Raw genomic sequence first — 144,179 nt, 5'->3', positions numbered from 1 at the left:
CATTGTACAATGGTATATAAAGCATTTAATTACATTCTATTTTCACCTTAGCATTCTATTGACTTTGGATGTTCACATCCGTCATTCTTTCACTGCTCATTTGAAAATGAAAAAAAAACATTTATTCAATAAGAAAACATCGATATACCGAACGAACAGAGGGACGGTAGCTTCTATGAAAAGGATGCTGCTCAGTAGCAAGTGAACGATAATGTGACCAGATACGTATATAAAACGGCAAAAGTGTGAAACGTGTCCGCTTACACTAGCTTCGTTACTCTTTTGTAGCATGATAGATTTTTCTATAGCGGCATCATTTGAAATATGATTACTTTCTTAGGGTTATTTATATGAAATGTAACATTGCGTTGACTTTCATTCTTTAAATATTACCAAACATAAACTAAAAGCACAGTAGCTTTTATTTAGACAATCGCTTATACAATGTAACATAAAAAAGAAGTGTCTTGGTGTAGACAAACGTATTAACGATTTAAAATCTAAATATTTTGTAGGAAATGATTTATACGACACTCCCTTAGGCACATGTGACTTATAAAGTTATAGATCTCGTTTAATGCGTACTATAAAAATAATAACACTTTACTTTGGTAAATCAGTGAGGTTAGTCACAAGTATGTTTACTAATGTATAATGGAAATAGACCATTTCTGTACAACAGAAGTTTTTCACTTCCTTGGCCTATCAGCTAATCAGCTTCAAGAGTACATAATGCAGTAAAATATGGCATCACCATCGCGCAAATGTGGTACTTTTTTATCAACCAACTTTTCAAAGTGGACATGCTATTTCTTACCAGGAAAATTGGTTTTCATTGCATGTATTTCCGATTGACTGTAGTCCGTCATTACTACGTTTGGAGACCAGTCCTCATTCCAGCTTCGCAGAATCTGCATGCCATAGAATAAACTGTCCGCTGTTTCTTTTTCTGTTATTATCAGTCCAACTGGTGTGTATCCCACATTTGTTTGTACCACAATCTGGTAGACAGGAACATTGTATTTGGTGATGTTAAATGTGCTGTCTATCAAACAGGCTTCAGGATACAATCCTAGAACACAACGTTGCCAGTCTGTTTGTAGGACCAGAAGGAAGGAATGGGATTCACTGCAAAAATATTAGCGCAATGCATAACACAATCGAACTACTTATTCTCCATTTTTACTCTATATTTTGTTACAATATTCCAATATCTTTCAATATTCAATATTTTGTTTATATAAAACACTTCACGAAATTACCAACATGTCATAATTCAAACTCAAATTAATAAAACTAGGGCAAAATATATACATAGCAAAACAGAATAACAATGGATGTATTATAGTTCTGATAAACAAATTATTTCTCGATACCTATGTATTCTTTTTGTTCTGTATATTTGCCGTAAAGAGTAAGTTAAGGTGTACACTCAGACATGTATTAAGATTACTTAAAAGACACACAAGTGAAAATCACCTTTCAATACTAATTTAGATTTAGATACAGTAGAGCCAAATCATGAAATAAACTACATCATCCAGTGGTTTCGTCCTCCTATAACAAGTCAATGATGCTAAAGGACTACATTTTGAAGCATATGAAGGGACTGGGAAAAATCGAGTTTATGTGATAAAGTTTTAGGTATTCTACCAATATGACTTTAGATATGTCGAAGCGTTTCCATATAATTTGCATATTCAAATAAATGTACATGTATGTTTGTAAATTTCGTCATTACACAATCAAAAAACAAAATTTATCATAATGTACTATAATCAGAGACTTGTTTAAATTATATATATACAAGATATTAACCATAAAAATAGTTGGACATGTCTTTCGGATAGCATTGTATATTTCATTATAAAATATTTTATCGATTAAATCTTCTGACTGATCAAAAGGCTTGGCCTATTTTATGTCTCTCCGTCAACTATAACCATTTCACACTATTTAATGGACACTTTTATGAGTAACGAATATAGGAGTTTCTTTAATTTATAGTTGTATCCATTCTTAATTACTTATTTACACTAAAAGATCAATAAACATTATATCGATGTTTTGGTTTATGCGAAGATTAAAACCACAAAACAAACACATCTACACTACTTACTCATGTCTTTCAAGGTGATATTTCAATTGTATTTCTTGTTTCCTTAGACCTTCAAGAGTGGCAATGAGGTCGTCATGCTCATCTTGACTGAACCTATACACCAATAATAGCATTTATTTTTTTTCTATATGAAAAATCAAGTTGGTAAATTTTCTGAAAAGGAAATAATATGGATACAAATGTAACATACTTCAAATTAGTCAATAAGATATTGAGTACAGCAAATACATAAATAAGATTTAAAATCTTCTTTAGTACAAATATTGATATCAATAAATGATTCTTAGATGAATGCGTATTTCCAAAAGCATTTTCAGTTACTTCATATTTCTTTTTTATATATTTCCATTTGTCTTTAGTGTCAACATGAAAGTATTTGGGCATTTGAAGAGCACAATATAACAAATATCATTAACACATATCTTTAATTCGTATGACATATCATTCTTATATCCAAAAGGACAAAAAATATTCAATACCTCTGCTCGGCTATGGCAGCATTGATATGACCTTGAATCGTAGCACCTGTAGGGTAGTATGTTCTATTTAGTGGTGATGGTTCAACTGACAAAGGCAGACACTTTACAGTGGCATTGAGCCTTCTACGAACATCTCCAACTTTCGTTACACCTACAACAGACAACGTTTTCTTTATCAAAATAATAAATGCATCTGATATCTTGCCTGGAAGCAAAGACCTACAAAACTGACCTCTATACACGAAGCTGTAAAATCAAATGAAAATGTCCTTAAGGAAACATATATGTTTCTGTGTGTAACATATAATATTTCTTTTATAATACTTAAGTAAGTTAGTTAAAACAGTTATGCATCCAAGTTATTTGAAAAGTAAACGCTTGCACGGTCATTAAATGATATATTGAGAAATATGATGACATATATTAGTTATTGTTCTTCTCCGCTAATGAACATCCCCTATATAGCCTTAGTTATTGTGTCTATCCGTCTAATAGACATCCCCTATATATCATTAGTTATTGTTCCTATCCGTCTAATGGACATCCCCTATATATCATTAGTTGTTCTTCCTATCCGCCTAATGGACATCCCCTATATATCCTTAGTTATTGTTCCTATCCGTCTTATGGACATCCCCTATATATCCTTAGTCATTGTTCCTCTCCGCTAATGGACATCCCCTATATATCCTTAGTTATTGTTCCTATCCGGCTAATGGACATCCCCTATATATCCGTAGTTATTGTTCCTATCCGTCTAATGGACATCCCCCATATATCATTAGTTATTGTTCTTCTCCGCTAATGGACATCCCCTATATATCTTAAGTTATTGTTCCTATCCGGCTAATTGACATCCCCTATATATCCTTAGTTATTGTTCCTATCCGCCTAATGGACATTCCCTATATATCCTTAGTTATTGTTCCTATCCGTCTAATGGACATCCCCTATATATCCTTAGTTATTGTTCCTATCCGCCTAATGGACATCCCCTATATATCCTCAGTTATTGTCTCTATCCGCCTAATCGACATCCCTTATATATCCTTAATTATTGTTCCTATCCGTTTAATGGACATCTCCTATATATCCTTAGTTATTGTTCCTATCCGTCTAATGGACATCCCCTATATATCCTTAGTTATTGTTCCTATCCGTCTAATGGACATCCCCTATATATCCTTAGTTATTGTTCCTATCCGTCTAATGGACATCCCCTATATATCCTTAGTTATTGTTCCTATCCGTCTAATGGACATCCCCTATATATCCTTAGTTATTGTTCCTATATCCGTTATTGTTCCTAATGGACATCCCCTATATATCCTTAGTTATTGTTCCTATCCGTCTAATGGACATCCCCTATATATCCTTAGTTATTGTTCCTATCCGTCTAATGGACATCCCCTATATATCCTTAGTTATTGTTCCTATCCGCCAAATGGACATCCCCTATATATCCTTAGTTATTGTTCATCCCCTATATATCCTTAGTTATCGATCCTATCCGCCTAATGGACATCCCCTATATATCCTTAGTTATTGTTCCTATCCGTCTAATGGACATCACCCATATATCCTTAGTTATTGTTCCTATCCGTCTAATGGACAACCCCTATATATCCTTAGTTAATGGACATCCCCTATATATCCTTAATTATTGTTCCTATCCATCTAATCGACATCCCCTTAATATCCTTAGTTATTGTTCCTATTCGCTTAATGGACATCCCCTATCTATCCTTAGTTATTGTTCCTATCCGTCTAATGGACATCCCCTATATATCCTTAGTTATTGTTCCTATCCGTCTAATGGACATCCCCTATATATCCTTAGTTATTGTTCCTATCCGTCTAATGGACATCCCCTATATATCCTTAGTTATTGTTCCTATCCGTCTAATGGACATCCCCTATATATCCTTAGTTATTGTTCCTATCCGTCTAATGGACATTCCCTATATATCCTTAGTTATTGTTCCTATCCGCCTAATGGACATCACCTATATATCCTTAGTTATTGTTCCTATCCGGCTAATGGACATCACCGATATATCCTTAGTTATTGTTCCTATCCGGCTAATGGACATCACCGATATATCCTTAGTTATTGTTCCTATCCGGCTAATGGACATTCCCTATATATACTTAGTTATTGTTTCTATTTTTTCTCATTTTTTATGCACTGATCTTTAGTTGACCGCAATTGCACTGCTTCTTACACCAATTCCTGTATCCCCATTAACACCAGAAAATGACAAATAATGTTCGCATATAAGACCGAAAGTTTCTTTTTTGGTGAAGTTATTGACTTATTTTAAATTTTACAGTAATTGCTTAAACCATATTAACTTATTGATGGAGAGACGATCGAAGGTAGCATATGAGTGCATGATGCAATATTTTTCATGTTTGATGAAATTTCATTTAAAAAAAAAACTAGTAAATGATAACTAATTCAAAAGTGTATCAAATACTTTCACGTTACTGCGTCTTGATGCCTACCTGTTCGTTACTCTCAATGCAGTACATGTGACCGTAGTCATGTTTGTTTATCTCAGAGGCTTACGATGGAATTGACTAGATGCGCGAAGGTTGTTATCATTATACCTTTCTATGACAAATAAACAATCAATTAATTATCTTGAAAACATGCGTGAAATATATATAGTTCAAACTCCCTTAACCTTATCTGACGGATTCACACGTTAACCGAGGTAGGTGCCCTGACAGCTATGAAATTTATATCCTCATGCACTGGCTAACAAGACAGCTTATAACTGAAAAATAACTGAAACATCAATTAGATTCCCACTTAGCTTTCCGGTCACTACATCTCCATCTTAACAATGTTACCTTTTTTCATATCTTTTAAGAAATGGTAGGTGAACACGCCCGGGTGTTGAAATAAACGATATCTTGCGATAAGATATAAGAATACTATCATGCATAAATTCATGCAAAAATAAGAAATAAAATGAATACTTCAACGAATATCTAAGTGGCTAAAATGCAATCAATGATAGGCTTAAAACGTTTTCAACGAGAGGAAAAGTCGGTCCATATCAATCTTTGACAGTTATTACTAATCAAAATTCAATAGCGCCCATCGTGAACTCCCCAAGGAACAAAAGAATATGCAAAATATCTACTTACACTTCGTATCGAAATTCAAAAGTCTTTTCGATGTATAAAATTGTACATTTGTTCTTATTTCTATGTCATTTAAATGGTCGGTTGCATCAATCAATGACGTAAACACTCTTGCATCAGAGCACATTTTGACTGCAGATTCTTCCCATTCCTCAATACTAGCAGACGACCATGCAACTTATGATTCCTCAATCGCACTTAACAGTTTTTGATTTTTTTTTCTTAGTCCGTCTTTATTTACATCGGTACTGAGTTGATCAATGGTAATTTCAAGATGTCATCAGACCACGCCCCCGTACAAGTGGACATGTATATGCTTTTCACTGGCCGAGAGCGCTCACACATATTTACCGTTGAAATAATTGCTTACATGCTTGTTTTTAGAGAAAGTTGAGAAAAATTTAACAAATAATTTAAATTCGGGATTTTTTTCTGTTGAGTGGTTCAGAGCGGTTATTGCTCAAGATTACAAGAAGGGTGACAAGTCCAGTTCAAATAATTTCCGAGGTATAAGTTTAATGAGCTGTCTTTGCAAATCATACATTTACATCTAAACTGAATTCTGGACGGAGTACAATTGATGTTGTTTATGCTTTTAGTTTTATTACTACAATTTTTTTCGGTAACAACAAACTTTTATATGCAACTGTTTCGTTGATTTCCAAAAAAATGTTTGACCGTGTTGATCGTATCAATCAGTGGATTAAACTAAGAAAGTTAGGAATACTAGGAAAACTTTTAAATTCGACTAAGTCTTCGTATTAAAAGTGAAATCATGTGTAAACCTTAAAGGAGACCACTCTTTTATTCTGTAACGAGGTTCGGTCTCTTCCAGGTGTAAATTCTGTCATCGATACTTTCTTCGTATTTCAACGATTCTGAAACACTTCTATAACACATTGAGACTCGCATTATGGGTTTCAAGACTTCAGTCTATTCCTTTTGTTTTATGCTGACGATATCGTATTATTTCAGAGACTGTTCAGGGATTACCAGATCTGTTCAATAATGTAGAAAGATAATATAAAAGATGGGAGCTCGCTGAGAATATTGAAAATACGAAAGTTTGTGTTAATAAATTTACATATTTAGGGATAAACTTAAGATTTGATAACAAATTTAACAATGTTTAAACCCGCTTTCTAACCAAGGTAGAAAAGCACTGCATGTTTGCAATGTTTACAAAATGTAGAAATGTGAGCTTCAATATTGAGAATATACTCCGCCGTTTGATAGGTGTGTTGGCATCATTTGTAACGATAGATGATAGAAATTGGGATCACCAAAAGCAAATGATATTGAAAAGGTTCGTACACATTTCTTATGATATATTGTAAACTAGATCAGTTTCCACTTGAATGTTACGGGAATTTTGGGAATAACTAGATATCTGTTTTAGTTACTTACGTCAGGAAATTGTATTTTGAATCGTGCATATGACTTTTTTAGATATGGAAATACGAGAAATCATATGGTGTCAAATGTGTTAATTTTGTAAAGAAAAAAAAGAAATGTTTTTTGTTTCATTTGGTTTCGGATATGTATTGGAAAGAGAACCAATGTATGACAAATTTTACCAAGATATAACTATTTACTTTTTACTAAGGTTGAAAACATCTAAACACCTTACTGATAATATTACTTTACCATGTTAATTAACTAAGTATATCAGTCACTAAAATGTAGAATTCTTATAACTAAAATACGTGAACCTGTGCCGTGATTGTTTTTTAGTTGAATTTGGTCGATACAATAGTACTCCAAGGGCTAGATGATTCTGTAATATATGCATTACGATTCTTTCCGTTTAAATTCTTGAATTAATACGTATAAGATCTAAGGAAAAAAGAACATAAAAAATACTATTGGAAAAAAAGTAATTGTGAAGACGGTGTCATTCTGTGAGGAAATATTTACCTGAAGGTAATCAATTAAGAAATAACGAACCAATTGTATGATAAATTTGCATCTCATTCTCTATGTGTTTTGTATACGCCGTGATGTAAATTCTGATCTCACCATACTACCCTACCTGATCTCCTCATACTGCGGTCACTGATAATTGATCAGTTAGCAGACGACCGCGCGACCCAAGCTGATTCCTCAGTCGTACTGAACTTTATATTTGTTATTTGATCTTTTCTTGAAATTTACAATGATTAGTATTCATATCTGAACCTTTTCTATTAGAAAATATAGATAACAAAGCATCCATATCTATTTATAGGTCATTTGATATGACACGAGAAATAGGATAAAGTAGTCGATAAATATAGGATTTTAGTGGGTAACATTCCGATCCATTAGACGTATGAGATTTTCGGGCATCGGAAAGGGATGGTAGAAAATTACTCGGAAGTTTTCTGACATTATAGTAAAAGCCTTGGATGTGTAGTTACGGCGAAAGCGTAGTGACAGTTTTACAACAGGTGGAGTTATACGACAATGGCCGAATGTCAGTGATCAATCATTTATCACTTTGGACAGACCTGATACTGAAATCCTGAACTGTAATTAACACTTTCAACAGGTGTGTACGTGAGAGCACCAAGCAACAAATATGACTGACAGAACAGCAGATTCAGATTCGACGGAATCACTTGAAGACGTCATTGAAATTCGTCCGCTGCCGAGGCGAAACATAGTGGAGTTGCAGGATATTGAGTCAGAAGCCGAGCAGCTAGCATTCCGTGAATTTAATGAACCAGACCTAATGCAAGGTACTGGGGTATTCCGAAGGACAGGGAGACTCTCCCAGCATAGAAAGGTAAACAACCTGAGAACTAATTGACAGTTTAATAAAAAATGGAATGTAGTAATTTCTGAATCCAACATAAGATAATAACGATTAATAATATAAAAACAGTCATGCATGTCATTTCCAATGATACAGAAAAAAGGAAATGTACCTTGATGAATGGGACATATATAGATGAAGATCACAGTGGTTTGTCCTCCCTTGGTCAGCTCTATTACAATGGTATTTCCTCCCTCTGCCTGCATGCTTTTTTCCTTCTTGATTCTAATATTCTTTTGGACTGTTGACTTTTTAGGTGCTCCCAACACTTGCCTTCCAACGGCCACACCAATATGGAATGTCGCAGTGTATATTTACATCCTGCCCAGCATCCCCTCCTTATGACACGTACCCCACTCCCCACTTCCCAGACATTGTTTTCAACTCACCTATACACAAGTACCTGTATGTATTCTGAAAGTTACACAGGTTTGTGAAATGATAAGAATAGACATACAAAGTGACTTTAACTTTATGGTATGATAAAGTAATATTTATGGACTTCATTAGGCTACCATGAATTAGGGTACCCTAATGTACACAATGTTCAAATAAAGGAAATTTTCAGAGCGATCCCTAATATCATGTTTGCCCTCCCTCATTGGCTATAGCATTATGCATGGTATGGAGTTCATAAGGACATTGACCGTCTGTAGAGAAATGTTGTTCAATTCCTCAGTAAGTGCATTGGTGAATTGGCGAGGGTTATTTGGGATTTTTGCTTGGTATCAAACTCTTCTGTTTTATTCATCCCACAAGTGTACAATTGAGGACAAACCTGGGCTACATGGAAGCCAATTTATAGGGACAAAGCTCTGGGTTGCAAGAAAGCAAAAAGCACAACGTGAGGCCTCGTAATCTCATTTTAATATAAAGTTGTAAACCATAACAGGTCCACCCCTAAATCTGTCATACTTCAAAACACAAGCATTTGCAAGAAGCTTTCCTCGATGCCAGTACACACAATTACAGCAGTATGATCAAAATGTCTTGAATTGTAAATCATCCGTGAAGAGCAAGGACCTCCAATGTCTCATTTAGAAATGTCTGGGCACATTTGACGTCAACAATTGCATACTTCATGTTTGACGTTGAGGTATCGGTGGCAACCAATGTACAAACGAGGTGGATGTAAATTTGCCTCTGACAGTTTTTTGGGTGGATTCGACGGTTTCCATTAAAAGTGGTATATTGTGCCATTTTGGTTGCTGTTAATCACATCATGGGAGTGGGCAACCTAATGAACTGATCTTGACATCATGTTGCTACACATGACATCTCGATCTCAGTCCGTCATCAACTCTGCCCGTGGTGTTGAAACATGAAACAAACTGACTTAAAGGTGAATTGTGAACTCCGAAGTGATTAGTGACATGTTGTTCAGTGCTACCTCCTATGAGCATTGCATAAGCCCATCCTCCGTCAAGATAGGACAGCCATGGGATTTTTGTAAAAAGAATTTCTGATTGCAGATATGTTAAAGAACAGGTGATAGTCAGAAATTTATAATAATTTGGATAAAAAAAAAATGCACCAGATGTGGATAGCCTTTTTGTCTTTTTAACATTTATTTGGGGGTTAGGTAAGGTTTCCCCTTACTTTTTGTATGGCTATATATATTCAATACAAAATAATGTGCGAACAAAGAAGTTGTGTTTCTGTATCCTTTCATTATATATTGTAATAATTTGGGTTGGACTTCTTGATTAAAATATTGTCAAGGAATACATTTATGAAGATATGGATGCAAATCACATAATAGACAATATGGTGGGTTATAAGCAGTTGCCGAATTTCTCGGCAAGGTGATTTTAAGCTGTAGATCAATAGTTCACAGTCACATTAGACACAAGTCAAAAATTGTTTTCCTTTGTCAGTTGTGTTACCATGTTCAAATATAACTACGAGGATCTACCAGAAAGCCGTCCAGTCAATAAGCCGCCCATTTTAGGGGTTAAAAAAACCTTTAGAAACCTTTGTTTTCGTAAACTTTTGAAAGTATGTCAAATTTCCAGATGTTTTCAATAGCTTATTCTGTTTTTTAAGCTAGCATCATAATACATTGCCTATCTGTCTTGTTCACTGAGACTTGAAACATATAATTTTGTTGAAAAGGTGCTTTTCAAAAGAATGTTTGTCAACAGCACATGAGACATGAGGAATAAGGATGAGGCGTCTTACAGGTGATTTATTATTACAAGGTTAGAATGCATTAGGCTACAAAAGCAGGAAATAAAGGTGATATTTGAAATAATATGATATCATATCATTTGATTTGATTTTTTTTCTGAGTGTTTATTCGAAGCTTGGTAAGTAAAAATACATTTGTTATCAGTGCACAGTACACATTATAATTGTTTTTCAGAGTTAAACTTATTTCACATGAATTTTCTAAATTTACATTATCAAGACTATAATTTCAGCAACATGTTAAGTATCACAAATGAATAATATTTAGCTTATTGTTAAGGAATGTGACATTGTTTATCATATATTCAATTTTACAGTCTCAAGACTTACCAGTAACAACTCCCAGATTACACCAGGATCCATCACAGACAATACAGTTCCCCTCAGTGATTCCGCTAAATGTTGGTGGGGTCAAGTATGTAACTCGTCTGTCCACACTGTCTAAATATCCAGACTCAATGCTGGCAGCTCTATTCAGTGGCCGTCACACGGTTGACAAGGATCAAAAGAGGGCTTTGAAATGTGTGTTATATAAAATACATGATGTTGTTCAAATTAAAGACAAAAACAGAGGGCTTTGAAATGTGTGTTATATAAAATACATGATGTTGTTCAAATTAAAGACAAAAACAGAGGGCTTTGAAATGTGTGTTATATAAAATACATGATGTTGTTCAAATTAAAGACAAAAACAGAGGGCTTTGAAATGTGTGTTATATAAAATACATGATGTTGTTCAAATTAAAGACAAAAACAGAGAGCTATTGAAATGTGTGTTATATGAAATGTGTGTTATATAAAATACATGTTGTTGTTCAAATTAAAGACAAAAACAGAGAGCTTTGAAATGTGTGTTATATAAAATACATGATGTTGTTCAAATTAAAGACAAAAACAGAGAGCTTTGAAATGTGTGTTATATAAAATACATGATGTTCAAATTAAAGACAAAAACAGAGAGCTTTGAAATGTGTGTTATATAAAATACATGATGTTGTTCAAATTAAAGACAAAAACAGAGAGCTTTGAAATGTGTGTTATATAAAATACATGATGTTGTTCAAATTAAAGACAAAAACAGAGGGCTTTGAAATGTGTGTTATATAAAATACATGATGTTGTTCAAATTAAAGACAAAAACAGAGAGCTTTGAAATGTGTGTTATATAAAATACATGATGTTGTTCAAATTAAAGACAAAAACAGACGGCTTTGAAATGTGTGTTATATAAAATACACGATGTTGTTCAAAATAAAGACAAAAACAGAGGGCTTTGAAATGTGTGTATATAAAATACATGATGTTGTTCAAATTAAAAACAAAAACAGAGAGCTTTGAAATGTGTGTTATATAAAATACATGATGTTCAAATTAAAGACAAAAACAGAGGGCTTTGAAATGTGTGTTATATAAAATACATGATGTTGTTCAAATTAAAGACAAAAACAGAAGGCTTTGAAATGTGTGTTATATAAAATACATGATGTTCAAATTAAAGACAAAAACAGAGAGCTTTGAAATGTGTGTTATATAAAATACATGATGTTGTTCAAATTAAAGACAAAAACAGAGAGCTTTGAAATGTGTGTTATATAAAATACATGATGTTCAAATTAAAGACAAAAACAGAGAGCTTTGAAATGTGTGTTATATAAAATACATGATGTTCAAATTAAAGACAAAAACAGAGAGCTTTGAAATGTGTGTTATATAAAATACATGATGTTCAAATTAAAGACAAAAACAGAGAGCTTTGAAATGTGTGTTATATAAAATACATGATGTTGTTCAAATTAAAGACAAAAACAGAGGACTTTGAAATGTGTGTTATATAAAATACATAATGTTGTTCAAATTAAAGAACAAAAAACAGAGAGCTTTGAAATGTGTGTTATATAAAATACATGATGTTCAAATTAAAGACAAAAACAGAGAGCTTTGAAATGTGTGTTATATAAAATACATGATGATGTTCAAATTAAAGACAAAAACAGAGGGCTTTGAAATGTGTGTTATATAAAATACATGATGTTGTTCAAATTAAAGACAAAAACAGAGAGCTTTGAAATGTGTGTTATATAAAATACATGATGTTCTGTGTTATATAAAATACAAATTAAAGACAAAAACAGAGAGCTTTGAAATGTGTGTTATATAAAATACATGATGGTCAAATTAAAGACAAAAACAGAGAGCTTTGAAATGTGTGTTATATAAAATACATGATGTTCAAATTAAAGACAAAAACAGAGAGCTTTGAAATGTGTGTTATATAAAATACATGATGTTCAAATTAAAGACAAAAACAGAGAGCTTTGAAATGTGTGTTATATAAAATACATGATGTTGTTCAAATTAAAGACAAAAACAGAGAGCTTTGAAAGGTGTGTTATATAAAATACATGATGTTCAAATGTGTGTTATATAAAATACATGATGACAAAAAAGACAAAAACAGAGAGCTTTGAAATGTGTGTTATATAAAATACATGATGTTGTTCAAATTAAAGACAAAAACAGAGAGCTTTGAAATGTGTGTTATATAAAATACCTGATGATGTTCAAATTAAAGACAAATACAGAGAGCTTTGAAATGTGTGTTATATAAAATACATGAGGTTGTTCAAATTAAAGACAAAAACAGAGAGCTTTGAAATGTGTGTTATATAAAATACATGATGTTCAAATTAAAGACAAAAACGGAGGGCTTTGAAATGTGTGTTATATAAAATACATGCAAAAACAGAGAGCTTGATGTTGTTCAAATTAAAGACAAAAACAGAGAGCTTTGAAATGTGTGTTATATAAAATACATGATGTTGTTCAAATTAAAGACAAAAACAGAGGGCTTTGAAATGTGTGTTATATAAAATACATGATGTTGTTCAAATTAAAGACAAAAACAGAGAGCTTTGAAATGTGTGTTATATAAAATACATGATGTTGTTCAAATTAAAGACAAAAACAGAGGGCTTTGAAATGTGTGTTATATAAAATACATGATGTTGTTCAAATTAAAGACCAAAAAACAGGGCTTTCGAAATGTGTGTTATATAAAATACATGATGTTCAAATTAAAGACAAAAACAGAGAGCTTTGAAATGTGTGTTATATAAAATACATGATGTTGTTCAAATTAAAGACAAAAACAGAGGGCTTTGAAATGTGTGTTATATAAAATACATGATGTTCAAATTAAAGACAAAACAAGAGGGCTTTGAAATGTGTGTTATATAAAATACATGATGTTCAAATTAAAGACAAAAACAGAGAGCTTTGAAATGTGTGTTATATAAAATACATGATGTTGTTCAAATTAAAGACAAAAACAGAGAGCTTTGAAATGTGTGTTATATAAAATACATGATGTTCAAATTAAAGACAAAAACAGAGAGCTTTGAAATGTGTGTTATATAAAATACATGATGTTGTTCAAATTAAAGACAAAAACAGAGAGCTTTGAAATGTGTGTTATATAAAATACATGATGTTCAAATTAAAGACAAAAACAGAGAGCTTTGAAATGTGTGTTATATAAAATACATGATGTTCAAATTAAAGACAAAAACAGAGAGCTTTGAAATGTGTGTTATATAAAATACATGATGTTGTTCAAATTAAAGACAAAAACAGAGGGCTTTGAAATGTGTGTTATATAAAATACATGATGTTGTTCAAATTAAAGACAAAAACAGAGAGCTTTGAAATGTGTGTTATATAAAATACATGATGTTGTTCAAATTAAAGACAAAAACAGAGAGCTTTGAAATGTGTGTTATATAAAATACATGATGTTGTTCAAATTAAAGACCAAAAAACAGAGGGCTTTGAAATGTGTGTTATATAAAATACATGATGTTGTTCAAATTAAAGACAAAAACAGAGGGCTTTGAAATGTGTGTTATATAAAATACATGATGTTGTTCAAATTAAAGACAAAAACAGAGAGCTTTGAAATGTGTGTTATATAAAATACATGATGTTCAAATTAAAGACAAAAACAGAGAGCTTTGAAATGTGTGTTATATAAAATACATGATGTTGTTCAAATTAAAGACAAAAACAGAGAGCTTTGAAATGTGTGTTATATAAAATACATGATGTTGTTCAAATTAAAGACAAAAACAGAGAGCTTTGAAATGTGTGTTATATAAAATACATGATGTTGTTCAAATTAAAGACAAAAACAGAGAGCTTTGAAATGTGTGTTATATAAAATACATGATGTTGTTCAAATTAAAGACAAAAACAGAGAGCTTTGAAATGTGTGTTATATAAAATACATGATGTTGTTCAAATTAAAGACAAAAACAGAGAGCTTTGAAATGTGTGTTATATAAAATACATGATGTTCAAATTAAAGACAAAAACAGAGAGCTTTGAAATGTGTGTTATATAAAATACATGATGTTCAAATTAAAGACAAAAACAGAGAGCTTTGAAATGTGTGTTATATAAAATACATGATGTTTAAATTAAAGACAAAAACAGAGAGAGCTTTGAAATGTGTGTTATATAAAATACATGATGTTGTTCAAATTAAAGACAAAAACAGAGAGCTTTGAAATGTGTGTTATATAAAATACATGATGTTCAAATTAAAGACAAAAACAGAGAGCTTTGAAATGTGTGTTATATAAAATACATGATGTTGTTCAAATTAAAGACAAAAACAGAGAGCTTTGAAATGTGTGTTATATAAAATACATGATGTTCAAATTAAAGACAAAAACAGAGAGCTATATAAAATACATGATGTGTGTTATATAAAATACATGATGTTCAAATTAAAGACAAAAACAGAGAGCTTTGAAATGTGTGTTATATAAAATACATGATGTTGTTCAAATTAAAGACAAAAACAGAGAGCTTTGAAATGTGTGTTATATAAAATACATGATGTTGTTCAAATTAAAGACAAAAACAGAGAGCTTTGAAATGTGTGTTATATAAAATACATGATGTTGTTCAAATTAAAGACAAAAACAGAGAGCTTTGAAATGTGTGTTATATAAAATACATGATGTTCAAATTAAAGACAAAAACAGAGAGCTTTGAAATGTGTGTTATATAAAATACATGATGTTGTTCAAATTAAAGACAAAAACAGAGAGCTTTGAAATGTGTGTTATATAAAATACATGATGTTCAAATTAAAGACAAAAACAGAGAGCTTTGAAATGTGTGTTATATAAAATACATGATGTTCAAATTAAAGACAAAAACAGAGAGCTTTGAAATGTGTGTTATATAAAATACATGATGTTCAAATTAAAGACAAAAACAGAGAGCTTTGAAATGTGTGTTATATAAAATACATGATGTTCAAATTAAAGACAAAAACAGAGAGCTTTGAAATGTGTGTTATATAAAATACATGATGTTCAAATTAAATACAAAAACAGAGAGCTTTGAAATGTGTGTTATATAAAATACATGATGATGTTCAAATTAAAGACAAAAACAGAGGACTTTGAAATGTGTGTTATATAAAATACATGATGCTGTTCAAATTAAAGACAAAAACAGAGGGCTTTGAAATGTGTGTTATATAAAATACATGATGTTGTTCAAATTAAAGACAAAAACAGAGAGCTTTGAAATGTGTGTTATATAAAATACATGATGTTGTTCAAATTAAAGACAAAAACAGAGAGCTTTGAAATGTGTGTTATATAAAATACATGATGTTGTTCAAATTAAAGACAAAAACAGAGAGCTTTGAAATGTGTGTTATATAAAATACATGATGTTCAAATTAAAGACAAAAACAGAGAGCTTTGAAATGTGTTATATAAAATAAATGATGTTGTTCAAATTAAAGACAAAAACAGAGGGCTTTGAAATGTGTGTTATATAAAATACATGATGTTGTTCAAATTAAAGACAAAAACAGAGAGCTTTGAAATGTGTGTTATATAAAATACATGATGTTCAAATTAAAGACAAAAACAGAGAGCTTTGAAATGTGTGTTATATAAAATACATGATGTTCAAATTAAAGACAAAAACAGAGAGCTTTGAAATGTGTGTTATATAAAATACATGATGTTGTTCAAATTAAAGACAAAAACAGAGAGCTTTGAAATGTGTGTTATATAAAATACATGATGTTCAAATTAAAGACAAAAACAGAGAGCTTTGAAATGTGTGTTATATAAAATACATGATGTTGTTCAAATTAAAGACAAAAACAGAGGGCTTTGAAATGTGTGTTATATAAAATACATGATGTTCAAATTAAAGACAAAAACAGAGAGCTTTGAAATGTGTGTTATACAAAATACATGATGTTGTTCAAATTAAAGACAAAAACAGAGGGCTTTGAAATGTGTGTTATATAAAATACATGATGTTGTTCAAATTAAAGACAAAAACAGAGGGCTTTGAAATGTGTGTTATATAAAATACATGATGTTGTTCAAATTAAAGACCAAAAAACAGAGGGCTTTGAAATGTGTGTTATATAAAATACATGATGATGTTCAAATTAAAGACAAAAACAGAGGGCATAAAGTTCCACACTGTAGTCTAAACGGTCTATCAACACAATGATGTCATACGGGGCCACACTGTAGTCTGATCGGTCTATTAACAAACAACGACATACAGGTCACACTGTAGTCTGATTGGTCTATCTACACAATAACGACATACAAGGCCACATTGTAGTCTGAACGGTGAATCAACACAATGACCTCATACAGTGCCACACTGTAGTCTGAAAGGTGAATTAACACAATAACGACATACAAGGCCACAATGTAGTCTGAACGGTGAATCAACACAATAAAGACATACTGGGATACACTTTTATCTGATTGGTCTATCAACACACTAAAGACATACAGAGCCACACTGTAGTTTGAACGGTATACCAACAAAATGACGTCATACAGGTCCACAATGTAGTGTGAACGGTGAATCGACACAATATTGATATACAGGGCCACAATGTAGTCTGAACGGTGAATCAACACAACAACGACATGCAGGGCCACAATGTAGTCTGAATGGTGCATCAACACAATAACGACATACAGAGCCACACTGTAATCTGAACGGTTAATCAACACAATGACGTCATAAAGTTCCACACTGTAGTCCGAACGGTCTATCGAAACAATAACGACATACAGCCAAACACTTTAGTCTGAACGGTCATCAACAAAATAACGACACAAAGAGCCACACTGTAGTGTGAAAAGTCTGCCAACACAATAATGTCATACAGGGCCACACTGTAGTCTGAACGGTGAATCAACACAATAACGACATTGAGGACCACACTGTAGTCCGAACGGTGAATCAAAACAATAACGACATAGAGGACCACACTGTAGTGTGAACGGTGAATCAACACAACAACGACATACAGAGCCATAATTGTGTTTGACAACACAATAATGTCATATAGTGCCACACTTTAGTCTGAACGGTGAATCAACACAAATACAACATACTTTGCCACACTGTAGTCTGAACGGTGAATCAACACAATAATGATATACAGGGCCACAATGTAGTCTGAACGATGAATCAACACAACAACGACATACAGGGCCACAATGTAGTCTGAATGGTGCATCAACACAATAACGACATACAGAGCCACACTGTAAGCTGAATGGGCAAACAACACAATAACGACATACAGTGCCACACTGTAATCTGAACGGTTAATCAACACAATAACAACATAAAGAGCCACACTGTATTCTGAACGGTCTATCAACATAATGATGACATACAGGGCCACATTGTATTTTGAAATGTGAATCAACACAATAACGACATGCAGGTCACACTGTAGTCTGAACGGTGAATCAACACAATAACGACATGCAGGTCACACTGTAGTCTTAACGGTCTATCAACACAATGATGTCATACAGAGCCACACTGTAGTTTGAACGGTATACCAACAAAATGACGTCATACATGTCCACAACGTAGTCGGAACGATGAATCAACACAATAACGATATACAGGACCACAATGTAGTCTGAACGGTGAATCAACACAACAACGACATACAGGGCAACAATGTAGTCTTAACGGTGAATCAAAACAATTACGACATAGAGGACCACACTGTAGTGTGAACGGTGAATCAACACAACAACGACCTACAGGGCCACAATGTAGTCTGAACGGTGAATCAACACAAAAACGATATACAGGGCAACAATGTAGTCTGAACGGTGAATCAACACAATAACGACCTACATTGTCACACTGTAGTCTGAACGGTGAATCAACACAATAACGACATACAGGTCACACTGTAGTCTGAACGGTGAATCAACACAATGACGACATACTTGGATACACTGTTATCTGATTGGTCTATCAACACACTAAAGACATACAGAATCACACTGTAGTTTGAACGGTATACCAACAAAATGACGTCATACAGGTCCACAATGTAGTCTGAACGGTGAATCAACACAATAATGATATACAGGGCCACAATGTAGTCTGAACGGTGAATTAACACAATAACGACATACAGAGCAACACTGTAGTCTGAACGGTGAATCAAAACAATAACGACATTGAGGACCACACTGTAGTCTGAACGGTGAATCAACACAATAACGACATAGAGGACCACACTGTATTGTGAACGGTCTATCAACACAATAACAGACATACAGGACCACACTGTAGTCTGAACGGTGAACCATCACAATACAGTCATACAGGACCACACTGTGTAACGATCAACCAACACAATAATGTCATACAGGACCACACTGTAGTCATGGACCACACTGTAGTCTGAACGGTCAACCATCACAATACAGTCATACAGGACCACACTGTAACGTCCAACGGTGATCAACACACCATCATCACAATACAGCCATACACTGTACACTGAACCGTCTATCAACATCACAATACAGTCATACAGGACCACACTGTAGTGTAACGATCAACCATCACAATACAGTCATACAGGACCACACTGTAGTCTGAACGGTGAATCAACCATCACAATACAGTCATACAGGACCACACTGTAGTCTGTAACGACCACACTGTATCAACATCACAATACAGTCATACAGGACCACACTGTCAACCATCACAATACAGTCATACAGACCACACTGTAACGAACCAACATACAGGACCACACTGTACATCAACCATCACAATACAGTCATACAGGACCACACTGTAGTCTGAACGATCAACCATCACAATACAGTACATACAGGACCACACTGTAGTCTGAACGATCAACCATCACAATACAGTCATACAGGACCACACACACAGCCATACAGGACCACACTGTAACGATCAACCATCACAATACAGTCATACAGGACCACACTGTAGTCTGTAACGATCAACCATCACAATACAGTCATACAGGACCAGACTAGTCTGTAACGATCAACCATCACAATACAGCCATACAGGACCACACTGTAGTCTGTAACGATCAACCATCACAATACAGAACAGGACCACATCAACAACATCACAATACAGTCATATACAGGACCACACTGTAACGTCAACCATCAATACAGGTCATACAACCACACAGTAACGATCACCATCACAATACAGTCTGTAACGATGAACCATCACAATACAGACATACAGGACACACTGTAGTAACGATCAACCATCACAATACAGTCATACAGGACCACACTGTAGTCCATCACAATAACGATCAACCATCACAATACAGTCATACAGGACCACACTGTAGTCTGTAGCGATCACCCATCACAATACAGCCATACAGGACCACACTGTAGTCTGTTACGATCACCCATCACAATACAGCCGTACAGGACCACACTGTAACGATCAACCATCTCAATACAGTCATACAGGACCACACTGTAGACTGGAACCATCAAACATCACAATACAGCCGCACAGCACCACACAAAAATGATAAACCCTCACAATCCAGTCATACAGGACCACACTGTAACGATCAACCATCACAATACAGTCATACAGGACCACACTGTAACAACCATCACAATACAGTCATACAGGACCACACTATAATGATCAGGACCACACTGTAACGATCAACCATCACAATACAGTCATACAGGACCACACTGTAGTCTGTAACGATCAACCATCACAATACAGCCGTACAGGACCACACTATAATGATCAACCATCACAATACAGTCATACAGGACCACACTGTAACGATCAACCATCACAATACAGCCATACAGGACCACACAGTAACGATCAACCATCACAATACAGTCATACAGGACCACACTGTAACGATCAACCATCACAATACAGTCATACAGGACCACACTGTAGTCTGTAACGATCAACCATCACAATACAGTCATACAGGACCACACAGTAACGATCAACCATCACAATACAGCCATACAGGACCACACTGTAACGATCAACCATCACAATACAGTCATACAGGACCACACTGTAGTCTGTAACGATCAACCCTCACAATACAGTCATACAGGACCACACTATAATGATCAACCATCACAATACAGTCATACAGGACCACACTGTAACGATCAACCATCACAATACAGCCATACATGACCAGACTAGTCTGTAACGATCAACCATCACAATACAGTCATACAGGACCACACTATAACGATGAGCCATCACAATACAGTCATACAGGACCACACAGTAACGATCAACCATCACAATACAGTCATACAGGACCACACAGTAACGATCAACCATCACGATACAGTCATAAAGGACCACACAGTAACGATCAACCATCACAATACAGTCATACCAGACCACACTGTAGTCTGTAACGATCAACCATCACAATACAGCCATGCAGGACCACACAGTAACGATCAACCATCCCAATACAGCCATACAGGACCACACTGTAACGATCAACCATCACAATACAGTCATACAGGACCACACTGTAGACTGAAACGATCAACCATCACAATACAGTCATACAGGACCACACTGTAACGATCAACCATCACAATACAGTCATACAGGACCACACTGTAACGATCAACCATCACAATACAGTCATACAGGACCACACTGTAAGGACCACATCTGTAACGAACCATCACAATACAGTCATACAGGACCACACTGTAACGATCAACCATCACAATACAGTCATACAGGACCACACTGTAACGACCCATCACAATACAGCCATACAGGACCACACTGTAACGATCAACCATCACAATACAGCCATACAGGACCACACTGTAACGATCAACCATCACAATACAGTCATACAGGACCACACTGTAGTAACGATCAACCATCACAATACAGTCATACAGGACCACACTCACAATACAGTCCACAGGACACACTGTATACAGTCATCACAATACAGTATACAGGACCACACTGTAACATCAACCATCACAATACAGACATACAGGACCACACTGTAACGATCAACCATCACAATACAGTCATACAGGACCACACTGTAACGATCAACCATCACAGTCATACAGTACACGATCAACCATCACAATACAGTACAGGACCACACACGATCACATCACAATACAGTCATACAGGACCACACTGTAACGATCAACCATCACAATACAGTCATACAGGACCACACTGTAACGATCAACCATCACAATACAGTCATACAGGACCACACTGTAACGATCAACCATCACAATACAGTCATACAGGACCACACTGTAACGATCAACCATCACAATACAGCCATACAGGACCACACTGTAACGATCAACCATCACAATACAGTCATACAGGACCACACTGTAACGATCAACCATCACAATACAGTCATACAGGACCACACTGTAACGATCAACCATCACAATACAGCCATACAGGACCACACTGTGACGATCAACCATCACAATACAGTCATACAGGACCACACTCATCAACCATCACAATACAGCCATGCAGGACCACACAGTAACGATCAACCATCCCAATACAGCCATACAGGACCACACTGTAGTCTGTAACGATCGACCATCACAATACAGTCATACAGGACCACACTGTAACGATCAACCCTCACAATACAGTCATACAGGACCACACTGTAACGATCAACCATCACAATACAGTCATACAGGACCACACTGTAACGATCAACCATCACAATACAGTCATACAGGATCACCACACTGTAACGACCATCACAATACAGCCATACAGGACCACACTGTAACGATCAACCATCACAATACAGCCATACAGGACCACACTGTAACGATCAACCATCACAATACAGTCATACAGGACCACACTGTAACGATCAACCATCACAATACAGTCATACAGGACCACACTGTAACGATCAACCATCACAATACAGTCATACAGGACCACACTGTAACGATCAACCATCACAATACAGTCATACAGGACCACACTGTAACGATCAACCATCACAATACAGTCATACAGGACCACACTGTAACGATCAACCATCACAATACAGCCATACAGGACCACACTGTAACGATCAACCATCACAATACAGCCATACAGGACCACACTGTAACGATCAACCATCACAATACAGTCATACAGGACCACACATCACAATACAGTCATACAGGACCACACTGTAACGATCAACCATCACAATACAGTCATACAGGACCACACTGTAACGATCAACCATCACAATACAGTCATACAGGACCACACTGTAACGATCAACCATCACAATACAGCCATACAGGACCACACTGTAACGATCAACCATCACAATACAGTCATACAGGACCACACTGTAACGATCAACCATCACAATACAGTCATACAGGACCACACTGTAACGATCAACCATCACAATACAGTCATACAGGACCACACTGTAACGATCAACCATCACAATACAGCCATACAGGACCACACTGTAACGATCAGGACCACACTGTAACGATCAACCATCTCAATACAGTCATACAGGACCACACTGTAACGATCAACCATCACAATACAGTCATACAGGACCACACTATAACGATCAACAATACAGTCATACAGGACCACACTGTAACGATCAACCATCACAATACAGCCATACAGGACCACACTGTAACGATCAACCATCACAATACAGCCATACAGGACCACACTGTAACGATCAACCATCACAATACAGTCATACAGGACCACACTGTAACGATCAACCATCACAATACAGCCATACAGGACCACACTGTAACGATCAACCATCACAATACAGTACATACAGGACCACACAATGTATACAGGACCACACTGTAACGATCAACCATCACAATACAGTCATACAGGACCACACTGTAACGATCAACCATCACAATACAGTCATACAGGACCACACTGTAACGATCAACCATCACAATACAGTCATACAGGACCACACTGTAACGATCAACCATCACAATACAGTCATACAGGACCACACTGTAACGATCAACCATCACACAGCCATACAGGACCACACTGTAACCATCACAATACAGGGACCACACTGTAACGATCAACCATCACAATACAGTCATACAGGACCACACTGTAACGATCAACCATCACAATACAGTCATACAGGACCACACTGTAACGATCAACCATCACAATACAGCCATACAGGACCACACTGTAACGATCAACCATCACAATACAGTCATACAGGACCACACTGTAACGATCAACCATCACAATACAGTCATACAGGACCACACTGTAACGATCAACCATCACAATACAGCCATACAGGACCACACTGTAACGATCAACCATCACAATACAGTCATACAGGACCACACTGTAACGATCAACCATCACAATACAGCCATACAGGACCACACTGTAACGATCAACCATCACAATACAGCCATACAGGACCACACTATAACGATCAACCATCACAATACAGTCATACAGGACCACACTGTAGTCTGTAACGATCAACCATCACAATACAGCCATACAGGACCACACAGTAACGATCAACCATCACAATACAGCCATACAGGACCACACTGTCAACCATCACAATACAGTCATACAGGACCACACTCAAACCATCACAATACAGTCATACAGGACCACACTGTAACAATGATCAACCATCACAATACAGTCATACAGGACCACACTGTAACGATCAACCATCACAATACAGTCATACAGGACCACACTGTAACGATCAACCATCACAATACAGTCATACAGGACCACACTGTAACGATCAACCATCAACCATCACAATACAGTCATACAGGACCACACTGTAACCCTCACAATACAGTCATACAGGACCACACTATAATGATCAACCATCACAATACAGTCATACAGGACCACACTGTAGTCTGTAACGATCAACCCTCACCATACAGTCATACAGGACCACACTATAACGATCAACCATCACAATACAGTCATACAGGACCACACAGTAACGATCAACCATCACGATAGTCATACAGGACCACACTGTAACGATCAACCATCACAATACAGTCATACAGGACCACACTGTAACGATCAACCATCACAATACAGTCATACAGGACCACACTGTAACGATCAACCATCACAATACAGCCATACAGGACCACACTGTAACGATCAACCATCACAATACAGTCATACAGGACCACACTGTAGTCTGTAACGATCAACCATCACAATACAGCCATACAGGACCACACTGTAGTCTGTTACGATCACCCATCACAATACAGCCGTACAGGACCACACTGTAACGATCAACCATCTCAATACAGTCATACAGGACCACACTGTAACGATCAACCATCACAATACAGTCATACAGGACCACACTGTAACGATCAACCCTCACAATACAGTCATACAGGACCATACAGGACCACACAATGTATACAGGACCACACTGTCGATCAACATCACAATACAGTCATACAGGACCACACTGTAACGATCAACCATCACAATACAGTACAGGACCACACTGTAACGATCAACCATCACAATACAGTCATACAGGACCACACTGTAGTCGATGATACAGGACCACACTGTAACGATCAACCATCACAATACAGTCATACAGGACCACAGGTACCACACTACAGTATACAGGACCACACTGAACGGTCAACCATCACAATACACATACAGGACCACACTGTAAATACAGATCAACCATCACAATACACAATACAGTCATACAGGACCACACTGTAACTGTCATACAGGACCACACTGTAACGATCAACATCACAATACAGTCATACAGGACCACACTGTAGTCTGAACGATCAACCAACACAATACAGTCATACAGGACCACACTGTAGTCTGAACAGGTCCAACGATCAACATCACAATACAGTCATACAGGACCACACTAGTAACGATCAACCAACACAATACAGTCATACAGGACCACACTGTACAACGGACAACACACTATAACGATCAACCATCACAATACAGTCATACAGGACCACACAGTAACGATCAACCATCACGATAGTCATACAGGACCACACTAATGACCAACCATACCAATACAGCCATACAGGACCACACTGTAGTCTGTAACGATCAACCATCACAATACAGCCGTACAGGACCACACTATAATGATCAACCATCACAATAACAGGTGAATCAACACAATAACGACATACAGGTCACACTGTAGTCTGAACAGTGAATCAACACAATGACCTCATACAGTGCCACACTGTAGTCTGAACGGTGAATCATCACAAAAACGACGTACAGGGAAACAATGTAGTCTGAACGGTGAATCAACACAATAACGACATACATTGTCATACTGTAGTCTGAACGGTGAATCAACACAATGACATCATACAGGGCAACAATGTAGTCTGAACGGTGAATCAACACAATAACGACATTCGGAGCCACACTGTTGTGTGAACGATCTACCAACACAATAACGACATACAGTTGAAATTGTAGTCTGAACGGTCTATCAACACAATAACGATATACAGGTCCACACTGTAGTCTAAACGCTGAATCAACACAATAAGGACATACAACGCCAAATTGTAGTCTGAACGGTGAATCAACACAATAACGACATACAGAGCCACACTGTAATCTGAACGGTGAATCAACACAATAACGACATACAGAGCCACACTGTAGTCTGAACGGTGAATCAACACAATGACGTCATACAGTATCACACTGTAGTCTGAACGGTGAATCAACACAATAACACTGATATACAACACAATAACGACACACAGAGCCACAATTGTGTTTGACAACACAATAATGTCATACAGTGCCACACTGTAGTCTGAACGGTGAATCAACACAAAAACGACGTACAGGGCAACAATGTAGTCTGAACGGTGAATCAACACAATAACGACGTACTGGGCCATACTGTTATCTGATTGGTCTATCAACATACTAAAGACATACAGAGCCACACTGTAGTCTGAACGGTCTACCAACAAAATGTTGTCATGAAGGTCCACACTGTAGTCTGAACGGTGAATCAACACAATAACGACATACAGGTCCACACTGTAGTCTGAACGGTGAATCAACACAATAACGACATACAGAGCATCACTGTAGTCTGAACGGTGAATCAACACAATAACGACATACAGGTGAAACTGTAGTCTGAACGTTGTATCAACACAGGGACGTCATACAGGGCCACACTGTAGTCTGAACGGTCTATCAACACAATAACGACATACAGGGCCACAATGTAGTCTGAACAGTGAATCAACATAATAACGAAATACAGACACTGTAATCTGAACGGTGAATAATAGATGCCACACTGTAGTCTGAATGCCACACTGCACACTGTAGTATGAACGGTCTATCAACACAATAACGATATACAGGACAACACTGTAGTCTGAACGGTGAATCAACACAATAACGACATACAGGTCACACTGTAGTCTGAACGGTGAATCAACACAATGACGTTATACAGGGCCACAATGTAGTCTGAACGGTGAATCAACACAATAACGACATACAGGGCCACACTGTAGTCTGAACGGTGAATCAACACAATAACGACATACAGGTCACACTGTAGTCTGAACGGTTAATCAACACAATAACTACATACAGGGCTACACTGTAGTCTGAACGATGAATCAACACAATAACGACATACAGGTCACACTGTAGTCTTAACGGTCTATCAAAATAATGATGTCATACAGGGCCACACTGTAGTCTGATCGGTCTATCAACACAATAACGACATACAAGGCCACACTGTAGTCTGTACGGTTAATCAACACAATGACGTCATACAGGGCCACACTGTAGTCTGAACGGTCTATCAACACAATAACGACATACAGGACAACACTGTAGTCTGAACGGTCATCAACACAATAAGGACATCAGTGTCACACTGTAGTCTGAACGGTCTATCAATACAATGACGTCATTCAGGGCCACACTGTAGTCTGAACGGTGAATCTACACAATAACGACATAGTCACTGAGTCGAACGGTGAATCAACACAATAACGACATACAGGCCACACTGTAGTCTGAACGGTGAATCTACAAAATAACGACATACAGGGCCACACTGTAGTCTGAACGGTCTATCAACACAATGATGTCATACAGGGCCACGATGTAATCTGAACGGTGAATCAACACAATAACGACATACAGGGCCACACTGTAGTCTGAACGGTCTATCAACACAATGATGTCATACAGGGCCACACTGTAATCTGAACGGTGAATCAACACAATAACGACATACAGGGCCACAATGTAGTCTGAACGGTGAATCAACACAATAACGACATACTGGGCCACACTGTAATCTGATTGGTCTATGAACACACTAACGACATATAGAGCCACACTGTAGCCTGAGCGGTCTACCAACACAATAACGACATAATGGTGAAACTGTAGTCTGAACGGTGAATCAACACAATAACGACATACAGGTCCACACTGTAGTCTGAACGGTGAATCTACACAATAACGACATACAGGGCCACACTGTATTCTGAACGGTGAATCTACACAATAACGACCTACAGAACCACACTGTAATCTGATAGGTATATGAACACAATAACGACATACAGAGCCATACTGTAGTCTGAACGGTGAATCAAAACAATAACGACATAGAGGACCACACCGTAGTGTGAATCAACACAACAACGATATACAGAGCCATAATTGTGTTTGACAACACAATAATGTCATATAGTGCCACACTTTAGTCTGAACGGTGAATCAACACAAATACGACATACTTTGCCACACTGTAGTCTGAACGGTGAATCAACACAATGACGTTATACAGTGTCACACTGTAGTCTGAACGGTCTATCAACACAATAACAACATAAAGAGCCACACTGTATTCTGAACGGTCTGTTAACAAACAACGACATACAGGCCACACTGTAGTCTTAACGGTCTATCAACACAATAACGACATACAGGGCCACACTGTAGTCTGAACGGTCTATCAACACAATGATGTCATACAGGGCCACACTGTAATCTGAACGGTGAATCAACACAATAACGACATATAGGGCCACAATGTAGTTTGAATTGTGAATCAACACAATAACGACATACTTGTCCACACTGTAATCTGATTGGTCTATCAACATACTAACGACATATAGAGCCACACTGTAGCCTGAGCGGTCTACCAACACAATAACGACATACAGTTGAAATTGTAGTCTGAACGGTCTATCAACACAATAACGATATACAGGTCCACACTGTAGTCTAGACGGTGAATCTACACAATAACGACATGCAGGGCCACACTGTATTCTGAACGGTGAATCTACACAATAACGACCTACAGAACCACACTGTAATCTGATAGGTATATCAACATAATAACGACATACAGAGCCACACTGTAGTCTGAACGGTGAATCAAAACAATAACGACATAGAGGACCACACTGTAGTGTGAACGGTGAATCAACACAACAACGACATACAGAGCCATAATTGTGTTTGACAACACAATAATGTCATATAGTGCCACACTTTAGTCTGAACGGTGAATCAACACAAATACAACATACTTTGCCACACTGTAGTCTGAACGGTGAATCAACACAATGACGTTATACAGTGTCACACTGTAGTCTGAACGGTGAATCAACACAATAACGACATACAGGTCAAACTCTAGTCTTTACGGTCTATCAACACAATAATGTCAGACAGGGCCACACTGTAGTCTGATCGGTCTGTAAACAAACAACGACATACAGGCCACAATGTAGTCTGAACGGTGAATCAACACAATAACGACATACAGGGCCACACTGTAGTCTGAACGGTGAATCAACACAATAACGACATACAGGTCACACTGTAGTCTTAACGGTCTATCAACACAATGACCTCATACCGGACCACACTGTTGTCTGATCGGTCTATCAACACAATAACGACATACAAGGCCACACTGTAATCTGAACGGTGAATCAAAACAATAACGATATAGAGGACCACACTGTAGTGTGAACGGTCTATCAACACAATAATGTCATATAGTGCCACACTTAAGTCTGAACGGTGAATCAACACAAATACGACATACTTTGCCACACTGTAGTCTGAACGGTGAATCAACACAAAAACGACCTACAGGGCCACAATGTAGTCTGAACGGTGAATCAACACAATGACGTTATACAGTGCCACAATGTAGTCTGAACGTTGAATCAACACAATAACGACATCAGTGTCACACTGTAGTCTGAACGGTCTATTAACACAATGACGTCATACAGGGCCACACTGTAGTCTGAACGGTGAATCTACACAATAACGACATCAGTGTCACACTGTAGTCTGAACGGTCTATTAACACAATGACGTCATACAGGGCCACACTGTAGTCTGAACGGTGAATCTACAAAATAACGACATACAGGGTCACGCTTTAGTCTTTACGGTCTTTCAACACAATAACGACATACAGGGCCACACTGTAGTCTGAACGGTGAATCAACACAATGACGTCATACAGGGCCACACTGTAGTCTGAACGGTGAATCAACACAATAACGACATACAGGGCCACACTGTAGTCTGAACGGTGAATCAACACAATAACGACATACAGAGCCACACTGTAGTCTGTACGGTCTATCAACACAATAACGACATACAGTGTAACACGCTAGTCAATATCATAAGAAAAAAATGATAAAAGTTATGTTGATGAGCCACAAGCCTAAATTTGAAATGTGATGATTAACTTCAAATTAAGGATTATTTATCAGCAATTTGAATTATTTTTACAATTGAGGTCTTCGTAAGGTGACCAATAGCTAGGGTGAATTTAGCCTAATGTATACAAAGTTGAAATTATTGAAAGTTGTCATTAACTTTTCCCGTGGCGTTGAGATATAACACTGACCGACTTATTGTCAATTTGTGGACTGCAAAGTGAGTAGCTACCTGCTGTACGGCGTTGCGAGAGTCCGGCCTTTATCAAGATGGGATAGCCGTAGCATATTTGTAAAACCAGTTTTTGATTGCAAATGTTAAAAATTAACTCTAGACTGAATGGAAAAGAAAGCATTTATTTGTACAGTTACAGTATATTGGTAATTTGGGCGCACCAATTGTGGATAATGTTTGTCACTAATGACAGATTGTTAACATTTAGTGGTAGGTTAGGTAAAGTGTCCTAATATTTCTCTTACTTGTATACGATTACAAATAAAGAAGTTGTGTTTCTGTATCGTTTCAGCATATCATCGAAACACTAATCAAGGGCCAGACGATGGTTTTCACCAGCCATTAAAACACTCTATGATTATTCTTTAATTTACCTTTACCAACATAGGTCGATTCCTCTATCAGAACCACGGGGTCAAATCAAAAGCAGTCTAGAATAGAATGGTGTGTGAAGCAATATGACTTTTACACCTGTCTATTTTCAACACGTCCGTTTCGTTCTGACGTGTCGTTCGTATCCTTAAATAACTTGTGCACACGTTACGAAAGCATTGTTGGGAATCCAAAGTTCACGATTCCAGAAGGTCACACGGAACTAGGAATTAGCGCAGGCTCTTGTCAAGTTTATGTGTTCTCGGCTATTTGTCTTCATAAACCAAATCGTAAGAGAAAAACGGTGACCAGTACCTGTGGTACGAATCATAAGTAAACAGAACGCATGTTTCTTATCTCTAGTAAGTCATGACTTAGTCCCTTCTTAAGGTCATCTGAACTAAATCTTACAAATACTGGCGATAAAAAGCCGAGACGAGCAGACGAGACGAGACTTGTGCTAACCACTATCTATCATGAAGATCGCCTTCGCCCTTCTCGCCACACTGGGTTCGTATAACTTTCATACATACATCGATTTTGGATATCCTTTCATGAATCGGAACTGAATAACTTCAAGTTTTGCAATGAGAGTAATATTCTAGAGCTACAGTGTCAATAGATAACAGTGGACGTCTATAGCTACCAATACTTAAAGCTAACGCTGTAAGTGACCGTGTGCGGTAATTCAAGACCAGCAAGTTTTCCATATGATCATCTTTAAACGGAAGAGTGGCTGGAACTTCATTATCCACAATGCACTTACCACAGCACACAAGGAGAACTGCCGACATGTTGAATGGATTAAAAATTATTTTGACCGACATAATAACTTTTTTCACCTTTAATGTAGAAAAGAAAATCATATCAAGAGTCTTACGTCATTCAAATTAATTTAACAAACATATACGTTATTGGTTTGAAACACATGTTGACGAAAAAAGGTTTAAAAATTACTAATTTAAACCATTCAAATGTAGAGCACACCTGCTATCCAGTGTACCTGAATTCCGGATTAAGGTTCGAGAACTTTCGTCACTCTCCGTGAACGAGAATATGGTTTAAATACCATATAGATATAATATATTTATATATAGAATATGGTTTGGAACATGTCACGTCTCCTTACTGCATTGCAACTGCAAAATTTGGATGTACCTGTGTTATTTGTTTGAATTCAATTAGGGTCTATTATTTGAATGTTAGTGTTTGTCTGCAAATACAAACACTATGCATATGGTACAATGAAATGATAACTACAGTGTCTTGACAGTAAAAAAGTGTTTGTTTTATTATACAGGAAAAATGTTGGTGACTCCGTTAAGAATTTCTCATTTCTCGTTTTTAGACGGTATGAAAATCAAAGTTAAGCAATATTATGAATTGAATATCGACGTTATCTGTTAGATATCAACATAATCTGTTAGATATCAACATCATTTGTTAGATACAAACTAGATATCAACATCATCTGTTAGATATCAACATCATCTGTTAGATATCAACATCACCTGTTATCAACATCATCTGTTTGATATCAACATCATCTGTTAGATATCAACTAGATATCAACATCATATGATAGATATCAACTAGATATCAACATCATCTGTTAGATATCAACATCACCTGTTATCAACATCATCTGTTAGATATCAACATCATCTGTTATCAACATCATCTGTTAGATATCAACATCATCTGTTATCAACATCATCTGTTAGATATCAACTAGATATCAACATCATATGATAGATATCAACTAGATATCAACATAATCTGTTAGAAATCAACAAGATATCAACATCATCTGTTAGATATCAACATCATCTGTTATCAACATCATCTGTTAGATATCAACATCATGTGTTAGATATCAACATCATCTGCTAGCTATCAACATCATCTGTTAGATATCAACATCATCTGTAAGATATCAACATCATCTGTTAGATATAAACTAGATGTCAACATAAATTGTTAGATATCAACATAATCTGTTAGATATCAACATCATCTGTTAGATATAAACTAGATGTCAACATCAATTGTTAGATATCAATATCACCTGATAGATATCAAATTCATCTGCTAGATATTAACATCATCTGTTAGATATCAACATCATCGGTTAGATATCAACTAGATATCGACTTCATCTGTTAGATATCAACATCATCTGTTAGAAATAAACTAGATATCAACATCATCTGTTAGATATCAACATCATCTGTTAGCAACATCGTCTATTAGATATCAACATCGTCTGTTAGATATCAACGATATATCAACATCACCTGTTAGATATCAACATAATCTGTTAGATATCAACATCATCTGTTAGATATCAACTTCAGCTGTTAGATATCAACATCATCTGTTAGATATCAACAAAATATCAACATCACCTGTTATATACCAACATCACCTGTTAGATATCAACATTATCTGTTTTCAACAGCATCTGTTAGATATCAACATAATCTGTTAGATATCAACAGCATCTGTTAGATATCAACATCATCTGTTAGATATCAACTAGATATCAACATCATCTGTTAGATATCAACTAGATATCAACATCATCTGTTAGATATCAACATCATCTGTTAGATATCAACATCACCTGTTATATATCAACATCACCTGTTAGATATCAACATTAATTGTTTTCAACATCATCTGTTATATATCAACATAATCTGTTAGATATCAACAGCATCTGTTAGATATCAACATCATCTGTTAGATATCAACTAGATATCAACATCATCTGTTAGATATCAACATCATATGTTAGATATCAACATCATCTGTTAGATATCAACATCATCTGTTAGATATCAACATCATCTGTTAGATATCAACATCATATGTTAGATATCAACATCATATGTTAGATATCAACATCATCTGTTAGATATCAACACCATCTGTTAGATATAAACTAGATGTCAACATCGTCTGTTAGATATCAACGATATATCAACATCACCTGTTAGATATCAACAACAACTGTTTAGATATCAACATCATCTGTTAGATATCAACATCATCTGTTAGATATCAACATCGTCTGCTAGATATCAACGAGATATCAACATCACCTGTTAGATATCAACAACAACTGTTTAGATATCAACATCATTTGTTAGATATCAACATCATCTGTTAGATATCAACATCGTCTGCTAGATATCAACGAGATATCAACATCGTCTGCTAGATATCAACGAGATATCAACATCACCTGTTAGATATCAACAACAACTGTTTAGATATCAACATCATTTGTTAGATATCAACATCATCTGTTAGATATCAACATCATCTGTTAGATATCAACATCGTCTGCTAGATATCAACGAGATATCAACATCATCTGCTAGATAACAACATCATCTGTTAGATATCAAATTCATCTGTAAGATATCAACATGATCTGTTAGATATCAACATCATATGTTAGATATCAACATCGTCTGCTAGATATCAACGAGATATCAACATCATCTGTTAGATATCAACATCATCTGCTAGATATCAACATCATCTGTTAGATATAAACTAGATATCAACATCATCTGTTAGATATCAAAATCAAGTGTTAGATATCAACATCGTCTGTTAGATATCAACTAGATATCAACATCAACTGTTAGATATCAACGAGATATCAACATCATCTGTTAGATACCAACTGTTTAGATATCAACATCATTTGTAAGATATCAACATCATATGTTAGATATCAACATCATCTGTTAGATATCAGCATCGTCTGCTAGATATCAACGAGATATCAACATCATCTGTTAGATATCAACATCATCTGCTAGATATCAACATCATCTGTTAGATATCAACAATATCTGTTTTCAACATTATCTGTTAGATTTCAACATAATCTGTTAGATATCAACATCATCTGTTAGATATCAACTAGATATCAACATCATCTGTTAGATATCAACATCATCTGTTAGATATCAACAGCATCTGTTAGATATCAACATCATGTTAGATATCAACATGTTAGATATCAACATAATCTGTTAGATATCAACATGTCAACATCAATTGTTGTCAATATCACCTGATAGATATCAAATTCATCTGTTAGATATCAACATAATTTGTTATGAACATAATCTGTTAGATATCAACATCATCTGTTAGATATCAACATCATCTGTTAGATATCAACATCATCTGTTAGATATCAACATCATCTGTTAGATATCAACAACAACTGTTTAGATATCAACATCATTTGTCAACATCAAGATATCAACATGTTAGATATCATCTGTTAGATATCAACATCATGTTAGATATCAACATCATCTGTTAGATATCAACATCGTCTGCTAGTATCAACGATATCAACATGATCTGTTATATCAACATATATCTGTTAGATATCAACAACAACTGTAATCTGTTAGATATCAACATCATCTGTTAGATATCAACATCATCTGTTAGATATCAACATCATCTGTTTTCAACATCATCTGTTAGATATCAACATCAACTGTTAGATATCAACATCATCTGTTAGATATCAACATCGTCTGCTATATCAACGAGATATCAACATGATCTGTTATCAACATCATCTGTTATATATCAAGATATCAACATAAACTGTTAGATATCAGAGATATCAACATCATCTGTTAGATATCAACATCATCTGTTAGATATCAACATCATCTGTTAGATATTAACATCATGTTAGATATCAACATCATCTGTTAGATATCAACATCAACTGTTAGATATCAACATCATCTGTTAATATCAACATCTGTTTAGATATCAACATCGTCTGCTAGATATCAACGAGATATCAACATGATCTGTTATCAACATCATCTGTTAGATATCAACTAGATATCAACATAAACTGTTAGATTAGATATCAACATCATCTGTTAGATATCAACATCGTCTGCTAGATATCAACATCATCTGTTAGATATCAACAACATTATCTGTTAGATCAACATCATCTGTTAGATATCAACATCATCTGTTAGATATCAACATCATATGTTAGATATCAACATCATCTGTTAGATATCAACATCATCTGTTAGATATCAACATCATCTGTTAGATATCAACATCATCTGTTAGATATCAACATCATCTGTTAGATATCAACATCATCTGTTAGATATCAACATCATCTGTTAGATATCAACAGCATCTGTTAGATATCAACATCACCTGTTAGATATCAACATTATCTGTTTTCAACTTCATCTGTTAGATATGTTAGATATCAACATCATCTGTTACAACTGTAGATATCAACATCATCTGTTAGATATCAACATCATTGTTAGATATCAACATCATCTGTTAATATCAATCTGTTAGATATCAACATCATCTGTTAGATATCAACATATCAACATCTGTTAGATATCAACATCATCTGTTTAGATATCAACATCATCTGTTAGATATCAACATCATATGTTAGATATCAACATCATCTGTTAGATATCAACATCATCTGTTAGATATCAACATATCTGTTAGATATCAACATCACGTTAGATATCAACATCATCTGTTAGATATCAACATCATATGTTAGATATCAACATCATCTGTTAGATATCAACATCATCTGTTAGATATCAACATCATCTGTTAGATATCAACATCATCTGTTAGATATCAACATATATCAACATCATCTGTTAGATATCAACTGTTAGATATCAACATCATCTGTTAGATATCAACATCATCTGTTAGATATCAACATCAACATCTGTTAGATATCAACATATATCAACATCATGTTAGATATCAACAACAACTGTTTAGATATCAACATCATTTGTTAGATATCAACATCACCTGTTAGATATCAACATTATCTGTTTTCAACATCACCTGATAGATATCAAATTCATCTGTTATCAACATATCTGTTAGATATCTGTTAGATATCAACATCATTTGTTATGAACATAATCTGTTAGATATCAACATCATCTGTTAGATATCAACATCATCTGTTAGATATCAACATCATCTGTTAGAAATCAACTAGATATCAACATCGTCTGTTAGATATCAACGATATATCAACATCACCTGTTAGATATCAACAACAACTGTTTAGATATCAACATCATTTGTTAGATATCAACATCATCTGTTAGATATCAACATCATCTGTTTTCAACATCATCTGTTAGATATCAACATCAACTGTTAGATATCAACATCATCTGTTAGATATCAACATCGTCTGCTAGATATCAACGAGATATCAACATGATCTGTTATCAACATCATCTGTTATATATCAACTAGATATCAACATAAACTGTTAGATATCAACGAGATATCAACATAATCTGTTAGATATCAACATCATCTGTTAGATATCAACATCATCTGTTAGATATTAACATCATTTGTTAGATATCAACATCATCTGTTAGATATCAACATCAACTGTTAGATATCAACATCATCTGTTAGATATCAACATCGTCTGCTAGATATCAACGAGATATCAACATGATCTGTTATCAACATCATCTGTTAGATATCAACTAGATATCAACATAAACTGTTAGATATCAACGAGATATCAACATAATCTGTTAGATATCAACATCATCTGTTAGATATCAACATCATCTGTTAGATATCAACATCATCTGTTAGATATTAACATCATCTGTTAGATATCAACATCATCTGTTAGATATCAACATCATCTGTTAGATATCAACATTATTTGTTTCAACATCATCTGTTAGATATCAACATCATCTGTTAGATATCAACATCGTCTGCTAGATATCAACGAGATATCAACATCATCTGTTAGATAACAACATCATCTGTTAGATATCAACAATAACTGTTAGATATCAACATCAACTGTTAGATATCAACATGATGTGTTAGATATCAATATCATCTGTTAGATATAAACTAGATATCAACATCATCTGTTAGATATCAACATCATTTGTTATCAACATAATCTGCTAGATATCAACATCATCTGTTAGATATCAACTAGATATCAACATTATCTGCTTTCAACATCATCTGTTAGATATCAACATCATTTGTTATCAACATAATCTGCTAGATATCAACATCATCTGTTAGATATCAACTAGATATCAACATTATCTGTTTTCAACATCATCTGTTAGATATCAACATAATCTGTTTTCAACATCATCTGTTAGATATCAACATCAACTGTTAGATATCAACATCATCTGTTAGATATCAACATCGTCTGCTAGATATCAACGAGATATCAACATGATCTGTTATCAACATCATCTGTTATATATCAACTAGATATCAACATAAACTGTTAGATATCAACGAGATATCAACATAATCTGTTAGATATCAACATCATCTGTTAGATATCAACATCATCTGTTAGATATTAACATCATTTGTTAGATATCAACATCATCTGTTAGATATCAACATCAACTGTTAGATATCAACATCATCTGTTAGATATCAACATCGTCTGCTAGATATCAACGAGATATCAACATGATCTGTTATCAACATCATCTGTTAGATATCAACGAGATATCAACATAGCAACATCATCTGTTAGATATCAACATCATCTGTTAGATATTAACATCATCTGTTAGATATCAACATCATCTGTTAAATATCAACATCATCTGTTAGATATCAACATCATCTGTTAGATATCAACATCATCTGTTAGATATCAACATTATTTGTTTCAACATCATCTGTTAGATATCAACATCATCTGTTAGATATCAACATCGTCTGTTAGATATCAACTAGATATCAACATCAACTGTTAGATAACAACATCATCTGTTAGATATCAACAATAACTGTTAGATATCAACATCAACTGTTAGATATCAACATGATGTGTTAGATATCAATATCATCTGTTAGATATAAACTAGATATCAACATCATCTGTTAGATATCAACATCATTTGTTATCAACATAATCTGCTAGATATCAACATCATCTGTTAGATATCAATATCAACATCTGTTAGATATCAACATTATCTGCTATCAACATCATCTGTTAGATATCAACATCATTTGTTATCAACATAATCTGCTAGATATCAACATCATCTGTTAGATATCAACTAGATATCAACATCATCTGTTAGATATCAACATCATCTGTTATATCAACATAATCTGTTAGATATAACCTAGATATCAACATCAATTGTTAGATATCAACTAGATATCAACATTATAGATATCAACATCATCTGTTAGATATCAACATCATTTGTTATCAACATAATCTGCAACATCATCCGTTAGATATCAACAGCATCTGTTAGATATCAACATCACCTGTTAGATATCAACATTATCTGTTTTCAACATCATCTGTTAGATATCAACATAATCTGTTAGATATAAACTAGATGTCAACATCAATTGTTAGATAGCAATATCACCTGATAGATATCAAATTCATCTGTTAGATATCAACATCATTTGTTATGAACATAATCTGTTAGATATCAACATCATCCGTTAGATATCAACATCATTTGTTAGATATCAACATCATCTGTTAGATATCAACATCGTCTGCTAGATATCAACATTATTTGTTTCAACATCATCTGTTACATATCAACATCATCTGTTAGATATCAATATTATCTGTTAGATATCAACATCATCTGTTAGATATTAACATCATCTGTTAGATATTAACATTGTATGATAAATATCAACACTATGATAAAGGTCAGATAAAATTCTATTCCTCTTTGTTCTAGTCCCATTGATAAAGTCCCACAATAATTATGGATCTTCATTAACTGTCATCATATAGTCGAGTTGCCATTTAAATCTTTCTGTAATTCGTCTTAAGAATGAAAACACGCCTCCTTGCCACGAAACTTCAGTTAGTTACCTTACCCTGAAGGGTATTTGTTAAAGGAAGAAAGCCCTACACTAGGTATTAGATATAGGAAGAGCACCCTACACTGGGTATTAGATATAGGAAGAACGCCCTACACTGGGTATTAGATATAAGAAGAACGCCCCTACACTGGGTATTACATATAAGAAGAACGCCCTACGCTGGGTATTAGATATAGGAAGAACGCCCTACACTGGGTATTAGATATCATAACAACGCCCCTACACTGGGTATTTGATATAGGAAGAACTCTCGACGCTAGGTATTAGATATAGAAAGAACGCCCTACACTGGGTATTAGATATAAGAAGAACGCCCTACGCTGGGTATTAGATATAGGAAGAACGCCCTACACTGGGTATTAGATATAAGAAGAACGCCCGACGCTTGGTATTAGATATAAGAAGAACGCCCTACACTGGATATTATATATAGGAAGAACGCCCCAACACAGGGTATTAGATATAAGAAGAACGCCCGACGCTTGGTATTAGATATAAGAAGAACGCCCTACACTGGATATTATATATAGGAAGAACGCCCCAACACAGGGTATTAGATATAAGAAGAACGCCCTACAGGTCAGATATTACACTTATTACACTGTATGGTCCAAACACTGACTCGCCACTATTTTTATGATACTTTAATTAATACATTAGATGAATTTGGGGATGACAAATATATTGTTTGTGGTGATTTTAATTTAGTTCTGAATCCGGATCTTGATTATGATAGTAGTTATAAAAATATTAATAATTCAAAGGCCAGAGAAAAGGTTTTAGAAATCATTGAAAATTATTCTTTAGTAGATATTTATAGGGAAGTAAATCCAGATAGTAAAAGATACACATGGAGGAAAAAAAATCCTCTGAAGCAATCAAGGTTAGATTTTTTTCTTATCTCTGAAAACTTATTATCTAGTGTAAATAAGTCTTGCATTGAGCCGAGTTACAGATCAGACCACTCTTTTCCATTTCGTAATCTAAAATTTAATGAATTTAAACGTGGTAGAGGATTTTGGAAATTCAATTCTTCTTTATTGTATGATGAAGATTATTTAAAACTAATAAAACAGACCATCTTGGAAATAAAAACACAATATTGTCTTCCTATTTATAATCATAATAATATAGAGAATATCCCAGATACAGACTTACAGTTCATGATTGATGACCAGCTTTTTCTAGAAACTTTATTGATGGAAATCAGGGGCAAAACAATTTCATATTCATCTCACAGAAAAAAACAACAAAATATGGCTGAAAAAAAGTATAAGAAATGAAATACAAAACATTGAAGATCAAGACCATGTAGATACAGAGAAATTAGAGCATTTGAACAAGGAATTAGAAAAAATAAGATTAGATAGGATTAAAGGTAGCATTGTTAGATCTAGAGCGAGATGGCAAGAGGAAGGAGAAAAACCAACAAAATATTTTTTCAATCTAGAAAACAGAAATTTTACCTCCAAAATTATACCCAAGTTAGAAACAGAGGATAAGGGCACATTAACTGGACAAGATGAAATTCTTGAAGAAGTACGGTCATTTTACAAAAAATTATATGATGATGATAGAAGTGTAGAAGACGTCAATTTAAATGATCTCTTAAATAGTTGTAATGTTTTGAAATTAGACAACGCTGTTTCAGAAAGTTTAGAAGGGCAAATTACTTTGGAGGAAGCAACAATTATTTTGAAGTGTATGAAAAATAATAAAAGCCCAGGTACGGATGGTTTTACTGTTTTTTAAATGTTTTTGGAAATATCTTGGGGGGTTCATTTTAAGGTCTATTAATTTGGGTTATGAAAAAGGGAGGTTATCGTTTACACAAAGGCAGGGGGTTATAGTATGTATTCCAAAGGGAGATAAGTCTAGACAATTTCTTAAGAATTGGCGACCAATTACATTGTTGAATATAGTATATAAGATTGCATCAGGAACCATAGTTAGAAGAATTAAGAAAGTTTTAGACACATTAAGTAGTGAGGATCAGTCAGGTTTTATCTCAGGTCGTTATATTGGGGAGAACACAAGATTAGTATATGACATTATGCAACATGTAGAGGAAAAAAATATTCCCGGAATGCTGTTAATGATAGATTTTGAGAAAGCATTTGATTCCGTTTCATGGAAATTTATTGACAAGGTTTTCAAATTCTTTAATTTTGGTCCAGATATTCGTAAATGGATAAAAGTTTTTCATACTAATGTCAGTGCTTTTGTTAATCAAGGTGGTAATGTATCTTCATCCATCAATATAAGAAGGGGCTGTCGACAAGGTGATCCAATCGCGCCATATATCTTTATTCTCTGTGTTGAAATTTTGGCCATTAAACTAAAACATAACAAAAACATTAAGGGTATAAACATCAGTAATATTCCAATTCTTATCTCACAATATGCAGACGACACCTCTCTTATATTAGATGGCTCTGAAATATCATTAAAAGGATCTATTTTAGAATTGAATACTTTCACAAAATTCTCTGGTTTGAATCGAAATATTGACAAAACACAAGTGATCTGGATAGGAAGTAAAAAATATAGTGAAGATACTTTGTTACCTGACTTGAAATTACAGTGGGGAAAGGTCAAATTCACGCTTCTTGGAATTGAATTCAGTATCAATCTTCATGAAATTCCAAAATTAAACTATGATAAAAAATTAATTAAATTGAAATCTATCATTAAGATGTGGAATAGGAGATCACTGACTCCAATTGGAAAAATTCATCTTATTAAATCTTTAATGATATCACAGTTTAACCATTTATTTATGTCTTTGCCAAACCCAGACAACCTGTTCTTGAATAAGCTCAACTCCATCCTTTTTAGCTTTTTATGGAACAGTAAAACTGACAAGGTAAAGAGAGATATTGTTACCCAGAATTTTGATAACGGTGGACTTAAAATGGTAGATACAAAGTTGTTTATAGATAGTCTGAAATTAGGCTGGATTAGAAGATTACACCAGAAATTTGCTAAATGGCAAGCAACTCTTCAAACATATATTGACCTACATATGCTATCTTCCTGTGGAAGTGATTACATTCAGAAATGTAATATCTGTAGAAATAATTTCTGGAGTGATGTTTTCAAAGCCCTGTTGAGGTTCAGTGAAAGGGTGGGGGTAGAATATGTTAAGAAAAATATTTGGAAAACTCCTTTATGGTATAATAAAGATTTTTTGATAGGGAAGACAAGTATATTCTACAAGACATGGTATGATAAGGGAGTGATGATAGTTAATGATTTATTCAAAGATTTTTCTACTGGCACTTTCTACACTTTTCAAGATTTTAAGCAAATTGATAATATAAATTCAAATTTCCTTGAATACCATGGTGTAGTCTCTGTGGTTAAGTCATATTTAGCTAGATCTGACTTTGTAAGAACATGTACCTCTCATTTTTTTCCAACCATTCCAAGTAGTATTGAGTGTTTTGTAAAAAAAGGAAATGGGTCAAAAGATATATATATAATATTTTAGTAAAAAACGATACAATTCCTACTGGGAGGAAAAGATGGGAAGAAATATTAGAATTTGATGTTCGAAATTGGAGGGATATTTATAAAAATTGTTTTCGTGCAACAAAAAATACAAAACTTCAATGGTTTCAGTACAGAGTGGTTCAAAACATCTTAACAACAAATTTATATATGTTTAAAATTCGACTACTGAATAACCCACACTGTACATTCTGTAACTTAGAAAAGGAGACAATTATTCATATTATGTGGGAATGTCCAGAAGTTCAAATTTTTTTAGAAAGTGTAGAAGTTTTGCTGGAGGCTCTTTTTATTCCATTTTCCTTCAATAAAATAAGTTTTCTGTTTGGTTTCATTGCTAATAAAAATCAGTTAATCAGTAGCAAACTTGACAATGAAATCTTAATTATCATTAAATATTACATATATAAGGCAAGATGTCAACACAAAGCCTTAAGTGTATATAGTCTTATTTATTCAGTCAGGGAATTTTATACCTTTCAGAAATATATTGCCAATAGTAAAGGTGAACAGGCACAGTTAAGTTTTAATGAGGAATGGAGAAAATGGAGAAAATTATTGGAATTGGCCAATTCTTAACTTTAAATACATTTACTGTCATGTAGTATGTTTTACCGTATTTTAGTATTCTCTGTCTTTACAGTATAGCAGGCCCCTTGCTTACCCTTATAGTATTTATTTATTTATTTACCAGGTATTTTTCTTTATACTCGAGTCCGTATTGTTTCGCTGATTATTGCAATTTTTACTAACCCAGATCACCTCTTGGTTTTAGATATAGGAAGAACTCCCTACACTAGGAAGAAAATCAATATTTCAAGATATTGATCAAGACGACTTCATAGGACGCATGAACTCGATATTATCAAGACAAGTCTGATTAATATGACCGTTTGTTGTGATAAAATATTATGGCAGTTACATCCCAGCATAATGATACTATGTTTCCTGGAACCGAGACCATTTGTTAAGTGAATTAGTAATAGGGGGTACCAGAGCATATAGAGACCCTCGTAATATTCTATAAGTGATGAGGTTTACCGGAACATGCCGAGTCCCCTCCGTTACATGTATAGGTGATGGTGTTTACTGACTCGCACTGAACTCGAGACTTTGAATTTTCTTGGTTAACATTGTTACGCAATGTCAAATATTGTTTGTTTCAGTGGTTGTTGTTATCAGTGAGACGTGCCATAAAACGACCGAGACAGAGTATTCCTGTAAGTATACAACATGCCAAACAGGAAATGTGGAATGTGTGGATATCTTGGGGGTACACCTTTGCACATGCATGCTGGAGAATGTACACGGAGCTTTAAACCTGCCAGGTAAGTACTCGAATACACCACAATTCAACCCGCCGGATCTAATAACAATCAAAAGTACTTGTAAGTGATAGAAACTAAAACCTGTAAAAGCAGTTTTTATATATTTCATGCACTAATCTTATAAAGCTTTATTTTAGATTCCTCAGGATTAATGCTTTGCTGAACTGTTATCAACGTTAAGCTCAATTGCATTCTTTCATTTCAAAGTAAGCTCTAAGCTTGTTTTCCCATTTGTGTATATATTATTGTTGAACGACATGATTTAAATCAAAATTATTTTTATTTCTAGCATGCACTTTGAAATCCGATTGCAAGAATATGACTGCCTTCGTTGCAACTTGTTCGAATGAATTGTCTCAACATTGTGTCGACGGTGCCTGCAGATGCTTCGGAATTGGTCACAACCATGGTCACGGCCATGGAAATAATCAAAACTAACTAATATAAAACGATACTCTATTGATTGGATCCTTTTTCTGTGGTTTTTTCAATACACCTGTATAACGTAGCTGTCCTACCTGACGTCCATCATCAAGTCTATAATTGTTACCCATCTGTATAACGTAGCTGTCCTACCCGACGTCCATCATCAGGTCTATAATTGTTACCCATCTGTATAACGTAGCTGTCCTACCTGACGTCCATCATCAGACTGAGAGGAAATCTCAATACACTGACCAATAAGTGTACTGGTCAGTGTTACAGGTGCACAGGAATAGCTTGAGAGGAAATCTCAATACACTGACCAATTAGTGTTCTGGTCAGTGTTACAGGTGTACAGTATAGCCTGGGTGGATATTTCAATATATTCAGCAATAAGTGTATTGGTTAGTGCTACAGGTATAGCCTGAGAGGAAATCTCAATACACTGACCAATTAGTGTACTGGTCAGTGTTACAGGTATAGCCTGGGAGGATATCTCAATGCACTGATCAATTATTGTACTGGTCAGTGTTACAGGTAAAGCCTGAGAGGAAATCTCAATACACTGACCAATTAGTGTACTGGTCAGTGTTACAGGTGTACAGGTATAGCCTGAGAGGAAATCTCAATACACTGACCAATTAGTGTACTGGTCAGTGTTACAGATGTACAGGTATAGCCTGAGAGGAAATCTCAATTCACTGACCAATTAGTGTACTGGTCAGTGTTACAGGTGTACAGTTATAGCCTGAGAGGAAATCTCAATACACTGACCAATTAGTGTACTGGTCAGTGTTAAAGGAGTTGTCTAAGAGGAAATCTCAATACACTGACAAATAAGTGTACTGGTCAGTGTTACAGGGGTACAGGTATAGCCTGAGAGGAAATCTCAATTCACTGACCAATTAGTGTACTGGTCAGTGTTACAGGTATAGCCTGAGAGGAAATCTCAATACACTGACCAATTAGTGTACTGGTCAGTGTTACAGGTATAGCCTGAGAGAAAATCTCAATACACTGACCAATTAGTGTACTGGTCAGTGTTACAGGTATAGGCTGAGAGGAAATCTCAATACACTGACCAATTCGTGTACTGGTCAGTGTTACAGGTGTACAGGTATAGCCTGAGAGGAAATCTCAATTCACTGACCAATTAGTGTACTGGTCAGTGTTACAGGTATAGCCTGAGAGGAAATCTCAATACACTGACCAATTAGTGTACTGGTCAGTGTTACAGGTAAAGCCTGAGAGGAAATCTCAATACACTGACCAATTAGTGTACTGGTCAGTGTTACAGGTGTACAGGTATAGCCTGAGAGGAAATCTCAATTCACTGACCAATTAGTGTACTGGTCAGTGTTACAGGAGTAGTCTGAGAGGAAATCTCAATACACTGACCAATAAGTGTACTGGTCAGTGTTACAGGTGTACAGGTATAGCCTGAGAGGAAATCTCAATTCACTGACCAATGACTGTACCGGTCAGTGTTACAGGTATAGCCAGGGAGGAAATCTCAATACACTGACCAATTAGTGGACTGGTCAGTGTTACAGGTAAAGCCTGAGAGGAAATCTCAATACATTGACCAATTAGTGTACCGGTCAGTGTTACAGGTGTACAGGTATAGCCTGAGAGGAAATCTCAATTCAGTGACCAATTAGTGTACTCCTCAGTGTTACAGGTATAGCATCCATGAGCCATCACGGCAGGAACGCAGAGTGATCTCCCTTCCTCTAATAACCCTTATGACGTACCCCACAGAGGGGCAGCTAGGCAGATAAGGAAGAGGGGAGGATAGGGTTGGACTCCATAAAGTTATGGTAAGTATTACATCATTACATTAAAAAACCTCAATTTCATTTCAGTAATAATTACCATAACTTTAGTATGCGAATTCGTCTTACCGTAGTGGTGACTAGAAGCCAGGCAGGCCCTTCAGCACAACCAAAGTAGTAGGGAGGGAGAACAGAGTGCCAAAGTGAAGGAAGGGACCTCTCTGTTAAAGAGCAGGTGTACCCACACTCCGCCGTACGGAAAGACATGGCCCGGGGCTAACGAGGAGGCCCAGCCACTGACTATGCCACCACTAAAGGTCCCAATGAATACAGGCCTTCTGAGTGGGAAGCTAGGGATCACAGATAAAAATCTGTGAAGGTATCCCTGCCCTGCCAGAATGCTGCAGAACAGGAGTAGCCTCCTGAAAGGAGGACCCATTGAGAGAAGGGCCCAGGATGAAGCAAGGGCCCTGACCTCGTGAGACCGCGCTTTCGCTCTCGCCCGAGCCAGATCATCAAAATGCTCGTAAGCATACTATATCACCTGGCAAACCCACCTGGAAACCGACTGGGAGGAGATATCTCGTTGTCCCTGTTTGATGGGCAAAACAGACGGGATCGAGATAAAACCTAAGAGCCCGACAAGGACAAAGCAACCTATCTCGCTTCTCCGAGCTAGTCACAGCCAGGATCCTGATGGGATCGTGCGAGAACCCCGGAACCTGATTCTTCGCTAAAAACAACTCTATCCATAGCAAAGCCTCTGATTAGGGCAGAAAGAGAGGAGGACTAACCTATCTCCTTCCTGCCATAAAAAGCAAGAACTCTGGCAATAGCAGTACGATAGCCAGCAATAGTGCCAGATGCCAGATAGCGGTACCTAAACAGAGAGATTAGGAAGTCCGCAATCAAATGCAGAGGCTTCGAATGAATAAGCTTCCTTGCCGACACACCAATCACAGAAGATCATCCAATGTGACTGGTAGACGGCAGAAGAGGAAGCCCTGATTGATTGCTCAATGCAATCTGACACCTCTTGAGAAAAGCCTGCCTTGGCGTGGCTTCCAGATATAGCCTCAACGCGTGAAGGTGGAGGATCTCTGGTCAAGAGTGTGTTGTTCTCGGCCAAGGCTGGCGAAGGAGATTCGGTCTGGTGGGGAGAGCCAAGGGCTCCTCCACCAGAAACGACAAGAGCTCCTGAAACCAAGCTTGCCTCGGCCACAGAGGGGCTCTCTGAAGTAAGGAGCAGTGATGCTCCCAGAACTTCTGTAGAACCCTGCCCACCAGGTTGAAGGGAGGGAATGCATATGCATACGTCCCTTCCTATTCCAGAGAAAGGACGTCCACAGCCCACGCCTTACGGTCTGGGACCACCGGGGAACCGAAGGTTAGCAGCTGGTTGTTCAGGGAAGTGGCAAACAAGTCTATAATAGGTCTGTCCCACGCCTGACAATTCCCCTAGAAAATCAAGAGACACAGCTGCCATTCTGTCAACACCGGCTGGTGGCGCCTGGAGAGTGGCCACCAACACACTCAGCCTGCCAGAAAGATGCTTGACCGCTATGGTCAACTGCATGTCCTGGCAGAGAAGAAGGAATGTGGATGGAGAGGGCTCATAGGACATGAGACCTGGTGGCCCCTGTCTCTCCAGATACGCGACAACTGTTGTCAGTAGACACACTTTGGACTGCAGGATACCCCTATAGGACTGCAGAGCCAAATGAACAGTCTCATCTGGAGTACACTGATGTGCTCCGAGAGCTGTTCGCCAGACCACTCCCCCGAGCGGCATTGGCCATCGAGGTAAGCTCCATTCCTGTCATGAACGCGTCCATGAACAGGATCATAGAGGGGATAGGCTTGGTCAGAGGTACCCCGTGGAAAACGTTCTCCTGAATGGTCCACCAACAAAAGAACTCGCCTGAGAGGAATTCTCAATACACTGACCAATTAGTGTACTGGTCAGTGTTACAGATGCACAGGTATAGCTTGTGAGGAAATCTCAATACACTGACCAATTAGTGTACTGGTCAGTGTTACAGGTGAAGAGGTATAGCCTGAGAGGAAATCTCAATACACTGACCAATTAGTGTACTGGTCAGTGTTACAGGTGCACAGGTATAGCTTGAGAGGAAATCTCAATACACTGACCAATTAGTGTACTGGTCAGTGTTACAGGTATAGCCTGAGAGGAAATCTCAATAAACTGACCAATTAGTGTACTGGTCAGTGCTACAGGTGTACAGGTATATCCGGAGAGGAATTCTCAATATAATGACCAATTAGTGTACTGGTCAGTGTTACAGGTATAGCCTGAGAGGAAATCTCAATGCACTGACCATTTCGTGTACTGGTCAGTGTTACAGGTGAACAGGTATAGCCTGAGAGGAAATCTCAATACACTGACCAATTAGTGTACTGGTCAGTGTTACAGGTGTGCAGGTATAGCCTGAGAGGAAATCTCAATACACTGACCAATTAGTGTACTGGTCAGTGTTACAGGTGCACAGGTATAGGTTGAGAGGAAATCTCAATATACTGATCAATTAGTGTACTGGTCAGTGTTACAGGTGTACAGGTATAGCCTGAGAGGAAATCTCAATACACTGACCAATTAGTGTATTGGTCAGTGATACAGGTATAGCCTGAGAGGAAATCTTTATACACTGACCAATTAGTGTACTGGTCAGTGTTACAGGTGTACAGGTATAGCCTGAGAGGAATTCTCAATATACTGACCAATTAGTGTTCTGGTCAGTGTTACATATGTACAGGTATAGCCTGAGAGGAAATCTCATTACACTGACCAATTAGTGTACTGGTCAGTGTTACAGGTATAGCCTGAGAGGAAATCTCAATACACTGACCAATTAGTGTACTGGTCAGTGTTACAGGTACAGCCTGAGAGGAAATCTCAATACACTGACCAATTAGTGTACTGGTCAGTGTTACAGGTATAACCTGAGAGGAAATCTCAATACACTGACCAATTAGTGTACTGGTCAGTGTTACAGGTGTACAGGTATAGCCTGAGAGGAAATCTCAATTCACTGACCAATTAGTGTTCTGGTCAGTGTTCCAGCTTTACAGGTATAGCCTGGGAGGAAATCTCAATAAACTGAACAATTAGTATACTGGTCAGTGTTACAGGTGTACAGGAAAAGCCTGAGAGGAAATCTCAATACACTGACCAATTAGTGTACTGGTCAGTGCTACAGGTATAGCCTGAGAGGAAATCTCAATGCACTGACCATTTCGTGTACTGGTCAGTGTTAAAGGTGAGCAGGTATAGCCTGAGATGAAATCTCAATACACTGACCAATTAGTGTACTGGTCAGTGTTACAGGTATAGCCTGAGAGGAAATCTCAATATACTGACCAATTAGTGTACTGGTCAGTGTTACAGGTGTACAGGTATAGCCTGAGAGGAAAGAGGAAATCTCAATACACTGACCAATTAGTGTACTGGTCAGTGTTACAGGTGTACAGGTATAGCCTGAGAGGAAATCTCAATACACTGACCAATTAGTGTACTGGTCAGTGTTACAGGTGTACAGGTATAGCCTGAGAGGAAATCTCAATATACTGACCAATTAGTGTACTGGTCAGTGTTACAGGTATAGCCTGAGAGGAAATCTCAATACACTGACCAATTAGTGTACTGGTCACTGTTACAGGTGTACAGGTATAGCCTGAGAGGAAATCTCAATATACTGACCAATTAGTGTACTGGTCATTGTTACAGGTATAGCCTGAGAGGAAATCTCAATATACTGACCAATTAGTGTACTGGTCAGTGTTACAGGTGTACAGGTATAGCCTGAGAGGAATTCTCAATATACTGACCAATTAGTGTACTGGTCAGTGCTATAGGTGTACAGATATAGCCAGAGAGGAAATCTCAATACACTGACCAATTAGTGTGCTGGTAAGTGTTACAGGTGTATATGTATAGCCTGAGAAGAAACATTAATACACTGACATATTAGTGTACTGGTCAGTGTTACAATTGTACAGATATAGCCTGAGAGGAAATCTCAATACACTGACCAATTAGTGTACTGGTCAGTGTTACAGGTGTACAGGTATAGCCTGAGAGGAAATCTCAATATACTGACCAATTAGTGTACTGGTCAGTGTTACAGGTGAACAGGTATAGCCTGAGAGGAAATCTCAATATACTGACCAATTAGTGTACTGGTCAGTGTTACAGGTGTACAGGTATAGCCTGAGAGGAAATCTCAATATACTGACCAATTAATGTACTGGTCAGTGTTACAGGTATAGCCTGAGAGGAAATCTCAATACACTGACCAATTAGTGTACTGGTCAGTGTTACAGGTGCACAGGTATAGCCTGAGAGGAAATCTCAATACACTGACCAATTAGTGTACTGGTCAGTGTTACAGGTGTACAGGTATAGCCTGAGAGGAAATCTCAATATACTGACCAATTAGTGTACTGGTCAGTGTTACAGGTGTACAGGTATAGCCTGAGAGGAAATCTCAATATACTGACCAATTAGTGTACTGGTCATTGTTACAGGTATAGCCTGAGAGGAAATCTCAATACACTGACCAATTAGTGTACTGGTCAGTGTTACAGGTGTACAGGTGTAGACAGAGAGGGAATCTCAATATACTGACCAATTAATGTACTGGTCAATGTTACAGGTGTACAGGTATAGCCTGAGAGGAAATCTCAATATACTGACCAATTAGTGTACTGGTCAGTGTGACAGGTGTGCAGGTATAGCCTGAGAGGAAATCTCAGTATACTGACCAATTAGTGTACTGGTCAGTGTTACAGGTGTACAGGTATAGCCTGAGAGGAATTCTCAATATACTGACCAATTAGTGTACTGGTCAGTGTTACAGGTGTAGGCATAGCTTGAGAGGAATTCTCAATATACTGACCAATTAGTGTACTGGTCAGTGTTACAGGTGTGCAGGTATAGCCTGAGAGGAAATCTCAATATACTGACCAATTAGTGTACTGGTCAGTGTTACAGGTGTGCAGGTATAGCCTGAGAGGAAATCTCAATATACTGACCAATTAGTGTACTGGTCAGTGTTACAGGTGTACAGGTATAGCCTGAGAGGAAATCTCAATACACTGACCAATTAGTGTACTGGTCAGTGTTACAGGTGTACAGGTATAGCCTGAGAGGAAATCTCAATACACTGACCAATTAGTGTACTGGTCAGTGTTACAGGTGTGCAGGTATAGCCTGAGAGGAAATCTCAATATACTGACCAATTAATGTACTGGTCAGTGTTACAGGTGTGCATGTATAGCCTGATAGGAAATCTCAATATACTGACCAATTAGTGTACCGGTCAGTGTTACAGGTATAACCTGAGAGGAAATCTTAATAAACTGACCAATTAGTGTACTGGTCAGTGTTACAGGTGAAGAGGTATAGCCTGAGAGGAAATCTCAATATACTGAACAATTAGTGTACTGGTCAGTGTTACAGGTGTACAGGTATAGCCTGAGAGGAAATCTCAATACACTGACCAATTAGTGTACTGGTCAGTGTTACAGGTATAGTCTGAGAGAAAATCTCAATATACTGACCAATTAGTGTACTGGTCCATGTTACAGGTACAGCCTGAGAGGAAATCTCAATACACTGACCAATTAGTGTACTGGTCAGTGTTACAGGTGTGCAGGTATAGCCTGAGAGGAAATCTCAATATACTGACCAATTAGTGTACTGGTCAGTGTTACAGGTGAACAGGTATAGCCTGAGAGGAAATCTCAATATACTGACCAATTAGTGTACTGGTCAGTGTTACAGGTGTACAGGTATAGCCTGAGAGGAAATCTCAATATACTGACCAATTAGTGTACTGGACATTGTTACAGGTATAGAGGTATAGCCTGAGAGGAAATCTCAATACACTGACCAATTAGTGTACTGGTCAGTGTTACAGGTGTACAGGTAGAGACTGTGAGGGAATCTCAATATAGTGACCAATTAGTGTACTGGTCAGTGTTACAGGTGTACAGGTAGAGACTGAGAGGGTATCTCAATACACTGACCAAATAGTGTACTGGTCAGTTTTACAGGTATATAGTCTGAGAGGAAATCTCAATACACTGACCAATTAGTGTACTGGTCAGTGTTACAGGTGTACAGGTATAGCCTGAGAGGAAATCTCAATACACTGACCAATTAGTGTACTGGTCAGTTTTACAGGTGTACAGGTATAGCCTGAGAGGAAATCTCAATACACTGACCAATTAGTGTAGTAGTCAGTGTTACAGGTGCAGAGGTATAGCTTGAGAGGAAATCTCAATACACTGACAAATTAGTGTACTGGTCAGTGTTACAGGTGTAAAGATATAGCCTGAGAGGAAATCTCAATACACTGACAAATTAGTGTACTGGTCAGTGTTACAGGTGTACAGGTATAGCCTGAGAGGAAATCTCAATACACTGACCAATTAGTGTACTGGTCAGTGTTACAGGTATAGCCTGAGAGGAAATCTCAATATACTGACCAATTAGTGTACTGGTCAGTGTTACAGGTGTACAGGTATAGCCTGAGAGGAAATCTCAATACACTGACCAATTAGTGTACTGGTCAGTGTTACAGGTGTACAGGTATAGCCTGAGAGGAAATCTCAATATACTGACCAATTAGTGTACTGGTCAGTGTTACAGGTATAGCCTGAGAGGAAATCTCAATACACTGACCAATTAGTGTACTGAACAGTGTTACAGGTGTACAGGTATAGCCTGAGAGGAAATCTCAATACACTGACCAATTAGTGTACTGGTCAGTGTTACAGGTGTACAGGTATAGCCTGAGAGGAAATCTCAATACACTGACCAATAAGTGTACTGGTCAGTGTTACAGGTGAAGAGGTATAGCCTGAGAGGAAATCTCAATATACTGACCAATTAATGTACTGGTCAGTGTTACAGGTATAGCCTGAGAGGAAATCTCAATACACTGACCAATTAGTGTACTGGTCAGTGTTACAGGTGTACAGGTATAGCATGAGAGAAAATCTCATTACACTGACCAATAAGTGTACTGGTTAGTGTAACAGGTGAAGATGTATAGCCTGAGAGGAAATCTCAATATACTGACCAATTAGTGTACTGGTCAGTGTTACAGGTATAGCCTGAGAGGAAATCTCAATATACTGACCAATTAGTGTACTGGTCAGTGTTACAGGTGTACAGGTATAGCTTGAGAGGAAATCTCAATACACTGACCAATTAGTGTACTGGTCAGTGTTACAGGTGTAGAGGTATAACCTAAGAGGAAATCTCAATATACTGACCAATTAGTGTAATGGTCATTTTTACAGGTGTAGAGGTATAGCCTGAGAGGAAATCTCAATATACTGACCAATTAGTGTACTGGTCAGTGTTACAGGTATAGCCTGAGAGGAAATCTCAATACACTGACCAATTAGTGTACTGGTCAGTGTTACAGGTGTACAGGTATAGCCTGAGAGGAAATCTCAATATACTGACCAATTAGTGTACTGGTCAGTGTTACAGGTATAGCCTGAGAGCAAATCTCAATACACTGACCAATAAGTGTACTGGTCAGTGTTACAGGTGAAGAGGTATAGCCTGAGAGGAAATCTCAATATACTGACCAATTAGTGTACTGGTCAGTGTTACAGGTGCACAGGTATAGCCTGAGAGGAAATCTCAATATACTGACCAATTAGTGTACTGGTCATTGTTACAGGTGTAGAGGTATAGCCTGAGAGGAAATCTCAATATACTGACCAATTAGTGTACTGGTCAGTGTTACAGGTATAACCTGAGAGGAAATCTTAATACACTGACCAATTAGTGTACTGGTCAGTGTTACAGGTGTACAGGTATAGCCTGAGACGAAATCTCAATATACTGACCAATTAGTGTACTGGTCAGTGTAACAGGTGAAGATGTATAGCCTGAGAGGAAATCTCAATATACTGACCAATTAGTGTACTGGTCATTGTTACAGGTATAGCCTGAGAGGAAATCTCAATATACTGACCAATTAGTGTACTGGTCAGTGTTACAGGTGTACAGGTATAGCCTGAGAGGAATTCTCAATATACTGACCAATAAGTGGACTGGTCAGTGTTAAAGGTGTACAGGTATAGCATGAGAGGAAATCTCATTACACTGACGAATAAGTGTACTGATTAGTGTTACAGGTGAAGTTGTATAGCCTGATAGGAAATCTCAATATACTGACCAATTAGTGTACTGGTCAGTGTTACAGGTGTACAGGTATGGCCTGAGTGGAAATTTCAATATATTGACCAATCAGGGGACTGGTCAGTGTTACAGGTGTACAGGTATAGCCTGAGAGGAAATCTCAATATACTGACCAATTAGTGTACTGGTCAGTGTTACAGGTGTACAGGTATAGCCTGAGAGGAAATCTCAATATACTGACCAATTAGTGTACTGGTCAGTGTTACAGGTGCACAGGTATAGCTTGAGAGGAATTCTCAATACACTGACCAATTAGTGTACTGGTCAGTGTTACAGGTGTACAGGTATAGCCTGAGAGGAAATCTCAATATACTGACCAATTAGTGTACTGGTCAGTGTTACAGGTATAGCCTGAGAGGAAATCTCAATACACTGACCAATTAGTGTACTGGTCAGTGTTACAGGTGTACAGGTATAGCCTGAGAGGAAATCTCAATATACTGACCAATTAGTGTACTGGTCAGTGTTACAGGTGTACAGGTATAGCCTGAGAGGAAATCTCAATATACTGACCAATTAGTGTACTGGTCAGTGTTACAGGTATAGCATCAGAGGAAACCTCAATACACTGACCAATTAGTGTACTGGTCAGTGTGACAGGTATGCAGGTATAGCCTGAGAGGAAATCTCAGTATACTGACCAATTAGTGTACTGGTCAGTGTTACAGGTGTACAGGTATAGCCTGAGAGGAAATCTCAATATACTGACCAATTAGTGTACTGGTCAGTGTTACAGGTGTACAGGTATAGCATGAGAGGAATTCTCAATATACTGACTAATTAGTGTACTGGTCAGTGTAACATATATAGCATCTTTATACACTGACCAATTAGTGTACTGGTCAGTGTTACTGGTATAAGCTGAGAGGAAATCTTAATTCACTGACCAATTAGTGTACTGGTCAGTGTTACAGGTGTACAGGTATAGCCTGAGAGGAAATCTCAATACACTGACCAATTAGTGTACTGGTCAGTGTTACAGGTGTACAGGTATAGCCTGAGAGGAAATCTCAATATACTGACCAATTAGTGTACTGGTCAGTGTTACAGGTGTACAGGTATAGCCTGAGAGGAAATCTCAATTCACTGACCAATTAGTGTACTGGTCAGTGTTAAAGGGGTACAGTTATAGTCTGAGACGAAATCTCAATACACTGACCAATAAGTGTAGTAGTCAGTGATACAGGTGAACAGGTATAGACTGATAGGAAATCTCAATACACTGACCAATTAGTGTACTGGTCAGTGTTACAGGTAAAGCCTAAGAACAAATATCAATACATTGACCAATTAGTGCACTGGTCTGTGTTACAGGTGAAGAAGGATATCCTGAGAGGAAATCTCAATATACTGACCAATTAGTGTATTGGTCAGTGTTACAGGTGTGCAGGTATAGCCTGAGAGGAAATCTCAATACACTGACCAATTAGTGTACTGGTCAGTGTTACAGGTATAGCATGAGAGGAAATCTCAATATACTGACCAATTAGTGTACTGGTCAGTGTTACAGGTGTGCAGGTATAGCCTGAGAGGAAATCTCAATACACTGACCAATTAGTGTATTGGTCAGTGTTACAGGTGTGCAGGTATAGCCTGAGAGGAAATCTCAATACACTGACCAATTAGTGTACTGGTCAGTGTTACAGGTGCACAGGTATAGTCTGAGAGGAAATCTCAATACACTGACCAATTAGTGTACTGGTCATTGTTACAGGTATAGCCTGAGAGGAAATCACAATACATTGACCAATTAGTGTACTGGTCAGTTTTACAGGTGTACAGGTATAGCCTGAGAGGAAATCTCAATACACTGACCAATTAGTGTACTGGTCAGTGTTACAGGTGTACAGGTATAGCCTGAGAGGAAATCTCAATACACTGACCAATTAGTGTACTGGTCAGTGTTACAGGTATAACCTGAGAGGAAATCTTAATACACTGACCAATTAGTGTACTGGTCAGTGTTACAGGTGTTCAGGTATATCCTGAGAGGAATTCTCAATATAATGACCAATTAGTGTACTGGTCAGTGTTACAGGTATAGCCTGAGAGGAAATCTCAATATACTGACCAATTAGTGTACTGGTCAGTGTTACAGGTGTAGGCTGAGAGGAAATCTCAATACACTGACCAATTAGTGTACTGGTCAGTGGTACAGGTATTGGCTGAGAGGAAATCTCAATACACTGACCAATTAGTGTACTGGTCAGTGTTACAGGTGTACAGATGTAGCCTGAGAGGAAATCTCAATACACTGACCAATTAGTGTACTGGTCAGTATTACAGGTGTACAGGTATAGCCTGAGAGGAAATCTCAATACACTGACCAATTAGTGTACTGGTCAGTGTTACAGGTGTACAGGTATAGCCTGAGAGGAAATCTCAATATACTGACCAATTAGTGTACTGGTCAGTGTTACAGGTGAACAGGTATAGCCTGAGAGGAAATCTCAATACACTGACCAATTAGTGTACTGGTCAGTGTTACAGGTGTACAGGTATAGCCTGAGAGGAAATCTCAATACACTGACCAATTAGTGTACTGGTCAGTGTTACAGGTATAGGCTGAGAGGAAATCTCAATACACTGACCAATTAGTGTACTGGTCAGTGTTACAGGTGTACAGGTATAGCCTGAGTGGAAATTTCAATATATTGACCAATTAGCGTATTGGTCAGTGTTACAGGTATAGCCTGAGAGGAAATCTTCATACACTGACCAATTAGTGTTCTGGTCAGTGTTACAGGTGAAGAGGTATAGCCTGAGAGGAAATCTCAATATACTGAACAATTAGTGTACTGGTCAGTGTTACAGGTGTACAGGTATAGCCTGAGAGGAAATCTCAATATACTGACCAATTAGTGTACTGGTCAGTGTTAGAGGTGTGCAGGTATAGCCTAAGAGGAAATCTCAATACACTGACCAATTAGTGTACTAGTCATTGTTACAGGTGTACAGGTATATCCTGAGAGGAAATCTCAATACACTGACCAATTAGTGACCTGGTCAGTGTTAAAGGTATACTCCGAAAGGAATTCTCAATACACTGACCAATTAGTGTACTGGTCAGTGTTACAGGTGTACAGGTATAGCCTGAGAGGAAATCTCAATACACTGACCAATAAGTGTACTGGTCAGTGTTACAGGTGTACATGTATAGCCTGAGAGGAAATCCCAATACACTTACCAGTTAGTGTACTGGTCAATGTTACAGGTGTACATGTATAGCCTGAGAAGAAATATTAATACACTGACCAATTAATGTACTGGTCAGTGTTTCAGGTGTACATGTATAGCCTGAGAGGAAATCTCAATACACTGACCAATTAGTGTATTGGTCAGTGATACAGGTATAGCCTGAGAGGAAATCTCATTACACTGACCAATTAGTGTACTGGTCAGTGTTACAGGTATAGCCTGAGAGGAAATCTCAATACACTGACCAATTAGTGTACTGGTCAGTGTTACAGGTGTACAGGTATAGCCTGAGAGGAAATCTCAATTCACTGACCAATTAGTGTACTGGTCAGTGTTACAGGAGTAGTCTGAGACGAAATCTCAATATACTGACCAATAAGTGTAGTAGTCAGTGATACAGGTGAACAGGTATAGACTGATAGGAAATCTCAATACACTGACCAATTAGTGTACTGGTCAGTGTTACAGGTGTACAGGTATAGCCTGAGAGGAAATCTCAATACACTGACCAATAAGTGTACTGGTCAGTGCTACAGGTGTACAGGTATAGCCTGAGTGGAAATCTCAATTCACTGACCAATTAGTGTACTGGTCAGTGTTACAGGTATAGGATGAGAGGAAATCTTAATTCACTGACCAATTAGTGTACTGGTCAGTGTTACAGGTGTGCAGGTATAGCCTGAGAGGAAATCTCAATACACTGACCAATTAGTGTACTGGTCAGTGTTACAGGTGTACAGGTATAGCCTGAGATGAAATCTCAATACACTGACCAATTAGTGTACTGGTTAGTGTTACAGGTATAGCCTGAGAGGAAATCTCAATATACTGACCAATTAGTGTACTGATAATTGTTACAGGTATAGCCGGAGAGAAAATCTCAATACACTGACCAATTAGTGTACTGGTCAGTGTTACAGGTGTGCAGGTATAGCCTGAGAGGAAATCTCAATATACTGACCAATTAGTGTACTGGTCAGTGTTACAGGTGTGCAGGTATAGCTTGAGAGGAAATCTCAATATACTGACCAATTAGTGTACTGGTCAGTGTTACAGGTGTAGAGGTATAGCCTGAGAGGAAATCTCAATATACTGACCAATTAGTGTACTGGTCAGTGTTACAGGTGTACAGGTATAGCCTGAGAGGAAATCTCAATATACTGACCAATTAGTGTACTGGTCAGTGTTACAGGTGTACAGGTATAGCCTGAGAGGAAATCTCAATATACTGACCAATTAGTGTACTGGTCATTGTTACAGGTATAGCCTGAGAGGAAATCTCAATACACTGACCAATTAGTGTACTGGTCAGTGTTACAGGTATAACCTGAGAGGAAATCTTAATACACTGACCAATTAATGTAATGGTCACTGTTACAGGTGAAGAGGTATAGCCTAAGAGGAAATCTCAATATACTGACCAATTAGTGTACTGGTCAGTGTTACAGGTGTACAGGTATAGCCTGAGTGGAAATTTCAATATATTGACCAATTAGTGTACTGGTCAGTGTTACAGGTGTACAGGTATAGCCTGAGAGGAAATCTCAATATACTGACCAATTAGTGTACTGGTCAGTGTTACAGGTGTACAGGTATAGCCTGAGAGGAATTCTCAATATACTGACCAATTAGTGTACTGGTCAGTGTTACATGTATAACATCAGAGGAAATCTCAATACACTGACAAATTAGTGTACTGGTCAGTGTTACAGGTGTACAGGTATAGCCTGAGAGGAAATCTCAATACACTGACCAATTAGTGTACTGGTCAGTGTTACAGGTATTGCCTGAGAGGAAATCTCAATACACTGACCAATTAATATACTGGCCAGTGTTTCAGGTGTACATGTATAGCCTGAGACGAAATCTCAATTCACTGACCAATTAGTGTACTGGTCAGTGTTACAGGTATAGCCTGAGAGGAAATCTCAATACACTGACCAATTAGTGTACTGGTCAGTGTTACAGGTGTACAGGTATAGCCTGAGAGGAAATCTCAATACACTGACCAATTAGTGTACTGGTCAGTGTTACAGATAAAGCCTGAGAGGAAATCTCAATTCACTGACCAATTAGTGTACTGGTCAGTGTTACAGGTATTGCTTGAGAGGAAATCTCTATACACTGACCAATTAATGTACTGGTCAGTGTTTCAGGTGCACATTGGTCAGTGAATTGAGATTTCCTCTCAGGCTATATCTGTACACCTGTAACACTGACCAGTACACTAATCCGTCAGTGTATTGAGATTTCCTCTCAGGCTATATCTGTACACCTGTAACACTGACCAGTACACTAATTGGTCAGTGTATCAATATTTCTTCTCAGGCTATACCTGTAACACTGACCAGTACATTAACTGGTAAATTTATTGGGATTTCCTCTCAGGCTTTACCTGTAACACAGACCAGTACACTAATTGGTCAGTGTATTGAAATTTCCTCTCAGGCTATACCTGTAACACTGACCAGTACACTAATTGGTCAGTGAATTGAGATTTCCTCTCAGGCTATACATGTACACCTGTAACACTGACCAGTACACTAATTGGTCAGTGTATTGAGATTTCCTCTCAGGCTATACCTGTAACAATGACCAGTACACTAATTGGTCAGTGTATTGAGATTTCCTCTCAGGCTATACCTGTACCCCTGTAACACTGACCAGTACACTAATTGGTCAGTGTATTGAGATTTCCTCTCAGGCTATACCTGTACACCTGTAACACTGACCAGTACACTAATTGGTCAGTGTATTAAGATTTCCTCTCAGGCTATACCTGTATCACTGACCAATACACTAATTGGTCAGTGTATTGAGAATTCCTCTCAGGCTATACCTGTAACACGGACCAGTACACTAATTGGTCAGTATATTGAGATTTTCTCTCAGGCTATACCTGTATCACTGACCAGTACACTAAATGGTCAGTGTATTGAGATTTCCTCCCAAACTATACCTGTGCACCTGTAACACTGACCAGTACACTAATTGTTCAGTATATTGAGATTTCCTCTCAGGCTATACTGACCATTACACTAATTGGTCAGTGTATTGAGATTTCCTCTCAGGCTTTATCTTTAACACTGACCAGTACACTAATTGGTCAGTGTATTGAGATTTCCTCTCAGGCTATACCTGTAACACTGACCAGTACACTAATTGGTCAGTATATTGAGATTTCCTCTCAGGCTATACCTGTAACACTGACCAGTACACTAATTGGTCAGTATATTGAGATTTCCTCTCAGGCTATACCTGTAACAATGACCAGTACACTAATTGGTCAGTGTATTGAGATTTCCTCTCAGGCTATACCTGTAATACTGACCAGTACACTAATTGGTCAGTGTTTTGAGATTTCCTCTCAGGCTATACCTGTAACACTGACCAGGACACTAATTGATCAGTGTATTGAGATTTCCTCTCATGCTATACCTGTAACATTGACCAGTACACTAATTGGTCAGTATTTTGAGATTACCTCTCACGCTATACCTGCATACCTGTAACACTGACCAGTACACTAATAGGTCAGTGTATTGAGATTTCCTCTCATGCTATACCTGTAACACTGACCAGTACACTAACTGGTAAGTGTATTGAGATTTCCTCTCAGGCTATACATGTTCATCTGTAACATTGACCATTACACTAATTGGTCAGTGTATTGAGATTTCCTCTCAGGCTATACCTGTACACCTGTAACACTGACCAGTACACTAATTGGTCAGTGTATTGAGATTTCCTCTCAGGCTATACCTGTAACACTGACCAGTACACTAATTGGTCAGTATATTGAGATTTCCTCTCAGGCTATACCTGTACACCTGTAACACTGACCAGTACACTAACTGGTAAGTGTATTGTGATTTCCTCTCAGGCTATACCTGTAACAATGACCAGTACACTAATTGGTCAGTGTATTGAGATTTCCTCCCTGGCTATACCTGTAGCACATTGGTCAGGGTATTGAGATTTCATCTCAGGCTTTAAATGTACACCTGTAACATTGACCAGTACACTAATTTGTCAGTGTATTGAGATTTCCTCTCAGACTACTCCTGTAACACTGACCAGTACACTAACTGGTCAGTGTATTGAGATTTCCTCTCAGGCTATACATGTACACCTGTAACATTGACCTGTACAATAACTGGTAAGTGTATTGCGATTTCCTCTCAGGCTAAAATTGTACACCTGTAAAACTGACCAGTACACTAATTGGTCATTATATTGTGATTTCCTCTCAGGCTATACCTGTACACCTGTAACACTGACCAGTACACTAATTGGTCAGTGTATTGAGATTTCCTCTCAAGCTATACCTGTGCACCTGTAACACTGACCAGTACACTAATTGGTCAGTGCATTGAGATTTCATCTCAGGCTATACTGTACACCTGTAACACTGACCAGAACACTAATTGGTCAGTGTATTGAGATTTCCTCTCAGGATATAGCTGTACACCTGTTCCACCGACCAGTACACTAGTTGGTCAGTGAATTGAGATTTCCTCTCAGGCTATACATGAACACCTATAACACTGACCAGTACACTAATTGGTCAATGTATTGAGATTTCCTCTCAGGCTATACCTGTACACCTATAACACTGACCAGTACACTAATTGGTCATTGTATTGAGATTTCCTCTCAGGCTATACCTGTTCAACTGTAACACTGACCAGTACACTAATTGGTCAATGTATTGAGACTTCTTCTCAGACTTTACCTGTAACACTGACCAGTACACTAATTGGTCAGTGAATTGAGATTTCCTCTCAGGCTTTATCTGTACACCTGTAACACTGACCAGTTCACTAATTTATCAGTGTATTGAGTTTTTTTTCTCAAACTACGCCTTTAACACTGACCAGTACACTAACTTTTAAGTGTATTGAGATTTCCTCTCAGGCTATACCTGTACACCTGTAACACTTACCATTACACTAATTGGTCAGTGTATTGAGATTTCCTCTCAGGCTATACCTGTTCACCTGTAACACTGACCAGTACACTAATTGGTCAGTATATTGAGAATTCCTCTCAGGATATACCTGTACACCTGTAACACTGACCAGTACACTAATTGGTCAGTGTATTGAGATTTCCTCTCAGGCTATACCTGTACAACACTGTACCAGTACCTGTAACACTGACCAGTACACTAATTGGTCAGTGTAATGAGATTTCCTCTCATGCTATACCTGTACACCTGTAACACTGATCAGTACACTAATTGGTCAGTGTATTGAGATTTCCTCTTAGGCTATACTAGCATACCTGTAACACTGACCAGTGCACTTATTGGTCAGTGTATTGAGATTTCCTCTCAGGCTATACCTGTACACCTGTAACACTGACCAGTACACTAATTGGTCAGTGTATTGAGATTTCCTCTCAGGCTATACCTGTATCACTGACCAATACACTAATTGGTCAGTGTATTGAGATTTCCTCTCAGGCTGTACCTGTAACACGGACCAGTACACTAATTGGTCAGTGTATTGAGATTTCCTCTCAGGCTATACCTGTACACCAGTAACACTGACCAGTACACTAATTGGTCAGTGTATTGAGATTTCCTCTCAGGCTATACCTGTACACCTGTAACACTGACCAGTACACTAATTGGTCAATGTATTGAGATTTCCTCTCAGGCTTTACCTGTACATCTGTAACACTGACCAGTACACAAATTGGTCAGTGTATTAATATTTCCTCTCAGGCTATACCTGTACACCTGTAACACTGACCAGAACACTAATTGGTCAGTGTATGAAGATTTCCTCTCTGGCTATACCTGTAACACTGACCAGTACACTAATTGGTCAGTGTATTGAGATTTCCTCTCAGGCTATACCTGTACACCTGTAACACTGACCAGTACACTAATTGGTCAGTGTATAAAGATTTCCTCTCAGGCTATACCTGTATCACTGACCAATACACTAATTGGTCAGTGTATTGAGAATTCCTCTCAGGCTTTACCTGTACACCTGTAATACTGACCAGTACATGAATTGGTCAGTGTATTGAGATTTCCTCTCAAGCTATACCTGTGCACCTGTAACACTGACCAGTACACTAATTGGTCAGTGTATTGAGATTTCCTCTCAGGCTATACCTGTACACCTGTAACACTGACCAGTACACTAATTGGTCAGTGTATTGAGATTTCCTCTCAGGCTATACCTGTACACCTGTAACACTGTTCAGTACACTAATTGGTCAGTGTATTGAGATTTCCTCTCATGCTATACCTGTAACACTGACCAGTACACTAATTGGTCAGTATATTAAGATTTCCTCCCAGGCTATACCTGTACACCTGTAACACTGACCAGTACACTAATTGGTCAGTGTATTGAGATTTCCTCTCAAACTATATCTGTACACCTGTAACACTGACCAGTACACTAATTGGTCAGTGTATTGAGATTTCCTCTCAGGTTATACCTGTACACCTGTAACACTTACCATTACACTAATTGGTCAGTGTATTGAGATTTCCTCTCAGGCTATACCTGTACACCTGTAACACTGACCAGTACACGAATTGGTCAGTGTATTGAGATTTCCTCTCAGGCTATACCTGTACACCTGTAACACTGACCAGTACGCGAATTGGTTAGTGTATTGCGATCGCCTCTCAGGCTATACCTGTAACACTAACCAGTACACTTATTGGTCAGTGTATTGAGATTTCCTCTCAGGTTATACCTGTAGTACACATTTGTCAGTGTACCTCAGACTACCCTGTAACACTGACCAGTACACTAATTGGTCAGTGTATTGAGATTTCCTCTCAGGCTATACCTGTACACCTGTAACACTGACCAGTACACTAATTGGTCAGTGTATTGAGATTTCCTCTCAGGCTATACCTGTTCACCTGTAACACTGACCAGTACACTAATTGGTCAGTATATTGAGACTTCCTCTCAGGATATACCTGTACACCTGTAACACTGACCAGTACACTAATTGGTCAGTGTATTGAGATTTCCTCTCAGGCTATACCTGTACACCTGTAACACTGACCAGAACACTAATTGGTCAGTGTATTGAGATTTCCTCTCAGGCTATACCTGTACACCTGTAACACTGACCAGTACACTAATTGGTCAGTGTATTGAGATTTCCTCTCAGGCTATACCTGTAACAATGACCAGTACACTAATTGGTCAGTGTATTGAGATTTCCTCTCAGGATATACCTGTACACCTGTAACAATGACTAGTACACTAATTGGTCAGTGTATTGAGATTTCCTCTCAGGCTGTACCTGTAACACTGACCATTACACTAATTGGTCAGTGTATTGAGATTTCCTCTCAGGGTATACCTTTTCACCTGTAACACTGACCGTTACAATCATTGGTCAGTGTATTGAGATATCCTCTCATGCTATGCTTGTAACATTGACCAGTACATTAATTGGTCAGTGTATGACTATATAGTACTACACCACTGTAACACTGACTATATAGTACTACAACACCACTGTAACACTGAATATATAGTACTACAACACCCCTGTAACACTGACTATATAGTACTACAACACCACTGTAACACTGACTATATAGTACTACAACACCACTGTAACACTGACTATATAGTACTACAACACCGCTTTAACTACAACACCCCTGTAACACTGACTATATAGTACTACAACACCCCTGTAACACTGACTATATATTACTACAACACCGCTTGAACACTGACTATATAGTACTACAACACCACTGTCACACTGACTATATAGTACTACAACACCACTCTAACACTGACTATATAGTACTACAACACCCCAGCAATACTGACTATATACTACTATGATACCACTGTAACACACTATATAGTACTACTTCACCCCTCTAACACTGATTATATAGCACTACAACACCACTGTAACACTGACTATATAGGACTACAATACCCCTGTAACACTGACTATATATTACCACAACACCGCTTGAACACTGACTATATAGTACTACAACAACACTGTAACACTGACTATATAGTACTACAACACCCCTGTAACACTGACTATATAGTACTACAACACCACTGTAACACTGACTATATAGTACTACAACACCACTGTAACACTGACTATATATTACTACAACACCACTGTAACACTGACTATATAGTACTACAACACCCCTGTAACACTGACTATATAGTACTACAACACCACTGTAACACTGACTATATAGTACTACAATACAGCTCTAACACTGCCTATATAGTACCACAACAACGCTTTAACACTGACTATATAGTTCTACAACACCCCTGTAACACTGACTATATAGTACTACAACATCGCTTTCATACTCACTATATAGTACTACAACACCACTGTAACACTGAATATATAGTACTACAACACCGCTCTAAAACTGACTATAAACTACTACAACACCACTGTAACACTGACTATATAGTACTATAACAACATTGTAACACTGACTATATAGTACTACAACACCACTATAACACTGACTATATAGTACTAAAACATCCCTGTAACACTGAATATATAGTACTACAACACCGCTTTAACACTGACTATATACTACTACAACACCACTGTAACACTGACTATATAGTACTACAACACCACTGTAACACTGACTATATAGTACTACAACACCACTGTAACACTGACTATAAAGTACTAAAACACCCCTGTTACACTGACTATATACTACTACAACACCGCTTTAATACTGACTGTATAGTACTACAACACATCGGTAACACTGACTACATAGTATTACAACAACACTATAACACTGACTATATAGTACTACAACACATTTGTAACACTGACTATATTGTACTATAACACCCTGTAACACCGACTATATAGTACTACAACACCCCTGTAACACTGACTATATACTACTACAACACCCCTGTAACATTGACTATATAGTACTACAACACATCTGTAACACCATCTGTAACACTGACTATATAGTACTAAAACACCCTTCTAACACTGACTATATAGTACTACAACACCGCTTTAACACTGACTATATAGTATTACAACACCACTGTAACACTGACTATATAGTACTACAACACCACTGTAACACTGACTATATAGTACTACACCACCACTGTAACACTGACTATATATTACCACAACACCACTTTAACACTGACTATATAGTACTACAACACCACTGTAACACTGACTATATAGTACTACAACACCACTGTAACACTGACTATATAGTACTACAACACCCCTGTAACACTGACTATATAGTACTACAACAACACTGTAACACTGACTATATAGTACTACAACACCACTGTAACACTGACTATATAGTACTACAACACCACTGTAACACTGACTATATAGTACTCTAACAACATTGTCACACTGACCCTATAGTTCTACAACACCACTGTAACACTGACTATATAGTACTACAACACATCTGTAACACTGACTATATAGTACTATAACAACATTGTAACACTGACTATATAGTACTACAACACCACTATAACACTGACTATATAGTACTAAAACACCCCTGTAACACTGACTACATAGTACTACAACACCACTGTAACACTGACTATATAGTACTACAACACCCCTGTAACACTGACTATATAGTACTACACCACCACTGTAACACTGACTATATAGTACCACACCACCACTGTAACACTGACTATATATTACCACAACACCACTGTAACACTGACTATATAGTACTACAACACCCTTGTAACACTGACTATATAGTACTACAACACCACTGTAACACCGAATATATAGTACTACGACACCACTTTAACATTGACTATATAGTACTACAACACCCCTGTAACACTGACTATATAGTACTACAACAACACTATAACACTGACTATATAGTACTACAACACCGCTTTAACACTGACTATATAGTACTCCAACGCCACCGTAACACTGACTATCTATTACCACAACACCGCTTTAACACTGACTATATAGTACTACAACACCGCTTTAACACTGACTATATAGTACTACAACACCACTGTAACACTGACTATTTAGTACTACAACACATCTATAACACTGACTACATATTTCTACAAAACCTTTGTAACAATAACTATATAGTGCTAAAACAACACTGTAACACTGACGATATAGTACTACAACACCACTGTAACACTGACTATATAGTACTACAACACCCTGTAACACTGACTATATAGTACTACACCACCACTGTAACACTGACTATATAGTACTACATTACCCCTGTAACACTGACTATATATTACCACAACACCGCTTGAACACTGACTATATAGTACTACAACACCACTGTAACACTGACTATATACTACTACAACACCACCTGAACACTGACTATATAGTACTACAACACCACTTTAACACTGACTATATAGTACTACAACACCACTGTAACACTGACTATATAGTACTACAACAACACTGAAATACTGACTATATAGTACTATAACACGCTTTAACACTGACTATATAGTACTCCAACGCCACTGTAACACTGAATATCTGGTACTAAACACCCCTGTAACACTGACTATATACTACTACAACACCGCTTTAACACTGCCTTTACAGTACTACAACACCACTGTAACACTGACTATATAGTACTACAACACCACTGTAACACTGACTATATAGTACTACAACACCCCTGTAACACTGACTATATAGTACTACACCACCACTGTAACACTGACTGTATATTACCACAACACCGCTTTACCACTGACCATTTAGTACTACAACACCACTGTAACACTAACTATATAGTACTACAACACCACTGTAACACTGACTATATAGTACTACAACACCCCTGTAACACTGACTATATAGTACTTCAACGACGCTTTAACACTGACTATATAGTACTACAACACCACTGTAACACTGACTATATAGTACTACAACACCCCTGTAACACTGACTATATAGTACTACAACACCGCTTGAACACTGACTATATAGTACTACAACACCACTGTAACACTGACTATATAGTACTACAACACCCCTGTAACACTGACTATATAATACTACAACACCACTTTAACACTGACTATATAGTACTACAACAACACTGTAACACTGACTATATAGTACTACAACACCCCTGTAACACTGACTATATAGTACTACAACAACACTGTAACACTGACTATATAGTACTAAAACACCCCTGTAACACTGACTATATAGTACTACAACACCACCTGTAACACTGACTATATAGTACTACAACACCGCTTTAAAACTGACTATATACTACTACAACACCACTGTAACACTGACTATATAGTACTACAACAACACTGAAATACTGACTATATAATACTACAACACCACTTTAACACTGACTATATAGTACTAAAACATTCCCTATAACACTGAATAAATAGTACTACAACACAGCTTTAACACTGACTATATAGTACTACAACACCACTGTAACACTGACTACATATATCTACAACACCCTTGTAACACTGACTATATAGTACTACAACAACACTGTAACACTGACTATATAGTACTACAACACCACTGTAACACTGACTATATAGTACTACAACACCCCTGTCACACTGACTATATAGTACAGCAACACCCTTGTAACACTGACTATATATATTACTACACCACCAGTGTAACACTGACTACATAGTACTACAACACCACTGTAACACTGAAAAAATAGTACTAAAACACCCCTGTAACACTGACTATATACTACTACAACACCGCTTTAACACTGACTATATAGTACTACAACACCACTCTAACACTGACTATATAGTACTACAACACCACTGTAACACTGACTATATAGTACTACAACACCACTTTAACACTGACTATATAGTACTAAAACACCCCTGTAACACTGAATATATAGTACTACAACACCGCTTTAACACTGACTATATAGTACTACAACACCACTGTAACACTGACTATATAGTACTACAACACCACTGTAACACTGACTATATAGTACTACAACACATATGTAACACTGATTACATATATCTACAACACCCCTGTAACACTGACTATATATATTACTACACCACCAATTTAACACTGACTACATAGTACTACAACACCACTGAACACTGACTATATAGTACTAAAACACCCTTGTAACACTGACTATATAGTACTACAACACCCCTGTAACACTGACTACATAGTACTACAACAACTTTGTAACACTGACTACATAGTGCTACAACACCCTTGTAACACTGACTACATAGTGCTACAACACCACTGTAACACTGACTATATAGTACTACAACACCCCTGTAACACTGACTATATAGTACTACAACACCCCTGTAACACTGACTATATAGTACTACAACACCGCTTTAACACTGACTATATAGTACTCCAACGCCACTGTAACACTGAATATATAGTACTAAACACCCCTGTAACACTGACTATATAGTACTACAACACCGCTTTAACACTGACTATATAGTACTACAACACCCCTGTAACACTGACTATATAGTACTACAACACCACTGTAACACTGACTATATAGTACTACAACACCCCTGTAACACTGACTATATAGTACTACAACACCACTGTAACACTGACTATATAGTACTACAACACCACTTTAGCACTGACTATATAGTACTACAACACCACTGTAACACTGACTATATAGTACTACAACACCCTTGTAACACTGACTATATAGTACTACAACACCCCTGTAACACTGACTATATAGTACTACAACACCCCTGTAACACTGACTATATAGTACTACAACACCCCTGTAACACTGACTATATACTACTACAACACCACTGTAACAACTGACTATAAAGTACTACAACACCCCTGTAACACTGACTATATAATACTACAACACATTGAAATACTACAACAACACTGAAATACTGACTATATAGTACTACAACACATCTGTAACACTGACTATATAGTACTATAACACGCTTTAACACTGACTATATAGTACTCCAACGCCACTGTAACACTGACTATATAGTACTACAACACCCCTGTAACACTGACTATATATTACTACAACACCGCTTTAACACTGACTATATAGTACTAAAACACCCTTGAAACATTGACTATATGGTACTTAAACACCCTTGTAACACTGACTATATAGTACTACAACACCCCTGAAACACTGATTTTATATTTTCACAACATCCTTGTAACACTGACTATATAGTACTACAACACCGCTTAAACACTGACTATATACTACTACAACACCCCTGTAACACTGACTATATAGTACTACAACACCCCTGTAACACTGACTATATAGTACTACAACACCACTTTAACACTGACTATATAGTACTACAACACCACTGTAACACTGACTATATAGTACAACAACACCCCTGTAACACTGACTATATAGTACTACAACACCACTATAACACTGACTATTTAGTACTAAAACACACTTGTAACACTGAATATATAGTACTACAACACCGCTTTAACACTGACTATATACTACTACAACACCACTGACTATATAGTACTACAACACCACTGTCACACTGACTATATAGTACTACAACACCCCTGTAACACTGACTATATACTACTACAAGACCACTGTAAGAACTGACTATAAAGTACTATAACACCCTGTAACAGCGACTATATAGTACTACACCACCACTGTAACACTGACTATATAGTACTAAAACACCCCTGAAACACTGACTATATATTTTCACAACACCGCTTTAATACTGATTATATAGTACTATAACACCGCTCTAACACTGACTATATAGTACTACAACACCACTGTCACACTGACTATATAGTACTACAACACCACTGTAACACTGACTATATAGTACTACAACACCCCTGTAACACTGACTATATAGTACTACAACACCATTGTAACACTGACTATATAGTACTACAACACCACTGTAACACTGACTATATAGTACTAAAACACCCCTGAAACACTGACTATATATTTTCACAACACCGCTTTAACACTGATTATATAGTACTATAACACCACCGTAACAGTAACTATATACTACTACAACACCCCTGCAACACTGACTATATACTACTACAATACCACTGTAACACTGACTATATAGTACTACATCACCCCTGTAACACTGATTATATAGTATTACAACACCATTGTAACACTGACTATATAGTACTACAACACCCCTGTAACACTGACTATATAGTACTACAACACCCCTGTAACACTGACTATATAGTACTACAACAACACTGTAACACTGACTATAAAGTACTAAAACACCCCTGTAACATTGACTATATAGTACTACAACACATTTGTAACACTGACTATATTGTACTATAACACCCTGTAACACTGACTATATAATACTAAACCACCACCGTAACACTGACTACATAATACTACAACACCACTGTAACACTGAATATATAGTACTAAAACACCCCTTTAACACTAACTATATAGTACTACAACACCACCTGAACACTGACTATATAGTACTACAACACCACTTTAACACTGACTATATAGTACTACAACACATCTGTAACACTGACTATATAGTACTATAACAACATTGTAACACTGACTATATAGTACTACAACACCACTGTAACACTGACTATATAGTACTACAACACCCCTGTAACACTGACTATATACTACTACAACACCACCTGAACACTGACTATATAGTACTACAACACCACTTTAACACTGACTATATAGTACTACAATACAGCTGTAACACTGCCTATTTAGTACCACAACACCGCTTTAACACTGACTATATAGTACTACAACACCACTGTCACACTGACTATATAGTACTACAACACCCCTGTAACACTGACTATATAGTACTACAACACCCCTGTAACACTGACTACATAGTACTACAACACCTTTGTAACACTGACTATATAGTACTACAACAACACTGTAACACTGACTATATATTACTACAACACCGCTTTAACACTGACTATATAGTACTACAACACCGCTTTAACACTGACTATATAGTACTACAACACCCCTGTAACACTGACTATATACTACTACAGGACCACTGTAACAACTGACTATAAAGTACTATAACACCCTGTAACACTGACTATATAGTACTACACCACCACTGTAACACTGACTATATAGTACTACAACACCCCTGTAACACTGACTATATACTACTACAACACCGCTTTAACACTGACTATATAGTACTACAACACCACTGTAACACTGACTATATAGTACTACAACACCCTTGTAACACTGACTATATAGTACTACAACACCACTGTAACACTGAATATATAGTACTACAACACCGCTTTAACACTGACTATATAGTACTACAACACCACTGTAACACTGACTATATAGTACTACAACACCCCTGTAACACTGACTATATACTACTACAACACCACTGTAACACTGACTATATAGTACTACAACACCCCTGTAACACTGTATTGATATTTCCTCTCATGCTATACCTGTAACACTGACCAGCACACTAATTGGTCAGTATATTGAGATTACCTCTCAGGCTATACCTGCACACCTGTAACACTGACCAGTACACTAATTGGTCAGTGTATTGAGATTTCCTCTCATGCTATACCTGTAACACTGACCAGTACACTAATTGGTCAGTGTATTAAGATTTCCTCTCAGGTTATACCTGTAACACTGACCAGTACACTAATTGGTCAGTGTAATGAGATTTCCTCTCATGCTATACCTGTACACCTGTAACACTGACCAGAACACTAATTGGTCAGTGAATTAAGATTTCCTCTCAGGTTATACCTGTAACACTGACCAGTACACTAATTGGTCAGTGTATTGAGATTTCCTCTCAAGCTATACCTGTTCACCTGTAACACTGACCAGTACACTAATTGGTCATTATATTGAGAATTCCTCTCTGGATATACCTGTACACCTGTAACACTGACCAGTACACTAATTGGTCAGTGTATTGAGATTTCCTCTCATGCTATACCTGTAACACTGACCAGTACACTAATTGGTCAGTATATTGAGATTTGCTCTCAGGCTATACCTGTAACACTGACCAGTACACTAATTGGTCAGTGTATTGAGATTTCCTCTGATGCTATATCTGTAACACTGACCAGTACACTAATTGGTCAGTGTATTGAGATTTCCTCTCATGCTATACCTGTAACACTGACCAGTAAACTAATTGGTCAGAATTTTGAGATTACTTCTCAGCCTATACCTGTACACCTGTAGCACTGACCAGTACACCAATTGATCAGTATATTGAGATTCACTCTCAGGCTATATCTTTACACCTGTAACACTGACCAGTACACTAATTGGTCAGTGTATTGAGATTTCCTTTCGGACTATACCTATAACACTGTCCAGTTCACTAATTGGTCAGTGTATTGAGATTTCCTCTCAGGATATACCTGTACACCTGACATACTCAGTGAATTCACAACATAACCTGATATACCCTGTGAAGCAACAACATAACCTGAAATACTCAGTGACGCCACAACATATTCTGACATACTCTGTAAGGCCACAATATAACCTGACATACTCTGTGAAGCCACAACATAACCTGACATAATCTGTGATGCCACAACATATTCTGACATACTCTGTAAGGCCACAATATAACCTGACATACTCTGTGAAGCCACAACATATTCTGACATACTCTGTAAGGCCACAATATAACCTGACATACTCTGTGAAGCCACAACATAACCTGACATAATCTGTGATGCCACAACATAACATGACATACTCTGTGAAGCCACAACATAACATGACATACTTTGTGAAGCCACAATATAATCTAACATCATCTGTGAAGCCACAACATAATCTGACATACTTTGTGAAGCCACAACATAATCTGATATACTCAGTGAAGCCACAACATAACCTGACATACTCAGTGAAGCCAAAACATATTCTGACATACTCTGTAAGGCCACAATATAACCTGACATACTCTGTGAAGCCACAACATAACCTGACATAATCTGTGATGCCACAACATAACATGACATACTCTGTGAAGCCACAACATAACCTGACATACTCAGTGAGGCCGCAACATAACCTGACATACTCTGTGAAGCCACAACATAACCTGACATACTATGGGAAGCCACAACATAACCTGACATACTCAGTGAAGCCACAACATAACCTGACATACTCTGTGAAGCCACAACATAACCTGACATACTCAGTGAAGCCACAACATAACCTGACATACTCTGTGAAGCCACAACATAATCTGACATACTCTGTTCACCAGCTTTATCTATGTTATTTATCCCCCTGGGGAAGGACTTTGTTCGGACAATTACAATGATTTTGTTGTTTCCTATGGTAAATTCAGAAAGTATATTCATATTTATTTTTGGTAGCTCCATATGACTTTTGTTGGTTAAAACATGTAGTTATCCTGAATGTAAATATCAATAACAAACCTTCTATTTACATTTATTTTGATAAAGTTTTCATAAAATACTTATGAAATAAAGAAAAATTTACCTACTTGTAATTGTACCTTACACATATTGCTTAAACATCAAGACATCATCATTAATGCCACAACAACAAAACATTTCCAAACAAGAAAAGGATTAAATGTTTTATTTAGAGAATACATATATCAAGTCACATTACATCAAGATGTCTTTAATTTCTCTTTAAAATATGCTGATATTAATTTAAGCTGAAATATAATCCTGCCATTACTTCTCAAACATGAGCTCCCAGAGGGATCTTGGCACCCACTGTTGTTTGATTTTTATATGCTCTTTGAAAGTTTCCCTTCTTTTCTCTCATCTTCTCTGTTTTTACTCATAATGAGACATTTGAACATTCCTTTGCAGAAATAGCAGTGATTATCTTTACCTGCCAAATCCAAAATGGCCACCTGGAAGCCATTTTGTTTCTTCTGATCAGTCCCAAAATCAAACCGGAGCGACTAGGGACCAAGGGGCCCCTAAACTTACAATTTGAGAAAGATCTATGCATTAATTCTCTAGAAATAGTGATAACAATCTTTCAAGCAAAAATCCAAGATGACCGACTGTCAGTCATCTTTGTTTTTCTGATCAGTCCCAAACTCGCAGAGGCACAAGGGACCTAAAGGAACCTATACATGAAATTTGAGAAAGGTCTCTAGAGTACTCCTCATGAAAAAGTGATAACAAACTTGCAAAGTCAAAATCCAAGATGGCCATTTTGTATTTCTCATAAGTCCCAAAATTAGGCACAACCTGGGACAAAATGGAATCTATATATGATATTTGAGAAAGATCTATACAGCAGTTCTCAAAAAATGTTGATAAAAAACATTTTTTTTTTATTACACCCAAAATCAAATGGGCACAACTAGAGACCAAGGTGAACCTACATATGAAATTTGAGAAAGATCCATCACTTACTTTTCAAGAAATAATGATAACAAACTTATTTGAAAAAATCCAAGATGGCTGCCTGGTGGCTATCGGTTTTTTTTTTCAGTCCCAAGTCCCAAAATCAAACAGGCACAACTAGGGACCAAGGGGAACATACATTTGCAATTGGAGAAAGGTCCATCCAGTACTTCTCAAGAAATAGTGATAACAAAATATTGTTTAAGGTCTGACGGACGATGGACCACAGACTATGAGCGATTTGAATAACCCACCATCTGATGATGGTGGTCTAAAAATTCATGACACCTGTCTGGCATTGTATTTTCCAATCAGTCTACATTTGAAAAAGATCCAAACATCTCAAAAAGAGCAATAACAAGAACTGTATAGGGTTGAAGGATGATTACATCATCATCTGTTGATGGTATGCTGATAAATGGAGAATAGAGAAATCAGTCCAGGGTGTCAAGTATTCCTATTTTTCCTATTTTTTCCTACTTTATTGAAAATTCCTTTTTTTTCCTATTTTTTAAGAAAAAGTTCCTATTTTTCCTATTTTTTAGACATTTTGTGTTCGATATTCGATAACTCCTATTTAACTCCTATTTAGCTGTTAAGATCCTTTGATCTGAAATTCCAAATTTTCAGTATCTAAATCTTGATAGCTTACATGTGTACGTATAATAGACTAGGGTATCATATATTTAGTGATAAACCAGCTGTCTGTAATCTGCTTTGCTTGATTGAAGATGTCTTAATGCATGTGGTGCAACTATAGCTACTCCTTGTGATGCTTTCAGATATATGGTCTTGCAACACCTGTATTTGAATTATACCCACCTCATTTTATTTCTAGTGATTGGCTATTTCTCTTTGTTGTAACATATTCATCATTGCTAACCACTTGCCCCACTGAAAACATACCATGCTTGCACAACTCTTTAATTATTTCACTTCAGAGAATGAGTACTACTACTTCAATCAAATGGATCACAGGGCATTCTATTCCAGATTTATGCTTTTAAAAAGTTAACTCTTTTTCTCCTGATGAATATGCTATTAAGGAGTGAAAAAGTTATCATTATTACAAATATATAACATGTTATTTCTTTTTACAGGTGCCTGATGGTATAGTTTGACTTTACATATATTATTTACAATGCCTAGTGGGAAAACAAAATTTAGCGCAGAATGGCTACACCATATTGACAGTAATCATCAGAAATTGGGTGAATGGTGTAGAAAGGGAAAAGACAATTTTCATGCATACTGTCGTTTTTGTGATGTGGATATGAAGTGTGACAATTCAGGGAAACAGCAATTGTTACAGCATGCAAAAAAAGAAAAGCACAGGAAAGCTATTACATCTGTAAAGGATGACAAGCAGGGAAAATTGTTTTTTCCTGCTGCTGCTCTCGTTCTAGTAGTTCAGGTACTTTCAGTTGTTCATCCGAACTTTGAAGTTATAAACTACAGTGATTCTGCACTAGTAGCTCAGATTTACTGGTTAGGTAAAGTTGCTTGTAGTAATTTTAGCCTTCGGTCTATTGATAACATTGGATCAACATTTGCACACATGTTTCCTGATAGCAAAATAGCTGCAAATTTTTCACTCAGTAGGACAAGCTCATCCTATATGATTGGAGAGGGAATGGCTCCTGTTCTTAGGAACACCATTGTACATGATGTGGTCAATTCAGGGCTTCCATTTTGATGAAACAACAACTGCCCAAGTGAAGAAACAAATGGATCTTACACTACGATACTGGTCACCAACACACAACAAAGTTTGGGTTACATTCTACAACTCTCTATTTTTTGGACATGCAGAGGGGGATAAAGTTGCATCAAAAATGCATGAGAAAATGTCAGAAGATGGCCTACCATTAAATAATTTGAGCACTCTTGTACGTGATGGACCAAATGTTAACAAAACTATTTTTAGAAAGTTGGAGAATCTGATAAAAGAGGAACATACAGATTTTCTTGGCTTTGTTGATCTTGGAAGTTGTGCACTCCATTTAGTTCATAATGCTTTTGGCAAGGGGTTAGAGAAGTTTGGAAAAGACATCGATCAGTTGTGTTTGGATTTGCATGCCTTGTTCAAATACAGTGCAGCAAGGAGAGAAGATTTCATGAAGCTGCAAATGGAAATGAATGCCGATATTCAGAATTTTCAACAACACACTGAGGTTCGATGGCTGAGTATTGGTCCAGCTATTAACCGTATTCTTGAGCAATGGGATGTTATTGTCAAGTTTATTGAAGATTTAGCAAAGGATGAAAAGAAATCTCCCAAAGTGTTAATTATAAGAGAGCTGCAGCTTTGCTTACAGGTTCTGAGAAAGCCAGTACTAAAGTTCTACTTGAATTTCTGAAATATATTATACCTGTATTTAAAGAATTCCTTACTGTCTTCCAGAAAAGTGGTCCAACATTTCACACTGTTTATGACAGCATGTGTAACACACTTTTGAAACTCATGAGAAGATTTTTAAAACCCAGTGCCCTAGAAGGAAAATATGGAAGTAACTTAGAAGCTGTGCAATGTCAGGATGTAAAACTGCAGCTAACTGATAATGAGCTTGTAGTTGGTGACAAAGTGAGAAAAGAACTTTCAAAGCTGAAGCCAGAAAAACAAAAGTTGATGGTCCTTGGCATTCGAGCATTAAAATTAAGTTTAAATTATTTCAGAATACCGAAATAATATGTTCCCCTTTGAAAGCAGAACATTAACATTTTGGTATTCTTAAATAATTTCCATCAAACTTTTTTACCTTACTAATTAATTACATTTTTTTTTTGAAGTTGTTAATACAAAATAAGTGCTTTCAAAGTTTACATATATCTCCATTACTAATTTTATTTCATTAATAAAGTGGTGGAACGGGATGGCTGAAGGGGTGTTGGGAGGCCACCAAGAAGAAAAATTCCTATTTTATATATATTTTTTCCAAAAAAATCCTATTTTTTTCCTATTTTTGGACATCTAAAATTCCTATTTTCCTATTTTTTTTGGACCCTTTTTACGCTTGACGCCCTGTCAGTCAGAAAATCAGTGTTCTTAACAAGCAAATTTTTACCAGGTGCAGAACCTGACTATCTTTTAACCTACAATAACAATGCTTATCCTACAAAGAAGTCCTAGGTTAAATATACAAGTCTCTGGTCTTCAGAGGGTCTGCATTGAAGTTAATGCTGCTCAGTGATTTCCAAGTCTTACCTGTATTTTGTGTGGTGTCATTTGTAATGATAATGTTAGGAATACATGGTAAAATTGTCACTTAACTTTAACTTTTGCTGTTAGTATCAAAATCTACATCCACTATCCATAGTTTATGAGCACTTATCTCTCAAGTATGCTGTTTTGCTTGGAGATAACTGTGAACTCAGTTATTGAAAAAAACAAAGAAAAAAAAAGTCATATTTCAGCAATGTCGAAATACACAGAACCAGTGTTCTGTTTATAACACGTTAATTAGTTATCATAATGGAGTACATCAAAAACATTGAAGATTTCAAAAATAAGGGAGCTGCATTAATACTTCTAAGAAATTTGTGTCACCTTCTCCCAGGTATGAGCCAGTGCACTTGGCACATGAATAGAACCTGAATTCAAAATGGTGAGCAGTGATGTGTAAGAGCATTTATCCCAGTTACTGTATAAAGTTGTTTATTCAGTAAAAAATAGACCCTCAATGGAAACAAGGCTGATTATTATGTGAATAATAGCTTCTTTACAGAGAGTTACACATGTTTGTGCATTAGTTTAATTAATTTACAAAAGCAGATAGTGATCGTTATCTGGTTGTGTGATACATGGGGAAAGGTTGCAATGGTCAAAATTTCTTAGTAGTGTAAATGTCACATGACCCATCAGAAAGAATGGTAGCTGTGCTATATAGCGCAAACAGGCTTGTAACAACCAAGTAATAAGGTAAGATACACAAAAGATAGAGAATAAATAAAATCTTTTATGATGTACATCATTTACAGTCATTTGGCCCTAACAATTCCTAACTCTAAACCAGGAAAAAGAGTCCTCCCATTCTTGACTCAAGACCAGCAAAAGGAGTCCTCACAATTCTTGACTCAGGTGTTGCAAAGAGAGTTCTCATATTCTTGACTTATTGCCAGCAAAGAATGTACACATATTCTTGTCTCATGACCAGCAAAAACAGTCCTCACAATTCTTGACTCGTGACCAGCAAAGAGAGTCCTCATATTCTTGACTCATGACCAGCAAAAAGAGTCCTCATATTCTTGACTCATGACCAGCAAAAAGAGTCCTCACAATTCTTGACTCGTGACCAGCGAAGAGAGTCCTCATATTCTTGACTCATGACCAGCAAAAAGAGTCCTCACAATTCTTGACTCGTGACCAGCAAAAAGAGTCCTCACAATTCTTGACTCATAGCCTCCTCTCTTATAATCAGTAAAGTCACTCATCACAATAGTTGATTCATGACCAGGGAAGGGAATCTGCACAATTCTTGTCCCCAATGATGTTCAAACATTGATCCACAAATTCAGTGAAGATTGGTTTTTGCATAGCCTTATCCATGGCTGTTCTTGGGTTGTCTGCCCTTGTTAGACTGGTCATCATGTCACGTAAATAAGGATTTTCAAGCATTTGGTGAAGGTCTGGACACTCACCTGGTAAAGAAAAAATACAAGGAACCATTACTTACAATACAATTTCAAAAATGATAATACTATCCTGCAGTATGAAAACTCTCGAACAAGAAAGTAGCAAGTGCTACCATTTTTAATTGTATTTACTATAATCTTGGGCTGATAATGGGAAATGACTCCTTTTTGGTTGCTGTATAGAAATCAATTTACATAATAAACTATACCTATTGTATGGACAGTATTTACCTAACTCCTGTTAGGTGTTGTAACTACAGTATTTACCTAACTCCTATTAGCTGTTGTAACTACAGTATTTACCTAACTCCTGTTAGCTGTTGTATTGACAGTATTTACCTAACTCCTGTTAGCTGTTGTAACTACAGTATTTACCTAACTCCTGTTAGCTGTTGTAACTACAGTATTAACCTAACTCCTGTTAGCTGTTGTATTGACAGTATTTACCTAACTCCTGTTAGCTGTTGTAACTACAGTATTTACCTAACTCCTGTTAGCTGTTGTATTGACAGTATTTACCTAACTCCTGTTAGCTGTTGTAACTACAGTATTTACCTAACTCCTGTTAGCTGTTGTAACTACAGTATTTACCTAACTCCTGTTAGCTGTTGTATTGACAGTATTTACCTAACTCCTGTTAGCTGTTGTAACTACAGTATTTACCTAACTCCTGTTAGCTGTTGTAACTACAGTATTTACCTCACTCCTGTTATGCGTTGCATTGACAGTATTTACCTAACTCCTGTTAGCTGTTGTAACTACAGTATTTACCTCACTCCTGTTAGGTGTTGTAACTACAGTATTTACCTAACTCCTGTTAGCTGTTGTATTGACAGTATTTACCTAACTCCTGTTAGCTGTTGTAACTACAGTATTTACCTAACTCCTGTTAGCTGTTGTAAATACAGTATTTACCTAACTCCTGTTAGCTGTTGTATTGACAGTATTTACCTAACTCCTGTTAGCTGTTGCAACTACAGTATTTACCTAACTCCTGTTAGCTGTTGTAACTACAGTATTTACCTAACTCCTGTTAGCTGTTGTAACTACAGTATTTACCTAACTCCTGTTAGCTGTTGTAACTACAGTATTTACCTAACTCCTGTTAGCTGTTGTAACTACAGTATTTACCTATCTCCTGTTATGCTTTGCATTGACAGTATTTACCTCACTCCTGTTATGCGTTGCATTGACAGTATTTACCTAACTCCTGTTAGGTGTTGTAACTACAGTATTTACCTCACTCCTGTTAGGTGTTGTAACTAAAGTATTTACCTAACTCCTGTTAGCTGTTGTAACTACAGTATTTACCTCACTCCTGTTATGCGTTGCATTGACAGTATTTACCTAACTCCTGTTAGGTGTTGTAACTACAATATTTACCTCACTCCTATTAGGTGTTGTAACTACAGTATTTACCTAACTCCTGTTAGCTGTTGTAACTACAGTATTTACCTAACTCCTGTTAGCTGTTGTAACTACAGTATTTACCTCACTCCTGTTATGCGTTGCATTGACAGTATTTACCTAACTCCTGTTAGGTGTTGTAACTACAATATTTACCTCACTCCTATTAGGTGTTGTAACTACAGTATTTACCTAACTCCTGTTAGCTGTTGTAACTACAGTATTTACCTAACTCCTGTTAGCTGTTGTAACTACAGTATTTACCTCACTCCTGTTATGCGTTGCATTGACAGTATTTACCTAACTCCTGTTAGGTGTTGTAACTACAGTATTTACCTCACTCCTGTTAGGTGTTGTAACTACAGTATTTACCTAACTCCTCTGAGCTGTTGTAACAACAGTATTTACCTAAATCCTGTTAGCTGTTGTAACTACAGTATTTACCTAACTCCTCTTAGCTGTTGTAACTACTGTAACAAAATGAGTAAAAAAAATGGGTTTAATGGTAATTTTGGAATGGTGTGTATCGTAGAGAGCAGCATCTTAGTTTAAAGTACATCAGGTCAAAAGTCAGTTAATCCCGTGAGTGATAGATAGTGATGCACGCCTGATAACGGGCGGGGTGTGTACCCAAGTGGTGAAGCACCGTGGCAGAATATCGCCATTATGATTGATCAGGACAGGTAGATGCTTTCTTGTATGCCTCGCGCTGGCGAACACATTTGTAAGTAAACAAGATAAGAAACAATGTATAAGGTAGATCAAAGATGGGAAGTTGATAACGGGTACTCCTAGTCGCACGTGCCTTCATAATTAGATGCTCCGGGGGCTGGGTTATTGTTGTCCAATTGGGACTAGGCTTGAATTAAGTATTTGGGTATTATTTATACAAAGGTAATAGCCAGCACTAGTGTAGTCGAGTCTGGGATCGAGTAGCTAGAGAGAGTTGGGAGTCGGACGTGCAGACGGGCAGAGTCCCGTATGGGACCTGCTCCGCGATGGAGTGGGTCCTGGCCAAGTTGGCCCATGGACATTTGTATGGAACTCTTTGATATGGACGGGCAGGTTTTTAGTTTTTGTCTGCCTTACACAGGTGTTTAGTTTTGGTGCCACGACATGATGCTGTATGTTGATTAGGAACTATCTTTTGTAATGGATACTAACGCGAAGTACTAACTATGGAAAACCACTATACGATGAAATAAACGTTTCGGTCAACCCAAGTAAACACTGTGTTTGGTCATTGTGTTACACTACAGTATTTACCTAACTCCTGTTAGGTGTTGTAACTACAGTATTTACCTAACTCCTGTTAGGTGTTGTAACTACAGTATTTACCTAACTCCTGTTAGCTGTTGTATTGGCAGTATTTACCTAACTCCTGTTAGCTGTTGTAACTACAGTATTTACCTAACTCCTGTTAGCTGTTGTAACTACAGTATTTACCTAACTCCTGTTAGCTGTTGTAACAACAGTATTTACCTAAATCCTGTTAGCTGTTGTAACTACAGTATTTACCTAACTCCTGTTAGGCATTGTATTGAAAGTATTTACCTAACTCCTGTTAGCTGTTGTAACTACAGTATTTACCTAACTCCTGTTATGTGTTGTATTGACAGTATTTACCTAACTCCTGTTAGCTGTTGTAACTACAGTATTTACCTACCTCCTCTGAGCTGTTGTAACTACAGTATTTACCTAACTCCTGTTAGGTGTTGTAACTACAGTATTTACCTAACTCCTGTTAGCTGTTGTATTGACAGTATTTAACTAACTCCTGTTAGCTGTTGTAACTACAGTATTTACCTAACTCCTGTTAGCTGTTGTAACAACAGTGTTTACCTAAATCCTGTTAACTGTTGTAACTACAGTATTTACCTAACTCCTCTGAGCTGTTGTAACTACAGTATTTACCTAACTCCTCTTAGCTGTTGTAACTACAGTATTTACCTACCTCCTCTTAGCTGTTGTTACTAGAGTATTTACCTAACTCCTGTTAGGTGTTGTAACGACAGTATTTACCTAACTTCTGTAAGCTATTGTAACTACAGTATTTACCTAACTCCTGTTAGCTGTTGTAACAACAGTATTTACCTAACTCCTGTTAGCTGTTGTAACTACAGTATTTACCTAACTCCTCTGAGCTGTTGTAACTACAGTATTTACCTAACTCCTGTTAGCTGTTGTAACTACAGTATTTACCTAACTCCTGTTAGCTGTTGTAACTACAGTATTTACCTAACTCCTCTGAGCTGTTGTAACTACAGTATTTACCTAACTCCTCTTAGCTGTTGTAACTACAGTATTTACCTACCTCCTCTTAGCTGTTGTTACTAGAGTATTTACCTAACTCCTGTTAGGTGTTGTAACGACAGTATTTACCTAACTTCTGTTAGCTGTTGTAACTACAGTATTTACCTAACTCCTGTTAGCTGTTGTAACAACAGTATTTACCTAACTCCTGTTAGCTGTTGTAACTACAGTATTTACCTAACTCCTCTGAGCTGTTGTAACTACAGTATTTACCTAACTCCTGTTAGGTGTTGTAACTACAGTATTTACCTAACTCCTGTTATGTGTTGTATTGACAGTATTTACCTAACTCCTGTTAGGTGTTGTAACTACAGTATTTACCTAACTCCTGTTAGCTGTTGTAACTACAGTATTTACCTACCTCCTCTTAGCTGTTGTTACTACAGTATTTACCTAACTCCTGTTAGCTGTTGTAACTACAGTATTTACCTAACTCCTGTTAGCTGTTGTAACTACAGTATTTACCTAACTCCTGTTAGCTTTTGTAATTACAGTATTTACCTAACTATTGTTAGCTGTTTTAACTACAGTATTTACCTAACTCCTGAAGCTGTTGTAATGACAGGGTGTCCTCTGTTGCTTCTTCATCATCTTCTGGCTCGAAAATGATATTTATTTCTGAAACACACATTATTATTTCAATGAAGACTATCTTTACTGAAATAAACTGCTTCCTCATGAAGATTTAACCTCTTAATTGATTAATATTGAAAATATTTTATTTTCAATCATGACTTTGATTTGAAGACAACAGAATCACTATTGAATCTTCTTTAGACATAAATTAAATGTATGTGCATGAAAAAAAAACCATTTTAACAATTTATTTCAGAAACAATCCCAGTAACCAACATGGTAATTTTTTAAGTAAATAAGGAACTCATTTGAAAAGGTAGCATATATCCTTAAGTGATTAGATTCTTCATCTTTCATAACAACCTTTGTTTCTCTGGCTATTTTGTGTTGTTGGAGTAGTTATAGAATCTGTTGTTACCATCTGTGAGGATACACATTTTGTTTCTGAAAAAAAGAAAATCATAACATTTTACTAGCTGAATCAATGTTTATCACAAATACACTGACACATATGCCATTGGCATTCAAAGTGGGCACAGCTAATCAATTTTAACCTCTGAATAGTGACACTTATGACCCGGACTATAGGTAATATTTTTTATTCTTGAAATTTGTCAGGCTTTCACCTAGAAACACCATCCCACCAAATATCCTGCTTCTCCAATTTTTGGTTTTCCATAATAAGTCCTTCACAGGTTTTGACCATTTGACCCTTGTGAATTTGAATATAGCTCAGATCATTTCAGTTGGATTCATTGTTAAAATCCCAGATAGCTGCCTGTCTGCTATTTTTTTCTTTTAATTTCTGAAAATCCCAAAATCAAAAGGGCACTTTAAGATTAAGGGAAACTTAGTGATAACATCTACACAAGATCTACTCAGTGCTTCTTAAGAAATATGGAATCATTTAATAATTGATGACAGAAAGAAGGATGAATGAACAGTGTGAATTAATCTGCCTACCATCTGTGGATGAAGAGCTAAAAAACCCTAAATTGTAATGATATGATTGGTAAATACTGAATTGTAAGTTGTTGATTAAACTAAGTACTCTGTCAAATTATCCAAATTTGTCATATTTCCCCTACGTTGAGACCAGGGGGCCAACATACAATCACATAATGTCAGAAGGCTGGCTTATTACAGGGCACTGAAATAACATATGTTTGTAATACTGCACATTAATAGATATGTGTGGACTTGATACCAAATAAATTTGAGGTTTTTCTTGTAAAACCAATTTTAATGATGTAGTACTTACCATAACTTTAGTATGCATATCTCCCACTAATTCCCATTCATTTGGATATAATATTAATGAAAAAAGAGAGACTCCAACAACTCCCTGTAGGGAGCCCCTCTATCTGCCCTTAACACCTGAGACACATCCTTCTTTATCACTTAGGCTACAGATGAAAGCGCAGGATAGAGAGGAAGGGGAGGCAAGATAATTTGTTATCAACAAACATAGGTTGGGACTCAATAAAGTTATGGTAAGTATTACATCATGAAAATTGGTTTTATATGAAAAACCTCAATTTCATTTCAGTAATAATTACTTTAGTATGCGAAACAGGAGGGGGAACAGCCACAGACTGTGCCACAACCAAGGGCCCCAAGGAAAACAGATCGTCAGAAAACGACATGAGCAACTGTAAATAAAAGTCTGTGAAAGTGGTCTGTCCTCCCCAGAAAGCGGCTGACATAACCTCCAGAAATGAAGAGCCTGAAAGGAGGGCCCACGACGTAGCGAGAGCCCTGACCTCATGTGCCCTTGCATCCCCTCATCAGAGTGGTCATAAGCAAAACGAATTACCAACGGGATCCATGCCCACCCCCCCCCCACATTGCATTGCTTTCCAATCCCTTGAAGCAGGGACCCAGTTGGAAAGAAGGAACATTTACAAGGGCCTGATGTGAAGATGCCCCAGTGGGACTACATCAGCCAGGGAACTGAGATACCTTAGAAACCTGAGGAACCAACGCTCCTGAACCCGGGACATGTCCATGAAAGCTAGAGCCATGTCTTGGGCCTTAACAAACTTGTCCTCTGGTGGAAGGACAATGTCGTGAACCGTATTGAAACGGTAACCAAGTAACACGAAGTCCTGAGAAGGGGACACCTCCGACTTCTCTCTGGAGGGAATGAAGCCTATCTTCAGCAAGAGCTTCAGGACCAAGCGTGTATCCCGCATCAAAGAATCCCTGACCATGTGTGACATGAGGGAATCATTGAAGTAGATGTGAACATCTATACTCCAAGAATGCAGGAAACTCACCACCACCTGTAAGAGTTTGGTAAAATCCAGAGGAGCAGTGGTAAGTGGCCAGGAACTGGAAACCCTGCCATCGCAAGTAAAATGGAGGTACTTTCTTTCCGACTTCTCAGGGCTCGCGCTGGCGATCGCCAATGGCGCCATTGGCGAAAGTGAAATGAGATTGGCGATTTCAAATTTCTATTGGCGAAAATGCCGATTACAGACATTTCCAGTCACTGATGACTGTATAGAGAAAAATCACTGGCGTTTAACTTATTTGTAACGAGTGACACAGGTAAATTTTGCTCCGACATCGTTGTGTACTACACGGTCACGGCTGACTGACTCCCGCAGCTGGGGCAAGGTCAGCTATCAGAACTCTTTTGTGTTTTGACAGCAACGTTTACCTGTCTAAACAGCAACACGCCTGTAATGAAAATCGCCAATTATCCAATGATGTCTCCATTGTCTCAATCCGAGATAGCCTCTGCCGTGAACAATAAGGTAAGTTAGCTGAAGGAAAGATGTTGTTTTATCGGGAATTGGCTTACGTAAGGTCGATCATTAGGTGTGTCGATGTCGTTAATTGGGCATGAGTTTGTGATTTCTGCAGACATAACTTAGTAAACTAGTGTATTTGAAAGGGCCCGAAATAGGCTTCTTAACCTTTTTGATCGACTATTAAAATAGCAAGAAACACAAGATATAATTTTGTTGTTTTTACACTATGTTGCCGATTTTGTTTTATATTTTTGTACATATTTTGGTCACATCAGATTTGGCCCTTCACTAAGATAGATCGTTAGATGAAATGGGAAAACGTAAACTCCCCTTTAGTGATAGGGATGGGAAAGTACCCAGATTGTCATCATTTGGTTTTAAGACACCATCTATTGAAAAGGAAAATGACAACCCTGATCAGGTTACTAACAAGGGCAGTAGTTCAAGAAAGTTTCTAGATCGTTGGAAAATTGGCAGGCCATGGCTAAAATATGACCCAGAGCAAAAGCTCATATTTTGTGACATATGTATGAAGGCATTAGTTAGAAATAGTTTCACTGATGACTGCAGTAAGAAAGAGTGCTTGGTTAAGCATGAGAAAGGATCAGGTATATACAACTATTCATCATTTATGAACAGAAAATTATGTAAATTTAGATTAAGTAATTCAGAAATACTATACAGCCTGGAGGATGGTACAATGTAGTTACTCATTACAGCCTGCTTGGCACATGAATTAGAAACACAATCTTTTAGTTTAACGATTATGTCTTTATTATCTCTGAAATGTTTTTAAGAGATATATTACTTAGGAAGTTACTGTAATAAGTATAATACTTTGATGGTGTAAAATAAGGTTCAATGTAATCCTGTATCTCTCTGCAAATGTCCAATTCTATTCTAAATTTTATTTTCAATTTTACAGATGAGAACTCTCACTCTGCTGCTTTGGCAACCCAACAGCAAACTGTCGAGATGCAGAAGGCCTGTAATAATTTCATGTTTATAAACTCTTTTACCATATACTGTATTATGTTTTGATGTATTGTTGTTAAAACAGTGAATAAATAATGTAATTATATAATTAGCATATTTGTTATTATTATATGAGGGAATTAAGGGCTCGTCGGGTGAGGGTGAGGGCGAGTTCCGGAATCTGTTTGCGCGCTTATAGCAAAAAAAATTTGGTTTGGCGAAACTGAATTTTGACCCAGAGCTAGCCCTGCTTCTGTATGGGGATATGGAAATAAGCATCCTTCAGATCGATTGAGGTTGCCCACATATCCTTCCCCAAGGAAGCAATGATGCTTCGTGGGGTCTCCATCTAGTAGTGAGGAGAATCTGTGTGCTTGTTGAAAGCACTCAGATCGATGATCAGCCGCCAAGCACCAACTTCTTCTGGACCAAAAACATTCTGGAGTAGCTGGGCGTGCATCCCACCGCTGGAGTCTCCTCGACTGCACCACAGAACTCAGTAATGTGGTGGCCTCCCGGACCGATGACGCCGAAGGAGGTGGGCAATCCTTCTCGCCGAGAATAAAGACAACATCCGTGCACAATGCATGCATGCCCGAAATGAGGTAGGAAGCCTCAGCTACCACCTCATCCTCAGCCTCATCTGACGACTGGGGCTAACTATCAGAAGGAGCACCATCTGAAGATAGGACTTCTGATAGGAGGTCATCAAGAAGAAGCAGAGTGGACCGCCTGAGAAGCGGAAGCACTACTAGCCCGGTATCACTTAGTGCCGGCTGAATGAGCCCCCCAACGGGAGGATTGTTGGGAAGGAGGGAGGACCACCAAACTACTGTACCTCTGCTGGTTTGGGGAAACCAAATCCCAAGGGTTCCAATGAGAGAATGGAAAGGGACCAAATCTAAACCCTTGAGGGTAGGAAGATGGACCCCATGGTTGGGAGTGACCCCAGGGTTGACCAAAGTGGCCTGCCTGAGACTGGGGCTGGAAACCCTGACCAATGGCCGAATGAAATCTGCCACTCCCACTGGAAGCAGACCCATGCATGTACGGGTTGGAACTGCTATTGCTGGGATACTGAGTCCCCAAACCACTCAAAGAATGGTTTGGTTGTCCTGGGAAACCATGTGCAAACCCATGATTAAAACCGAAACTAGGGGAAGGCATCGGGCAGAAACCGCCTGACTGGTCAGCCAACCGAAAACCCCATGTAGAACCCGGGGTTCCCAGACACTGATAAACCTATACCAGTCAACAAAGTGACCGGAATCGGGCAACGAAAGACCAGACGGCGCAGGAAGACTGTGGTCCCGTCCGGAAGCCAGACTCGCTAACAAGAGGTGCCACCTGTAAACCTAAAGGATTACAGGGTGGTGCCTCAAAACCTGGAGGCGGGGCCAACCCAGGAACCGGACATGGACCCTCCCCAGGACCAGAAGCCACCAATACACTGGAGGCACTAAACATGTTAGTACCCAGTGATTGGGACACACACCTACCCGAAGGCAAGCTCTGAAAAGGCTTACGGGGGGTCCCAACCGATTCGGCATCAGAGCGATCCCACTCTGAGCCGGACTGCTCCTCCCAAGAACCAGCCTGAGGCTGGGAGGAAGGGGCCACCCCCTGGACCCCAACCAACTCTGCCGAAACGGAGACGGTGGGTCCAGGCACAAAGTCACCATGGGCAACATCCTTAGACAACCAAACGATAGACTTGTGCTTGCCCTTACCCCGGTCAGAAGATTTACTCTTCCAGCCAGAGTAAGGACATTTACTGCCGATGAAGGGTGAGTGTGGACGCGCGAAGTACTGTAACAGTCTTCAGTGTGCGATACACTTGTACTGTGTATCGTTGGCTGAACCGTTCCTACTAGTCTATTTATAGCACACTTACCTGTGTGTACCCAGACAGACGAACCACTTGCGTAATATGTCATTCTGTATCATTGAAGTAATGTCAAAAGAATTTTTCTGTGCAATAAAATATAAGAAACATGAAACTTTGAAATTGTTGTTGTTTATTTTGAACCATACAACACTGAAGTGACGTACCATTGTTATTATTCTGTATGTTTTACGTAGCCTATCTATTTTAGCATAGAGTAAGAGGAGATAAAACAGATATTCATTTCAAAAGTACATATTGATCAGATCTATTATGTTTGTTAGCATAACTTGTTTATCCAGACACTCAAATATAACCACACGCCTTATAATAATGGCGAAGATGACAGGAAGGGATGTCCATCAAGGAGTTCACTACAGCCAATTCAGGAAATGCGTTTGTAAATTCGGTATTGTCTTTGAGCCTCTTTCGCATTTCTCCGAACACACATTCTGCAACATTATATTCTGGTGAATATTTTTTTTATAATTTTTTATTTTTCAAGATTTTACATGTTGAACAGGACAAATACACTCACACCCTCTCACACATCCAACCACAGGTGCACATATAGTCATTGCGTGTCAAATAAGAACACTCCATTCAAAAGAATCATCAACATCATCATCAACATTCAACAATGCATGTGATCATTATTATTATTATTATTATTATTATTATCACCATACATGATAATCCTCATATATCACAATCAAAATTATTATGTTACACACTAAATAATGCATCATCATCATCATCATCATCATCATCATCCTCAAAAACATGATAATCTTCCTCATCATCCATTTCAACATATATACCACAATCAATATTACTATCATTATTATTGTACATACTAAATAATGCATCATCATCATCCACATTCAACAATTCATCATCATCAAATCAAGATTCATACTTTCATAACCATTATGAAACCTTATGATTCATAAATATCACCGTAAACTTTTGTTTGAAATGCACCCATGCACACATGCATAAACACACACACAACCATAAATTGACATCAACATACAGAAATGAAGAAATGGAATAGAACTTTCTTAGGGATAAGAAATTTAAAGAGAAAGAAATTGAAGAGAAGGAAGAAATAGTAAAGTGGATTGTTGGGTGAGATGGTAAAATAGGTTAGAGTAATTTAATCTTTTAATGTTTTTCTTTCTTTATATCTGATTACTCGGTATGGTCAAGGACTGTTATGTATATAATTATAAAAAATTATAAATAATAAAAAAAACAAAAACTAGTTAATGCGATGGGTAATAGATCAAAGTGTGTAGATCAAAACTATTAATTTTTCCCATTTTTTCCATTCATTCTCAAATTTACGTTTTACTTTATCATCCTTACCATTAGCTATATATTTTTGTATCATATAATTATCTTTGATTGTATTAATTAGTGCATGCAAGTTTAGTGAACGGTGTAAGCATCTCATTTTATAAATATACTGTTTAATAATAATTATAATCTCATTATCTACTCTGTTACTTGGAAGGAAGTTTTGATGTAGGAGACCAAAAATGAAAGTTTGCTTGTTTACTGAGAAAGCGATAAATAGAGCTTCTAACAAAATATCAAGACTCTGTAATAGTCTTTGTACTTCCTGACATTCCCACAGCAGATGAATGATTGTTTCGCGCTCGGAGTTACACAACACACGAAGAGGGGAGATAACTAATCTAATTTTAAAAAGAAGGGAATTTGTTGCTAATGCATGGTGGATTACCCTATACTGGAACCACTGAAACTTTGTATTTTTTGTTTCATGGAATGGCATTAAATAGTACTTATCCCAAGTTTGTTTATCTATTTTATCAAATATACTATTCCATTTTTTGGTACCCGATGGTAACACGTTACATTTAATTAGAGTATTATAAAACCTTTTTGACCCTTTTTTGTCTTGAAGAAAGATACGTAAGGTGATTGGTATGCAAGGATAGATTATAGAGGGGTTAGAGATAGTATCTGATGCAATAAATTTTTTGACTGCAGAGACGAGACCCTGGTATTGTAAAAAATTTGTATTTATTTGATATTTTCGAATAAATTCTTCCCTTCCATAGAAAACACATCTGTTGGTATCTTTGCTTAAATTAGCTATAATAGTTATATTCTTCTTAAACCAACTCTCATAAAATACTGTTTTACCTCCTATCTTTATTTTATTGTTATACCAAATTGGGACAGATAATATATTACTCTGAAATAGCTTATCTTCATATTTTGTGTTAAGTGTACCCCAAGCTTTGAAAACATCACATCAAAATTTGTTTTTGCACTTTTTTATGCATAAATGAATATAATTATTACCACACAAGGTCAGTGTCAATACAGGTTTTTAGAATTATCTGCCATTTCTCAGTACTGCGATAGAGTCTCCTTATTTTTTTATATTGAGAAATATATTTCTTGCATTCAGAAATAGTTACAGTTTTATTTTTTAATTTCCACAAAAATATAAAGTATTTCATAAAAAGCATTAAACAATTGATTTCATATCTGTGTTCTATTTCTACTACACCAAGAACAAAGACTTCTGGATTTCTAGGTAAAGACAATTGGTGTTTGTTTTCTAATAATTCTATTTTCTAATAATTCTATTAACCAAAACCAAAGTGTTTTAACAACATTACATTCCCAAAATAGGTGTATAATCGTTTCTCTTTCATTTGTACAGAAGGTGCATCTATCGGTTTCTGCAAGTTTACATTTCATTAACTTTGTATTTGTATACAATATCCCATGTAATATTTTATACTGAAAAGTTAGAAGTTTTGTATCATCAGTTATCTCCCTTGATATTAAATAAATTAACTCCCAAGTGTCTTCACTAATGTCAGTATTTAAGTTTTCTTGCCATTTTCTTTGACTATTTGTAGGTTTCTCAGAAACAGATTTAATAAAAATTTGATAGAAGTACTTTGTGACTTTGTCATGTGTATTAAGGTAATCAATTAACCTATATTGAACATTTACCATAGGTACTTGAACATTTACATTCTGCAGAATTACTTTCCAGTTCCTTGGAATGGCATTAATCACACCATAGTAATCTATCAGGTTAACATTAATGTTATATTTGTTTTTAAATATATCATATGGCATAAAACGATAATTTTCTAATAAGTCTGAAACAAAAAATATATCATTTTTACACCACTGTTTATAAAAGGACCATTTGTTACCTCTTTTGATAAAATTATTGAAAAAGATAGGCTGTGATATAACTTCTTCTGGGGTTGTGGGGGATACATCTTCCTGTACTGAGGCCCAAGCTGTAAATACTTCACTCCAAAAAGTATTGAACATTTTTGATATCTCAGTTAATCCTAACCTTGTCATTTTAAAAATATTTACACCTCCAACCAATTCTAGTTTATCTATAAGTAATGTTTTCCAAACTGAGTGGTTTGAGGTATCAAAAATTTTTTTGATCCAAGACATCTTAAGTGAGTGACAAAAAGTCAAAATATGTGGAAAACGCAACCCCCCATTTTTATAATCACCGTACATAATATTTCTCTTTATTTTATCTGGTTTTCCCTCCCATAGAAAGGTAAAGAAACATTTTTGTAATTCCTTAATTATATGTAAAGGAGGGTCAGCAAGGACAGTTAATGTCTGAATAAAAATAGGTAAGGCTAATGTTTTTATAATAATAATTTTTCCTATGTAGGATAAATTTCTAAATGACCAATCTTTTAGTAATTTTTGCACTGCTCTCAATTTTTCATAGTAATTATCTTCAAAAATGTTCTCTTTTTGGAAATTGTAAGTAATTCCCAAAAGTTTAAAAAATACCTTGATGGTTCCATAACAAATTTCTTTCAGGTAGAAGTTCCAACCCACAACCCCGTCTAGCCCCAATCCATATTGCCTGGGTTTTGTCAAAATTTTCAGTATCCTTAAATCCCGTTGCGTAGCCTGGGCTCCCTTATGACCAGCATATCTTTCAGGAAATTGCGCCTTTAAAGCAGGTTTCAAGGCCATAATGAAACTGGTTGAATTATGTCTTAAGAAAGAATTTATTCCTTGGATCTCCTCATCAATGGTCTTGAGTCTTTTTTCTAAAGAGGAAATTTCCTTGGAGACCTGTAATTAAAAAAAATATGTATAAATAATATTTAAATATGACATATATACAGTGATCCATTTACTCTACATATTTTATGCAATCTTTTTATAGAAAATTTCCTGGCTGTAGTATTTTATGGAAGTTTTGTAAAATTTTACAAGTGTATATTATTTTTGGAAGAAGATAAAGAGGGAAATGATGTCAATTGATTACTTACTGGTACATGTGAAAATAAATGTTTTAGTAATTTAATGTGAAAACAAGATGTGCCAAATGAAAATTTTATTTAGTTATTTTTTTAATTTGATTTGTTTGTTTTTGTAACCAACATAATAAGACTAAACAGTGGCATAGTTCAAGTATCAAAATTTAGACAAAAACAGAAATCATAGACTGCTGTTATGCTTAAGCAGCCTCAACACATATCAGAAATCAAATGCAGGTCTGCATAAATAAAATATTTTTTAACTTTCATGTTCAATAATGACTCTTAACGCTATCTTTTGCCACTACATCGTATTTTCATTTTCCAGCACCTAATTTCTGAGAGGTCATGCACTGATTAGGCCTAACGTTAATCTTAATCTCAATCGTAAATACAATCAGTGCCATTTTTTCTTTATCTTTTCCAACAAATTACATTATATAAAGATTCTCGAACATTAACTAAGAGACGGGATGACAGAACTACCTAATCAGTACGAAATTGCCAAAAAATGATATCAGGAAAACTCAGGAGAAATGTGTTAACCTTAAAAGAATATTACCAAAATTACAGTACCTTGCTGATAACTTGCTTGTGTTCTGGATGTTTCGAGTCGTTTCCACATTCTTCAAATCCTATGCATGGGGGAAATGGACAGGATTTGTCACCCTTGTTGCCCCGGGCTCGATGACCTTTTCTGTGGCAGTTGTCACACATGTATTTTGTGATGGGATTCCCGGGGAAAGCCATTACGTCAACATTTTCGGGCTTCTTCTGAAGTTCCGTTACCTCCTCCCGTTTGCTCATCAACAAAATATGCAGAGATTCTTTTTCGTCCTTCAGGTTATCAAGTTCTGTTTCTAGACCTAATGGAGACTTGTCGCGATCGTAAGCCGTTTCCTTACCAAAATCCAATGATTTCTTTGGGTACAAGTCACGCCTTGGAACTTTTGCAATCTGTCCCTCTAACTCTAAATGTCTCTTCATCTTTTCTTTCGTAGCAGGGGTCTGTAGGTTCATAATCTTATCAATGATCAGCCGTTTGTAGACTTCTGGAATAGCCATTGCTTGAACTTCGCTGCCTCTTAGGTATTTTAATGTTGAAAAGCTTCGTACAAACACTTTTTCGAACTCTTTCTTGTACTCGATCAACCAGGATCTAGTTCCATCAGAAACCTGTCAAAATTGTCGTCCGCCATTTTTTGAGCACCTCGTTATGGTCTAAGCGACCTTCGCTACACACGTACAGGTAAACTTGTGTGCTATAAATAGATCGACTGGTCTCAGCTTGGCTACATGCGAGGTGCATTATACACAGTACAAGTGTACCGCAGAGTAGGCTGTCACAGTAGTTCTCTCGTTCACGTTCTCACTTTATCGGCAGTAACGGTAGCCGCCGCACTGACAGAGAGAGAACCAAGTAAACAGGAGTCACAGGGTGTCTCCTCTGAGCAGGTGCGGCACTGGGGACACATGGAATGGGGGTCTGATTCACTATAAAATTGACCGCAACCATTCAGGGTACCTCGGCGAAGACCGTTACAGGCCATGACGCTCAGCTACACAGAACAAAAGCAACTTCAAAAGAAATAAAGATTTGAAAGCTTACTTCGATCACTGTAAAGCAAGTACAGGATAAGCAAAAACGTGAATGAACTGAATATAAATAAACAGAAAAAAACGTAACAAAAGACAACCCAAATCGAAAAAATTAGAAAATTCATCAACGCGTGTCTGAACAAGGGCGGAGGAAAAATGAAAGCTGAAATAAACAGGCCAACTTAACAAACAAATGGGAAAAGAAACAAAAACGGTAAAACCCGCTTTGAAATGAACAAAAATTCCAAAGAGAATGGGGAATACCGCAGTGTAAATGTTGAGAATCGGCACACAGGTAGAACACGTCTGATCAGCCCAATGCCATGGATAAAGAAGGATGTGTCTGAGGTTGTGAGTAGGTATTATGGGCAGGTAGAGGGGCTCCCTTTGGGGGGGGGGGGGGGGGGGGGGTTGGGTTTATATTTTTTCGTTTATATTATATACAAATGAATGGGAATTAGTGGGAGATATGCATACTAAAGTTATGGTAATTATTACTGAAATGAAAACACATGACACTAACCTTTGTGGTTCTTGAAGCATCCAACAGAGCAACTGAGGAAAAAATGGAAAATGAGAATCATTTTAAAGCAAACAAATAATTACAATAGGAATGGAATGCATTCAAAAGGGATTTTCTTGTATTTCTATCAAATCATAAACCTTGTTCCCATTCTAAATTAATCAAATTTTCAAAAACAAAATCAAATTCACTATTAAAAAGTATTGGATCTACTGGAAATAAAGTAAATCAACACACATTCCAAAAATAATCATACACCATCATTTAATATCTTGAGGAAACAGCATTGGCATTGAGTTGACTAGTCACATATTCTGCTGATATTTTATGCCTTTTCTGGACTTTTTTGAAAAACCATTTTTGACAGACATGAAGTTAAGATCAATGTACTAATAATGGTGTATTTTGATAAAACATATATAATGTAGTTTTTGAGACTTTTGTGGAGAAAAAGTTTGATAGTTTGGATATATTTGAACTTGGTGAACAGTGTTCATCATACCCTCCAAAGTGTGTGAACTTACCTGTGGACACAACATGGGGATTTTACCTTGACACAAGTCTGGTGTGCTTTCCTGTGTGTGGTGTTGTATTTGTATCAGGCTGACCATGAGTTCTGGACAGGGACAACAGAAGCCTGTGTTGAGAGTACTTTGGGACAGAGTACAAGAAAGAAATCCGAGAATGTTTTTGAAGAAGTCAGGACAGATATTTCCCTTATAAAGGAACAGTTGGAAAGTGATGTGAAGGCCATGACAGACAAGTTGGTTAAGAGTTCAGAACTGAAAGAATTAGTAAGCTCAATAGTGAAGGAGATACAGGTGGAATGGGAGAAAGACTTCAAACAGCAAAGCAGCGAAACTTACTGCTAAACTCAAGGAGGAGATGGACAGTTTGAATGCTCACAATTACAGATTACAGGAGTCACTTTTGGAGAAACAAAAAGAAATAGAGACACTTAAAAAGCAACAGGAAGAAAGAAACATCGAGTTAAAGGAAGTAAAGAAAGATATGCAGGACATCAGAATACTGACAGAAGTGATCAAATCAAGCTACAACGAACAATACAGTCAACGCAACAACATAAAGGACTTCCATGAACTAGCGGACCCTGGAGAGGAAAAGGTGATGGACTTCCACGAACTAGCGGACCCTGGAGAGGAGAACAAAAGGTGATGGACTTCCACGAACTAGCGGACCCTGGAGAGGAGAACAAAAGGTGATGGACTTCCAAGAACTAGCAGACATTATAAACTCCAAGATGAATGGTGCTAGGATAACTCCAGATGACTTGGCAGGGATACACAGAGTTCCTGGTAAGAATCCTTCAAGACCGAGACCTCTAGTGTTGAAATTCTGGAGTAAAGGTTTGAGGAACTATCTCATGAGCGAAAAAAAGAAGGTAGCAGGTGGCATGAAACTTGCTGCGGACATTACAAAGTCCAATGCTATTCTAATCAACCACTTAATCAGTATGGATTGTGTAGAAAGTGCTTGGTATTTCAATGGACGAGTGTATGCACAAAACAAGACTGGTGTGAAAAAACAGGTGGACTTGTTTGGCAGTCTGGAAGATGTGTTCCCAAGGACAGTGTAAAACCTGTGACCAATGTTGAAGCATGTTTGTGTGTTTTTTTTTTGTTTCTATGTATATATTTGTATGTATACTCTTCTTTAAAATGGAATGGATTAATTAATTGGATTTCTGAATTTTGCCATATAGAGGTAAGAAACTATATTAACATTTCAATTTTGGTACTGACCTATACGTATGTGTTTAGAGCAGCTGGAGTGTCACATGTACAGCTAGTACCATGAAATGTTGTGTGATGTACTTTTTGACAATTGTTGCTATGTTGGATAGCCTTTGACCTTGGACTTTGTGACCTTGGTTATTTGCTTTTCCACCTTCAGTATTGTAGATTAGTTATAGCAACATAAAGGTCGTTTTTTTATGTAGACATATATACTTACACATTTAGAAAAGTTTTATCACAGATTCTTATGAAGTGGCTGATGAGCATCCATGTTTTTATATACAGTTCTGTATACTGGCCAGGTATATTGATAGGGTCAGTATATACATGGATGTATTATATATTTTGTCCGATACAGGAAAAAGTAAGTCAGTTTAGTTTCCTTTCTACAATGTCACCAAAAAGTTTTGCATATCAGATCAGCTGTAAAGTGCTGCTTTTTTTGGGTAAGTAAGCACTAGTTCATATAGTTTCATGTAAAACTATATGATAACGTCTATGCTTTGAATTGGAGTTTTTTTGCATAGAAGCATGAGGTATTCTTTTACATATCATTTTTCTTGTAAATGTTTTATCAAATGTGCATTGTTCCTTATAAAAGTAATTGCAGAAACTAATTCAGAGTAGATTGATACTTTATGCAATCATGGGTAATGTGGAAATTGTTTTACTTGTGTTTGTGTGTATGCCCACATATATAAAACCAGAAGAATTACACAATAACACTGGAGGGCCTGTTGGACTGTTTGGGGAACATTTGGGGGGACGATTGGTGACCTATTTACCAGATGGCTAGTATAAAAATTTGTCTATGAATGTAAGGGGACTTAAATCTGATAGTACAAAAAGAAGAGATGTGTTCCATACATTTAAGCAGAAGAAAGCAGATATTATACGTATTGAGGAAACTCATTGTGAGGACAAACTAGCAAATATATGCACTAGGCAGAAAAGTCGATAGAAAATGGAAACAAGAATATAGGGAAGAACTTCTTAATGGAATAAATGTTAGGCCATTAAAAAGAAAAGACATACTTTCAATGGTGTTATCAAAAACCAATTCCAAATTTTCATATTCCATGTTTACTGCTAAATATGTTCAGACACCAATTAAAAGCCAAGAGAAATGGCAATCAGTATTAAACTTACAAACCTCTCCCATGGATTGGAGTAATTTATACAAAAATATATTCAATTATACACATTTTCCAGGTCTTCTTCGAGATAATTTATTTTCATTTTCATCTACTGATATCAAAGTTATTCAGTTTTTTGTTTTTGAAGTGTCATCATTTAGGCAATAAAATGGATTTATGTCCCTTAAAAGTCTCCTTTAATCAAAACAAATAGAAACCTCAACCTTCCCCCTAAAGGCCACCATCAGTGCAAAGGTCCTTGTTTGTTATTAAAAGATATTTAGTGTGTGTTATGTGGGAAAGGTGTGTGAAAATTCTGATCAACTTGTATAAAACAAAACTATACAATGAACTGTTTGAAAGTGGTGTGAAGAAGTTGTGAAAAAAGACTGGAGATATTTGAAAAAAAAAACATGGTGAAATAGACTATGTAAATATTTATATTTTGTACGTATGAATGGTGTGTGGTGTACGAGAACTCTTCTGTGGAGAGGGCATTATTTGTAAGGGACTGATCCCAGGGCCCCAACCCTGGCAGTCTCAATTATCGCTGGAATAATAAAATATTTGTGTAAAAAAAAAAAAAAAAACTCATTTAATATCTTAAGAAATTAATGCAATTATAAGATTACAAAAGGCAACCACTCAATCCTAATACACATGTATATCAAAGATCTAAAACACTTACTACTGTATTGTACACTGTGGACATTTATACTTGGAGGTTTCTTCTCTACAAACTTGGCATTTGATCCATGTCATTGTCGATGTTTCACTTAAATCTGTAACAAATTTGGAGACGATTAGGGAATTAAGAACTCTCTGCAGACACAAAAACAGGTTATAACATAAACAAAGGCATCTGATATCAGATCAATGGAGCATAACGACAACAAAGACTTAAACCCAGAAGGCACTGAAGACCAACCAATATGTGACATATCTACAACTATATCTGGTCACTACTCATCACCTGGCGACTACAATAATTGAAAAATGAACAACACTTGTCCAACTAATCAAACTCCTCAATAAAAACCAACCATGTATCCCGTCTTACAATTAGTGGTTATCTCCCTTCCTCCTATGCTTGCAAAAAGTTACAGTAGACATTTATTCACAGTGTCAAAATTAACACTGATGCTTGGCAGACCAACAGTGTCTTAAGAAAGATCAACATCCCAGCACCTGGGGTTAGTAAACTACGTTGATCTTTTTACTTACTTTCAACAGAACCAGGACAGCTATATACATATCTATAAAAGGGTCAGTGAAGCCCGAGCCAAGTAATTGAAAAGAACATATTTACCTCAACATATTTAATCCCTGTTACCTTGGAAGTGGGTCAAGGTCATTCATATGAATAACATATTCAACCCTTGTGACCTTGAAAGCGAGTAAACATCATTCATTTGATTTTTATAGCATTTTATCCCACCTTTTGGTTATTGAGAATAAGTCATTTGAAGGGAAAAGATGATGGCAGATGGGCAACACACCATGCTCTTCATGTAGGAGAGCTGAAACTTCTAATCCTTCATGCCAAAAAAAAATTGAGAAAAAATAAAAATTGGGATCAAAGCACATCTCATTTGCTGTTCATTGAATTTCCTGTTTAAAACACAAGACATACTAAAACCTCAAACAATATCATACAGCAAAACCGTAGGCCCTAAGGACCTATATCACCCACCAGGCTGAAATTGCTTAGAAAGCTCAAAGAATATCACATTTCCTTAACCAACTGTACAAAAAATGAAAATCACAAGTGGTCCTAGAGGGAAATAAGGAAGTGCCAAATCTTCCATTTGCTATTGAGATGATGTGAGATCTCTTAGGTATGATAAAGTAATCTTTGTTTGAATTGGCAGTTGATATGTCAGACTATCAAATATTGGCTACAGAAAATTACATTCATATAGGCCTAGTTTGGATGATTAATTATCTCCCTTCGTTGTATAGTACTGTTGTTAAAGCTCATCTTGAATAACCTGTTTACCATGACAAAATAATCTATTAAGAACAATTAAGTTAGTAATATTGAAAAATAGTATATCAATGTGATGTCTCTTTCGGTTATTAAAGAAACTTCTGCATACTCGCGTGTCGTAACAATAAACACACGCACGTGTTTGGTCTGGATCCCCGCGTGTTTCTCTCCAATGAGCCTATGTAGTCAGGCACGTATGTCTACTTTGATCAGAGGAATTCCAACGAAAATTTTGAATCAGTTATCATTGCCTGGGTATACGAGGCCAAAAAGATTTTGCGAACTAAAGACGTTTTCGTAAATTTATCTAACAAGCACATCTATTTCAACGCTTGCCAATGTATGAGAGGGATTTCCCGTAAAGCGTTGTGACGACGTGGTTTTGCTGTGATACTACAGGGATTAATTTCTTGTATGTAGCAACAATACCATGCATTAACAGATCTAATAGAGAAAACATTTTGATCAATTAGTGTTACTATATCACTATATGTGTCCTGTGTGTACTACAATTTTTTTTATTTTTTAAATGTGATTTTTTTCACAAAAAAATATTGAACATTTAACGAGGATATCGTAGAGATGGTGTCTGTAAGAGAGAGCTGATATTGTTTACTGGGAAAATGAAAATAAATAGTGAGGACTCAAGCACTGGATGATTATATAAAAGTTCGTTAAAATGTTCGGGTTAAAATCTCTAGAATTTGTAAGCGTTTTGATTCATGATGTTGCAGCGTCCAAGTTTTTGTTGACAAATATTCCCGAGAAGGGATTATGGCTGCCGACTGGTACGAAAGGCGAAGGGGAGACTCTTCAAAATGTAGCGCTCCGAATCGCGAACGAGGTAAGAGTGTAATGAAGGATATATATGTCGTCATGTGCTGGGCGATCTTTAAATCCATTTCTTCGTGATTAGATCTGTTTAATTTGCAGACAATCTATGCTTTTAAATTGTATTTGCCTCTTGAACACTCCCCTCCTCCTCCTCCTCCGTCCCCACGACGTGATGGAAAGTGTATTTTATGTTGAGGGAGTCAGGGTCATGTTAACATTTATCGTGTTTACACAATATCTCCTACAGTAATCCTGTGGGGATTGTTTGGGCACTATTTCCCCTACAGTAAGACTCGGAGAATAAGACTCTTGACTCAAAGATATTGGGTGAGCTTATTACAGAGTAGTGGAATAGCGATGTATTGCTAAATACATCCTGTAGTTTAAGGCTCGGAGGACGAGACAATACCTCGACTCCAACTTGAAGTTAGATGTTGGGCTTATTACAGGACAATGGAATGATGCTTTTATTGATTTACAATAATGTACCATTTATTAGCTGAATGTTAACATTCTATGTTACATTAAGTTCATCTATATATAATATTCAGTCTGTGTAAAGGTATCAATCTGATAAACGAAAATGGTTGGTTACATTCTGTGTCAATATATACTGATGTAACAGAGGTCATTACTTATTTCCTTGACTTTGCCAGGATTTGAACCCAGGACCTCTGGTTTACTATTCTAGCACTCAACTGATCACGTTAAAGAGAAGTGTTCTCTAGCCAAGCAGTATATTGCCGCTGATATTTTACCATACTTCCCCTCCTGGGAAAAACTCTTGTCTTTGAGTTTCCAAAGGTTACAGCAACTTGATTGGGGCAATGCTAAGTATTATTCCCAAGTCCCTACATGAGTGGCAATGTAATAGAGGTCATTATTCATTCCAATGCCTCTTCCAGGATTCCAACCTGGGGCCTCTGGTTTACTAGTCCAGCATGCACTCAACAGATCAAATTAAAGAGAAGTTCTTTACAGCTGAGCTGTAAATTGCAGCTGGTATTTTACCAGGGCTACACAGACATATCTGAACCAATTTCCACGAAATTTTGCAAAAACCTTCCATTGCTAAAGGAGCACCAAAAGTATCAATTATATGGTCCCAATTCCCCAGGGACCTGAGGGGCAGGGCCAAAAATAGTCAAATTGTTTAAAATTCAAAACTTCTTCTCAAATTCAAGGTATGGTAGAATCAAATACTCTGCATGGATTGAAATTCCTTCAGGTGTTTTAGCAAAATTGTAAATTTCATGACCCCAGGGTCTCACATTTCCCTCAGGGAAGGGAGTACAATTTACTTAAGTTTATATAGGAAAATTACATTTCTGAGCATAATTTGTTTATTTTCTGTCAGAAATAGTTCAAACTTGGTTAGAATTTATCTTTTTGTTAGTATAAGCTGACTGTTTGATGAGATGCACATATTGACCTTGACTGACCCCTAGGGGCAGGGCCAAAAGTGGGTCAAATTGACTGAAATTTTTTGAAGATGTTTTACTGTTCCTGGAATGTATGGAAGAATTTTTATAGGTAAGTTCAAATCTTGAATGGGTCAACATATATGGGAATTTAACATGAGCATGGCCTCCCACTTGGAATTTCAAAATATGATAACCATAAACAGATAGGGTTATCAGAAGCTTAAATATGGAAAAGTTAGTCTCAGAATTGATTTCTTGTAAAATGGGAGCTCCTTGACTGGCGCCTTGGTGGGTGTTAAAGTAGTTGTTATGTAATTCCTTCTAATGCATTATTATGAGGCAATTCCAATAAAATTATGTCATTGATGTGTGCACATTGTACCAACCAACATTTTGATACCAAACATCACACTATTTCAGGAGAAATGTTATTTTTTATTTTGAAAAATGCAGCCAAAAATCATATATAGATCATTACATTTGAGAGTTTTGGACGCTTCAATTTTCATACTTCAGAAACCAGTTCATTTTTCATACTTGCTTAAAAGTTGGCCACAGATGATATCTTTCAAAAGGAGGATTCTTGAAAAAAATGAAAGCCGTTAAATTTGTCATTTTACACGTTTGCTTAAAAAATCAAGACACTGATTTTTTTTTCATTTTCGTTAAATAGTGACAGCTTAATAACCAAAAGCCTGTAGGTCTTGCTATTGACAAGGTGGTTGTTCAAGTCGATTTGTATCGGTTTGGTTAACATTGCTGAACTTGACCTCTGTTCAAGGTCACACAAATGAGATTTGTTAGAATAAAGACAAGTTTCACAATTTGAAAATTTAGTTAGCAGCTTTATACAAATCTTTTGATGAAGGTCAATGAAGTGAACTTATTAGATAGATTATGTACAATAATAGTGACGGGTTTTGCCTTTGTCAGTTCCGATCCATCATTTGTGGCACTTTGAGAAGCTAATGAGAGATAGAACAGTTGCAGTTTGCAGCACATTACATTGCGTTTTAGTATAGCAGAACTGCTCAGGTGATTGCTTGTTTGAGTGTTGCATGGACTGGGTTAGTTTGATCTTGATGCTGAACATGGTCCAAGAAATACAAAATGTGCACAACATGTGCACACATTCCAACAGTTCGCTTGCCGGCTAGACAGACACAGTAGTAACTTTTGACAGGGTCATCTTGATCATTTCTGTCAAATGCAATCCAAACATTGTATTTTGACTGTGATTTGTGCCTTGAATGGATTTGGCCTCGGAGAAGATTTTCATCATGCTGATAGACCCAAACTTCAAAGTCTGCAGCAGGATTCAGATGCTCAGCAATATATCTTGGTGCTACTTTCACTGTCCTGATCATGCGATGGATAGGTCTTTTCAAGATGGCGGACCAACATAACACAGGAAGGTAAGCTCTGCGTTCAAACGGTAATATCCATAATTTATATACTATGATCATGACACACATTGCATCTGATTCGCAAATAGTGCTAATATTGCTGTACGTATCTATCTAGATGATGATAGACTTAAAATGTAGTGCAATCTGCGTGTAAACCTCGTCAACATGCCGATCCTTTGGATCCAAGCGGATGTGAGCTCAACTATCAGCCTTAGCTAAAACAATTGAATAAATTCAGTCAGAATTTTATTTTCAAACTAAAGATTTGATAAGCCTCTAATCAAATGACAATCTTCTGTGACGAAATCGAAAGCGTGATTGGAGAGAAAAACATGGGAAATTTTGACCATGCAAAAGCTAGGTCTCGTTTTTTTTTCACGCTTCCGAGTATATGAGTTATGGATATTACCGTTTGAAAGCAGAGCTTACCTTCCAGTGTTACGTTGGTCCGCCATCTTGAAAAGTCCTATCCATCGCACGATCACAACAGTGACTTTCAACTGGTATGATCTGCAGGTTACTATTTCTAAATATGCGATATCCATTACTGGAAACTCTATTCAACAGGCATCAAGTTTCACCCAGTTGGCCTTGTTGCACCTAGAAAGGTCAGGTTCATCTGCAACCATTTAGGCCAAGGTGTTGGGCTGAGCTAAACAGGATTGCATTCGCTCAGCAAGGCGACGGTCCTTCAAGTCCCTCTCTGGTGTGGACATATAAATTGGTCCACGTACATCATTCAAGGAAGCAGTATCTACTTTAACAAGTTCCTCTATGACACTAAGGAAGTATTTTGGACTGAGTTATTCTCTGAACAGTTTTCACTGTTTCAGGCGACCATGGCAGCTCTCCAGAACCCATCTTGACTTAGTACACTGTTTGTTCTCATTGGCAGTAAGTGTGTCATGCTGTGTCTGACCTGACAGAAGATAGGAAGGCACGTACACAGAAAACTATGAACCTCGCAGCAGCTCCAACACATCAATAAACCCCCGGTCAACAATCACATTGTCATCTTCACTGAGCCACAAGGTCAGGTTCTCAACTGTTGCAAGAATTTTTGTCAAGATATTTGCATCATTTTCATTGCTATAAAAAGGCCCAATAGTGTCTAGTACATAATTTAACATAGCTGTGCTTCTTTTGCCCACAGTATGAGGATCTTTGAAGGGGATGATCGGCACTTTTTTGGACACAAATATAGGTACCATCAAGGATTACAGTAACTTTTCCCCATAGAAACATCTTGTAAAGGCAGCGTTGTGGCACTTAGCGTCCTCGCGGGTAATGTGTCTTGGACAAAAGAAACGGGGCACAATGGTCTGGCTCAGTGCTTTTAAGACACTATGAAATGTGTGAGACACATACTGTTTTTTTATTTGTCAGACCACACAAGACACCAAGTTGAGACCATGAAATAGTGGTTTTCAGTTTAACCCAGAAAAGAAGCAAAGCGTGGAATGTAGAGGAACATGATCCTCTATTGATGTGTGAGGAGCAAATGCTATGGATTTGCTTCATTTGTTCAAGTATGTAACCAGTCTATACTTTGAAGTCTTCATTTCCGAGATGGTCTACATCTATGCCTGTGTTGGTTGGCGTACCAGCAGAAAGGAAATGGCTTAGTTCAAGAAGGTCATTGATAACCTGATGAAGAGATAATGGTTACCTTGTTTGCAGATCTTGTGGCCAAGAAGGATTTCATTTCAGTAATAATTACCATAACTTTAGTATGTATATCTCCCACTAATTCCCATTCATTTGTATATAATATAAACGAAAAAAGAGAAACCCAAACCCCCCCCCCCCCCCCGTAGGGAGCCCCTCTACCTGCCCATAATTCCTACCGTAAATATTCGCGTATAGTGTGCACTTTTTTAAGCTGAAACTGTCGTGTCAAAAAGGGGGTGCGCACAATCCGCAGGTACATGCCATTCCTGGGGTTATCATTCCCGAGTTCTGCATCCGCCATATTGGATTACCTCCCTTCACATAGTTATATGTAAAAGTCGTCGGTCTTATATGATAGTTTGGAGATAAAAACAACAAAAAAGTAAAATAAAAAAATGTTTTAATCATCTGCCATTCACGCTAGTATTACGGTGAATCTAATTTTTTTTCGTTTCCCGTCGGTCTTACTATTGGTCGGGGCTATAGTAGTGTCTGAATTTCTGCCTCATTTTGATGCTGTATCTGTGGAATTCAATGAATCGGAAGTTTTTAGGCGATTGTCGTTCTGTTCATAAATCGGACAGCCCATCCCACCGATGCCCAAAGTTGGTGACCCCATGACCTCTCTTGATCTGCATGGCCCGCACGCGCAGTTCTGTTGTACTGGCAGCGATGCCGGGATATCGGCGATCGCATACAAAGTTGAACAGCTCTCTCTCTCCATCTCTGGGTGTTTCGCTGTCGCACCTATGTCAGCCCTTCTGGTCAGTGGTTGGGACTTTAGACGGTCTTTTCTTTCTTCCTGCCTTGATATTTCACTCTGGAATGTCGAAGTTGCGACCGGCGGCACGAAACTCCAGTCTCTCGGCGTAGTCAAATGGTGTTCGCTGTTTCCCCATGTCGAAGTCGGTGTAAACAATTTATCATTAAATACCTTCGGATACTGCGATGGGTACAGATACCATGAAAGATCATGCCTATACTGAACAAACCACCTGCTTTTATGGGGACAAGGTAGGATTGAAAATGTTCAGACAGTTAAAACAACATTGTTTTCTGACCAATAGTATGCGTTCAGCCCAAGCCGGGTGTCATCAGTCTCCTCATACTCAACGTGTTAACTGTCATTAACCGTTAATTATACAATCAGCCAAGCCTTTCATGCTTGTTAGGTCACCTGGGTAAATTTGTTTACTTAAGGTAATTACATGTGTTAGGGTCATGCTCATTGTGGTTTCCTAATTATCAATGGATCAGACCACATCAAATGTTTCGTCGCAGTGACCCGTCAATTAATTTTTCTGTAGATTTTTTGTTTAAATCTGATCTCCAAAAAGTACCTGCGCACTATACGCGAGTGCGCACTATACGCGAATATTTACGGTACTCACGACCTGAGACATGTCCTTCTTTATCCATGGCATTGGGCTGAGCAGACGTGTTCCACCTGTGTGCCGATTCTCAATATTTACACTGCAGTATTCCCCATTCTGTTTGGAATTTTTGTTCATTTCAAAGCGAGTCTTACCGTTTTTGTTTCTTTTCCCATTTGTTTGTTAAGTTGGCCTGTTTATTTCAGCTTTCATTTTTTCTCCGCCCGTGTTCAGACACGCGTCGATGAATTTTCTAATTTTTTCGATTTGGGTTGTCTTTTGTTACGTTTTTTTCTGTTTATTTATATTCAGTTCATTCACGTTTTTGCTTATCCTGTACTTGCTTTACAGTGATTGAAGTAAGCTTTCAAATCTTTATTTCTTTTGTTGTTGTTTTTGTTCTGTGTAGCCGAGCGTCATGGCCAGTAACGGTCTTCGCCGAGGTACCCTGAATGGTTGCGGTCACTTTTATAGTGAATCAGACCCCCATTCCGCGTGTCCCCAGTGCCGCACCTGCTCAGAGGAGACACCCTGTGACTCCTGTTTACTTGGTTCACCCTCTATCAGTGCAGTGGCTACCGTTAAATGTCCTTACACTGGCCGGAAGAGTAAATCTTCCGACCGGGGTAAGGGCAAGCGCAAGTCTTCCCCTTGGTTGTCTAAGGATATTGCCCATGGTGACTTTGTGCCTGGACCCACTGCCTCTGTTTCGGCGGAGTTGGTTGGGGTCCAGGGGGTGGCCCCTCCCTCCCAGCTTCAGTCTGGTTCTTGGGAGGAGCAGCCCGGTTCGGAGTGGGATCGTTCTGATGCAGAATTGGTTGGGACCCCCCGTAAGCCTTTTCAGAGCTTGCCTTCGGGTAGGTATGTGTCCCAATCACTGAGTACTAACACATTTAGTGCCTCCGGTGTACCAGTAGCTTCTGGTCCTGGGGAGAGTCCATGTACAGTTCCTGGGTTTGCCCTGCCTCCAGGTTTTGAGACACCACTCCTGTAATCCTTTAGGTTTACAGGTGGCACCTCTTGTTAGCGAGTCTTCCTGCCCACACGGTCTTTCGTTGCCAGGTTCCTGTCACTCTGTGACTAGTATAGGTTTATCGGTGTCCAGGAACCCTGGTTCTACACCAGGTTTTGGGTTGGCTGACCAGTCAGGCTGTTTCCGCAGGATGCCTTCCCCTAGTTCCGGTTTTAATCATGGGTTTGCACATGGTTTCCCAGGACTCAGTATCCCAGCAGTGGCGGTTCCAACCCGTACATGCCTGGGGCTGTTTCCGGTGGGAGTGGCGGATTTCCTTCGGCCATCGGTCAGGGTTTCTAGCCCCAGTCTCAGGCAGGCCAGTTTGGTGTACCCTGGGGTCACTCCCAACCTTTGGGTCCGTCTTCCTACCCTTAAGGGTTTGGATTTGGTCCCTTTTCGTTCTGTCATTGGAACCCTTGGGATTTGGTTTCCCCAAACCAGCAGAGGTACGATGGTTTGTTGGTCCTCCCTCCTTCCCAACAATCCTCCCGTTGGGGGGCTCATTCAGCCGGCACTAAGCGATACCGGGCTAGTAGTGCTTCCGTTTCTCAGGCGGTCCACTCTGCTTCTTCCAAGGAACTTGGGGTGTCCATGCTCGCTGCACGCCCTAAGGCAAATGTGGGTAAATGCCCTGCTAAGCGTTCCCACCCGAAATCCACTCAGCCCAGACTGGAGGTGTCTCAGGTGGTTTCCTATGTAGCACCGAAGGTATCCCTTCCCCAGGATGGGGATACCTCGGAGTCAATGGATTCAAAGGCTTCCCCCTCGTTTGCATGCATTGTGCACGGATGTTGCCCTTTTCCTCGGTGAGAAGGATTGCCCACCTCCTTCGGCGTCATCGGTCCCAGAGGCCACCACATTACTGAGTTCTGTGGTACCTCCTTAACCTGCTCCTCGCAGTGACAGGACCCTGCCAGAGGGCACTATTGTGTCCTTAGCTCTGGCTACTGTGCAGGCGCGTGTTATCAAATTTTTCTTCTACACGGGCTCCTGGGTTTCCTGGGTTGCAACTCGGGGTGATAGATTTATCAGAGGTTAGACCCTCTGATTATGCCATCTACGACGGGAAATTGTCTCCCCATTCAGCCAAGCTGGAATCGAGGGATCTTTCTTCCTGGCCCGGGAAAGCGGTAGACCAGGTAGTGTTCCTAGCCAAGGAGCATCACAAGGTCGAGAGGATGTTGCACCTCTCACTGCATATCTTGTCATACATTGATTTCTTCACTCTTTCCTTGTACAGATTGTCTGATCTGCCTGAGGATCGGCTTTCTGCCGAGGAGAGGCAAGATATGCAGGACAGACTTACGTCTGCCCTGAATTCTGCGTTACGTTCGGTGGCAGTCTTCTCTGCTTGCTGACGTGATGCTAGTTTGCCGGTGTACTGTTCTAGGGGACATTCAGGTGAGCGAACCTTTCTGCTTGCCTTTTGACAGCCCCCTTCAATGGTCCCTCTCTGTTCAGTGATGTTTTACCAGCTGTTCAGAAGGACTTGAAGGAGGACCAGGTGGCCATTGGCGTTCTTTTCAAGAAGCCTGGTTCCAGTGGTCCTGGCACTTCACAGGGTGCTGGGCCTGCTGTGAAGAGGTCAAGGCCAAATCCCAAGCAGCGTTCTGCTGGGAAGAAGTCTAAGACTAAGGGAAGAAGGGGAAAGGAGGCAAGAAACCTCCTTCCAAGGGGAAATCGAGTTTCTGACTCACTTCTTCCCTCCGTACCACTCCCAACTGTTGCGGGTCTGCCAGACCTTGGCCTGGTTTCTTCAGGCCCCAGAACTTTTTGGTAGGCGTGCATCTGGCCTCTTTTCTCACACAGAGGAAAGAGATTACTCAAGACAGTCGGGCCTTGTCAGTGGTGTCGAAAGGTTTAGGGATTCCCTTGATTCAGGATCCCCCCTTGTCTGCAAAACCAATCTCACCCCCCCCCCCCACGCCCCCCCACCCCTCCCAGGGACCCAGAGAAGGCTCTTGCGTTGAGGGAGGAAGGACCATGGAGGATGCTTATTTCCATATCCCCATAAAGAATTCGGCAAGGAAGTACCTCCGTTTTACTTGTGAGGCAGTGTCTTCCAGTTCCGGGCCACTTACCACTGCTGCTCTGGTTTTTACCAAACATTTACAGGTGGTGGTGAGTTTCCTGCATTCTCAGAGTATAGATGTTTACATCTACTTTGACGATTCCCTCATGTCACACATGGTCAGGGATTCTTTGATGCAGAATACCTGCCTGGTCCTGAAGCTCTTGCTGAAGATTGGCTTCATTCCCTCCCGAGAGAAGTCGAAGGTGTCCCCTTCTCAGGACTTTGTGTCTTGGGTAACCATTTCAATAGGGTTCACGACATTGTCCACCCACCAGAGGACAAGTTTGTTAAGGCCCAAGACATGGCTCTAGCTTTCATGGACATGTCCCGGGTTCAGGAGCGTTGGTTCCTCAGGTTTCTAAGGTATCTCAGTTCCCTGGCTGATGTAGTCCCACTGGGGCATCTTCACATTAGGCCCTTGTAAATGTTCCTTCTTTCCAACTGGGTCCCTGCTTCAAGGGATTGGGAAGCAATGCTTCCTGTAACCCAGTCAGTGAAGGACTTTGCATCTTGGTGGGGATGGGTTGGTGGGGGGGGGGCAAGGATCACGTTGGTAATTCGTTTTGCTTATGACTACTCTGATGAGGGGATGCAAGGGCACATGAGGTCAGGGCTCTCGCTTTCAGGCTCTTCATTTCCGGAGGTTATGTCAGCCGCTTTCTGGGGAGGACAGACCACTTTCACAGACTTTTATTTACAGTTGCTCGTGTCGTTTTCTGACGATCTGTTTTCCTTGGGGCCCTTGGTTGTGGCACAGTCTGTGGCTGTTCCCCCTCCTGTTTCGCATACTAAAGTAATTATTACTGAAATGAAATTGAGGTTTTTCTTGTAAAACCAATTTTCATGATGTAATACTTACCATAACTTTATTGAGTCCCAACCTATGTTTGTTGATAACAAATTATCTTGCCTCCCCTTCCTTTCTGTTCTGCACTTTCATCTTTAGCGTAAGTGATAAAGAAGGACGTGTCTCAGGTCATGAGTAGGTATTACGGGCAAAAATAGGGACTCCCTACAGGGGGTTGTTGGGGTCTCTCTTTTTTCATTAATTGGTTTTACAAGAAAAACCTCAATTCAGAGAGTCACCAATTACATGGTCATTGCAAACACAAGCATCAGGGGGACACCATAGAAAATGCAAAAATATCAAATTTGTCCTGGCATGCTGAGGTATGGTGCATAGCCCAGTGCCCTCTTTTCCATATATGACACATCTTTTATGTGCATTGCCACCATACAATAATTTCTCAACAGAGATTAGTGGTAGTTGGTTGGATGACATGAAATCAGTGTAAGCATCATCTGCATCAATCTCCAGGTCATCTGGGGTGCTCATACCAGAAGGTTCATACAATTCAGACTGCAATGGCCTTTGCTTGAGGTACCGCTTGTAGCACTTTCCACATATGTTTTCTTCTGTTATGCTATTGATCTCAGCTGTCAGCAGCTGGTGCAGTCAGTTATACTGGGGTAAATATACATGTCTTACTTGAGCTCGGGCTCCTTGAGATAAATCTATCATCCTGGTTTTACAACCACGACCTATGCACACGTCTGACATGATTAATTGTAAACCTGATAGAAGATTTGCAGTAATTTGAATTTAATACAGAATGTCTAACTTTATCTATGTAATTGTATATATACTTTATAGTAATACTTTTCTATGTTTCAGGACATTAACATACTTGCATATTCAGATGTCAGACAAAGTTGTCATTTCTGGCCTCTTTTATCAGTTATTAATTAGAATATTTAACTAATTTATATATTATATAACATGTTAATACAAGCATTGTGACTCAGGAGACTGTTTTTATGCTAAGAGCATTTTCAATGCTCTTCAGCATGTTGCTGTCGCCCCTGGCCCTGAGTATCTGTACTTCGTTTTCATTGGTTCATAAATCGAAAGTTTACTCCTACTCCATCTGCCGGACATTACCGTAATCATTGGATTATCGCCCCTACAAGTTGCTGATGCTAGTCATTAAACGAAACAACCTTATCAACATTTTCTTCATTACTTGTACATCAAGAAAACGTTTTGTGTTGTGTATTAATGATAACCAGGCATCGAAATTTGTAAATACAATGACAAAGACTCACGTTTTATGGTGGTAAATTTTGCGAGGCGATGCCAATATGGCGGCTGAACTTTCTTTTCCGCGCGATGCATTGTGGGTGTCATATCTTTCTTTTTTTTTGGGGGGGGAAAATTTTCATCCCGTTTAATACTGTTGAAAACTTTTGTAAATATTGAAATATGTAGTTGAAAATAAGAATGAAACTAAAATAAGAATGATTTAGAGTAGCATAAAATTTTGACGGAAACAGCCGGGGTGCTCGGTGCTGCCCCGGAAAGAAGACGGCGGCTGAAAGAAGATGGTGGGTAACTTATGTAGTTAAGTATCACTATATATATATATATGCTGAATTTAATGTCAATACCTATACTGAACTAGCAATTGCATTTTTTGCAACAATTCATTTGAAATGAGCCATCGCATGTATTGAATTTAGGCTTGACGGCGACGCGCAAGCTGGGCACTGCCGCCATGGCACTTTTTTTCAAAATATTTTCAAGACTTTTCCTTTGAAGCAGTATGCATTTGAAAAATGTTATGTAAGCATCTAGCACATTTTTGTTGCTTCCGTAAAGTATTTCAGTATTTTGAAATGGATTTATTTTTGAATGATCGTTTCATAATGGTCTCATTGCAGTCACTTCTGTCAGTGGCCCAACAGATCGGAAATTAAACAGAAAAAAAACTTATCTGTAATATTGTACTGTACTACTTACGCTACCGTGAATAGATCTAGGAATCTATCTGTGTCATATATCGATTTTACTTTAAAATATCGGTCACTGTCCGTGCTATTGTAGACCTAGCTCTTTCAAATTTTTGATGGGAGATAATTTATAAGTACCCCAAGGCCAGGGTATGAAATCGTACGGGAACTCTACAGCTATGCCAATTGTAAGGTTTACATGTGAAGTTAATATATATAGTTTTAGCTTAAATTCAGTTTTTGTCTTTCTGACATGATGTCTCATTGATTCTGTTGAAGAGTGATGCATGTGAACGATTACAATATGAAAATTGGGAATAATGAAGATGTCAATTAACATCTGAATCCCGGAAAGTGTTTTAATAAAGATTAGGATAAACCTAGCAAAGTGTTAGATCCCAGTGTGAATGTGTAAAGTGTAAGGTCCCAGTGTGAATGTGTAAAGTGTAATTGGTACAATTCTTATTATGCCTGAACTTTTAATATATGTACTGTATTTGTTTATCTCAGAAATTTCAGTATTATGTCAACTGCATCCACTTTCAGTTCAACACTTTTGATTCATCAATTTTACACAGCCCTAGACTCAATATTTGTCATTAATTGTCGTCTGTTTTTTAGCATTTTAGAGTTTTGTTTCAATAAGATGTCAATAATCAATGAAATTGATTAATTGAGAGGACATTTTCTTAGTACAGTTAACCAGGCTTTGTAGTGGTTTGTTCAGAACTGTAGTTCTGGTTAAGTAACCATTAATCATGTCCTTTCAGCTACAATGTTATACATTTTTGAAATACTTCTACTGTAGCTAAATGTGGCATTTGTAATAGACATAGCCAAAGTTAATTTTGTGATAGAAGTAGCCAAAGTTAATTTTAGGATCAGTTAGGACAGCTACTGTTTGTAACAGTTACATGATGATGTAATTAATTAAATTTAAATTATGTTATGAAAATGGCATTGCCATTACAGGTATTTTCAAAATAATTAGATTACCATTACATGGCGGTCCAATGTAATTGATTAAATTACACATTACTTTTCAAGTCAAATTGATTTTTGAAATACAAATGTCAAAATAAATTATCATACTGCACAGATTTTAACTTTATGATTCAATCTCTGTATGACCATGGTCGAGATATTATTATTTTGCTAGCTGTCCATCGCTTAATAATTTGACAGTCCTGAACGTCAAAATAAGTAATTACAGTATATTTAATATAGACTCCTATTGGGAAGTTCAAGACTATAAGCTTATACAGAAGTGTATATTTCTTGCACATAATCATAGCAATAATGAAATATTTATTTATTTCCCTTACTCTCTTTCAGCAGGTGGATGTCCCTGAAGAAATGAAATCTGGAATGGTAGAAGGTATCTCTATTGATTCTTCCAACTTGGAATTGGCCATTATGACCAACAATGGATTAGAGGACCTTATGGTGGAGAAAAACGTCCTTCTTTCCAACCTCCAATTAGATGTTGAAGATGATTAATAACTTGAGGAGATGCTAACAACCATGTTGCCTTTTAAGGTCACAGTACTCTCTAAAGGCGGCAATATATTTACCATCGCAAAAGAAGAATCAACAAATCGCAGAAACTAAAATAATGTGGAAAAGATCATTTTATACTGCATTTGTAGTAAATTTGTATACAATCTTCAATTTACTTGAGTAGAAAGATTCACTAGTTATACCAAGTTTTTGTAGAAAGGATCACTGTATACTGAGTTTGTAGTGTACATAGAAAGGTTTACTTTTTTTTTTTTTTTTCTGAGTTTAGTGTATACAATATATATAAAAAAAACTTTTTGTAGAAAAGATCACCGCATACTGAGTTTGTTGTTTACAAATGTGTAGAAAAGATGGCTGTATACCAAGTTTATAGTTTACAATTGTCTAGAAAAATCACTGTATACTGAACATATTACGACTTCTGTTTAAAACCTTCATTTAAACTTAGGCATGTATTTTTTTTATTCATCTTAAAAGTCTACCTACAACAATTTTGTGTATGCAATCTTGTACTAGGATATTGACATGACAAGATTACATTGCTGATCAAAAAATGGAAAGAATACTGTATCTAAAAACTGAATAAAACAAGATATAAGCATTTGTATCATGTTTTTATTATTATTATTTTTCAATGATGCCTGTCCACATGGAATTTGTAAGCACTCTTGTGCATTCTTATACCACCAAAAGGTGGGTAAACTGGAATCAGGTTGTCTATCCGTCCATCCATCTGTTTGTCTGTCTGTAGACACTTGTTGTCTGGACAACTCCAATGAAACTTTACAGTAATATTCGGGACAATGTGTAGATGTGCATGCACCATTTTCCCTCGAAATATTGATTGCCATGGCAACTGGTCAATATAGACAGGTTTTGCATGTTGGTCAACTTCCGAACCTGTGGACCAATTTCAACAAAACTTCGCAGGAATGTCGGGGAACATGTGCACATGCTGCTGTGTTTCAGAAGATGTTTCTGTGCAAAAGGTCACCATGGGGAGATAGCTAAGGCTGTGGGTGTTGGGGGTATTATCATTTGGATTACAGTTTCAGTTATCCCTGGGCAATGTGGAGAGGATATAGTAATGATTTTGAAGATTGAATGTAGAGGTCACAGTACTTGCATAAGTACTATATGATTACCTTGTAAACGCATTGAGACTAAAACAGTTAGTATACCTTAATCAAATTTGGAGCATGTATCCCTTATGAGAATTTGGTTTCTTAAGAAATTCAGGGTCAGATGTCTGAGATCAAGGTCACAGTCAAAAAACAGATAGTTGCATGGGTGTGTTTTCCTTTGCATTACCCTCATCCTTCTTTCAAATTTCACAACCTATAAGATATTCACATCTTGCAAATTTCAAGGTTAAGGTCACTGTTAGGATGTTAAAAAATGATAATACAAGAGGAATAAAATATCTTGCGACAAGTTTTAGAGAACAAAGAATATATAAACATGTCAACAGAATTGTAGAACCAGCAAAACAAGTGTAAAATTGAAACAAAGACAATATCTACTTGAAGATTCCCTGAAAAAGTACAAGGAGAATAAGACCAGGTGTTCCAGAAGAATAGGCATCTTCTATTTTAAGTTATGGTGACAAATCATGTTTGTTTTAGAAAATTGGCACTCTTATGCAGTCATTTACAAACAATCTGGAAAATGAAGCTGCCCAATATTTGTATGTAGCATGTTATTTGCATGATGGTCTAACTAATGGTCTTAAACCAATAAGATACGCAGTCTTTAAAGTGATAATATGGTGTCCAAGATCAACATTCCCTACAATGTATCCAAAGAAATGGACAACTTCCCTATCATCTTGGAGCCTACTTGGGACATGTATTACATAAGTAATACTACTATGCTTGTTATTTCTGATATCTGCTGGTCATTTTTTATGGGCTGCAATGATGTACTGCTTTCATATAGTTTTTTTCAGTATATAGCAAGCTAATAACAAAGAATTTATTGTTTTAATGGTCTTAGCATACCAGTACTTTCAGTACTTTGATTGTAGTTTTAGATAGAACCCCAAACTTGGTATATCATTAAATTTATCTATGTGAAGATTATAATAATAATTTTCAGGGTTTTACATATGATGTTAATACATGAATGTATAATATGGTAAACCAGGAAAACATGATTAGTGTGCTTATTTTGTTCTAATTAATTCAATAAATTATTTAATTCACATAGTTCTTTGCTGTACATGTATTTTAATAGTAAATATGTATTGTACTTCATGTTTCGTGGAACAGGAAGGACTTAAAAGATTACATATCATTACAGAGGGTGTTTGTTTGCAGAAATACCACACTTACAAAATTCGCCCATCTTTGACTTGTGAAATATTGATGGTTTATATACATGTTCTGTTCTTCAAGTTCTGTTACGCAATAAAATATTTTCTATTTATAGGTGACAGGTCAGGATGTTGGAGTGAAGGGGCTATTAAAGACAACCTTCATACACTTTGTCAAATCACCATCAGTTGTCTTGGTAACATTCCTGATGCACCCAGTTGAGAGGCTTGACCTGGTCAGTGTTTAATTGTGTTTATAAGGTTAATAAATCTCATGCCTATGATCATTGTTTTTAATGTTCTTAGCTTATTTGTCTTAGTATGGTATTTATTCTTCAATAAATCCAGAGGACATATATGTTCAATTTTAAGCATATCATATTGTTTGATTAAGTGTATAGTTACCAATATAGGTATAATTACCTACTCAGTAGTTTAAGTACTCTGACAGTTGTAGTGATAGGGTTTTTTTGTCTAAAAAATTGTTGAAAGCTTACACACTTATAGTGTGATCTTTAAAGAAAAAACTGTCACTTTGTATTTTCTCTTTGAAATGATCTGTTTTAGCTTTGTGTACATGTTGTCCCCAGCAGTTATCCAGTTCTGGTTCATTTTGATGATCCTTATATAACGTACCTAATTAATTAAGGGACAGAGAATATGTATTAGGATTAACTTCTGTAGTCGGCTGTAGGACAGCTGTTCGATGTTGTATCACTCATTATGGCTAATTGACAAACTGTTTTGATTGCAATTCAACTGACATCTTATGACGTTACATTTTTCAATCAACTGCAGTACAACAGGAGGCGGGGTGGGGAAGAAGTGACAGAATAGGGAAGAAGATCAAGGCAGGCTTGGGGAAGAGAATGCAGGGTGGGGAAGAGGAGACAGGGTGAGGAAGAGGAGGCAGGGTGGGGAAAAGGAGGCAGGGTGAGGAAGAGGAGGCAGGGTTGGGAAGAGAAGGGAAGATGAGGCAGGGTGGGGAAGAGAAGGGAAGAGGAGGCAGGGTGGGAAGAGGAGGCAGGGTGAGAAGAGGAAGCAGGGTGGGGGAAGAGGAGGCAGGGTGGATAAGAGAATGCAAGGTGGGGAAGAGGAGGCAGGGTGGGGAAGAGAATGCAGGGTGGGGAAGAGGAAGCAAGGTTGGGAAGAGGAGGCAGCATGTGGAAGAGGAGGCAGCGTGGGGAAGAGAAGGTAAGAGGAGGCAGGGTGGGGAAGAGGAGGCAGCATGGGGAAGAGAAAGCAGGGGGTTGGGAAGAGGAGGGGTGAATGGGGAAGAGTGGGTTGGATGGGGAAGAGGAGGGGATGGGGGTTGGTTTTTTCTTTTTTATGTATCATCTTTATGTATTGTATTTGATTCTGACAACTGTTAACCAGTTCACTTGTTAGCTCACCTTATCTGAAGGACCAGTGGACCATTTTTTGACATTTAGCTGGTATGTTCCTAGGACGATGTCCAACAAAGTTTGCCAAAACAAAATGACCTTGACCTGTATTCAAGGTCACAGGGGTCAGATATGTTAAATCATTTAAATGGCTTCTCGTGAACTGGCAAGCATGATATTCAACTGGTATGTTCCTATGATGAAACCTGACAAAGTGTGTGAAAAGAAATGTCCAAGATGCATGTTTATTGTCACAGGTGTCAGATTAGTTAAAACTTTGACACAACTTATTCTGAACAACCACAAGACACAGAAGCATGGTGATAGATTCCTAAGATGAAGCCCACCAATATTTAAGAAAAGAAATGACCTGACCCTTATTCAAGGTCACAAAAGTCAAATTTGTTAAAACAAATGACTTCTTCTACCCATTCGATGCAGAAGCATGGAAGTTGGCTGATAGGTTTGTAGGATGATTTGTGTACAGAAAATAACCTTGACTCTTGTTCAAGGTCACAGGGGTCAAATTTGTTAAACTATTAAAACAACTTATTCTGACAAACCAAAAGGCATAGAAGCATGTTGTTTGGGTGATAGGTTTCTAGATTGAAGTGCGACAAAGTTTGCGAAAAGAAATGACCTTGACCCATATTGAAGGTCACAATGATCAGATTTGTTTAAACTTGTGAAAGATTTCTTTCGGTGAACCAAAAGTCTTGAGAAGCATGGAAGTGGGTGGAAAGTGTTCCTGTCAAATCCCAACAAATTTTGAGAAAAAAAGAGAGATGACATTTACTTAAAATCCAGGTCATAACTGTCACTGGGTAGAGTGGAGTATTAGAAGCTCTTTGTTGTTGAAATTGATTGGATGTGCCCACTTTAAATGCCAATGGTGTACATGTCAATGTATTTGTGATATGAACACCAATTCTATTTTTGATAAACTTTGAATACCACTTTCTGGACCATCTTCCTTACCGACTCTGCAGGGAATCCTCTGGCACCAACTTCTACTGGGATCAGCCAGGTGCTCCATCCCTCCTGTGTGCACTACTCTACAAGTTCTTCACATTTTGCAGCTTTTCATTTGTTTGCCCCATCGCACCCTTCCTCCCATGGAACCGTCAGCTCCATCAGGATGATCTTCTGACGCTGTTGTGACCACATCACAATATCTGGTTTCAATATGATGTGCACAACATCTGGAAAGACAAGTTTTTGTTAAGGTCTGTGCTCATTTCCTAGGAAGGTGCAAGGCTGATTAAGTTTTTATGACTTGAGTGATAGTTGGGTGTCCCTTCTCCCCAGCTCTCACAAACTGTGTGGGTTTATGGTGTCACTGACCTTCCACCCACCCAAGGGTTCTCCAGAAAGTCAGATAAGGTGGCCAGAACCTGGTTGTGACACCGTCTGTATCTTGGAGGGCTGAATAATATGTGTGCTAGCTCTGCCATCTCACAGGGTACAAGCTGGAGCTACCAAGAGCCCCAATTTTTTTGAGATGGCACCGACCCGAATATGAAGGTAATCCCAACTGATTCCAACTTCCACTGGCAGTCCATCTGATCTTGTGCTCAGAAACTTTCATCGACTCCATGATCCCTACTCTCTTAGCTCAACTGCTTTGCTCTTGTGCTGCTATGCCTCCTCTGATTTCAAACACTACAATTCCGTTCTTATTTCCTTTTTGCACCACAGCTGAAAATGATTAACTCCCAGTCTTGGTCTACCAACACCAGCCGACCATTTCCAGTTTGTCCTTGTGACCACCACAGCTGACTGTAACACCAGCTGACCATTCCAGCCTGTCCTTGTGACCACCATAGCTGACTGTAACACCAGTTGACCATTCCCAACCTGTCCTTGTGACCACCACAGCTGACTCTAACACCAGCTGACCATTTCAGCCTGTCCTTGTGACCGCCATAGCTGACTGTAACACCAGTTGACCATTCCCAGCCTGTCCTTGTGACCACCACAGCTGACTGTAACACCAGTTGACCATTTCCAGCCTGTCCTTGTGATCACCATAGCTGACTGTAACACCAGCTGACCATTCCCAGCCTGTCCTTGTGACCACCACAGCTGACTGTAACACCAGTTGACCATATCCAGCCTGCCATTGTGACCAGCACAGCCGACTGTAACACCAGCTGACCATTTCCAGCCTGCCATTGTGACCAGCACAGCTGACTGTAACACCAGCTGACCATTTCCAACCTATCATTGTGACCAGCACTAGCCCGCACATGCTCAAGTATCAGTCTATTGCAGGTAGCCATCTGTCTGCCCAACGTCTCAGATCTTTCCATTTCCATCCTGACTTTCCTGGAAGTCACTGGTTACCCAGGTGTACAATATGCACTTAACGCTTTCTCTGGCTGCTATTGGTAAACACTATCACTTGGCTGGTAAGACATTGGTGACATGGTGCTCTATAGACTACTGTTGACAGTGTCTTCATGTGGATTCCTACCATTATTAGCTGTTTATTCAACAATGCCAAATAGTTGGCCACTCAGCAGTGGTGATCAATCACTGTCCAGTCAGCAGTGGTAATCAAACACTGACCAGTCGGCAGTGGTGATCAATCACTGGCCAGTCACCAGTGGTGATTAATCACTGGCCAGTCAGCAGTGGTGATCAATTACTGTCCAGTCACCGTGGTGATCAGTCACTGGCCAGTCACCCTGGTGATCAGTCACTGTCCAGTCAGCAGTGGTGATCAATCACTGGCCAGTCAGCAGTGGTGATCAGTCACTGGCCAGTCAGCAGTGGTGATCAATCACTGTCCAGTCAGCAGTGGTGATCAATCACTGTCCAGTCAGCAGTGGTGATCAATCACTGGCCAGTCACCGTGGTGATCAGTCACTGGCCAGTCACCGTGGTGATCAGTCACTGGCCAGTCACCCTGGTGATCAGTCACTGGCCAGTCAGCAGTGGTGATCAGTCACTGGCCAGTCAGCAGTGGTGATCAATCACTGGCCAGTCACCGTGGTGATCAATTACTGTCCAGTAACTGTGGTGATCAGTCACTGGCCAGTCAGCAGTGGTGATCAATCACAGGCCAGTCACCGTGGTGATCAATCACAGGCCAGTCAGCAGTGGTAGTCAGCAGTGGTGATCAATCACTGTCCAGTCAGCAGTGGTGATCAATCACAGGCCAGTCAGCAGTGGTGATCAATCACTGTCCAGTCACCGTGGTGATCAATCACTGGCCAGTCAGCAGTGGTGATCAATTACTGGCCAGTCAGCAGTGGTGATCAATTACTGGCCAGTCAGCAGTGGTGATCAATTACTGGCCAGTCAGCAGTGGTGATCAATTACTGGCCAGTCAGCAGTGGTGATCAATCACTGGCCAGTCACCGTGGTGATCAATCACTAACCAGTCAGCAGTGGTGATCAATTACTGGCCAGTCAGCAGTGGTGATCAATTACTGGCCAGTCAGCAGTGGTGATCAATTACTGGCCAGTCAGCAGTGGTGATCAATCACTGGCCAGTCAGCAGTGGTGATCAATCACTGGCCAGTCAGCAGTGGTGATCAATCACTAACCAGTCAGCAGTGGTGATCAATCACTGGCCAGTCAGCAGTGGTGATCAATCACTGGCCAGTCAGCAGTGGTGATCAATTACTGGCCAGTCAGCAGTGGTGATCAATCACTGGCCAGTCAGCAGTGGTGATCAATTACTGGCCAGTCAGCAGTGGTGATCAATTACTGGCCAGTCAGCAGTGGTGATCAATTACTGGCCAGTCAGCAGTGGTGATCAATTACTGGCCAGTCAGCAGTGGTGATCAATTACTGGCCAGTCAGCAGTGGTGATCAATCACTGGCCAGTCAGCAGTGGTGATGAATCACTAACCAGTCACCAGTGGTGATGAATCACTAACCAGTCAGCAGTGGTGATGAAACACTGGCCAGTCAGCAGTGGTGATCAATTACTGTCCAGTCACCGTGGTGATCAGTCACTGGCCAGTCACCCTGGTGATCAATCACTGGCCAGTCTCCACATAACTTCTCAGTATATAAGCCTATTCCTTTAATTTTTTCCCATAATAATAAGTACAAACAGGTTAACATTTTAACAGCTGTGGAAGTTATAACCAAATATTTGGAACTTTGAGGATGCTTGTTTCCAAAGATATACTTATCTTGACTTTTAACCAAAATCTGAATTCCATCTTTCCTCACAAACTGTAGATAAACAACTAGGTGATATTTGTTTTAGTTATCTTTTCTGCTGTGTATTTCAGTGTGCTCAGGAGGCTGTCTGGTTGAGTGAAGAACAAATAGAAGATAAGCTGAAATCTTCAGAACTGTTAGGAACAGAGCTAGTCAATTTTATACAGCAAATACAGAATGGTATCTATGATAAAGATTTTCAAGTAGGATTATAATAAGTGGGCTACCCCAAACTATTACTGTAATTTCTGGAGATGTCATGTTAACAACACGTGTTTATGAAATGCTATGCACCCAGTTGCAACAGAATCTGAAGTGGGACATTAAAAGTGTACTGTGTAATGTATGTGTTAATTACATACACACTTATGTCTTCACTGTGGTAATGATATTTTTTACTTTCAAATGACAGTCACATGGTCAAAAATTAGGTACCAATGGAAAGGTCTTGTCACAAGAAAAATATATGTCAATTATGAAAGTCCAGATCATTCGATCCCAGGACATAAAAATAAAGTTTTATTGGCGATGTGTACCAGAGGTTATACCCTCACAGACTGACAATTGTATTATGATTGTTCATTATCAGTGTATTCCTATATATCTATTGTAGGGCCAGCTTTGATAAACACCCTTAACGAAACTAATGTGGAATATGTTGACACAGAATCTGTCACTGATCTGTCACAACTATCAGCACAGGAGGCCCTTATCAAATCAGCCAAGTTTGGCAAGAAAGGTAATGTACAGTGTATGTTAATTATATTTTCATCTCTAATGTATTATGTCACTCTGATAGAATATGATTGACTTCCTACCAAATGTCAAGTGATCATATCTGTCACTCTGATAGAATACGTTTGACTTCCTACCAAATGCCGAGTGATCATATCTGTCACTCTGATAGAAAACGTTTGACTTCCTACCAAATGCCGAGTGATCATATGTGTCATTCTGATAGAATACCTTTGACTTCCTACCAGATGTCGAGTGATCATATGTGTCACTCTGATAGAATATGTTTGACTTCCTACCAAATGTTGAGTGATATGTGTCACTCTGAAAGAATACGTTTGACTTCCTACCAAATGACGAGTGATCATATATGTCACTCTGATAGAATACGTTTGACTTCCTACCAAATGACGAGTGATCATATATATCACTCTGATATAGTGCTGTTGACTTCCTATAAACCTTTGAAAGGAGAATTTTTTGAGCTTAGTTGTTAGAGTGTTAATCAAAGTCTTGGGTTGAATCTGTAACTTAGACATAAAATATCTGTAGATAAACTCTTCCACACTTCCTGTAATAATCAGGATTACAACATGGCAAAGGATAGGCTGATTTTCCTCTTCTCTTTCTCTTTAATCTGAAATCATATATCGGTAATTATTTACACAGAACAAGACCTGTTTTTCCAAGAGTTCATGAGCTGGTGTCTACCCAGTCAGACGATGAACTTTGAAGTGTTTCGGGCTTTCATCACACACAAGGGAGCAAGGGCTGACCTAGTCGAGGATTTCTTCAGGTATATATGACATGGGCTTTGTAAATCTTGGTAAATTCAAGTGCTCGAAAAGAATGCCATGTTCTCAAAGGGAGTATAGTGTTAACAGCATCAAAATTACCAGACATACTTAGAAGCATTATCCTGTCAAAATTCATGTAATTACAATATTGATATCTTTTAAACAAAGTGCAAGGATGTATTGTTTTTGCTCCACTTAAAAAAATCATCACCTGTGAAATTAATTTGCATTGGTTGTTGTGTTATAATTTTATTTTCCTATTTGATATTTTCTCTAGTGACACAGCTATCACAGACATCTCTTATGGCTTTACCAGTGAAGTTGGAAAAATCTGTCAGTTACAATATGTGTTGTTTTTGATGAGATCATGATTAAGATGTAGGGATCGTCACATTTCATATGTTTACATTACTGCTTACAGGGCATTTGACACACACAAACGAAGGATACTTAACTTTAAAGAAGTATTACTCGGTCTGGCTGCAATGGAACCAAGCACACAGCACGGTGGAATGCCAGCTGAGATGAGATGCAGATACATTTTCCGGTTTTATGATAAAAATATGGATAGTTTCTTACAATTTTCAGAATTCAGGTAACTAGAGAATTCTGAATAGAATGTCATGCTAGTTTAGGGAATCCCATGTCAGTCTCTACAGTATCCCATGTCAATCTCTACAGTACCCCATGTCAGTCTCTACAGTAATCCATGTCAGTCTCTACTGTACCCTATGTCAGCCTCTACCGTACCCAATGTCAGTACCCCATATCAGTCTCTACAGTATCCCATGTCAGTACCCCATGTCAGTCTCTACAGTACCCAATGTCAGTCTTTAGAGTACCCCATGTAAGTACCCCATATCAGTCTTTACAATACCCCATGTCAGTCTCTACAGTATCCCATGACAGTACCCCATGTCAGTCTCTACAGTACCCCATGTCAGCCTCTACAGTACCCCATGTAAGTACCCCATATCAGTCTCTACAGTATCCCATATCAGTCTCTACAGTATCCCATGTCAGTCCCTACTGTGCCCTATGTCAGCCTCTACAGTACCCTATGTCAGCCTCTACAGTACCCCATGTCAGTCTCTACAGTACCCCATGTCAGTCTCTACAGTACCCCATGTCAGTCTCTACAGTACCCATGTACTACCCCCATGTCAGCCTCTACAGTACCCATGTCAGCCTCTACAGTACCCTATGTCAGCCTCTACAGTACCCCATGTCAGTCTCTACAGTACCCCATACCCTCTACAGTATATCAGTCTCTACAGTACCCCATGTCAGTCTCTACCTATGTCAGTATATACATTACCCCATATCAGCCTGTACAGTACCCCATATCAGTCTCTACAGTACCCCATGTCAGTCTCTCTACAGTACCCCCATATCAGTCTCTACAGTACCCCATGTCTCTAGTACCCCATGTCAGTCTCTACAGTACCCCATGTCAGTCTCTACAGTACCCCATGTCAGTCTCTACAGTAGCCCAAGTCTCTACAGTACCCCATGTCAGTCTCTACAGTACCCCATATCAGCCTCTACAGTACCCCATATCAGTCTCTACAGTACCCTATGTCAGTCTCTACAGTACCCCATGTCGGTCTCTACAATACCCCATATCAGCCTCTACAGTACCCCATATCAGTCTCTACAGTACCCCATATCAGTCTCTACAGTACCCCATGTCAGTCTCTACAGTAACCCATGACAGTACCCCATGTCAGTCTCTACAGTACCCCATGTCAGCCTCTACAGTACCCCATGTCAGTCTCTACAGTACCCCATGTCAGTCTCTACAGTACCCCATGTCAGCCTCTACAGTACCCCATGTCAGTCAGTCCTACAGTATATGTCAGTCTCTACCCCTATGTACAGTACCCATATGTCAGTACCTCTACAGTACCCATATCAATCTCTACAGTACCCCATATCAGCCTCTACAGTACCCCATATCAGTCTCTACAGTACCCCATGTCAGTCTCTACAGTCAGCCTCTACAGTACCCCATGTCAGTCTCTACAGTACCCCATGTCAGCCTCTACAGTACCCCATGTCAGTCTCTACAGTACCCCATGTCAGTCTCTACAGTACCCCATGTCAGCCTCTACAGTACCCCATGTCAGCCTCTACAGTACCCAATATCAGTCTTTAGAGTACCCCATGTAAGTACCCCATATCAGTCTTTACAATACCCCATGTCAGTCTCTACAGTATCCCATGACAGTACCCCATGTCAGTCTCTACAGTACCCCATGTCAGCCTCTACAGTACCCCATGTCAGCCTCTACAGTACCCCATGTCAGTCTCTACAGTATCCCATGTCAGTCTCTACAGTACCCCATGTCAGTCTCTACAGTACCCCATGTCAGCCTCTACAGTACCCTACAGTACCCCATGTCAGCCTCTACAGTACCCCATGTCAGTCTCTACAGTACCCCATGTCAGCCTCTACAGTACCCCATGTCAGTCTCTACAGTACCCCATGTCAGTCTCTACAGTACCCCATGTCAGTCTCTACAGTACCCCATGTCAGTCTCTACAGTACCCATGTCATACAGTACCCCATCAGTCTCTACAGTACCCTATGTCAGTCTCTACAGTACCCCATGTCAGTCTCTACAGTACCCTATGTCAGTCTCTACAGTACCCCATGTCAGTACCCTATGTCTGTCTCTACAGTACCCCATGTCAGTCTCTACAGTACCCCATATCAGCCTCTGCAGTACCCCATATCAGTCTCTACAGTACCCCATGTCAGTCTCTACAGTATCCCATTTCAGTACCCCATGTCAGTCTCTACAGTACCTCATGTCAGTCTCTACAGTATCCCATGTCAGTACCCCATGTCAGTCTCTACAGTATCCCATGTCTGCCTCTACAGTACCCAATGTCAGTCTTTAGAGTACCCCATGTAAGTACCCCATATCAGTCTTTACAATACCCCATGTCAGCCTCTACCGTACCCCATATCAGTCTCTACAGTACCCCATGTGAGTACCCTATGTCAGTCTCTACAGTACCCCATGTCAGTACCCTATGTCAGTCTCTACAGTACCCCATGTCGGTCTCTACAATACCCCATATCAGCCTCTACCGTACCCCATATCAGTCTCTACAGTACCCCATATCAGTCTCTACAGTACCCCATGTCAGTCTCTACAGTACCCCATGTCAGTCTCTACAGTACCCCATGTCAACCTCTACAGTACCCCATGTCAGTCTCTACAGTACCCCATGTCAGCCTCTACAGTACCCCATGTCAGCCTCTACAGTTACCCATGTCAGTCTCTACAGTACCCCATGTCCCCATATCAGTCTCTACAGTACCCCATCTCAGCCTCTACAGTACCCCATCTCAGTCTCTACAGTACCCCATGTCAGCCTCTACAGTACCCCATGTCAGTCTCTACAGTACCCCATGTCAGCCTCTACAGTATCCCATGACAGTACCCCATGTCAGTCTCTACAGTACCCCATGTCAGCCTCTACAGTACCCCATGTAAGTACCCCATATCAGTCTCTACAGTATCCCATGTCAGTCCCTACTGTGCCCTATGTCAGCCTCTACAGTACCCTATGTCAGCCTCTACAGTTACCCATGTCAGCCTCTACAGTACCCCATGTCAGCCTCTACAGTTACCCATGTCAGTCTCTACAGTACCCCATATCAGCCTCTACAGTACCCCATATCAGTCTCTACAGTACCCCATGTCAGCCTCTACAGTACCCTATGTCAGTCTCTACTGTACCCTATGTCAGTCTCTACAGTACCCCATGTCAGTACCCTATGTCAGTCTCTACAGTACCCCATGTCAGTCTCTACAATACCCCATATCAGCCTCTACCGTACCCCATATCAGTCTCTACAGTACCCCATATCAGTCTCTACAGTACCCTATGTCAGTCTCTACAGTACCCTATGCCAGTACCCCATATAAGTCTCTACAGTACCCTATATCAGTCTCTACAGTACCCCATGTCAACCTCTACAGTACCATATGTCATTCTCTACTGTACCCCACATCAGTCTCTACAGTACCCCATGTCAGTCTCTACAGTACCCTATTCTAGCACCCCATATCAGCCTCTACAGTACCCCATATCAGCCTCTACAGTACCCCATATCAATCTCTACAGTACCCCATATCAGTCTCTACAGTACCCCATGTCAGTCTCTACAATACCCTATGTCAGTCTCTACAGTACCCTATGCCAGTACCCCATATCAGCCTCTACAGTACCCCATATCAGTCTCTACAGTACCCCATATCAGTCTCTACAGTACCCCATGTCAGTCTCTACAGTACCCCATGTCAGTCTCTACAGTATCCATATCAGTCTCTACAGTATCCCATGTCAGTTTCTACAGTACCCCATGACAGTACCCTATGTCAGCCTCTACAGTAACCTATGTAAGTCTCTACAGTACCCTATGCCAGTACCCCATATCAGCCTCTACAGTACCCCATATCAGCCTCTACAGTTACCCATGTCAGCCTCTACAGTACCCCATGTCAGCCTCTACAGTTACCCATGTCAGTCTCTACAGTACCCCATGTCAGTCTCTACAGTACCCCATGTCAGCCTCTACAGTACCCCATGTCAGCCTCTACAGTACCCCATATCAGTCTCTACAGTACCCCATGTCAGCCTCTACAGTTACCCATGTCAGTCTCTACAGTACCCCATGTCAGCCTCTACAGTACCCCATATCAGTCTCTACAGTACCCCATGTCAGCCTCTACAGTACCCTATGTCAGTCTCTACTGTACCCTATGTCAGTCTCTACTGTACCCTATGTCAGTCTCTACAGTACCCCATGTCAGTACCCTATGTCAGTCTCTACAGTACCCCATGTCAGCCTCTACAGTACCCTATGTCAGTCTCTACAGTACCCCATGTCAGCCTCTACAGTACCCCATGCATCTCTGATAATATTCAAAGAAAGGAAAGAAAAAATAATTATAATTTGTCCGATTATCATTTCATTTCAGTTGGTATTTTTAAAATTCATTTGATGTGCTTGTTCTTAAAATTTAATCTAGTTATCTGTGAAATTTGTTAAGTCTGGTTATCTGTAAAATTTGTTTAATCTGGTTATCTGTAAAATTAGTTAAGTCTGGTTATCTGTAAAATTAGTTAAGTCTGGTTATCTGTAAAATTAGTTAAGTCTGGTTATCTGTAAAATTAGTTAAGTCTGGTTATCTGTAAAATTTGTTTAATCTGGTTATCTGTAAAATGTTTTTAATCTTGTTGTCCTTAAAATTTTTTCCCATCATGTTATTCTTGCTTTATGTTTTCCATATACTGGTAGAGTCTCTAATCTCAGGAATGTTAAAAATGATGACATTATCAAACTCAAGGTGTGTATTATGTTCCACTACAGGGAAATGGTGCGCGACATCCGTCAAATCAAAGGTCTGTCCACAGACGATGAAGCTGTCTCTGAAGACGCTATGAAAAGTGCCAAGTAGGCATATTCTTAAGAACATGGTCTGAACAGAGTTTCCAGCAATAAAAAGGATACATTAAATTTTATACCAGCTATTGTACCTTATCAACATTAATGTAAAAAATTTTGTTCAATCATATTTCCGAAAATTGTATCTATCAGAAATTTCTTTATCACATGAAAGATATTTACATCTATATCACTTTTTCCTTTTTGATCAATAAAATGAATTTTTCTACTTATAAAACATTGATGACAAATCTCCCAGATTTTAGGATTTTTTTTACACATTTTACAGAAAACAATATTAGTGTATTATAAAATTGATTTCTACAGATTAAGATTGAAAATAATCTCAAAATAATCTATTTATTTTTACCTATGATTTATTACTTTTGATTCTGGTTTTCAGATGCTTTGGAACAGAAACCAAAAACAAATTGCCGATAGGCGAGTTTCTAACAGCTGTGGGCCAGCTTAAATTCCGAGGAACCTCTGTACTGTTTCGTCTCTCCCATTCCAGCCTGACTTCCTTAAAGAAGTATGTCACATTTATTTCATATCATATGATATTAAACATACATAGATTGAGAATAAAATATTTTGAGAAATATAAAGTTGATGTTGAAAATCAAAATGTTGCCATTGTCGCTGTAGTTTACTTTAAAGGTAATCAAAGAATTACATTTTGAAATTAAGTTTGTTGAAACCACTCAACATAGATCAATAAAAACTAGGTGTCAAATGCAAGACATATAAAGTAACACCTGACAATTTTTCAATCCTCCGGGACACTCCAGGGGTCATGGTTACTTTTACTCTGCACACTTCATGTCATGGCACAAGAGATGTTAATTGACTGGTTCCAGGAGAAAAAAATTTTACAATCAAGGGCTGATATGCTTCTTTTAAAGATTACAATGGATATACAGCAAAACAACATCAAAACCATTACAATATACTGTGACCTCGAGATTCATTTGATGTACAGCAAAGGATCAAACTAGTCTTGTCTACAAGGTGTCGCACATGGAAACTTCAGTTTTGCCATGACATGTTTCAGGGGTGCAGAGAGCAAAAGTGATTGTAATCCCTGGAGTACCGTGGAGGGTTCTTTATTAGATGCATTTCCTGGGCAAGGGGAAATAACTCCAATGTCAGAAAATAACTCTTTTTCTTTTTTTTTTCTTCTCTGAACCTTTAGTCTAATACTGCAGTTTGAAGAGCTGCTCAGAATGAGGATTTTTTTGGTTGTAGTTAATACTTTGCAGTGTTACCCTTCATTTTAGCTTAAACAATAGCCTGACTACTTCTGAATCAGGACAGAATTATTTCAGCTGTCAGATCAGAATTTTTTTTGTGCTTTGTTTAAGTACATTGTAATACATGTAATATGGATAATTTTAGGTATTGTCACATGGTCTTGATGTTTCAGAAATAAAAGTTTCCATGTAATAACAATCAGTTCCTTTCATTTTACAAAGTTAAACTAAAAACCCCAAAATCCACATACAATTTTTTTAAACAAATTTAAATCTTAAAAGTAATTATGTCCCCCAAACGAAGTGTTTGCTCCGTTTCTTCTTCTTCTTATTATTATTTATATTATTCTTATTTCTTCCACTTTCTTCCGCCGGCGAGATTTCTGACGCGTTTCTCAAAAACTTTTGCATGGAATTTAACAAAACTGTACACACATATTCATACATGCGAAGCGGAGTGCAGGCCACTTGAATTTTGCCAATTGGTCATTTGAGCGGTCAGCTGTGGTAAAAATTTGGCCAAATTTTAGACATTGTCTGATTTTTGTGAAAATTGGTATATATGTATTAGGTGGCACTAGGAGCAAAATGGCGTAGTCCATTTTTCATTCGGCCATCGATCGGTCATCTGAGGGGTCAGCTGTGATCAAAATTTAGCCAAATTTTAGATATTGTCCGATTTTCGTGAAAATTGGTATATATGTATTAGGTGGCACTATAGGAGCAAAATGTCGTAGTCCATTTTTCATTCGGCCATCGATCGGTCATCTGAGGGGTCAGCTGTGATCAAAATTTGGCCAAATTTTAGATATTGTCCGATTTTCGTGAAAATTGGTATATATGTATTAGGTGGCACTAGGAGCAAAATGGCGTAGTCCATTTTTCATTCGGCCATCGATCGGTCATCTGAGGGGTCAGCTGTGATCAAAATTTGGCCAAATTTTAGATATTGTCCGATTTTCGTGAAAATTGGTATATATGTATTAGGTGGCACTATAGGAGCAAAATGTCGTAGTCCCTGTTTAGCATGACTGCAGGTCTGGTTATTGTGATCATTTACTGCTGAAGGGGTCGTTTGGGGGACATTTGTAATGGTCCCCATTGCAATTAGTACTTGTTTTGAACTGATTTTTATCAAAATTGTTTAAAACATTTTGGTCTTTTTGTTGTCAAAGAGAACACTGTATTGACTTATCTGTCCTTACCTTACTGTTGTATTACTACAGTTCCTCAGATGGAGCCACAAGTGTGTCATCTCCTGGAAAAGAAGATGAAACGGAACCACCTTCCAAGAGGTATCGCCCCAAATTGATGGACGCAATGAAGGTCTCGCCTCCACGCAAACTCAATATGACAGGTAGAATGGACATTTTGCATACACAACTATATGTTCTGTTCAAACTTAAATATGAATTATACTTGCTGGCGGTTCTTGTTTTCACTACCCTGCTTCTCACTTTGAGTACCCCTATTGCCATATTAGATCATATTGATGAAGCACAATGCCTACTTTTCTAGAAACACCTGGACAAGCACTGGTGATCGTAACCCTGGATTTACAGAGAGTGAAAGTGATCGTAACCCTGGAGTATTGAGTATACAGAGAGTGAAAGTGATCATAACCCTGGAGTATTGAGTATACAGAAAGTGATCATAACCCTGGTGTATTGAGTATACAGAGAGTGAAAGTGATCATAACCCTGGAGTATTGAGTTTACAGAGAGTGAAAGTGATCATAACCCTGGAGTATTGAGTATACAGAGAGTGAAAGTGATCATAACCCTGGAGTATTGAGTATACAGAGAGTGAAAGAGATCATAACCCTGGAGTATTGAGTATACAAAATGAAAGTGATCATAACCCTGGAGTTATGAAGATGCTCTCAGAGCATCATCTCCACTGATAATAGACCATATTGACAGAATAGTAAATTGATAAATTTACTTTGCTCTTACAGGGTGAAATTTTCAGAAAAAGAAAGTACATGTTATTACAATATGATTAATGACATCATCAAGTCTTGTGACTTATCATAACACACAGTAAAATCTCCAATCAAAACAAGGAGCAAATCTGAATGTTTATTGGGTTTTTTTTGTGCAGATCCTGATGCTGACGTGTTCAAATTGCCAGAAGGTCGACCGGTAATGTCAGGTAAACATCATGGCCCTCAACCGAAATACGAGTTAGCCACACACACAGTGAAAGTGAGGCGAACTGGCTTCCTGTCGGACGTTATCAAACTTTGGGACCTTCAAGGTGAGATACCAACCATTACGTATGTGAATTAAACCACCAATATCTAGTAAGAAAATCAACAGTTTTAATTATGCTTCCAGAATGCAGAGAATATAGTCACCGGTTTGTATGTCTGTCTTATTATTTTGTCTGTTTGTCTGTAAATTTAAGATACAGCGTACAGGAATACTGAACGTTTATTCATTCTAAGATAATGAAGCCTTTGCTAGCTGTAATTTATTTGTCCTTAATTGTCTGAATTCATAATTCCAAAATTCAAACAGAAAGAGCAACTTAAAATGCTCAATTTGTCAAAAGTAAGACATAGTGTATAAAATCAAAATGCACCTTTTTTGAAGCTTGAAGATTTGATTGTCTGCAATCTTCCAATAGAAATTCCAAAATGTTGTCAATATTGTAGAAAGCAAGGAGATTATTATACGTTTAATTCAAAGTAAAGAACAGTTTTATTTGTTGATATAATTAGTGTAGACTGATGCATTGATTAATTGTTAAAACCAGGTACAACTGCTGTGGCTGAAAGTGCTGTAAGTCATTTAGAGGGAGACATATCCCGCTTCCAACGAATGTCCTCTATAGATTCATTCAACCAGGTAACTATGTTACATCTCAGATATTTTGTCACTGGTGATTTTTGCATGGTTGATAACAAGTTCATTGCCTTCATGTTTAAATCAAGTTAAATTCCACCTGTGACATCTCGATTTGTTTTTACATTGCATATATATATATATATATATATACGAAGTGTATCACCTTATGAACAATGACGGTTGGTTTTTGCTGAAATATGCACATAAAGATGTTAATCAATAATTATAAAAAGGAAATCCTTATCTGTTGATCAACAGTCTGGATAGGTCAATTTTGGTGTCATATACATGTATGATAATGCATGAACAAAAAACCTGTAAAAATGTCAATTATTTTGGTAGTTCTGACTTAGAGCTATTAAATAACATTTGCCACACCCATACCATAATATTTTACTGACTGTGTCACTACAGTCACAGCTGATTCTGCTTTCCATCATGTGTTCATATTAACAAAATGATTGCCTTGTTTCCAAAAAAAGGTGGGGGGGGGGGGGGGGGGCTCCCAAACTAAGGAAGTGGTCAAGCTGGACATTGGAAATTGACTGTGAATATTGGGATAGCATAGAAATGTAACTGGAAGTATAAAAAATTATAGCAATTTTTGTTTACTGCTCTATCTCTTTAACCTGTAACAATTAGAAAATAAGAGCTGTCAGTTGATGGATTCAAGAATTAATGTGTTGAACAGTATAGAGAGCAAAACAACTGATGACTATACAAATTTTTGTCAGGCAAAGTTAAGAAAATTTAATATATACTTTTCAACATTTTTATTCATGAACAGTGAGGAAGAATTTAAGTTATGGGCAAAATGTTGTTATGCTGTAATCCCTTTTATGTAATCACCAGAGGGTGAAATTAACAGGAGATATATTCGTGTATAATTATACAGGCAAAAATAACTGGGGCAAAAAAGAACACAGCAGGCCCAGGAAACTCATTCCATGTAAAAGGTAGAGTACCTGGTTACTCCTTTAAACCTTATCCATGTTAGAGTACCTGGTTACTCCTCCATCCACATCCTCCTGGTTAACCATCCACATCCATGTTAGAGTACCTGGTTAATCATCCAACCTCATCCATGTTAGAGTACCTGGTTACTCCTACATCCAGATCCATGCTAGAGTACCTGGTTACTCCTCCAACCTCATCCATGTTAGAGTACCTGGTTACTCCTCCATCCATATCCATAGTAGAGTACCTGGTTACTCCTCCATCAAGATACATGTTAGAGTACCTGTTTACTCCTCCGTCCAGATCCATGGTAGAGTACCTGGTTACTCCTCCATCCATATCCATAGTAGAGTACCTGGTTACTCCTCCATCAAGATACATGTTAGAGTACCTGGTTACTCCTCCATCCAGATCCATGGTAGAGTACCTGGTTACTCCTTCATCCAGATCCATTTTAGAAAACCTGGTTACTCCTCCATCCTGATCCATGTTAGAGTACCTGGTTACTCCTCCAACCAGATCCTTGTTAGAGTACCTGCTTACTCCTCCAACCTCATCCATATTAGAGTACCTGGTTACTCCTCTATTCAGATCCATGTTAGAGTACCTGGTTGCTCCTACATCCAGATCCATGTTAAAGTGCCTGGTTACTCCTCCAACCTCATCCATGTTAGAGTACCTGGTTACTCCTCCATCCACATCCATGTTAGAGTACCTGGTTACTCATCCAACCTCATCCATGTTAGAGTACCTGGTTACTTCTACATCCAGATCCATGCTAGAGTACCTGGTTACTCCTCCAACCTCATCCATGTTAGAGTACCTGGTTACTCCTCCATCCAGATCCATGGTAGAGTACCTGGTTACTCCTCCAGCCTCATCCATGTTAGAGTACCTGGTTACTCCTCCATCCAGATCCATGTTAGAGTACCTGTTTACTCCTCCGTCCAGATCCATGGTAGAGTACCTGGTTACTCCTCCAGCCTCATCCATGTTAGAGTATCTGGTTACTCCTCAAGCCTCATCCATGTTAGAGTACCTGGTTACTCCTCCATCCAGATCCAGGTTAGAGTACCTGGTTACTCCTCAAACCTCATCCATGTTAGAGTACCTGCTTACTCCTCCATCCTCATCCATGTTAGAATATCTGGTTACTCCTCCAACCTCATCCATGTTAGAGTACCTAATTACTCCTCCATCCTCATCCATATTTGAGTACCTGGTTACTCCTCCATCCAGATCCATGGTAGAGTACCTGGTTACTCCTCTATTCAGATCCATGTTAGAGAATCTGGATACTCCTCCAACCTCATCCATGTTGGAGTACCTGGTTACTCCTCCAGCCTCATCCATAATTGAGTACCTGGTTACTCCTCCAACCTCATCCATGTTAGAGTACCTGGTTACTCCTCCAGCCTCATCCATGTTAGAGAACCTGGTTACTCCTCCATCCAGATCCATGTTAAAGTGCCTGGTTATGCCTCCAACGACATCCATGTTAGAGTACCTGGTTACTCCTCCAACCAGATCTATGGTAGAGTACCTGGTTACTCCTACATCCAGATCCATGGTAGAGTACCTGGTTACTCCTCCAACCTCATCCATGTTAGAGTATCTGGTTACTCCTCCAACCTCATCCATGTTAGAGTACCTGGTTACTCCTCCAACCTCATCCATGTTAGAGTACCTGGTTACTCTTCCAGCCTCATCCATGTTAGAGTACCTGGTTACTCTTCCATCCTCATCCATGTTAGAGTATCTGGTTACTCCTCCAGCCTCATCCATGTTAGAGTATCTGTTTACTCCTCCAGCCTGATCCATGTTAGAGTACCTTGTTACTCCTCCAGCCTGATCCATGTTAGAATACCTGGTTACCTGGTTACTCCTCCAACCTCATCCATGTTAGAGTACCTGGTTACTCCTCCAGCCTCATCCATGTTAGAGTACCTGGTTACTCCTCCATCCAGATCCATGTTAGAGTACCTGGTTACTCCTCCAACCTCATCCATGTTAGAAAACCTGGTTACTCCTCCATCCAGATCCATGGTAGAGTATCTGGTTACTCCTCCAACCTCATCCATGTTAGAGTACCTGGTTACACCTCCATCCTCATCCATATTTGAGTACCTGGTTACTCCTCCAACCTCATCCATGTTAGAAAACCTGGTTACTCCTCCATCCAGATCCATGTTAAACCTGGTTACTCCTCCATCCACATCCATGTTAGAGTACCTGGTTACTCATCCAACCTCATCCATGTTAGAGTACCTGGTTACTCCTACATCCAGATCCATGCTAGAGTACCTGGTTACTCCTCCAACCTCATCCATGTTAGAGTATCTGGTTACTCCTCCAACCTCATACATGTTAGAGTACCTGATTACTGCTCTATCCGGATCCATGTTAGGTTACCTGGATACTCCTCCAACTACATACATGTTAGAATACCTGGTTACTCCTCCAACCTCATCCATATTTCAGTACCTGCTTACTCCTCCATCCAGATCCATGTTAAAGTACCTGCTTACTCCTCTATTCAGATCCATGTTAGAGTACCTGGATACTCCTCCATCCAGATACATGTAAGAATACCTGGTTACTCCTCCATCCAGATCCATGTTAGAGTACCTGGTTACTCCTCCATCCAGATCCATGTTAGAGTACCTGGTTACTCCTCCATCCAGATCCATGTTAGAGTACCTGGTTACTCCTCCATCCAGATCCATGTTAGAGTACCTGGTTACTCCTCCATCCAGATCCATGTTAGAGTACCTGTTTACTCCTCCGTCCAGATCCATGGTAGAGTACCTGGTTACTCCTCCATCCAGCCATGTTAGAGTACCTGGTTACTCCTCCATCCATATGTTAGAGTACCTGGTTACTCCTCCATCCAGATCTATGTTAGAGTACCTGGTTACTCCTCCATCCAGATCTATGGTAGAGTACCTGGTTACTCCTACATCCAGATCTATGGTAGAGTACCTGGTTACTCCTCCATCCAGATCTATGGTAGAGTACCTGGTTACTCCTCCATCCAGATCCATGTTAGAGTACCTGGTTACTCCTCCATCCAGATCCATGTTAGAGTACCTGGTTACTCCTCCATCCAGATCCATGATAGAGTACATGGTTACTCCTACAGCATCATCCATGTTAGAGTACCTGGTTACTCCTCAATCCAGATCCATGTTAGAGTACCTGGTTACTCCTCTATCCAGATTTATGTTAGAATACCTGGTTACTCTCCATCCAGATCCATGTTAGAGTACCTGGTTACTCCTCCATCCAGATCCATGTTAGAGTACCTGGTTACTCCTCCAAACTCATCCATTTTAGAGTACCTGGTTACTCCTCCTGATTCATCCATGTTAGAGTACCTCGTTACTCCTCCATCCAGATCCATGTTAGAGTACCTGGTTACTCCTCCATCCAGATCCATGTTAGAAAACCTGGTTACTCCTCCATCCAGATCCATGTTAGAGTACCTGGTTACTCCTTCATCCAGATCCATGTTAGAGTACCTGGTTACTCCTCCATCCAGATCCATGTTAGAGTACCTGGTTACTCCTCCATCCAGATCCATGTTAGAGTACCTGGTTACTCCTCCATCCAGATCCATGTTAGAAAACCTGGTTACTCCTCCAGCCTCATCCATGTTAGAGTACCTGGTTTCTCCTCCAACCTCGTCCATGTTAGAGTACATGGTTACTACACCAGCCTGATCCATGTTAGAGTACCTTATTACTCCTCCTGCTTCATCCATGTTAGAGTACCTGGTTACTCTTCCAGCCTCATGCATGTTAGAGTACCTGGTTACTCCTCCATCCTCATCCATGTTAGAGTACCTGGTTACTCCTCCATCCAGATCCAGGTTAGAGTACCTGGTTACTCCTCAAACCTCATCCATGTTAGAGTATCTGGTTTCTCCTCCAAACATATCCATGTTAGAGTACCTGGTTACTCCTCCATCCAGATCCATGTTAGAGTACCTGGTTACTCCTCCATCCAGATCCATGGTAGAGTACCTGGTTACTCCTCCATCCAGATCCATGTTAGAAAACCTGGTTACTCCTCCATCCAGATCCATGTTAGAGTACCTGGTTACTCCTCCATCCAGATCCATGTTAGAGTACCTGGTTACTCCTCCATCCAGATCCATGTTAGAGTACCTGGTTACTCCTCTATCTGGATCCATGTTAGAGTACCTGGTTACTCCTAAAACCTCATCCATGTTAGAGTTTCTGGTTTCTCCTCCAACCATATCCATGTTTTAGTACCTGTTTACTCCTCAATCCAGATCCATGTTAGAGTACCTGGTTACTCCTCCATCCAGATCTATGTTAGAATACCTGGTTACTCTCCATCCAGATCCATGTTAGAGTACCTGGTTACTCCTCCATCCAGATCCATGTTAGAGTACCTGGTTACTCCTCCATCCAGATCCATGTTAGAGTACCTGGTTACTCCTCCATCCAGATCCATGTTAGAGTACCTGGTTACTCCTCCATCCATGATCCATGTTACTCCTCCATCCAGATCCATGTTACCTGCTTACTCCTCCATCCTCATCCATGTTAGAGTATCTGGTTACTCCTCAAACGTCATCCATGTTAGAGTACCTGGTTACTCCTCCATCCAGATCCATGTTAGAGTACCTGTTTACTCCTCCGTCCAGATCCATGGTAGAGTACCTGGTTACTCCTCCGTCCAGATCCATGGTAGAGTACCTGGTTACTCCTCCATTCAGTACCTGGTTACTCCTCCATCCAGATCCATGTTAGAGTACCTGGTTACTCCTCCATCCAGATCCATGTTAGAGTACCTGGTTACTCCTCCATCCAGATCCATGTTAGAGTACCTGGTTACTCCTCAAGCCTCATCCATGTTAGAGTACCTGGTTACTCCTCCATCCAGATCCATGTTAGAAAACCTGGTTACTCCTACATCCAGATCCATGTTAGAGTACCTGGTTACTTCTCTATCCTGATCCATGTTAGAGTACCTGGATACTCCTCCAACCTCATCCATGTTAGAGTACCTGGTTACTCCTCCATCCTCCCATGTTAGAGTACCTGGTTACTCCTCCATCCAGATCCATGTTAGAGTACCTGGTTACTCCTCCATCCAGATCTATGTTAGAATACCTGGTTACTCTCCATCCAGATCCATGTTAGAGTACCTGGTTACTCCTCCATCCAGATCTATGTTAGAATACCTGGTTACTCCTCCATCCAGATCCATGTTAGAGTACCTGGTTACTCCTCCATACAGATCCATGTTAGAGTACCTGGTTACTCCTCCATCCAGATCCATGTTAGAGTTCCTGGTTACTCCTCCATCCAGATCCATGTTAGAGTACCTGGTTACTCCTCCATCCAGATCCATGTTAGAGTACCTGGTTACTCCTCCATCCAGATCCATGTTAGAGTACCTGGTTACTCCTCCATCCAGATCCATGTTAGAAAACCTGGTTACTCCTCCATCCTGATCCATGTTAGAGTACCTGGTTACTCCTCCATTCAGATCCATGTTACTTGGTTACTCCTTCAACCTTATCCATTTTAGAGTACCTGGTTACTCCTCCATCCAGATCCATGTTAGAGTACCTGGTTACTCCTCCATCCGGATCCATGTTAGAGTACCTGGTTACTCCTCCATCCAGATCCATGTTAGAGTAGTATCCTGGTTGGTTCCAGATCCATGTAGAGTACTCCTCCTCCATCCAGATCCATGTTAGAGTATGTTACTTGGTTACTCCTCCATCCAGATCCATGTTAGAGTACCTGGTTACTCCTCCATCCAGATCCATGTTAGAGTACCTGGTTACTCCTCCATCCAGATCCATGTTAGAGTACCTGTTTACTCCTCCATCCAGATCCATGTTAGAGTACCTGGTTACTCCTCCATCCAGATCTATGTTAGAATACCTGGTTACACCTCTGGTTACTCCTCCATCCAGATCCATGTTAGAGTACCTGGTTACTCCTCCATCCAGATCCATGTTAGAGTACCTGGTTACTCCTCCATCCAGATCCATGTTAGAGTACCTGGTTACTCCTCCATTCAGATCCATGTTACTTGGTTACTCCTTCAACCTTATCCATTTTAGAGTACCTGGTTACTCCTCCATCCAGATCCATGTTAGAAAACCTGGTTACTCCTACATCCAGATCCATGTTAGAGTACCTGGTTACTTCTCTATCCGGATCCATGTTAGAGTACCTGGTTACTCATCAAACCTCATCCATGTTAGAGTATCTGAATTCTCCTCCAAACATATCCATGTTTGAGTACCTGGTTACTCCTCCATCCGGATCCATGTTAGAGTACCTGGTTACTCCTCCATCCAGATCCATGTTAGAAAACCTGGTTACTCCTCCATCCAGATCCATGGTAGACTACCAGGTTACTCCTCCATCCAGATCCATGTTAGAAAACCTGGTTACTCCTCCATCCAGATCCATGGTAGAGTATCTGGTTACTCCTCCATCCAGATCCATGTTAGAGTACCTGGTTACTCCTCTATCTGGATCCATGTTAGAGTACCTGGTTACTCCTAAAACCTCATCCATGTTAGAGTTTCTGGTTTCTCCTCCAACCATATCCATGTTTTAG

At 38.3% G+C, this 144,179-nt stretch overlaps 3 protein-coding genes across 3 annotated transcripts; 2 read left to right on the top strand and 1 right to left on the bottom strand.

Annotated features, from left to right (window-relative positions):
• The first annotated feature begins 8,195 nt into the window (after nt 1–8,195).
• Nucleotides 8,196–45,867, top strand: LOC132564004 (uncharacterized). Its single transcript, XM_060228754.1, has 4 exons — nt 8,196–8,521; nt 11,059–11,263; nt 45,268–45,429; nt 45,719–45,867. The coding sequence occupies exons 1-4, from the start codon at nt 8,315–8,317 to the stop codon at nt 45,865–45,867; spliced, it is 723 nt and encodes a 240-aa protein (XP_060084737.1). The 5' UTR covers nt 8,196–8,314.
• Nucleotides 45,868–81,638: 35,771 nt separating this feature from the next.
• Nucleotides 81,639–103,754, bottom strand: LOC132564005 (zinc finger HIT domain-containing protein 3-like). Its single transcript, XM_060228756.1, has 6 exons — nt 103,650–103,754; nt 102,210–102,303; nt 98,629–98,660; nt 86,944–87,024; nt 86,542–86,622; nt 81,639–82,290 (listed from the first exon to the last, which is right to left on the bottom strand). The coding sequence occupies exons 2-6, from the start codon at nt 102,281–102,283 to the stop codon at nt 82,097–82,099; spliced, it is 462 nt and encodes a 153-aa protein (XP_060084739.1). The 5' UTR covers nt 102,284–102,303; nt 103,650–103,754; the 3' UTR covers nt 81,639–82,096.
• A 351-nt stretch (nt 103,755–104,105) lies between these two features.
• Nucleotides 104,106–143,812, top strand: LOC132564003 (uncharacterized; the record flags this gene model as incomplete). The annotated part of the gene is made up of 14 exons (XM_060228753.1): nt 104,106–104,355; nt 120,053–120,172; nt 125,575–125,683; nt 126,117–126,242; nt 126,908–127,034; nt 127,457–127,630; nt 132,428–132,511; nt 132,906–133,034; nt 134,982–135,112; nt 135,859–136,014; nt 136,516–136,607; nt 139,020–139,134; nt 139,828–140,146; nt 143,674–143,812. Coding segments are annotated over exons 1-14 (1,986 nt in total), but the record flags the coding sequence as incomplete, so codon positions are not given.
• Between the last annotated feature and the right edge of the window lie 367 nt (nt 143,813–144,179).

This window comes from Ylistrum balloti, unplaced genomic scaffold (assembly GCF_031769215.1).
Source record: "Ylistrum balloti isolate Yb309-2 unplaced genomic scaffold, AGI_CSIRO_Ybal_v1 Utg371964, whole genome shotgun sequence".
NCBI lineage: Eukaryota > Metazoa > Mollusca > Bivalvia > Pectinida > Pectinidae > Ylistrum > Ylistrum balloti.
Note: the sequence above shows the minus strand (reverse complement) of the source record. Positions and strands in the feature narration are given on the sequence as shown.

What these genes read in the sequence shown, in the direction of transcription:
- LOC132564004 (XM_060228754.1), top strand. Translation starts at nt 8,315, where the DNA reads ATGACTGACAGAACAGCAGATTCAGATTCGACGGAATCACTTGAAGAC. An exon ending in TCAAAAGAGGGCTTTGAAAT is followed by an intron (nt 11,264 to 45,267) that starts GTGTGTTATATA and finishes TGTTTGTTTCAG; the next exon opens with TGGTTGTTGTTATCAGTGAG. An exon ending in CGGAGCTTTAAACCTGCCAG is followed by an intron (nt 45,430 to 45,718) that starts GTAAGTACTCGA and finishes TTTTATTTCTAG; the next exon opens with CATGCACTTTGAAATCCGAT.
- LOC132564005 (XM_060228756.1), bottom strand. Translation starts at nt 102,283, where the DNA reads ATGACATGGATCAAATGCCAAGTTTGTAGAGAAGAAACCTCCAAGTAT. An exon ending in ATGCTTCAAGAACCACAAAG is followed by an intron (nt 87,025 to 98,628) that starts GTTAGTGTCATG and finishes TCTTTTTTTCAG; the next exon opens with AAACAAAATGTGTATCCTCA. An exon ending in AAATAGCCAGAGAAACAAAG is followed by an intron (nt 86,623 to 86,943) that starts GTTGTTATGAAA and finishes TGTGTGTTTCAG; the next exon opens with AAATAAATATCATTTTCGAG.